A 144,179-nucleotide genomic window follows, 5' to 3' on the forward strand; every position below is an offset into this window, starting at 1 on the left:
CATTGGAATTTGGAATGATGGGGGGGGGGGGGGCGGGATCTCATGAAACCTTTCAAATGTTGAAAGGCCTAGACAGAGTAGATGTGGAAAGGAATTTTCCCATGGTGGGGGAGTCAGATATCAAAGTGCAAAGGAAACTCTTATTTTTAAATGGCATTATTAAATTCAAAACAATGAAAGCACTCAAATACTTTACTAATCACAGCCTCAGGATAGAGTGGTGCCCTTTTAAAACCACTGAATTACCACTAAGCTCCACATAGAATTAAGATGTGCAGGTTTTTCTCTGTAAATTTGACATGCTATGTTAGCACTGGAATGTGTGGTGACACCTCAGACTGCCCCACAACAACGCTAGGTGTGTTGGTTTTTAAACACAAATTACACATTTCACTGTATATTTCAATGTCCATATGATAAATAAATCTGAATCTGAATAAAATCTTAAAATTTGCAGTTGAAGTTCATGATTTGGCCATAATGTAAGTAATGAGCAGGTTAGAATACATCAGAAGGACATGTACTGTGTCAGCAACTGAAATGAGTTGAGAAAGCAACCAATTTAATAAAATAAATAATTGAATTTTAATTTAATTTTATTAGTTCTGAAGTGATAAACTGTACAACACAATATAAAAAGAATTACAGTCTATGGTCACTGATTTGATAGGATGAAAGTTCCATCGATGCAAAATCATAAGATTTTAAATCCTGCGGTACTTCATTGAAAAGTAGATATCAAAGTGCAAATGAAGCTCTTGTTTTTAAATGGCATTATTAAATTCAAAACAAAGAAAGCACCCAAATACTTTATTAATCACAGCCCAAGCCTCAGCTACTAAGTCATGTTCTAGCATCATTCATTTGAGTCAGAGTCAGAGAGAAGTACAGCCCAGAAACAGGCCCATCGGCCCATCTAGTCCATGCTGAAATCACTTAAACTGCCTACTCCCATCGACCTGCACCAGCACCACAGCACTCCATACACTTATTATCCATATACCTATCTAGACTTCTCTTAAACCTTGAGATAGAGCTTGAATGCACCACTTGTGCTGGCAGCTCATTCCACACTCACAACTCTCTGAGTGAAGAAGTTTCCCCTCATGTTCCCCTTAAACTTCTCACCTTTTACCTTTAACCCATGACTTCCGGTTGTAGTCCCACCCAACCTCAGTGGAAAATGTCTGCTTGCATTTACCATAACTATACCCCTCTTAATTTTATATACGTTTATCAAATGTCCTCTCAATCTTCTACATTCTGAAGAATATAGTCCTAATCTATTCAATCTTTCCTTATAACTTAGGTCCTCCAGACCTGGCAACATCCTTGCAAATTTTCTCTGCACTCATTCAAGCTTGTTTACATCTTTCCTGTAGATAGGTGACCAAAACCGCGCACAGTACCCCACATTAGGACTCACCATCTTATACAACTTCAACATAACATTCCATCTTCTGTTCTCATTACAATGATTTATGAAAGCCAATGTGCTAAGAAGTTTCTTTCCTATCTACCTGTGACACCACTTTGAAAGAATTATGGACCTGTATGCCCAGATCACACTCATCAGTGCCCTACTGTTCACTGTGTAAGACACACTAGCTTATAATTTCCTGGTTTCTGTTCAGAGCTTTTTTAAACAGTGGAACAACATTGGCTATCCACCAATCCTCTGGTACCTCTTCTGTTGCTAAGGATGTTTTAAATATCTCTGCTAGGGCCCTGGCAATTTCTGCATTTCGGTCCAAGAGAACATTTTGTCAGTCTCTGGGGAATCTGGAATCATGTCACGGTTATATACCATAAGGGGGATTAATGTCTGTATTCTAAATCATTGAGGAGTTTTGTTAGACAATAAGGAGCAGGATATGAAATGTACTTCCTGTTAAAAGAATGGAATCCAAGCTCCGAAGTTGAATGTACATCTACCTGAAGAAAAAACTGGGTTATGGGATTAAAATCGGAAATTATTTCAAATATTGTCATCAGCACAATGTATCAAAACTGAATGGTAAATGCTGGAAATACTCAGCAGATCAATTAGCATTGGCAGATAGAGAAACAGAATTAGTGATCTAATGTAAATCAGCCAGAAACATGATCTGTATTAAGAACATCACACACGAAATGCTGGAGGAATTCTGCAGGTCACACAGCATCTAAGGAAATGAATAAATGGTTGACATTTCGGATGCCAGATTGGCGGGGGGGTGGGGAAAGAGGACGTGCTAGAAGGTGATAGGTGAAGCCAGGTGGGTGGGATGAAGTAAAAAGCTGGAAGGTGATAAATGGAAAAGCCAAAGGGCTAAAGAAGAAAGAATCTGATAGAAGTGGAGAGTGGATCATCGGAGAAAGCAAAGGAAGAGGGGCACCAGTAGAGGAGATAGTTAGATGAGGAGAAGAGGTAAGAGAATGGGGAAATGAAGAAGAGGGGAGGGGGAGGGAACAATAATTTGACTAATAAAGGAAAATATCCTATTTTACTTTTTTAACCAACTTAAAATTCTCTGGATGTATACTTCAAGTTTCTCTATTTCACTTGATAACCTTCCATTTATTGTCGGTTGTCTTGTGCTCTGCTGTAACTCCCCGAATATATTATGTTACTCTGCTCTGGACAGAATTCTATTTTCCTCTGTTTTTCCTCAACAGATCAGATGACTTATATGTACAGAATGCAGTTGCTTGCTCTAATTATTTGCATGATCTGTGTGTTTTTCCTCTTTTTCTGTGCATTTTTTAAAATTGGTCTTTTTTAAAAATTGGGTTCTTTTGGGTTTCTTGCTTTGTGGCTGCCTGTAAGCAGATGAATCTCAACATTGTGTAATTTATACATACTTTGATAACAAATGTTCTTTGACTTTGACATTCATCTACTAGAACATGGAAGAGCACAGCACAGGAATAGGCAATGTTGTGTCAAACTAATTAAATTGGTAATCAAATGTCTCACTGAACTAATCTCTTTTGCCTAATCAATGCCCATATTCTTCCATTTCCTGCACATTCATGCAACAATAGGATGTAAGAGCTTTTCAAACACCTCTGTTATATTAACCTCACAGCAAAGCACTCGCCACTCCTTAAAAAATTGTAGCACACCTCTCCTTTGAACTTATCCTCTCTCACCTTAAATGCATATTCACTGGTATCAGACATTCCAACCCTGTCGACTCTGTCTGTGTTCACATGTCTAATCTGCTGTTCCAGAGAAAACAACACAAGTTTGTCCAACCTCTCCCTATGGCATGTTCTCTAAAAAAGGAAGCATTTAGCTAAACCTCTTTGTAACTTATCCAAATCCTTCACACCCTTCCTACTAGAATTAAATATAATACAAAGATGTATAGAAAGCTGTAACTTCTCAACTCTTGAACTCAATCCTGACTAATAAATACAGCCATGCCACATGCCTTCTTTACCACCCTATGAACCTGTGTAACCACTTTATGGGAGCTATGGACTTGGACCCCCAGGTCCCTCTGCACATCAAGGCTGTTACGGGCCTTGCTATTCACAGTGTACTGTCTCTCCATATTTGATCTCCCACCATGCAATATCGTTAACAGCCATGCACTCAGTGGGTGAGAAGACCGCCTTTCATAAATAATGGGCGTCAAGGGTGGGTATGATTTGGGGTTGAACCAAACAGGGAATGTCATGATGTTCTGATTAAAGAAACCTCAATTTGAGTAAATGGTACGTAGATGCTGCCCATACACAATTGTCAGTTGGCAAGAAGTTAGTTGTCTTTTCACTCACGTGTTGGACCCACGGTTTGCATGAAATCACACACCATGTTCCGAACTTCGCTCAAAATCCACCTCGAACAAATGAGTGCTCTTATCAGGAGTATTGGCCCCTCCTCCTTGGAGCCATTCATCTGCACAATGCACTTTGTGCAACAGAGATGCTGCTCCCACTGCATCCTCAGCCATCCTCCTTCCTATGCTCTCTGCAGCTCCCACCAAAACAAGATTCATGAACCACAATGTCCATCACAAATCTCTCTCCGCCCCGCTCTCTCAAACTTTCTCCTGATTCTGCCAACCTGATTGGCTGATACAGAATTCCTAAATTGAACATCATAGCCCCTTGTCTTTTAGCTGAAATCCAAAACATTTTAAAAGTAGACCACACTGCTTTTACAGAACTGCTGAAATGAAATCGCTACAGCATAGCAGTAAAAATCTTAACCAAGGCATTACACTCTAATCTTTCCTTCAGATTCCTCTCCAGTAACTTCCCTGTTAGCTGTGGTGGATATAAAATATGGAAGAAAATGCCAAACTTGAACGGGTCAAGGACAGTGGTAGCATTCAAGTCAGTTGTCTTTGTTCTTGCTATGAGGTCGAGGGAACAGAGGCTGTTATTTTGTGAAACAGTCCTGTCCTCTATTTTGTGAACTCAAGTAGCCTGGCTTGAGCAGTGTTTAAAGGTAGACAATGATGCTGCAGGTAACCTGCTGGATTAGAGATCATTTCCAAATAAGTTATTTGTGAGGTACTCTATGGTTAGATATAACATGTGGGTTTGTGACTTTTGGGATCTGTGTCTGCCCTGATTAATTCAAACTGGTTGCTGCTTTTGTAACTGATTTTAAACAAACAGCCATATGTTACCGGTTGTCAGTTGTCACTTGTGGAAGAGTGGCAACAAATGGATGCTGACTTGGACCACAGCCAATAAGGTGTTAAAGGTCAGTCTAATGAGCCACAGCCGATAAAACTGAAAGGAAACACTTGAATTGGTATGGAATGGATATAACAGCAGAGGTTTTCGGATACAAGATAGCAATAGCTCTCTCCAGAGTCCCACCATTGTAAGGAAGAACCCCCATGCCAGGGGCTGGGAGAAGAAAGGGTTGATCGTCTGGCGGACAGAGATCTCCTGTTTCAGTGTTATAAATTGGAAAAGTGGCCTGAGTGAGTATTGGTACAAAGGAATCAGTAAAATTCATGTTTTAAGTTGTTGGCCTGGGATCAACATAGTTATGCGGTTACTTGTGTAGAGTCAATAAAGTGCGAACTTTGATTAATTAATTGTTGTGTGGTAAGCTTCTGAACATACTTCTGTTGACGAACGGTCAACATCCCCACCACTGACATGAAACTCACCAGTCTAAGACTTCCAGTCATGCGCCCATTTTCCCTCTTAAATAACTGAACAAATTTAGCTACTCTTCAGTCCTCTTGGACTTTACCTCTGGCTAGAGAGGCCACAAGGATGTTTGTTAAGGTATTCAGTCCTTTATCCTTGAATGAGCTATCCTTCCCTAGTTATCCTCTTGCTCTTGATGTATAGAATGCCTTGAGATTCTCTTTAATCCTACCTACCAAGGGCTTTTCATGATCCATCTTGGCTTTCATTATTCCCTCATTGAGATCTTTTCTGGCTTCTTTGTAATCCTCAAGAGCTCTAGTTTAATTTAGCTTCCTAAACCTTACAAATGCTTCATTTTCACTCTTGACTAAGTTCACCACCTCTCTCGACTTCATTTAATCTGGAAAATACCTGCCCTATGCTCTGTGCAGTTGGTCTTTAAGCACCCTCTACATGTCAGATCTGGACTTGGCCAAAAACAGCTATTTCCAATGAACTTTTCCAAATTTATGCCTAATATTTTTGTGAATTGCTCTTCGCCAGTTTAATACTCTCCCACTAGGTCCATGCTTATCTTTAACATGTAAGGAGTTGATATCACTATTGCCCAACTGTTCTCCCACTGAAAGTCAATCACATGGTCAGGTCCGTAACCCATTTCTAGGCAAAAATTTCTTCTTTTCTTCCTTTCTGTTAAATACAAAGCAGTTTTTGTATTTTCTGCAAACTCTTTGTTACATATTAAAGAATTAGACTTAAATTGTAACAAGAATGAGCTTAACACGGGCCCTGTGAAATTCTACTGACAGAGGGTTTGGAGCAAAGCTGGATGAACATAGCAAGAGTTGGTAGCAGATAACATTACTGAAGGAAACCACTGGACGGGGTAGATATTGTGGCTTGTTTCATTGTATTTAATAAATTGCTCTATGAAGAAGAAAAATCAAGTGATTATAAGGTAATTTGATCCAAAGAAGCCCAGAAATTTCATTTTTTCCCATAATATCTTGCAGAAAATTTTCCAGAAAATATATTTCATTAGAATTTGGTAAGAACCATCAAAACCCGTCGCTTGCAGAGCACCTGAGCATTTTAGGGAGGACTCCCATTTTTCTCATTTTCACTTTATGTTTTCGCAGAAGAATCTGCTAATCCATGATCCAATTTGTGATGAAATCTTCAGTTGTTTGTCTGCCGCTATAGATCTGTGGTCAAAAAAGTGTCAAGCTGCTTCCTCAAGAATGATCACCCTGTTTTTTTCTGTTGTTTCATTTTTGCTTGAATTAGCGTGAACATATCTTCTACCTTTGAACCTATATTTGAATAAAAAATTAATCATAAAGAACGGACTTGAATATAAACATTTCCATGTTATACTGGCCAGATATAGTCAATTATTTCAAATGAATTTAGTAGTAAATCATTAAATTCCAGTGCCAGTTTTTATCAGCATGGGATATGCAAATTAATCAATGCATTATTATGCCGCACATTGCTGGCATGTGGGTTACTACGTATACACGGAGTTCACACAAGTTACCCATATATTTCTTGAGAGAATGATACTCAAAATATTTAAACAAGCAAAGAATGAGACAATCTGGTACTGTTTTATGTATGGTGTAGTTATAACATTCAAACCTGATGTATGCAATGTCCGAGAAGCTTAATTTTTCCTGATAACATTCAATCATGTGACATTCAGATTGTTGTTGGGATATGTTATGTTTTACTTTTCTTTAGTCAAGTAGAATTAAAGGATCATAAAAATTCATTCCTCCAAATCAATCCAAGCTGATTTTTCGAACACAATCCAGTGAGACCTGTCCGCCTGCTCTTTCGTGTAGCTTTGCAAACTCAGTTCTTGAGAAAGCTCTGATTGAATTTGTTTCCACCACTCTCACAGGCTCTCTCTCCCCTGACTCAACACTTCAATATGCCTTTTTCTGATCTTACAAGGTATTTACCGGCTGTTGTCATTTCAATAACACACTTTGTTTTAATATTGGCCGTTTCATCTTTTACAGTTTCTGATATTCCATGTATTGCTGACTCAGTCTTGGAACATCCTTATACTAATTGCCAGATATTTATTAAAAATGTTTTATTTAGCAGCATAGCAATTTGGGTATTTCAACCCCTCCTTTGTTTGTTTTCTTGATCACAATTTTCTTAATTGATTTAATGAACTGGTTATGTGATGTCCTCACATAACTATCTGCTTCAACTAACAGCATAATCTAAACTTAATCCAAACCTTCACAGTAGCTACTTTTTCACATCATTTTGTATTTTGTATATTCTTTGCAATTGGATATTACGCTTTGTCTTAACTGATCATCACACTTTGGTTCTCACCTTATGAGATAAATAAATGTAGTAAATCACATCACTGCCAAATTCCCTGAGGCTCTATCCCAGTAACCATGATCTTCAACTGCTCCATGAATGACCTATTATTACTTGATTATAACCATATATAACAATTACAGCACAGAAACAGGCCATCTCGGCCCTTCTAGTCCGTGCCAAACTCTTACTCTCACCTAGACCCACCGACCTGCACTCAGCCCATAACCCTCCATTCCTTTCCTGTCCATATACCTATCCAACTCAGGATATTTACTAATGATTGTATGGTTTCCTACACACTAATAAAACAGCAGATGTCTGCTATAGCAAGGATAAGCCAACATTTAATTTTGGGATGGCACATGGAAAGTAAATTTTATACCACGCAATGGCCATCTCCAACAAGAAAGGGCAAATAAATATTCTTGATATTTACTGGCACTTTTGAAAACTCCCTCAATATTTTCATAAAAACTATACTGTTGGTACAAGAGATCTGATGGTGAAAGTCCATCTTCTGATATCTGCATCAGAAGTACTACATTTCTACCCCATTCTGATGCTTGGCCTGAACAATAACTGTACCTGTTGACATGTCTGCATGCTCTTATGCATTGAGTTACTGCCACATGATTGGCTGGTTAGATATTTGCACTTATGAGTAGGTGTACCTAAAAAAAGTGGCTACAGAGTGCATATTCCATTCTTGCCCAGGTACTTGCCAACTTCTCCAACATTTGAGATGCTCAGCAGCTTTCAAGAAATAGCTGGACTGCATGATTAGGACCCTATCCACTGCTCCATTCATCCTCCCCCTCCATCATCATCACACTGTGTCTATAGTGTACATGACCTATGTTATGTGCTCTCTTTACTCACATAGGCTTCTGTGTAAATTCTGTGATCACTAAGATAGAAAAGGACATCTGATTCAAGCTAATTATACTACCTACAAGTTCTTGTCCAAGTTACTAACACCCATTATGTGAAAATTGTCTTCTATTACTTTGATGTCACTTCTGTATATTCTAGAACTTCTTACTGGACAGACTTGTAGAATCACTTTGGCTCCAACACTCATCTATATACTAGGGACAGTCTATAGTGGCCAATGAACCTACCATGTACATTTGGGTGTTCGAAGGAAACTAATGAGGCCAGTGGGAGAACGTGCAAACACCACATAGACAGAGCCAGAGATAATGATCAAATCCAGAACAATAGAGCAGGAAAGCATCAGCTCTATTAGCTGTGCTGTGGCAGCACCCCAAAACTCTGCAGTTGCTTAAGATCAGAAATGAAAGGTACCGGAAGCACCATATTTCATAATCAACTCCCCTCCCCCTGGTTTTCCATGACTGTTTAACAAAAAGAATTCTATCTTTTAATCTTCTCCATAAACAAACCTGACGCACATTCTACATTAGAGTCACTACCATTTAAGGCACAATACTTTGTATTAAGTGAGTAAACCATAAGGACTATAATACTTACCAATAGATTTTTTGTATTTGGTCCATAGTATCTGGGAGAGGAACATTAAATGTTTCGGGCAGAAACAAAACTGCAATTGCTGCAAACATTGTTAACACCCCGATCACAATAAGTGACAGATTCCCTTGATAAGCATCTGGAAAAACAAAGTGCACATTCACTTTAAAGTGAAACTCAGCAACTGAATATAACAAGCATGGGGACTTCATATAACTGAGGCCAAAATGCACTCAAATTATTTCCTCTACATGTATATCCAAGTCATATCCAAAATGTTTTGTTTCCACAATGTCCCTGATTTGGCTGCCCTTGTCAGTGAGGAGATGAGATGTGTCACTATCCACAGAAGGACTGAACTTGAGCAGTCGCTCTCCTCGATGCTGACAGAGGATGTTTTCAAAGTTCTGAGATTTATGTGATTATTGGTGTGGACTGTAGTTTATATTGGTCCCCTTTAGTTTTCTGTACTTTCTTTTTTGGTGCAAATGACAGGTTGGGAGTTTGGGGTTTGTGGGTTTGATGTGCTTGTGGGCAATATATTAGATTTTTGTGAGGGAGAGGTTTGGGTGTTTGGGATTTGATATTCTAGCAGTTGTTTTCCGGAGGGTGATCTGTTAGCTTTGTGTGAGGGAGGAATTGGTTTTGGAGATTGCGAGTTTTTGTTTCTTTTTCATGTGGGTGGTAGTTGATGTCTTTTCATTCAACAACCACCATGGCTTTTCTCTACTTCATGGCTATCTGGAGGAGAGTTGTATTCTGCATATACTTGGTAATAAAATGAACTTTTTCAAGACTGTGCGTGTAGCTTGTCACAGGATCCGGACTAGCGGGAAAAACGGGCTGAAAATAACAGATGGAATTTAATGCTGACAAGTTTGAGGTGGTGCTCTTTGGGAGGACCAACCAGGGTAGGTTTTACACAGTGAGCTGTAGAGCACTAAGGGGTGCAGTAGAACAGACGGATCTAGAAATTTCAATCCCTAATTCCTTGAAAGTTGTGTCATAAGTAGATAGGATCGTAAAGCAAGCTTTTGGCACATTGGCCTTCAGAAATCAATATATTGAGAACAGGAGTTAGGATGTCATGCTGAAATTGTATAAGACATTGGTGAGGCCCAATTTGGAATATTATGAGCAGTTTTGGTCACATACCTACAGGAAAGATGTAAGCAAGTTTGAAAGAGTGCAGAGTAAATTTACAAGGATGTTGCTGGGACTTGAGGACCCAGGTTATAGGAAAAGCTTGAATAGGTTTGGACTTTATTCCCTAGAACACAGAAGATTGAGGGAATATGTTGAATGTATTCTGTATTTCGCACTATTACTTTTTAATGCACATTTTGTATTTTTTCATATTTCAATGCTTAAATTTTGTATTTTAAAGTTTATAATTCTGACTGAACAACCTTGCAACAATAATTCCTTTCGGGATAAATAAAGTTTTATCTTATCCCACCTTACCTTTAGTTCTGATCTTTTTATTTTGAAATTAGCACTTTGAATAAGAAAATTATTTGTTTCAATCTCTAATTGAGGAAGGAATTGGAAAGTAGTCAGCTGTCAGTGATGACTGGGGTTTGGTGGATGGGATGTACAAACCCCATTTCCAGAAAAGTTGGGATATTTTCCAAAATGCAAAAAAAAATAAAAATCTGTGATATGTTAATTCACGTGAACCTTTATTTAACTGACAAAAGTACAAAGAAAAGATTTTCAATAGTTTTACTGACCAACTTAATTGTATTTTGTAAACGTACACAAATTTAGAATTTGATGGCTGCAACACACTTAACAAAAGTTGGGACAGAGTTAAAATAAGATTGAAAAGTGCACAGAATATTCAAGTAACACTGGTTTGGAAGACTCCACATTAAGCAGGCTACACACATCAAAGTTGCTGGTGAACGCAGCAGGCCAGGCAGCATCTGTAGGAAGAGGTGCAGTCGATGCTTCAGGCCGAGACCCTTCGTCAGGACCTGACGAAGGGTCTCGGCCTGAAAAGTCCACTGCACCTCTTCCTACAGATGCTGCCTGGCCTGCTGCGTTCACCAGCAACTTTGATGGGTGTTGCTTGAATTTCCAGCATCTGCAGAATTCCTGTTGTTTACATTAAACAGGCTAATTGGTAGCAGGTGAGGTATCATGACTGGGTATAAAAGTAGCGTCCATCCAAGGCTCGGTCTTTGCAAGCAAGGATTGGTCGTGGCTCACCCCTTTGTGCCAAAATTCGTGAGAGAATTGTTAGTCAGTTCAAAAGGAACATTTCTCAACGCAAGATTGCAGAGAATTTAGGTCTTTCAACATCTACAGTACCTAATATTGTGAAAAGATTCAGAGAATTCAGAGACATCTCAGTGCATAAAGGGCAAGGTCGGAAACCACTGTTGAATGCGCGTGATCTTCGAGCCCTCAGGCGGCACTGCCTAAGAAACCGTCACGCTACTGTGACAATTATAGCCACCTGGGCTCGGGAGTACTCCGGAAAACCATTGTCACTCAACACAGTCCGTCGCTGCATCCAGAAATGCAACTTGAAACTGTATTACGCAAGGAGGAAGCCATACATCAACTCTATGCAGAAACGCCGGCGAGTTCTCTGGGCCCGAGCTCATCTCAGATGGACCGAAGGACTGTGGAACCGTGTGCTGTAGTCAGATGAGTCCACATTTCAGCTAGTTTTCGGAAAAAACGGGCGTCGAGTTCTCTGTACCAAAGATGAAAACGACCATCCAGATTGTTATCAGCGAAAGGTGCAAAAGCCAGCATCTGTGATGGTATGGGGGTGCATCAGTGCCCATGGAATGGGTGAGTTTCATGTATGTGAAGGTACCATTGCATCTGAGGTGTATATTAGGATTTTAGAGAGACATATGTTGCCGTCAAGGCGACGTCTCTTCCCGGGATGTCCATGCTTATTTCAGCAGGACAATGCCAGACCACATTCTGCACGGGTTTCAACAGCGTGGCTTTGTAGACACAGAGTGCGTGTGCTTGACTGTCCTGCTGCCAGTCCAGATCTATCTCCTATTGAAAATGTACGGCGCATCATGAAGAGGAGAATCAGACAACGGAGACCATGGACTGTTGAGCAGCTGAAGTCTTATATCAAGCAAAAATAGACAGAATTTCCAATTGCAAATCTACTACAATTAGTATCCTCAGTTCCAAAACGATTAAAAAGTGTTATTAAAAGAAAAGGTGTTGTAACACAATGGTAAACATGCCTCTGTCCCAACTTTTGTTGAGTGTGTTGCAGCCATCAAATTCTAAATTTGTGTATGTTTACAAAATACAATTAAGTTGGTCAGTAAAACTATTGAAAATCTTTTCTTTGTACTTTTGTCAGTTAAATAAAGGTTCACGTGAATTAACATATCACAGATTTTTGTTTTTATTGCATTTTGGAAAATATCCCAACTTTTCTGGAAATGGGGTTTGTATATGATTGGTGGCAATGGGTTCCAATCAAGCTGGGTGAAGATCATGTGCTAAGGGAAGAGTGGAGTTTGTGTAAAGCAGTTAGGAGGGCTGAAGGAGGTAGAATAATTAAATATAATAGACTGACTTGTGTACCTGCACCGATCTGTGACATACTCAGTCAATGCCTCAGTCCACTCATGTGTACGAAAACCCTGTTTCCTTACACATGGATGGCATTGGCTTCTCACATTTAAATGAATAACACCTGGGAATGGCACCTCTATGTGCTTCGTTCCTGTGTGCATTACACAACAGATATACGAGAACGCAGAATTAAAAGTATTGACTTTGAGAATCACTCTGAAATCCCCCATTTTATATTGATAATCTAATCGCAATTAGATCAAGCAACTCACAAATAAGCAATGCTTTCTTAACATGGAAGGCAGATTAGATCAGTACTCTTCCTGGCTGTGCCTTTAATTCATTTGGTGCTCTCTGACCATGGAAGAGCTCAAGCTTACCAATCGATTTTGAATGTTCCCCATCTAATTTGCAGCAGACAGCCAACTAGGCAGGGCAGAAAACTTCCATGATTGTAGTCTGCCTAGTCATATAAATAGCCATGTTGGTTAAACAAAGGAACGTATTTGTACTCCAGAATTGCCTACTCTCTTCCTCATCGTACCAAAGATCAGAAATGTGGAACAGAAATGCATCAAAAAAACTCAGCAAGTTAAAGTGGGACTGTCACATCTCATACTCATTGTTGCTCTGAAGTTCATTATTAGACTCATTCAGGCCATGAAATTTTAAATAAAAGGAAGTCTTTAATTCTGCTGCAAAGAAAATGGCTTTACAAAATTATTATATAAATTACTTATATATTGGGATAGCGTCAAAAGTCTATATAGTATTGATTAATTAGTGATGATTGATTGTTACCTTACCAAGCAAAATAATGTAAGGTGAAATGACACTGCCGAGCCTGGATGCCATTGCACTCACTCCAATGCCTGTGTTTCTCACTGGAGTTGGATACAGTTCAGCGGTGTAGACAAAAACCATGGAAAAGGCACATGTATTTCCCAATTTTCCAATTAACACCAGCACTGTAGCAAGTGATAAAAAATCTGGAACAAACAGAAATAGTTGTGGACTGGATATAAGATGCTCTGGTTTGCAAGTGACTGGCTGTATAGATCTGTCCACATGTTGGAAACATGGGTGAATGAGTTAACACGTTCCAATGTTAGCAAACATTGAGACGCTCTGGTGTCTTTCCTCTGATATTAAAATTATTGGAAAGAATAAAAAGCTCTAGATATGTATTTCTGGTAACTGAGATCCTGTGCTGAAGATACACATTATAAAATGTATTTCCAAAATTACTGCTAAACATTTCGGTCCAACATAAATGAGGTGCAGTAAATAAAAACAGCTTTCTTCTTCAACAACAATAATAATTGCAAAAACAAACTTTATAACATTTTACAAGAGATAAAGCAGTTCTAATTTGATAAAGAGAGGCAGACAGAAAAACAGACACTGAGCTGGTGAGGGAGAATTGAGCATGTTAGAGATAGTAATTTCTGCTTTATGGGTCTCAAGTTAGATATTGAAAGGGGAATGTATGGACTGGAAATTAAGGTCAAAATTGGAGGAAAGCCATTTTAATATTGTAAGTCAAAAGCTGGAGCAGTAGTTTGCAGATAAGTTTTCATCAGTAAGTGGGAGTCATTCAAAAGTAAATTAATGAGAATTTAGGAGGATCATGTTCCTAAAAGGGTGATAGGTACGGACAGCAGTTCCACGGAACCTGGCTACCCAGGGATATTATGAGCCAGATAAATATATTAAGAAACAATAATGGTTAATTGCTTCAAGAGTACAGCCAGTATTGGTATAGAGGAACTTAAAACAGAAATTAGGAGAACAAAGAGGAAGCATACAGTATCACTGACTGACGCGCTTTTTCTAAGTATATTAAGGAGATTTGAGTTTCAAATCTGGGAAAGAATGCCTTCATGAGTTGAGGAGGTAAATACTCCTGGGCTTTACGACTCTGTAGCATCCAAGTATTTGGATAAACCCTTGAATTGTCAGTTTTTAGATGCAAGTTCAATATGATGTCTGTATAATCAGTTGGTCATGGTGGGAAAAAATAATTTGTCTCTGTGTTGTATAATTCCATATTATTAGGAAAACAAATAGTCAAAGAAGATAGTTTTAAAGAAGGTCATAAAGGTAAAAAAAATAGTCGAAGGACAAACAGTTTACTGAATAAACTCAGTAGCGGGAGCTTTGGGGTAGAAAGCCCAAATGCCGAAGGTGGAATGAAGAGGTAGGAGATACTAAAGATATGTATTATAGACAGGTCCAGCAAATGTTAATATGGCTCCTTAACGACAGAGGCAGGAGATTCTCCAAAGGGTAATAAGGACCGAGCAGGGAAATTCCACAAATATTGTGTCTGCCATTACAAAAGAAGACACAATAAAACTGCAGGAAATACTATGGAACCAAACGAATCAGTAAATGAAGAAAGAAGCTTTAGTAAAAATACAGTTTGACTAGTGCAGAGATTGCAGGGGCCTTGGTAAAGAAATTTAAAACATCTTTAGCCAAGATGCTGGAGGACTGCAAGATTACTTATATCATTCCATTGTTCAAGAAAGGCTCTAAGAATAAGGTGAGCCCAATGACATAAGTGGCTAAATTATCAGAAGATATTCTAAGGGACTGTATAGGTAGGGGGCCTGATCAGGGATTTTCAACCTGCTGTACCTTTGTGCATGGGTGGCCATGCCTAACCGATATTGTGAAGTTTTTTTAAGGAAGTTACTAGAAGGTTGATGAAGAAAAATCAGTGGATATTGTCTACCTGGACTTTATCTAGGCTTTTGATAAAGTCCTACATGTAAGTCTGGTCAAAAAGGTTCAGTCATTTGGCATTCAGGATGAGGTAATAAATTAAATTCGAAATTGGGTTCACAGACATGAAAAAATCTGCAGATGCTGGAAACCCAAAGCAAAACACAAAATGCTGGAGGAACTCAACAGGTCAGGCAGCATCTATGAAAATGAATAAACAGTCAATGTTTTGAGACAAGAAGACCCTTCATCAGGAATGGGAAAAAGATGACAATTCAGAGCAAGAAGGTGGGGAAGATGTTCAGTCCTGATGAAGGGTCTGGGCTTGAAACATACCCTGTTTATTTATTTCCGTAGATGCTGCCTGACCTGTTGAGTTCCTCCAGTATTTTGTGTGTTTTGCCTTCAAAGTTGGGTTTGCAGGAGTAGCCGGAGAGTGTAGTAGTCCTCTCTGACGGGAAGCCTGTGAATCTGACATGGATTGGTGCTAGGTTTGCTGTTGCTTGTCATTTATGTCAATGGTCTGGATGATACTAGAAACATAAAAAAACCTACAGCACAACACAGGTCCTTTGGCCTGCAATGCTGTGCCGAACATGCACTTACTTAGAAATTACCTAAGGTTACCCTTAACCTTTTATTTTTCTAAGCTCCATGTACCTCTGCAGGAGTCTCTCAAAAGACCTTATTGTATCCGCCTCACCACCTTCACCAGCAGCCCATTCCACGCACCACCACTCTCTATGTAAAAAGCTTACCCCTGACATCTCCTCTGTACCTACTTCCAAGCACCTTAAAACTGTGCCCTCTCATGTTAGCGATTTCAGCCTTGGGAAAAAGCTTCTGACTATCCACATGATAAATGCCTCTCATCATCTTATGTACCTCTATCAGATCACCTATCATCTTCCATTGCTCCAAGGAGAAAAGGCTGAGTTCACTCAACCTATTCTCATAAGGGATGCTCCCCAATCCAGGCAACATCCTTGTAAGTCTACTCTGCACCCTTTCTACAGTTTCCACATCCTTCCTGTAGTGAGGTGAACAGAACTGAGCACAGTACTCCAAGTGGGGTCTGACCAGGGTCCTATATAGCTGTAACATTATCTCTTGGCACTTAAACTCAATCCCAAGGTTGATGAAGGCCAATGCACCGTATGCCTTCTTAACAAGAGTTAACCTGCGCAGCAGCTTTGAGTGTCCTATGGACGCGGACCCCAAGATCCCTCTGATCCTCCACACTGCCAAGAGTCTTACCGTTAATACTATATTCTACCATCATACTTAACCTACCAAAATGAACCACCTCACACTTACCTGGGTTGAACTCCCTCTGCCACTTCTCAGCCCAGTTTTGCATACTATCAATGTCCCACTGTAACCTCTGACAGACCTCCACACTATCCACAACACCCCCAATCTTTGTGTCATCAGTAAATTTACTAACCCATCCCTCCACTTCCTCATCCAGGTCATTTATAAAAATCATGAAGAGTAGGGGTCCCAGAACAGATCCCTGAGGCACACCACTGGTCACTGACCTCCATGCTGAATATGACCCATCTACAACCACTCTTTGTCTTCCGTGAGCAAGCCAGTTCTGGATCCACAAAGCAATGACCCCTTGGATTCCATGCCTCCTTACCTTCTCAATAAGCCTTGCATGGGGTACCTTATCAAATGCCTTGCTGAAATCCATATACACTACACCTACTGCTTTACCTTCATCAATGTGTTTGGTCACATCCCCAAAAAATTCAATCAGGCTCGTAAGGCACAACCTGCCTTTGAAAAAGTCATGCTGAATGTTCCTAATCATATTATGCCTCTCCAAATTTTCATAAATCCTGCCTCTCAAGATCTTTTCCATCAACTTACCAGCCACTGACGTAGGACTCATTGGTCTATAATTTCCTGGGCTATCTCTACTCCCTTTCTTGAATAAGGAACAACATCTGCAAATCTGCAATCCTCCGGAACCTCCCCCGTCCCCATTGATGATGCAAAGATCATTGCCAGAGGCTCAGCAATCTCTATTTTATCTTTACAATAATGTAAAGTGAAATGTGTAGTTTATGTCAAATCAAATCAGCGGGAATTGTGCAGGGCAGCTTACACTTCTGGTGCCAATGGAGCATGCCCACAACTCAAACCCTAACTGTACCTCTTTGTAATGTGGGAGGAAACCAAAGCACCTGGTGGAAAGCCTTGCAGTCACGGCACAAAGATAGAAACATAGAAAACCTACAGCACAAAACAGGCCCTTCGCCCCACAGAGTTGTGCCGAACATGTCCCTACCTTAGAAATTAATAGGCCTACCTATAGCCCTCTATTTTACTAAGCTCCATGTATCTATCTAAAAGTCTCTTAAAACACCCTATCGTATCCGCCTCCACCACCATTGCCGGCAGCCCATTCCACGCACTCACCACTCTCTGAGTAAGAAACTTACCCCTGACATCTCCTTTGTACCTACTCTCCAGCACCTTAAACCTGTGTCCTCTTGTGGCAACCATTTCAGCCCTGGGAAAAAGCCTCTGACTATCCACACGATCAATGCCTCTCATCACCTTATACACCTCTATCAGGTCACCTCTCATCCTCTGTCACTCCAAGGAGAAAAGGCCGAGTTTACTCAACCTATTCTCATAAGGCATGCTCCCCAATCCAGGCAACATCCTTGTAAATCTCCTCTGCACCCTTTCTATGGCTTCCACATCCTTCCTGTAGTGAGGTAACCAGAACTGAGCACAGTACTCCAAGTGGGGTCTGACCAGGGTCCTATATAGCTGCAACGTACAAACACTTCACAGATAGAAGTGGAAATTGAACCCTGATCTGATAGCCGGCACTATAAAGTGTGTCATTAACCACTGTGAACTGGATTAGCAAATTTGCAGATGACAGCAAGATTGAGATTGTAGTGGACAGTGAAGAAGGCTTGCAGTGGGATCTGGACCATCTGGAAAAATAGGCTGAAAAATGGCAGGTGGAATTTAATGCAGATAAGTGTGTAGAGTTCTACTTTGGGACACAAACCTGGGTAGACCTACACCATGAATACTAGGGAACTAAGGAGTGTGGTAAAACAGAGAGTTCTGGGAATACAGAACCATAATGCCCTGAAGGTGGTGTCATAACTAGATAGGGTCGTAAAGACTGCTTTTGGCACAATGGCCTTCATAAATTAAAGTCCTAAGTGCAGGAGTTGGCATGTTATATTGATGTTGTATAAGACATTGGTGAAGGCTAATTTGAAGTATTATGTGCAATTCTGGTGAACACGTGCCTACAGGAAAGATTATCAATAAGATAGAAAGAGTACAGCAAAAAGTTACAAGAATGTTGCTGGACTTGAGGACCAGAGAAATAGAGAAAAATTAAATAGGTTAGAAATTTTTCCCCTGGGAATGAGGGGATATTTTACAGAGGTGTACAAAAATATTATTATTTTCATAATTTTTAAAAATGTATTTCTACAATAGAAGTACAGAACTACAATTTATACAGCGCAAAACAAACAAATCCAATATATAATTCATAACAATAAAAAAAGCACCCAAAATAGAATTATGGAAAATTAGTATCCAGCAGGCCAACCATTTCTGCGTGTAAAAGAAAAAAAAAGTTAATCAGAGCATTCAACCCCAGAGAACTGTAAATATATATAGAAAAAAAGAAAGTATAATGCCGACTACCAAAAGTATAATGTAATCCACAACAAAAACCTATATAACTTACAAAAAAAAGCTGAAAGTAAGGGTTTGTAGCCTACAAAAAAAGGATAAACTTAATCTAAAGAAGAGTTATGAAAATATTCAAGAAAAGGTCCCCACACCTTATGAAACTTTATGTCCGAATTAAGAAGTGAATAATGAATCTTTTCAAGGTCTAAACAGGACATAATATCACTAAGCCATTGATCGTGAGTGGATGGGGCAGCATCTTTCCACCTGTAAAGAACCAACCGTCTAGCCAAAAGAGAGGCAGAAGGTAATATTTGACGTTTAGTCGGACTCAAGTGCATATCTACTTCACCCAATGTGCCAAAAAGAGCAACCAGAGGGTTAGATTCTCTTCGATTTAGCTATAGAGCCACTTGCCATTGCGTTTCGTAGCTGTGCTGAATTGACAGGGATTTGGAGGGGAGGTGTTGAGCATAAAGTTTCCCTTTATGCTGACGATCTTTTAGTTTTTATATCAAACCCGACTACCTCCTTACCCTTAATGTTTTCACTTCTTAATAAATTTAGTCAGCTTTCTGGTTATAAACTTAATTTACATAAGAGTGAAATCTTTCCAATTAATAGAGAAGCACAAGCTTTAGTATTCCATGACCTCCCTTTTAAAGTAGTTAACAATCAATTCACTTATCTTGGTATTACAGCAACAAGGAACTTTAAGAATCTTTTTTGAGAAAATTTTACCAATCTTCTAAACTCTACAAGACAGAGTTTGACACAGTTGTCACCCTTGTCCATGTCTCTTGTAGGTCAGATTAATGTTATTAAAATGTATACCCTTCCTAAATTTTTGTATCTATTTCAGTCTTTACTAATTCTTATCTCCAAAGCTTTTTTTGATGGGTTAGATTCTATTATTTAGTCCTATCTATGGAAGGGTAAACACCCTCATCTTAATAAAGCTCACCTTCAAAAATCTAAAAAGGAAGGTGGTATGGCCTTGCCTAATTTTTGTTTATGTTATTGGGCAGCTAATATTCATTGTCCTGTCTTTTGGTCTTTCTTCCAAAATAAGTCTGACTGCCCAAAATGGGTAGCAATAGAGTTGAACTCTACTAAGGATTTTTCTATTTCTGCACTTCTCGGTTCCGCACTTCCTTGTCATTTGCCTAGACTTGTTGTTCATTGTCTTGTCAGACATACTTTAAGAATATGGGCTCAGTTTAGAAAATTTAATGGTCTTCATGGTTTTTCTCTCTCTAGCCCTATTTTACACAATCATCTTTTCCTACCTTCTATGCGGGATTCAACATTTTATGATTGGTATAGAAAGGGTATTAGGCGCTTTGAAGACCTTTTCATAGATAATCGTTTTGCAACTTTTCAACAACTGTCTGTAAAGTTTACTGTATCTAATACTCATTTCTTTAGATATCTTCAAATTAGACATTTCTTTAACCCTTTAATATCGAACTTTCCTAAGATGCCTGAGAAAAATGTTCTGGACTTGTTTCTTTGTATCAATCCATTCGGTAAAGGTTTAATATCTGCTGTTCGGGATAAGTTAGTGATCTTGAGGTGTGCCCCCTTCAATAAAATTAGAACTGCCTGGGAACATGATCTAAATATCTCCTTATCTGATGTAGTTTGGGATTCAATTTTTCAGTCAGTCAACTCACCCTCTCTATGTGCTCACCACCGCCTTTTGCAGTTTAAGGTTGTACACAGGGTTCATATGGCTAAAACTAAATTATCGTGGTTTTACCCTGACATTAGTCCTGTTTGTGATAACTGTAAAGGGGCTAAGGTTTCCCATATTCATATGTACTGGGCCTGTCCCAGTCTAGAGAAATTCTAGAGAGAAGTTTTTTCAACCCTATCGCATATTCTTAATTGCCATTTAGGTATACAAAATTATGAAGGGTATAGAGGGGTAAAACAGGCATTTTTACTGCAGTTGGGTGAAACTAGAACTAGAGGTCATATTTTAAGGGTAAAAGGTGAAATTTGGTCCAACATCTCAAAATCATACCACTGTTAAAATCAGTGAAGTTAGTTGATGTAAAGAATGTGAAGAATTTCAGAGTTGTTGGCATACTCTGCCTGCATACCAAAACCACTCAGAATTACAGCTCCTGTATATTTCAATTGATCATGGAATACTGCTTTATAATTCTTGTTAGCAAATATCACAATAGGATCAATATAGAAGCAGTGTAAAACTTACGTGATGGGATCAGATGAATGAAGAGCAGGATACTTGCACTAAGAAAAAGAATGACTGGAAGGCTGAACTTGCGTGGATATTTCCTGAAGAGAAGCCATGTTGCTATGTTAGCTGGAATCTCTGAAGCAGCAAAGAGGAAACAATTCAGATAGTCATCACCATGGAGATTGGGTATGTTCAATGACAGACCATAGTATCCCATTGATATAATCATCCTGTAAAAACAATTTTAAATACTCTTATAAAGCAAATTCTTATGTTCTCCCTAGTTTATTTCTTAGAATTTCTTTCATTTGATTTCATGTTGTCCAGAGACGTTGCTGATGTGTGGCTTTTGCAGCATTATTTTAGTTACAAAGTTCAATGTTTAAAATACAGTAATATGTATTATCAGAGTCTTTACATGCCATCACATGCAGCCCTGGGATTCTTTTCCCTCTGGGTATACCTCGCAAACCAGTTGAATAAGAACTGTAAACAGGATCCAAGGAACAAGGTACTGCGCAGACGCAAATATAAGTTATAGCTATAAAAATGAGAACATGAAATAACAAGATAAAGAGTCCTTCAAGTGAGATCATTGACTGTGGGAATACCAGAAAAAGAATGAGTGTAGTTATCCCCTTTTGTTCAAGAGCTTGACGGTTGAGAAGTAGTACCTATTCTTGAACCTAGTGGTGAGAGTCTCAGGCACCAGTACCTTCTACCTGATGGCAGCAGTGAGAAAAGAGCATGATTTGGGTGCTGAGGATCTTTGACGATGGATGCTGCTTTTCTACAGTAACGTTTCAATGGTTGGGAGGGTTTTAACTGTAATGTACTGGGCCGAATCCACTACCTTTTGTTGGATTTTCCACTCAAAGGCATTGGTGTTCCCATACCAAGTCAATACACTTTCCACGCACACCTATAGAAGTTTGTGAAGGATTCTGATGACATGCAAGTCTCCACAGACTCCTAAGGAAGTAAAGGTGCTGTCGTGCTTTCTCTGCAATAATATTTATGTGATGGGCCCAGGACAGCTCCACTGAGATAGTGACAGCCAGGAATTTAAATCTACTGACCCTCTCCACCTCTGATCCTCCAATGAGTACATGGACCTCTGGTTTTCCTCTCCTGACGTCTACATCAGTTCCTTGATCTTATTGACATTGAGTGAGAGGTTGTTGTTACAGCAGTCAGCAACATTTTTAACCTCCCTCCTGTCTGATGATTCATCACCATCTTAGATACAGCCCACAAAAGCAGTGTCATCAGCAAACTTGTATATAGTGTTACAGCTGTGCTTAACTACACAGTCAGAGCAGTAAAGCAGATAGACTTAAATAAAAGTTTCTTAACTGGACAGTAAAATATATTGTACTGAATATTATCATGTTGTAAACTCCTCAGTTTTCCTGATGAAAAATTACCGACTATTATCTACCCCACAAGAAAGTAGTCTTTCTGTGGGTGATATTAATAACCTTAGGTGGCTGACAAAAGAAGAGTTATTCAATTCAACAAGACCAGATGAAATAAAACGGGAGAGCCAAAGTTAAAAAATAATTTCTTCCTCTTCTTTTTCCATTCATCTCCTTCTATTTACATCAGTTTTGGGGAGAAAATACAACTACAGATGCTAGATAGCTGAAATACAAACAGAAAATGCTGGCCTCAGCAAGTCAGACAGCTATTGTTGAGGGAAAACAGGAACATTTCATCTTGATAACCTTTCAGCAGAACACTGAAAATGTAAGAATCAAACATTTTTAAGATGAGAATCAGAATCAGGTTTATTATCACCCACATATGTCATAAAATTTGTTAATTCAGCAGCAATACAGTGCAATATATAATAATATAGAAAAAATAAATAAGTAAATCAATTACAGTAAGCATATATATGTATATTAAATAGTTAGATTAAAAATAGCGCAAAACAGAAATAATATTAAAAAAATGTGAGGTAGTGTTTACGGGTTCAATGTCCATTTAGGAATTGGATGGCAGAAGAGGAAAAGCTGTTCCTCCTGTGTATTCAACTGGCAAGTGGTGACCAGTAAGTTTCCTACCATGTACTTACTTTAGCCAGAGTTTACACTCAGAAAGTTGGAAAAGACACCACTCAAGCTTACCTTGGTGAGTTGAAAACCTTAGCGATGTGCAGTGGGAAAGATTATGATGAAATCCTGAGACAGATGTTAACCCCGATCAGAGAAACCCTTACGATTGAGAGAAGGGCAACAGTCACAGTTCAAACTGCTGAAGACGTATGTAACAAGACCAGATCTCTTCAATTCAGAGCAGACTCCTCTGATACTAACCGGACAGAAACAGCTCTAGCTGCTATGCAGAATAACTCAGTCCCTGTAAAATAAACTAATGGAGTTGCCATGAACCCATTCCTCACTTCCAGTGATCTAAACCCCACCCTTCAGATATTCAAAGAGTCGTAGTGGAGCATATTGTGCACAGTAATGACTAGATGGCTCAAGGCCGTCCACCAGCAAGGCTCCAAACATTTTCTGGTAGAACCTCTCGTCCACCTAATGAGGTGGATTATGAGATTTGGTGTGCTAGTGTTGAACTGCTTTTGTAAGAGCCAAGTGTGTCTGATCTTCATAGAACATGGAAAATATGGGAAAATATGAGAAAATACTCTTCCACTAGCTTCTGACATCATCAAGTCAATAATCCCTGGAGTTTCACCTGCTATTTAGGTATAACTCCTAGATTCACTTTTGCTACCATGGAAGATGGTGATGAATTATTCACCAAATAATTGAACACAGAACAGAACACTGGTGAAAAGCCATCTGCCTACCTACAGCGGCTCCAGGTAGTGTTGACACTGATTGTAAAGCGAGGTGGAGTTGCTGAATCTGAGTCTAACAAGCACTGCTATCACACTCTCCCTCATGAGTAGTGCAACCCCTCCACCTCTTTTACACCTAAAGAAACAAAATCCAAGGATATTGAGCTGCCAGTCCTCTCCCTCATGTAACCAAGTCTCTGTATGGCAACAAGTTTGTGGTTTTATGTACTGATCCAGGCTCTAAATTCTTCCTCATCACCCATAATATTCCTAGCATTGAATTAAACACATTTCAGCTCATCAGTCCCACCATTTATCAGCTTCTTCCTTCCTCTCTTTCCTTTCAGTCTTATTTGTTGCAGCACCTTTCTCATCCAAAACCTTACCACCTGTTGCCCTGTTGCTGTGATTCTCAAACCCTTGCCACTTTGGTTTAATACCTAGCAAACTTCCTGGTGAGAATTCTGGTTCCCCTCCAGCTAAGGTGCAAACCATCTTGCTTGCTTCCACCTGCCCTGGATGACTGCTCAATGATCCATAAATCTGAAGCCCACCTCTAGCACCATCTCTGTACTGAACTGTAATATATTTCTACTTCTAACCTCACTGGCACATGGCATGGGTAGTAATCCTGAGAATACCACCCGGGAAGTATTGCTTTTTAACTTTCTATCTGGCTCTCTAAAGTCACTTAACAGGACTTCATCCCTTCTCCTATCTGCCACTGGTACAGTATAGATGGTGAATTCTGGCTGCACACACTTCGCTCTCTGAATGTTCAGTATCTACAGCGAAGCGTACTTGATCTTGGCACCAGCGAGTCAACACGCCATCCTGGAATCCTGCCCATCTGCATCCCCTCCCCCACTGCCAACCGTATCCAAGCAATGTGTTACTGAAGGAAATGACCACAGGGAACGTTACACTGCTTGTTTACTTCTCTTACTTCTCCTGGTGGTCAGCATTTTAAAATGTTAGCAATTTGGCACATTAATATTCTTCTGAGACAATCAATAGAGGTTTCTTTAATGTCTCATTTGAGATGATGCACCTCTGTCATTACCACATGCCATTAAGTGTCTTGCACAGAAAATTAACAAATACTTGGCTGGATCAAAGTGTGAATATTTGGAAAATACTTGATTCAGCAAAACTGACCACCAATTCAATCAGATCTGTGGGAAAATATCGAGAGACTAAGCAGTTCCAGGACATACTCACAAAGTCCTTAAAACCAGATTTTTTTTGTGTGTGTTTCTGTGTATTTTGCTCGACTCCAATACTTACCACAGCAGAATGTTAATGATTGTGATGGTTCGGATATTACAGGTTTTTAACAACTGACTAAATGGAACAGATTTTACTTTATTGTCCTTTATGTGCTTGAGCTGGAAGAAAAGCAGAGAATTCAAAATTGCATTAGCTTAACAAAAAAAATCTGTATTATTTTCCACATCTCTTGGTTCATATGAACAATACAAAAGACCAATTATTCAATTTCCTTTATGACTTTTTATGTGGATATCCAAAAAGGTGTATATAGACTGCAAATATGTTCATCACTTTCCAAACGTAGGAATCGTTCCTCTTCCCAAACTGGTAGCAATCCCTGCCCAGTAGAAATTAATTTGAACACAATTAATTATATAGATTGATAAAATTAGCTGAATATTCTCCAAATTTAAATTCAAGTTAGATTCTGGATAGAAACAACATGAGGATCGAAGTAAGCTGCAGAGTTGTAAGATTAGTCAGCTCCATCATGGGTGTTATACTCTGTAGTATCCAAGACATGTGCAAGCAACAGTGCCTTAAATAGCTGATGTCGATCATTCAGGAACCCACCACCAAGACATGCCCTCTTCTCATTGCCACCATCAGGAAGGAGGCACAAAAGCCTGAAGGCACACACTCAGCAATTCAGGAACAGCTTCTTCCCCTCTATCCTCCAATTTCTAAATGGACATTGAATCCATGAACAGTACCTCACTACTTTTTTTATTGCCTGGTGTTTCTCTTACCCCTCCCCCCACCTTTCAAATCTGCTCCTCAGCTTTTTTTCTCCAGTCCTGCAGTCCGGTTGAAGGGTTTTGGCCCAAAACGCCGATTGTATGTTTTTCCATAGATGCTGCCTGGCCTGCTGAGTTCCTCCAGTGTGTGTTGCTTGGATTTCCACCACCTGCAGATTTTCTCTTGTTTGTTTTATATATATATATATATATATATATATAACAAAGAGATATTGTTATATCTCTATCTCTCTCTCTCTCTCTCATATTACAGAGCACATGTGAAAAAAAATAACTGGGGGATGTAGGACGCACTTGTAGAACCAAATTAGATCACAGAGTAAACACTTTTTGAATAGAAGAGAAATGAAAACTGAGATAAAAAATGTAGCTTTGTATTGCATGCATTAAAGTGAATCTCAGGGCTATATTTGGTGACATACTTCATATGTACTTCAATAATAAATTTACTTTGAACTTTGAATCACAAAGAAACAAAAAGGTGGCATTGTTGTAATACCTCATCTTCACTGAAAAGCTTCGCTGGAGGAGTGACACCATTTTTATTTGCCATGAGTCGAAGTATTGATTCAGCTTCCTCTACTCTTCCTTTAGATAATAGCCAGCGTGGAGATTCAGGAATAAACCTAGAATTAAATAAGTTATTTTATAACATGACTATTGAAGGCCTAATGGACTTGTAATGTTACTACTAAGATGGGCAGCATGGTAGAGTACTGGTTAGTACAACACTTTACGGTACAGGCGACACAGGTTCAATTCCCACAGCTGCATGTCAGGAGTTTGTATGTTATCCTCGTGATCACGTGGGTTTCCTCCCACAGTCCAAAGATATACCAGATGGTAGGTCATTGGTCGTTGTAAATTGTCAAATGCTTAGGCTAGTACTAAATCGGGGAATTGCTGGGTGGCTAGAAAGACCACTACGTCTCAATGAAGAAAATACTTCTTAATAATAATAAATATCATGAAGTTGTATTTAAATGTATTAGTTGATTCAGAAATTAGTAATGACTATGAGATGATGTAAGTTATGTGTAATGTAGATGTTAACCTTTAACATGTTTTCTAAGGTCTCAGATTGTGAACATTATTGACAAACGTCTATGATTGCAACATGCTCACTGAGATACTGGATGTGTGCTGGAGGTGTGAAGGTGAAAAAATCAAGTCAATGAGAAGGTGAAGAGAACATTTTAAAAACATAAAGAATCAGCAAATTGAGAAGAGAAAATGATAATGCAGATATTCATAAGGAAAATAATTTAGTAACAGTATCATGAATAGAAGGACAAAATATATGGACGAAATGAAACTAGTGAAAGACTAAAGTTGACAAGCATAATAGTAACATGAGCAATTCAAATTTTAATAACGTTTAATAGCAATGCACTCTATTGGAAAGAAACTTGAAAAAATTTAGCCATTACTCTCAAAAGAAACTCTGGTGAAAAACATTAATGAAAATACTTCTACAAATATACAGGAGTGACAATATATATTTACTGTCATGAAACTGATGGTATCATTAATCTATGGCATTACATAGTGTCATTAATGTATTCTACTTTGTCTCAGAAATACATCCTCTTGACTCAGTTATGAAAGAGAGTAGAATGTGCTTTGTCCAGAATATATAATGTTGCACTTTTGCCCAGGGATGAATTGTATCAGATATATTTCATATGAACAAGAAAGAAATGAAGGAAGTTCACGTGTTCCATAATATGATGATAAATGTGTCCGCCAAAAAACAGAGCCAATCTCTGCATTCATGCCATAAGTTGAGGCATCACAGGCAAGCTTCAATGGATGATGTGGATCAATATGTGTGAGCATACTGTCTCACTTCTCCATTTCCTTTACCTGTTGGAAAGCCATTCACACTGATTTGTCCATTGCAATTTTTTTCCCGATCTGTAGTAATGAGTACAAGGTGTGGAGAAGATTAGCCAGGTTTGGCAGGAACCTGTTATAATAATTAACAAATTCTAAAATGGATTACGACTGTGACACATCCTTTGGCCTTGGGGAATCCACCACTACTTGAACTTTCTCAGTACACGTGTGCTGATGCTGTGACCACAGTAAACGATGCCTGGTTTAAAGAACTCACGATTGTTGTGTTGTGCTCTGAGCCCATGATCTTCTAATCTTTGTAACATTGTCTTGAGATTTTGGAGATATTCCTTGCCATTCTTACTGGTAACATTGACGTCATTCAGGTAGTACTGAATGTCTGGTAGCCTTGCAGCATCTGGTCCTGTCATAGGGCGGTGGCTGGGAACGGACTCAAGTGCAAGACACAGACACAAGTACTAGGGATAGGACTAGGATACAGGGTGAGGGCAAGGACATGGACACGAAAACCGGAATCCCGGAACAGGACTGAACAAGAGAGCTAGCAGCCAAGGCTTGGGGCTAGAGACTTGAGGCAAGGCTGGAGACCAGAGACTTGAGGCGAGGCCGGTGACCAGAGACCTGAGGCGAGGCCGGTGACCAGAGACCTGAGGCGAGGCCAGAGACCAGAGACCTGAGGCGAGGCCGGTGACCAGAGACCTGAGGCGAGGCCAGAGACCAGAGACCTGAGGCGAGGCCGGAGACCAGAGACCTGAGGTGAGGCCGGAGACCAGAGACCTGAGGCGAGGCCGGAGACCAGAGACTTGAGGCGAGGCCAGAGACTACAGGCTTAAGGCTTGGGGTCTTGAAGCTCCTCCTGGGCAGGGCACGGATCTCCACCCGATGGAGGCAAGGGACAGAAAGGGACAGAACCAACTGCAGGGTAATGGCAAGATGGCCTGACTTACCCGACGGAGGCAGGGGACAGGAAGGGACAGAACCAACTGCAGGGTAACAGCAAGATGGCCTGACTTACCTGGTGGAGGCAAGGGACTGGAAGGGAGCTAGGTACGCAGTGGCTCCAGGATAAGACTTCAGGTGAGACAAGGCGAGAGTTACCGGCAAGACAAGGCAAGGCTTCAGGCAATGCAAGATGAGACAAGAACTTCAGGTGAGGTGAGAGTTACCAGCAAGACAAGGCAAGGCTTCAGGCAATGCAAGATGAGACAAGAACTTCAGGTGAGGTGAGAGTTACCAGCAAGACAAGGCAAGGCTTCAGGCAATGCAAGATGAGACAAGAACTTCAGGTGAGGTGAGAGTTACCAGCAAGACAAGACAAGGCTTCAGGCGAGGAAACAGAAGGCAGGGGAAGGGATACAAGAAGTAAAGACAAGAACAATCCAGCAGTCATGCCCTGATCTCTGGAGGTATTTATGCAGCCAGCTCCAACGAAAATCAGCTGCCTCAATTAGTGCTCACAGGAACAGAAACAGGGTAGACAGGAAAACCTGGAGCAAGGGTCGATGGACCGGACTGTGAAGCAGAATGCAGACTTCACGGACCGGACCATGACAGGTCCGTAGCTTTCTGCCAGAGATGCTACTCCAAAAATAAGCCTATCATAGCGATAAAGCCCTTTGTGACTTTCTACAGTGAGAAACACTTCTTCCATCTCCATCTGTAGGCAGGCCTCAGCTGTCCACTTTGCTGAGGTGATTTCCTCCAGAAATGTTTGTAAAGATATCGTTTATCCTGGGTGGAAGGTATTGATCTTCTTTCAGTAGTGGGTTGATTCTGACCTTAAAATCACCACAGATCCTGACAGACTTACTCTTTCCAGCATGTGCAGTTTTTTTAAATGTTTGTGATGTTACTACCACTGCAAAGTCTCTTCGAGGAATGCCTACCCTGAAGAAGTTTAAATCTTCCCTTCATCAGGAGTTCAAAGCCCTTAAGACCAAAAGACATAGGCCATTCAGTCCATCAAGCCTGCTCTACAATTCCAACAGGGATAATCCTGGATTCCACTCAACCTCATACACCTGCCTTGTCGCCATGTCCTTTGATGCCCTGACCGATCAGGAAATGATCAAACTCTGCCTTAAGTATACCCGCGGCCTGGCCTCCACCGCAGTCTGTGGTAAAACATTCCACAGATTCACCACTTTAGGCTGAAATAATTCCTCCTTACCTCCATTCTAAAAGGTCACCCCTCAATATTGAAGCTGTGCCCTCTAGTTCTGGATCCCCCCCACCATAGGAAACAACCTCTCCACATCCACCCTATCTAATTCTTTCAACATTCGGTAAGTTTCAATGAGATTCCCACGCATTCTTCTAAATTCCAGAGAGTACAGGCCCAAAGCTGCCTAATACTCCTCATATGTTACCCCCTTCATTCTGGGAATTATCCTCGTGAATATCCTCTGGACTCTCTCCAATGACAACACATCCTCTCTGAGATATGGGGCCCAAAATTGTTGGCAATATTCCATGTATGGCCAGACAAGTGTTTTATACAATCTCAAAATTATCTCCTTACTTTTATATTCTATTCCTCTTGAAATAAATGCCAGCATTGCATTTGCCTTCTTTACTACAGACTCAACTTGTAAATTAACCTTCTGGGAGTCTTGCATGAGGATTCCTAAGTCCCTCTGCACCGCTGATGTTTGAACCTTCTCCCCATCAGTCTGCACTATTGTTCCTTTTATCAAAATGCATTATCATATTTTTCACAACACTGTTCCATCTGCCACTTCCTTGCCCAATCTTCCAATTTGTCTAAGTCCTGCTGCAATCACATTGCTTCCTCAGCACTACCTACCCCTCCACCTATCTTTATATCATCCGCAAACTTTGCCAAAAACACATCAATTCCATTATCTAAATCATTGTCATACAATGTGAAAAGCAGCAGTCCCAATACTGACCCCTAGTCACCACTAGTCACTGGCAGCCAACCAGAAAAGGCCCCTTTTATTCCCACTTGCTGCCTCCTGCCTGTCAACATCCCTCTATCCATGCCAGTAACTTTCCTGTTGCCATAGGATTTTATCTTGTTAAGCAGCCTCATGTGTGGCATCTTATCAAATGCCTTTTGAAAATCCAAATAAATGACATCCACTCAAAATGCTGGAAGAACTCAGCAGGCCAGGCAGCATCTAGGAAAAGAATACAGCTGACGTTTCCGGCCAAATCCAGCATCTGCAGATTTTCTCTTGTAAGTGATATCCACTGCCTCTCCATTGTCCACCCTGCTTCTTACTTCCTTGAAAAACTCTTAACAGATTAGGCAAGCAAGATTTCCATTTACAGCAACCATGCTGACTTTGACTTACTTTATTATTACTCTCCAAGTACCCCGAAAACCCATCCTTAATAATAGACTCCAACACTTTCCCAGCCTCTGAGCTTAGGCCAACCGGCCTATAATTTCTTTTCTTTTGTCTTCCTCCCTTCTTAATGAGTGGAGTGACATTTGCAATTTTCTAGTCCTCCAGGGCCATGCCAGAATCAAGTGATTCTTGAAAGATCATGACCAATGCATCCATCATCTCTTCAGCAACCTCTCTCAGGACTCTGGGATGTAGTCCATCTGGTCCAGGTGACTTATCCACCTTAAGACCTTTGTGTCTGCCAAGCATTTTTTTCCTTTGTAATACCAAGGGCACAGACTCCTGCTCCCTGACACTCACAGAGCTCAGACACACTGCTAGAGTCTTCCACAATAAAGAATGATGCAAAGTACCCATATTGTTCATCTGCCTTTTCTTTGCCCCCAATACTGTCTCACCAATATCATTTTCCAGTGGTCCAGTATTAAATCTCACCTGCCTTTTACTCTTAATATAACTGAACAAAAACTTTTGGTATCCTGCTTTATATTATTGGCTAGTATGTCTTCATATTTTATCTTTTCCCTTCTTATTGCTTTTGTAGTTGCCTCTTGTTGGATTTTAAATGCTTCCCAATCATACAACTTGTCACTCAGTCTTGCTACCTTTCTTTGCCCTTTCCTTGGTTTTCATGCAGTCCTTAACTTTCCGTGTCAGCCATGGTTACCTAGCCCTGCCATTTGAGAACAACTTCTGTGGCATATATCTACCCTGTGCCTTGTGAACTATTCGCAGAAACTTCAGTCACCTCTGCTCTGCTGTCACCCTCGCCAGTATTGTCCTCCAATCCACCTGGGCAAGCTCCTCTCTAATGCTTCTGCATTCCCCTTTATTCCATTGTGATACTAATATATGAGACTTATGCTTCTTCTTCTCAATTTGCAATATGAATTGAATCATATTATGATCACTGCCTCCTAAAGGTTTCTTTACAATAAGCTTCCTAGTTCAGTGAAACCCTCTCTCACTTCTCCCCCTTTGTGACTTCTGCTGCCCTCCAGCTCTTTGACCATGAGCTCAGCTATACCTGTCACCTCATACTTCTTCCTCCCCTCCCCTCACCTTCTGACTTTTCCCCTCCGTTCCCAGTCCTGATACGTTGACAGCTTACTCTCTTCCACTGATGTTGTCTGGCTTGCTGAATTCCTCCAACATTTTGTGTGTGCTCCTTTGGATTTCTAGTGTTTGCCATTCTTCTTGGCAACTAGACAACTGGTATTTCCCATGAGCTCCACTCAACCGTGGAAAGAATCCGTTCAGCCTTGGGGTAATCTAGCTCACTGGCTACTTTATCCTGGGTGGTATAATGAAATGGATGGGCTTCGCAAAACTTGGATGTGGCATTTTCATTTAATATTATTTTACCCTTGATATGTTTGAGTTCTCCAGTGCCACCCTAAGACACCTGCTGTGGCATCATCCTTACTTTTAGTTCACTTTTAGTTGACTCTTTTGCAGGGAATGTGGCATGCAATTGATGGATAGATCTCCAATTATGTTGTAGTTGTCTCAGCCATTCACAACTCCACAATGCTAGTCCTTTTTTAATCACGTACAAGCCCAATATGTCTTGTTCTTAGTTATATTTCACTGAAATAGATGTCATTCTCACAGGAGTTCTTTTGTCCAGTATAAGTTCTTAGTTGGATATTTGCAGGCGTAGTTTAGTATTGTTGAAAAGCCAATCAAACTCACTATGTGGAATGACAGAAACAGACAAGTTAGGGTGCTCTTCCATTTTAGTTAATTTGCCATTCACTTCTGGTGTAAGCTATCTTGCTTATCTCGTGTAAGTTTTCACTTAGTAAATCTGAAGGCTATTCAATCCTGAGTCACATCGTTAAAAGGTATTTCATCAACAGTATAAATGTTAGTGCTCATTTTGAAATGGGTACTTGACTTTTTATCTTTTTCTCTTGTCTGTGCAGTCCATTTATTTTTATATACCCAAAGCGCTCTTTGAATGAATCTTCCTACAACATTGCATTTTCTGCCAGTTTCACCTTTAAACATGTACTGGTTTGGTGCATGTCAGCCACTGCCACAATGCTTGGCTAGGCCAGTTTCTGCCTCCATGTTGCAATTTTGTTCATGCTTGCTTTGTTTCCTGACTACAACTCAATCATTTCCATTGATGCAGCTATTTCAACTACTCTTTTAAATGTAAGTTGTGCTTCAGTTAGGAGCTGATTGTTTCATGCTTTCTTGTAAGATTCCACAAACTAAACAACCTCTCAGTGCATCATTAATCCCATGACGGAACCAACAATGCTAAGAAAAACTCAATACAGCCATTTAGGCTGAAATTGTCATAAGGCGGTGGCTGGGAACGGACCCAAGTGCAAGACACAGACACTGAAGTACTAGGGACAGGACCAGGGAGATGGCAAGGACATGGACAGGAAAACCAGGGACCTGGTACAGGACTGGACAAAAGAGCAAGGAGCCCGGGCTTGGACTCCGAGCCAGAGACTGGACAAGGACCCAGTACCTGGGTCTTGCCTCTGGCTCGGACCCCAGAACTAAGCAAGGACGAGGCTTGGCAGGCGGGCAGGACGAGGCTGGAATCTTCAGGCTTGAGGCTAGAGGCTAGAGACTTGGCTAGCCTTGGTAAGAGGCAGGAGACTTGAGGCGAGGCTGGAGGCCGGAGGCAGGAGACTTGAGGCGAGGCTGGAGGCAGGAGACTTGAGGCGAGGCTGGAGGCTGGAGGTAGGAGACGAGGTGAGGCTGGAGGCAGGAGACTTGAGGCGAGGCTTGGCAGGCTCCTCCTGGGCAGGGCACTGTACTCCTGGGCAGGGTGCAGATCACAACCCGACAGAGGCAAGGGACAGGAAAGGAGCTAGGTAGAGGGTGGCTCCAGGACAAGACTGCAGGTGAGACAAGGCGAAAGTTACCGGCAAGACAAGGCAAGGCTTCTGGCAAAGCAAGGCGAGACGAGAACTTCAGGTGAGGTGAGAGTTACCGGCAAGACAAGGCAGGGCTTCAGGCGAGGAAACAGAAGGCAGAGCAAGGGATACAAGGAGTAAGGACAAGAACAATCCAGCAGCCACGCCTGGGTCTCTATTTATGCAGCAAACCCCAACGAGCACCAGCTGCCTCAATGAGCTCAACAAGAACAGAAACAGGGTATAAAGGAAAACCTGGAGCAAGGGTCGATGGACTGGACCGTGAACCGGAATATGGACTTCACGGACCGGACTATGAAAGAAATAGACTCCCCTTCCTTATGATTCTCCGTATGAAATCTAAAGCATTCTGCAATTAGCAATAGTTTCGCTTCTAAATGTTCCTGCATAATTTTCATAATATCAGCAAAGCTCATTTTGGCTGGTATGAAGCAATCAAACTTCTAAACAAACTGTATACCATTAAACCGAATGCACTTAGCAAAACTGCACACCCCTTCACTGGCTATTCTATTTGCTTCAATGTACTGCTCAATTTGTTCCGTATACAGCAGAAACTTTTTTTTTGTGCAATTGAACACTTCTATCTTTTCAATGTAGCCAGCTATTTCTGATTTTGTCTGATTTTGTTTGAAGTTATTATTATCACTCTGTATTTAACGTTTATTTGTGAATTTGTCTGTTTTTTTCATTTTTGAACTTGAATGCCTCTGTCCCTTCTCGAAGAAGAATGTACAAGATTGCTTTTACTCAATCATTTATTGCTTCAATTTTTTAAACTCGATGATCAACTGCACTTCAACAAGTAAGTAGCCGCCTCAGGTTCATTTAAACTTCCACAAGTTCAAGTTCAATTGTCATTCAACCATGCATGAATATCCATGAATACAGCCAAACAGCACTTGGATGAAGGTCCAAAATGGAGTACTATCATTCATACACAGCACAAAACACATGTAACACAGCAAACACATGCAAGCTCTCAGTAAAATACAATCACATGAAAAGAAATAGAGCCCAAGAACCTGAATGCAGTCAAACACAATGCAGCTTGTCTTCTGCCATGTGAATGCTGGGAGTGGTGATGGGGGTGGGGGTGCAGCACTGATTCCAGCTTGGACGCCACTCCAAGTCATCTCCAACGGAGTGCACAGACTCCGACGCCTCTTCTGGGTGGCTGTAAACACACTACACTGCGGCCTGATGCCTAAACCTTGCTACGACTGAGATCACACTGCTCCCAGTCATTCACTAGTAGCACTTGTGGCATTCCGCATTACGAGCGTCCAGCAAGGTGTTGTGATCACAGGAAAAGCAACTAAGATGATCACTTGTTGTTAAACTGAACACTGCTGATGCACACCGACCGCTCTTATGCAGGCAGCAGCACGATCTCCACCAAATCCACCTCCTTCAGTTTCTCTGCCAACAAGCAACTCACTGATGAAGTAGACCTGCAGTACTTTAATTCTCCATGTCCATCAGGGTCTTGTAATCACAAAAAAATACATTTAAAAGGCCCACCATTCATCTGTTAAGTTCTGTAACTCCAAGATATAAAACTAATTAAAATAAAACCATGGAGCAGGCAATAACATGTCTTACTTTCACATATAACCTTAAATGAATTATTTAAACAAGGAATGCTTTATCAAACAATATACTTATAATATTACTTAAATATTACTGAAATATTAAATACACAACAACATGCAAACCCCACACAAACAGCAAAGTGGATAATGGGATGAGTTGACGACATCTTTCTAAGAAGGTGTTGAAATATTACAGAATATTCAAGGTGAGGTTACTTTGACCATGAAATTGCAATATATATATATTTCAGAATCAGTAGTTTTGCTTTTGATATGCTTCAAACTTATTTGTTTTTCAGCCTGCATGTTGACATAATTGCTATTGGGTGCTGAAGCCAGAATAACTTGACACTGGGAAAGGTGAAGTCACATCTCAAATTAGGTTAAGTATCACATGGCAAATTTTATAAATGTTTGAAACTTGTAAGGATCTATAAAGAAATTTGAATTTGTGAGGAATCCAACTAATACAGATGCAATAGATTGATTCAATATTGTGGTCACTTGGCATAATCAAGCTGAAGTTACTTTCAGACCCAGCCTTATTGGTCAGTGACATCCAGCAATATAAGGTCATATCCTATTGTTTGACTATGTTTAACTTTGAAATGTTTACATACCACCACAAAGGAATGTACACCAAACAGCTGAGAGACAGGGTCAATATTAGCGTCTGCCATTTTCTTACGAAATATGCGACAAAAGGCAGGATCATATAGCCCAATGCAAAACACATGGCAACTCCAAGTGTAGAGTATGCAATCCGAATGGATTTTTCAAGAAGTTCAGATCCTGCAGAAAGAGAACAACCAGGTTTAGGGCACAGTGAGTTCATTTTGATCGAATGTCACTCTGAAACATTTAAATTCAATGAAAAAATGCATATGAATATCACATCATCAGCTTAACTCATAAACCAAGCAATGTGAAGCCCAAAGTACTTCATGAATCACTAATGAAACAGCATGAAATGAGAAAAACAGAACATAACAGAGAAGAGAGTTTAATTTTTAATTGTTTTTCAGGGCTTTAGAATGTTTTTGACTAGATCTAACCTTTTCTACAACTGGCTCATGAACCACTGCTCGCAGTTTTTGGTACATTGTGGTGTAATCTGCTTGAAACTGTTTATCCAAGTGATGGCAGCATACAGCAGAGAAATACTCCCAGATCTATGTAGGTACTTCCGGAAATAAAATTCTTCCTTCAATTTACCACTGTCCCTCGGTATCCCAGAAAGCACTGTAATGGCCAGAAAGTATATATTGGTAAACTAGTCTGTTGTCAAATATATTTTGTGGTGGGGATTTCTGCTTATACAAGGAAGGAAAGTATGGTGGTCAAAAGTAGAGTTAAGCTTTAGGGAATAGAGTTAAGTGTTGACTTCCTGGACAAAATAGACCAGGGCAGGAGGGAAGATGGGAGATAAAGTAAGAAAGAATGTGAGTTTAGCACTGGAGCATGCCAGTATAGTAGCAATGTGACACAATGAAGGAAGGAAAGCAGCAGCACAGTCTCAGACTTAGTTGCTAAAACGTCCATGAACTCATTGTAACACATACAAAATGCTGGAGGAACTCAGCAGGCCAGGCAACATCTATGGAAAAAAGTACAGTCGACGTTTCAGGCCGAGATCCTTTCGCAGGACAGGAGAGAAAAAGGTGAGGAGTAGATTTAAAAGGTGGGGGAGGGGAGGGAGAAACACAAGGTGATAAGTGGAACTGGGAGTGGGAGGAATGAAGAAAAGAGCTGGAAAGGTGATTAGTGAAAGAGATACAGGGCTGGAGAAGGGGCGAGTCTGATAGGTGGGGACACAAGACCATGGAAGAAAAGGGGAGAGGAGCACCAGAGTGAGGCAATGGGCAGGCAAGGAAACAGGGTGAGAGATGGAAAAGGGGATGGGAAATGGTGAAGGAGAACGTGGGCGGACATTACTGGAAGTCTGAGATATCGATGTTCATGCCATTAGGTTGGAGGCTACCCAGACAGAATATATGGTGTTGTTCCTCCAACCTGAGCGTGCCTCATCATGACAGTAGAGGAGGCCATAGATTGACATATTGGAATAGGAATAAGAAGTGGAATTAAAATAGGTAACCTCTGGGAGATCCCACTTTTTCTGGCGGATGTAGCGTAGATGCTCGGCGAAACAGTCCCCTGATCTACCTGGGGTTTCACCGATATACAGGAGGCCACACCAGGAGCACTGGACTTAGTATATAATCCAAACAGACTCACAGGTGAAGTGTCACCTCACCTGGAAGGGCTGTTTGGGGCCTGGAATGGCAGTGAGGGAGGAGTTATAGGGGCAGGTTGAGGGCAAGGTTGATGCTGGAGGAAGGTAAGTGCATTTTGTGAAAAAGGCGGACATCTCCTTCACTCTAGAATTAAAAGCCTCATCATGAGAGCAGATGCGGTGGAGATGGAGGAATTGAGAGAAGAAGATGGCGTTTTTACAATCATTGGGTGGAACAGGTACAGTCCAGGTAGCTGTGAGAGTCCGTGAGTTTATAACAGTCATCAGTAGATATGCTGTCTCCAGAGACAGAGACAGTGAAATCAAGAAGGGGGAGGTAGGTGCCAGAAATAGATCAGGTAAATATGTGGGCAATGGAAGTTGGAGACAAATCAGTAGTATTCATCCCCGTATCTTAGCAGACGGCACCACTATTCTCTTTGTTCTTCCCATTAAACCCCTCTCTACATCTTAAAAATGTTTGATTCCTACACTTACTATGTTCTGATGAAAATTGAAATATTTGTATTTTCCCTCAACATAAGCTGTCTGACCTGCTGAGGCCAGCATTTTAGATCATAAGACACTGGAGCAGAATTACACCTTTTGACCCATCGAGTCTGCTCTGCTATTCAATCACGGATGATCCTTTTATCCCCTGCTCAGCCCCACTTCCCGGTCTTCTCCCTGTACCCTTGATGACATGTCCAATCAAGAAACAATAAATCCTTGCTTTAATTACACCCAACAACCTGGCCTCCCCAGCTGTCTGTGGTAACAAATTCTACAAATGTTCCACCCTCTGGTCAAAGAAATTTCTCTGTATCTGTTTTAAATGGACACTCCTCTATCCTGGGGCTGTGCTCTCTTATCCTAGACTCCCCCACCATGGGAAACACCATTTCCACATCTACTCTGTCTAGGCCTTTCAACATTTGAAAGGTTTCATTGAGATCTCCCTCATCCTTCCAAACTCCAGTGAGTACAGACACAGAGCATTTAAACATTCCTTGTGTGGTAACCCTTTCATTTCCAGAATCATCGTTGGGAACCTCCTCTGAACCTACTCCAATGCTAGCACATTTTTGCTTAGATAAGGAGCCCAAAACTCTTCACAACACTCAAGGTGAGGCCTCACCAATGTCTTATAAAGCTTTTGCATCACATCCCTGCTCTTGTATTCTAGACCTCTTGAAATAAATAATATTGCATTTGTCTTCCTCACCACTGACTCTAGCTACAAGTTAACCTTTTGGGATGTTCTGCACAAGGACTCCCAAGTCCCTTTGCATCTCAGATTTTTGGATTTCTGTCCATTTAGAAAATAGTCTACACATTAATTTCTACTACCAAGGTGCATGACCATGCATTTTCCAATATTGTATTTCATTTGACACTTTCTTGCCCATTCTCCTAATCTGTCTACATCCTTCTGCTGCCTACCTGTTTCCTCAACACTACCTGCCCCTCCACCAATCTTCATATTATCTGCAAATTTGGCAACAAAGTCACCTACTCCATCATCCAAGTCATTGATATACAACATAAAAAGATGCAGTCCCAAAATCGACCCCTACAAAACACCACTAGTCACTGGCAGCCAACCAGAAAAAGATCCTTTTACTCCCACTCGCTGCATCCTACTAATCAGGCAATGCTCTAACCGTGCCAGTTACTTTTCTGTAATACCATGGGCTCTTAATTTAGTAAGCAGCCTCATATGTGAGACCTTGTCAAAGGCCTTCTGAAAGTCCAAATATACAACGTCCACTGCATGGTGTTCATCTATCCTACTTGCATTCTCCTCAAAGAATTCCAGTGAGTTTAACAGACAAGATCTTCCCTTAAGGAAATCATACTGACTTTGTCCTGTCTTGTCCTGTGTTACCAAGTGCTCCTTAGCCTTATCCTTAACAATTGACTCTAACATCTTCCCAACCACTGAGGTCAGGAAAGCTGCTATATAATTTCCCTTCTGCATCTTCCTCCTTTCTTAAAGAGTTGAGTGACATTTTCCAGTCCTTTGGTACCATACAAGAGTCAATTATTTCTGAAAGATCATTACTAATGCCTCCACGATTTCTACTGCTACTTCTTTCAGAACCCTAGGATGCAGTTCATCTAGTTTGGGTGACTAATGTACCCTTAGTTCTTTCACCTTTTTGAGCACCTTCTCCCTTATAATAGTAACTACACTCACTTCTCTTCCTTCACACCCTTCAACATTTGGCATACCACTAGTGTCTTCTGCAATGAAGATTGTTGCAAAATACTCATCTAGTACATCTGCCATCTCTTTGTCCCCCATTATTATTTTTCTGGCCTTATGTTCTAGTAGTCCTATATTCACTGTCACCTCTCTTTTTTTACATACTTGCTTTGATATTGTTTGCTAGCTTGCTTTCATATTCCATCTTTTCCCTTCTAATGAAATTTTTACTTGCTGTCTGTAGTGTTTTAAAGTTTCCCAGTCCTCTTTCTTCCTGCTAATTTTTGCTTTGTTCTATGCCCTCTCTTGCTTTTACATTAGCTTTGAGTTCCCTTGCTAGCTATGGTTCTATTTTGCCCTTTGAGTATGTCTTTGTTTTAGGAATACATCTATCCTTTTTTCCCAGAAATCCATGCTATTGCTGATCTTCTGTCATCTCTGCCAGCATCTTCTTCCAAATTACTTTGACCATCTCCTCTCTCATACCACTATAATTTCCTTTACTCCACTGAAATACTGCTACGTCAGACTTCACTTTCTCCCTATCAAATTTCAAGTTGAACTCAATCATATTGTGATCACTGCCTCTGAAGGGTTCATTTATTTTAAGCTCCCTAATCGTCTCTGGTTCATTACATAACATCCAGTACAGTATAGCTGATCCCCTAGTAGGCTCAACAACAAGCTGCTCTAAAAAGCCAACTCATAGAAATTAAACAAACTCACTCTCTTGAGATCCATTTCCAAGCTGATTTTCCCAATCGACCTGCATGTTAAAATCTTCCATGAGTATCATAACACTGCCCTTTTGACTTGCCTTTACTATTTCCCATTGTAATCTGTTGTCCACATCCCAGCTACTGTTCGGAGGCCTGTATATAACTTCCATCAACATCCTTTTACCCTTGCAGTTTCTTAACTCAACCCACAAAGATTCAACATCTTCTAATCCTGTATCACACCTTTCTACTGATTTGAGCCATTCTTTACCAGCAGAGCCATATCATTCCCACTGCCTACATCCTATTGCTCTGATACAACATGCAACCTCGAACATTCAGCTCCCAACAACCATCCTTCAGCCACAATTCAGTGATGACCACAACATCATATCTGACAAGCTCTAATAGTGCAACAAGATCATTCACCTTACTTCTTATACTCCATGCATTGAGATATAACACTTTGAGTATTGTATTTACTACCCTTTTTGACTCTGCATCCCTAATGCACTGATACTCACCCTGCTGGCTGCAACTTTGTTCTATCATCTGCCTTCCCTTCCTGACAGTCTGACTGCACGCTATCTTTGCTTTTTTACCACCTGTCCCATCCTGAATCCCTTTACTCCCGTTCCCACCCCCTTGCCAAATTAGTTTACCCCTCTTCCAACAGCGCCAACAAACATGCCTGCGAGAATATTGGTCCCACCTGGGTTCAGGTGCAACCCGTTACTTTTGTACAGGTCATACCTCCCCAGAAGAGGTGTAATAGGTGGTGGTAGAGAAACATTGGGGACATTTAACGAACGCTTAGATTGGCATATGGATAGTAGAAAATCAGAGGCTATTGAAAGAGAAGGGTTAGATTGATCTTAGGGTAAGTTAGAAGTTTGCACAACTTAGTGAGCCAAAAGTCCTGTACTGCAGAAATGTTCTATTTTGCATAATCTATGTGTCTCATTAGGATGTTCATTGCTTTTCTTGCATCATGCCACCCATATAAAACTCTCTTTATCTCTGTCTTTGCGGCATTCCTTCTTCCTATGTTTATCCCAGTAGCCTGCCCGAAAAAGACTTAATCTTGATCCAAGCATAATTTTATTCATATCAGTGATTTAGCTGAGAAGGCCAGTTGTAAAGTTTGCAAGTTTGTTGTCAATATTAAACTAGGTAGGATTCCAAGCACAAAGAAAGATGTAAAGCGGCTTCATTCGGATGTAGACAAGTTGAATCAATGGATGGGAGCATGCCAAATGGAATATAATGTGGAAAAATATGAAGTTATCTACTTTAGTACACATAGTGGAAAAGGATAATGTTGGTTAAATGGTGAGAGATCAAATACTGTTGTTGATCAAGGGGATTTGCCTTTACACTTGCTGAAGGTCAATAGCCATGTGCAGCAAACAACTTGAAAAGGCAAATAAATGAAATGTTATTTATTATTAGAAATAAACTTAACACAGGAGTATGTAGGTCTTAATGAAATTGTAGTAGGCTTGTTGAGGCCAGACCTGCATGTTTTGTACAATTTTTGTTCTCCTCATCTAAAAAACAATGTAGTTGCCAAAGAGGGAGTGCAGTGAAGATTCAATAGGCAGGTTCCAGAGGTGGTGGCTTTGCCATTAAAGGACAGATAAAGTTTACTGGGAGTGCAGTCTTCAGAGATTAGAAATTTGACAGGAGAACTCCTCAAAATACACAAATTTGACTCTGAACTTGATAAATCTCTAGTAGAAACAAAAGATATAGAGTTAGATCTTATTCCTATTTTGTAGTTACTGGAACTTCATACTAAGAGTAACATAATCATTAAATTTAGAAAAAAGAAAGAGACTGAATAGCATAGCAACTCACCAAGAACAAAGGCAGACATATAATTTGAAATTTCACCAAAACCTTTGAAGAAATTAATCAGGCAGAAGATTTCCAAGTTTGGTGAGAATGTGATAAGCACATTGAATGCAACCTGTAGCACCATTGTCCCAAACATAACAATTTTCCTCCCAAACCTAGAAAACAGATTAAACAGTTACATACAGCACTGCATAGTTAGTGACGAATATATATATATATAATTAAACATATTCTAGCTCACACTTTCGTAAATCTACATGAACATTCAAGTACCTTTAAGATATACATTCCCTCAATTACACATGTAGCCGCACACACAAATAAATAATTTATTCTTCTGCTTCTGGTTAATTCTGATTAAAGGGGTGGCACGGTAGCATAGTGGTTAGCATGCTTTACAGTACGGGCAACCCTGGTTCAATTCCTGCCACTGCCTGTAAAGAGTCTGTACGTTCTCCCTGTGACTACGTGGGGTTCCTCTGGATGCTCTGGTTTCCTCCCGAAGATATAGTAGTTGGTAGGTTAATTGATTGTAGTAAATTGTCCTGTGATTAGGCAAGGATTAAGCTGGGGGGTGCTGAACAGCACAGCTCGAAGGGCTGGAAGGGCCTATTCTGCATTCTGTCTCAATAAATAAATAACTTACAAAAGGATTGAAAAGCCTTCTTCCTAGGCAGCCCCTTGAGATGGACAATGGCCTACTTCCACTTTGGTTTTGTGGATTGTGGGATTGGTGTGTAGTTTATGAGGTTCTCATCTCTGTACTACTTCATAACGCACATCCTGGGTGTGCTCCTGGTGTATGGCAGTGAGGTTCTTATTACCATCCGAAATGTTCCTTCATCATTTGGAACAACCTAGGGGCAGGAATTCCTAGGAGTTTTCCTCAATCAAAAGCTGTGTTGGCACTTGAAAGCAGTTGCCTGCCTTTGTTGAGATGGGTCTCCCAAGATATAGGATGAGGACCATGTTTTACAGGTTCTCACTATGAATCTTTAGTATTGGAGGGCCACAAAGTATAGCAGGGACAAGATGGTAAATAACCTTATGAATATTATCTGATGTGCCTTTATTCACACAAACACTGATAATGACTTGGAACTGAGCCACATCAAGCATCATCTGCAGCTCAGTCACCAAAGTCTGAGTAATATTGGTTCTGGAGCATAATTGATAAATTGTCTAATTGATTCTCTTTAACTCGATTCCCTTATAAAGTTTGTCTGAGTTGAGATGCAGAATGGCAGCAAGGTTGAGAAAAGTTTTGGAGTCACGGTGTTGCCTTGCTTGACAGCAGACATCAATGAGAATAGTTTGGTAGAGCGAAGATAAAATGAAAATGTATTTTGGTGGGCATAATTTTTGGATGGTTTTCCTTTGTCCCTCCTTGACTAATGGAGTCAAGACTCTGATGAGGTCAATTAAAAGCAGTTGAAAAGTCATAATTAACCTGGCTGGTTGTTATGAGCACATAATGAAAGGACTAAAAATTAACTCAGGGTGAAATACTCACTGGCGCTAAGATGCCAATAGATGTAAACCCTCCCGCTGCAATAAGAAATGTAAGTACAAGAAGAAACAAAGCTAGACATATGGATATTCATCACCCAGTATGCCCTCTTCTCACTCTTACCAACAGGCAAGAGATACCAGAAGATTTAGCTCCTACACCATCTGGTTCAGCACCGTTATTACCCTACATCTGTTGTCCTCCTGAACTGGTGTGGATAATTCAATTCGCTACTACACTGATCTGACTCTACGATTTGCAAATTTATTTTCAAGAACTCTTTCCGCCTCACGTTTTCAGTGTTATTTTTATTTGCGCAGTTTGAAATCTTTTGCACATTGGTTGATTATCAGTCTTTGTCTGATTATGTATGTATTTTTTGTGAAATTCTATTGTTTTTATTATTTCTTATGAATACATACAAGAAAATTAATCTCAAGGTCGTATATGGTAGTATATATGTACCTTGATGTAACCAGGGGAATGTTGAATATAATATTTTACTGTTAAAATGCACTTATTTATTCTCCTTGGTAATGCTAAAATAGCTGCCTGTCCCTTTAAGAGAAAATGGTGGTGTCATTTTGCATGGTGGAGTAGAACAAAGAGTTACCATGTTCTAGAAAGGACAACGTTCGAATGTTTTTCCCAGGTTTGGTGAGGAAAGGTGAACAATATTTGATAATATCTATGTAAATTCATTTATACTCATTTGTAAATCTATAATATCAGTAAGTTGAAGTGTTTTACATGTGGATGCTTTAGATTTTTGAGAGTAAGTTGATCAGTGTTGGATAGCCTGATTGTGAAGTTCCTTAATTGGCCTACTAGGTTAGTCCTTTTAGTAATTCAGCTACAAGACAATAAATTGTAAAAGTTTACTTGTCTGTCTTTATTGTTTCATGACTGAGTGTGACTGTAACAGAGTAATGTGAATGTGTTAATCTCTGTTCACCTAGTGTGAGCGAGGCAAAGTCATTTCAAGGTCTATCCTATATGTGTTTGGAAGTTAAGCACCTGTGTGCCAAGTGTGAGTATTTCTCTTAGCTGAGATGAGATGTATTTATTCATATTTTCGATATTGTGTATAAGGTACAGGATTGGTGGGATTCTAATGTTGTTCGTATTTTTTTTAGATTTGCCACCCTGGAATGGTTTTGCATATTTTGTTTTAGTTATTTTCATACTGCATATGTAAGAGGGGTGTGGTCTGAAGTTAAACTGAGATTGTAATAGTGGGAACTGTTTTTTAAAATTTATTTTGTCGTTTTTATTTTGATAGTCTCTTTCTGCAATAAAACATTTAAAACAGATAAAGCAATTTAAGACCCAAACAAGTATTTGTTGTCCTTAGTGTGTATTTTTCCCCAGGCTACAAAATTGATAATAAATTTCCCTGAACTTTGAAAGTGATATCAACAGTTCCTGCAGTTAAGGCTCTTAAGGGGATCCAATGCAGAATTGACGGAAATGTAGTCTGGTTGGTTCATTCTCACCATAGTAGCCTCACGGTTAGTGCAATGCTGTTATAGCTCAGCACGTTGGAGTTCCGGGCTCAATCCTGGCATCCTCTGTGAGGAGTTTGCATGTGTAACATGCTGGTTCAGATTCTTACTGTATTTCATTTTAGCAATTCTGTAAGAGCAGTCTGTTCTGGTTTCAGCTTGTTTGGGTTTGAGCTGAGATCAGAGGCTTTGTTGTTCAACTTAGGAATGAGTATCAGCCAATCAGGATGGCAGAACTGGGGGAATGTTCTAGAGAACGTTGGGCGGAGAGGTCTTTGTTGGCGGGAGCTGGGAGAAGACAGGAGTGAAGATGGTGGAGGATGCTGTCCCTGTTGTGCAAGGTACTTTGCGCAGATTAATGGTTTTGAGGAGGAAGGACCTATACTCCCATGGGAGAACCCATCTGTTCAAGATGGATTTCGAGCGACCTTCGGAAGGTGGTGTTTGCTTTCACATAGACCAGGGGTCTAGTGTGTGAGATACAGACATGTTCAAGTTTTGAGCTCCACCATGCACATATGACTGTTTAGGTATAACGGGCCCTTTTTCTTTTTCTCTTTCTTACCTTTAATAACTGCTTGCCTAAGTTATCATTCTTAAATACACTTCTGATTAATTGTATGCAGTGTGCGATCTGTTATCTCTTGCCAACAGTGATTGCCGGATGTAGTAAATCACACAGCATTCACACAAACCAGGATTTGGGTGGGTGAGACATCCCAGCCTCATGGCTTTGGCGGGATCAAAGTCACATACACAGTAGACATAGGAAGCCTGAGAAAGGTGAGTTTCTTATCGTGGAATCTAGTGGCTGTTAGCGAGGGGCTAATGAGCTACATTTCCGGGGATGCCCGGTAAGGGGGGTTTCATATGTCCTCCCTGTGGAATGTGAGTTTTCACTGGGTGCTTTGCTTTTTTCCCCCCACAGTCCAAAGACATGATGTTTAATAGGTTAATTGGTCATTATAAAATGTCCTGTCATTAGGCCAGGGCTAAACTGGGTGTTGCTGGCAACACCAATCGAAGGGCGGGCAGGGATTACTCTGCATTATATGTATCACTAAATAAATATGAAAATTAGTTAAATTAATAATGAAGATGACTATCAAGTAATTTTTATATCGAACATAAAATAGTACAACACAGTACAGGCCCATAATGTTGCGTTGACCTTCAAACCCCGCCTCCCATTTAACCCCCCCCACCTTAAATTCCTCCATATACCTGTCTAGTAGTCTCTTAAATTTCACTGGTGTATCTGCCTCCACCACTGACTCAGGCAGTGCATTCCACGCACCAACCACTCTCTGAGTAAAAAACCTTCCTCTAATATCTCCCTTGAACTTCCCACCCCTTACTTTAAAGCCATGTCCTCTTGTACTGAGCAGTGGTGCCCTGGGGAAGAGGCACTGACTATCCACTCTATCTATTCCTCTTAATATCTTGTATACCTCTATCATATCTCCTCTCATCCTCCTCCTCTCCAAAGAGTAAAGCCCTAGCTCCCTTAATCTCTGATCATAATCCATACTCTCTAAACCAGGCAGCATCCTGGTAAATCTCCCCTGTCCCCTTTCCAATGCTTCCACATCCTTCCTATAGTGAGGCGACCAGAACTGGACACAGTACTCCAAGTGTGGCCTAACCAGAGTTTTATACAGCTGCATCATTACCTCGCGACTCTTAAACTCTATCACTCGACTTATGAAAGCTAACACTCCATAAGCTTTCTTAACTACCCTATCTACCTGTGAGGCAACTTTTAGGGATCTGTGGACATGTACCCCCAGATCCCTCTGCACTTCCACACTACCAAATATCCTGCCATTTACTTTGTACTCTGCCTTGGAGTTTGTCCTTCCAAAGTGTACCATCTCACACTTCTCCGGGTTGAACTCTATCTGCCACTTCTCAGCCCACTTCTGCACCCTATCAATGTCTCTCTGCAATCTTCGACAATCCTCTACACTATCTACAACACCACCAACCTTTGTGTCGTCTGTAAACTTGCCAACCCACCCTTCTACCCCCACATCCAGGTCATTAATAAAAATCATGAAAAGTAGAGGTTCCAGAACCGATCCCTGTGGTACACCACTAGTCACAACCCTCCAATCTGAATGTACTCCCTCCACCATGACCCTCTGCCTTCTGCAGGCAAGCCAAATCTGAGTCCACCTGGCCAAACTTCCCTGGATCCCATGCCTTCTGACTGGAAATTCCATTGGATTAAGTTATTCTCCTGTATTATCCCATAAATTAGTATGTTATCATGCTGTAATTTATTTCTAAATTTATTTTATTAATTCAGCTTATCTACCATGATCTTTGTGTGATGGAGTTAGTTAGCAGTATACATGATAAATAGACTATATGAGGCAAAGGAAAGAAACGGCTCACCTGTCTGATAATATTCCAGAACTAAAGGAACCTACTAACACTCCCATGAAGTACAATGATGCAGCGAACGGTCCTTTCCAGCCATTGTTACACACCAAGTCCCACTGAAATGCAAAAAACGTCAGAAAGTCCAAAGATAGGGCCTTGGGCAATTGTGGGTACAATCTGATTCAGCCCACCATCGGTGTAATACTATGAATATGGATGTATGAAGAACTGAAGACAATATACAGTACGTAATGAGTAGAAAGATTTGTTTTCACAGAGTTAATGTCTTAACAGAAAATTTTGCTTGGGAAAGACCATTCCATTGTTCAGTGGTGGTCCTGAGTTTCTGCCTTCCAAAATACAGCGTGTAGATTTTACAAAGCAAATTGTAAAAAACTACAAAATACATTGTTATTTCAGACAGCTTTTCTAACATAATGAGCACTGTAACTCTTCAATCTTAAATTCATTCCATCATCAGATTAAGAGTACTTACATAAAACTGAAAGACTGAAAACAATTATTACAGTTTGTCAAGACCGCACATTGGCTTCTTTCCACTCTGCTTTCATTCAGTACCAAGTGCATATCCTTCCATTCCATCCTCTTCCATCTTCTTACCTTGCTTGTGAATTTATGCAGTTTTCTTTGACTAACAGGAGTGTCCAATGCTTCAGGTTTGTGAGGTTATTTTCTTGTGGACCAGACGACTGTGGACTGAAATCTTTGCTGGTTCATTAATTAACATGATGCACTGATGCACAGAGGCTTCAAAGAGTCAAACAGCTTACAGTGCTCACTTAGCATCACTTGTGCAAAAGAGCATAAGACCATTACATATATAAGCAGAATTAGGCCATTTGGCCCATCAAGTCTGTCTACTATTCCAGCATGGTTGATTTATTATCCATCTCAACCCGATTGTCCCGAGTTCTCTCCATAACTTTTGACACTCTTACTAATGAAGAGTCTATCAACATCTACTTTAAATATACTCAATGATTGTTGTCCACAGATGTCTGCAGCAATGAATTTCACAGATTCACCACCCTCTGGTGAGAGAAATTTTTACTCTTCTCTGCTATAAAAGGATATTCTTCCATTCTGAGTTTGTGCCCTCTGGTCTTCGATAGCCCCACCACAGGAAACATCCTCTCTGCATCCAGTATTCAATATGTTTTGATAAGATCTCCTTCATTCTTCGAAACTCCAGCAAGTATAGGCACAGAGCCATCAAAAACTTCTCATATGTTAACTTTTTCATTCCCCGTATCACTCTTAAACACAGAAACATAGAAAATAGGTGCAGTAGTAGGCCATTCAGCCCTTCGAGCCTGCACCGCCATTCAGTATGATCATGGCTGATCATCCAACTCAGAACCCTGTACCAGCCTTCCCCCCATACCCCCTGATCCCCTTAGCCACAAAGGCCATATCTAACTACCTCTTAAATATAGCCAATGAACTGGCCTCAACCGTTTCCTGTGGCAGAGAATTCCACAGATTCACCACTCTCTGTGTGAAGAAGTTTTTCCTCATCTTGGTCCTAAAAGGCTTCCCCATTATCCTCAAACTGTGACCCCTTGTTCTGGAACCTCCTCTACACCCTCTCCAATCCCAGCACATTCTTTTTTAGGTAAGAGATTCAAAACTGTTCACAGTACTCCATGCATCTGAGCATTGCCTTAAAAAGCCTCAGCATTACATCCTTGCTTTCACATTCTAGTCCTCTCAAAATAAATGCTGAAATTACATTTGCCTTCCTTACCACCAACTCAACCCGTGAGTTAACTTTTAGGTAATCCTGTACAAGGGTTCCCAAGACTGTTTACATGACTGATTTCTGAACTTCTTCCCTGTTTGGAAGATAGTCTATTCCTTTATTCCTTTGACCAAGTGCATGACCTTTCAGTTCCATGCACTATATTCCATGTCCCACTCCTTTGCCCATTCTCCTACTCTGCAGAATATCAGCCTCCTCAGCACTACCTGCTTCCTGCTTCTCTAATTATTTTTGTATCATCTGCAAATTTGGCCACAAAACCATCAATCCCAACATCCAAATCATTAAGATATAATGCGAAAATATGTGTTTCCAACACCAAGCCCTGTGGAACACCACTTATTACTGACCACCAACCAAAGAAGGCCTCCTCTATTCACACTCTTTGCTTCCTGCCAATTAGCCAATCTTCTATCTAGGTTAATATCTTTCCTCTAATGGCGTGGGCTCTTATCTTGTTCAGCAGACTCATGGGCTGTACCTTGTCAAAGGCCTTCTGACAATCTAAGAATCAACATGCACTGAGACTCCTTTCTCTATCCAACCTGTTATTTCCTCAAAAAAAATTCAACAGATTTGTCAGGCATGATGACTTCTGCTACTTTATAATGTGCCTCCAAGTACCCCGATATCTCAGACTTAATAACGGACTCCAACTATTGAAGTCTGGTTAACTAGCCTATAAGTACCTGACCTTTGCCTCCCTCCTTTCTTAAGGAGTAGAGTGATATTTGTAATTTTCCAGTTCTCTGGATCCATTCCAAGATAGAGTGATTCTTCAAAGATCAGTAACAATACTTCCCGAATTCCTTCAGCTACCTCTTTCAGAAGCCTGGGGTGTATTCCATCCAGTCCAGGTGGTTTATCCACCTTCAGACTTTCATACCGTCATACCTCCAGGGAGCCTCGAGGCAACTCATGTGGCAGCAGAACTCTCAATGGATACGACTAATTATTCTCGTTTCAGCCTGATACAGCTAAAAAGCACAACTGCTTCCAAGATCAGTACAGTCAACAAAGATGTCTTAATGCATTTAAACAAACTATCATTGCTTAAAACTAACAGAAACAATGCTGACTGCGGACGGACTCCTCGGATTCCACGCAGGAAATGTTGCTGCAGGTCAGGGATACAAGTGCATTTAAGGAAATGGGGTTTAAACTCCCAATACCGACTATCTTGCTGGCGAATGTGCTGTCTCTGATAACTAAAATTGATGACCTCAGAGCTATGGTGCTGAATCAGAGGGACATTAGAACCACGTGCGTCCTTTGTTTCACGGAATCCTGCTTAACCCCTTCTGTACCGATGCAGCAATTCAGATCGAGTGGTTTACTATACACTGTCGGGATAGATCTATAGAGTCCTCAAAAGCAGAGGTGGAGGAGTATGCCTCATGATCAACTCCTCTTGGTTCACAAGTATATCAGTGCTGTCCCAATCCTGCTCACCAGACCTGGAATATTTAGCAGTTAAGTGCCATTCAATTTTACCTACCACGGAACATTTCCAGTATCATTTTGGTAGTGTTATACATTCCAACTCAGACCAATGTCAATCAGGCTTAGATGATCTGAGCAATGGGATCAATATTCATGAAACAGTGCATCCTAACGCCTTCACCATCGTTTTGGGGGATTTTAACCAGACTAGTCTGAAAAAAATCACTAAGCAATTGCCATCAACAGATCACTTGCAATACCAGAAAAGTAAACAACACACTGGACCATTGTTACACCACAATCAAGAATGCCTACTCTGCTATTCCACGCCCTCACTTCGGGAAGTCTAATCACTTGGCTGTACTTCTACTCCCTGAGTATAGGCAGAGGCTGAAGACTGCAGCACCAGTAGTGAGGACCAAGGAGGTATGGACAAGGGAAGCACAGGAGCACTTACAGGACTGCTTTGAATCAGTGGACTGGACTGTATTCAGGGATTCATCTTCAAACCTGGATGAGTATGCTGCAGTTGTTACCAACGTCATTAAAACCTGTGTGGATGAGTGTGTTCCTACAAAGACTTACTGTACTTTCCCAAACCAAAAGCCGTGGATGAACCAGGAGGTACGTCATCTGCTGAAGACTAGGTTTGTGGCATTCAGGGCTGGTGACCCAAGTCTGTACCAGAAAACCAGGTATGATTTGCAGAGGGCTATTTCAAGGGTGAGGAGACAATTTCGAACGAGGTTGGAGGTGATATCGGATGTACGACAACTCTAGCAGGGTTTGCAAGACATTATTTCCTACAAAGTGAAACCCAATAGCATGAATGGCAGCGATGCTTCACTACCAGAAGAACTCAATGCCTTCTATGCCCATAAAGGTTGCTGGTGAATGCAGCAGGCCAGGCAGCATCTATAGGAAGAGGTACAGTTGACGTTTTGGGCTGAGACCCTTCGTCAGGACTAACTGAAAGAAGAGCTAGTAAGAGATTTGAAAGTGGGAGGGGTAGGGGGAGATCCAAAATGATAGGAGAAGACAGGAGGGGAGGGATAGAGCCAAAAGCTGGACAGTTGATTGGCAAAAGGGATATGAGAGGATCATGGGATGGGAGGCCTAGGGAGGAAGAAAGGGGGAGGAGGGAAGCCCAGAGGATGGGCAATAATGGATGGGGTACGAGGGGGAGGTGGGGCATTAACGGAAGGTAGAGAAGTTAATGTTCGTGCCATCAAGTTGGAGGCTACCCAGACGGAATATAAGGTGTTGTTCCTCCAACCTGAGTGTGGCTTCACCTTTACAGTAGAGGAGGCTGTGGATAGACATATCAGAATGGGAATGGGACATGGAATTAAAATGTGTGGCCACTGGGAGATCCTGCTTTCTTTGGCGGACAGGGCGTAGGTGTTCAGCGAAACGGTCTCCCAGTCTGCGTCAGGTCTTGCCAATATATAGAAGGCCACATCGGGAGCACTGAACGCAGTATATCACCCCAGCCGACTCACAGGTGAAGTGTCGCCTCACCTGGAAGGACTGTCTGGGGCCCTGAATGGTAGTGAGGGAGGAAGTGTAAGGGCATGTGTGGCACTTGTTCCGCTTACAAGGATAAGTGCCAGGAGGGAAATTGTTGGGGAGGGATGGGGGGGAACAAATGGACAAGGGAGTCGCATAGGGAGCGGTCCCTGCGGAAAGCAGAGGGGGGGGAGGGAAAGATGTGCTTAGTGGTGGGATCCCGTTGGAGGTGGCGGAAGTTACAGAGAATTATGTGTTAGACCAGGAGGCTGGTGGGGTAGAAAGTACTTCTTTCCCTCCCCACTCTCTGACCAACCCTCGCCTGGGTTGAAAATTCCACCACAGAAGAATGGTACCCTTTGTTGTCACAGTCGGTGACTTCTAAAGAATTTCGGAGGACAACGGGAAGATTGACGGCATCAGCTCACCTGAAGACTCAAATCTCTCCCTCTCTCTCTCTCCATCACTACTCAACTCAATACCATGAACTGAACTGAACTTTACTTATCATCATAAGATTATCTATTTACCCTTAGACCAGAAGAAGCTTGGTTTTCATATATTTCCACACTTACTTATATATAATCATTGCTAAGCTGTTTGATTTATCTGCATTTATATTACTGTATTGCGTAGTTACTAATAAATACCATTAGTTAATAGCAATACTGGACTCCAAAGTGTTTTCCATTTCTGCTGGTTCTTTAACCCGTCACAGGGTACATGACAATACCAATGACATAGGAGGCAAAAGCAAAAAGGTCTGAAGAGAGAACTCAGAGATCTAGACAGAAAGCTGAGAAACAGGACCTCCAGGGTATTAAAATTTTGGATTGCTACCTGTGCCACGTGCCAGTGACAGTTTAAACAGTACGATTTGGCAGTTAAATGCATAGCTGGGAAGCTGGTGCAAGGGGCAGGGCTTCAGGTTCTTGGATCATTGGGTTCTCTTCTGGGGCAAGTATGGCCTGTTCGAAAGCAACACGAAGGGGACCAAAATTCTCACAGGCAGGTTTGTTAGAGCTATTGGGAAGGGTTTAAACTAATTTGGCAAGGCGATAAAAACCAAGTGAAAGGACTCAGGATAGGACGGATGGTGAAAGAACAAAGATAGTGTGCGTCAGACTGTCAGGAAGGGCAGGCAGCTGGTAGGACAAAATTACAGCCAGCAAATTGAGTATCAGCGTACAGGTTTCCCCTAGCATCTGAAGGTAGGGCGTTCCTATGAAACGGTTCGTAAGCCGGAATGTCGTAAAGTGAAGAAGCAATTACAGTTTATTCATATGGGAAAAAATCGTGAGCGTTCCCAGACCCAAAAAATAACCTACCAAATCATGCCAAGTAACACATAAAACCTAAAATAACAGTAACATATCGTAAAAGCAGGAATGATGTGATAAATACACCGCCTATATAAAGTAGAAATATTTTTCTACAATCATTGCCGCACTCTCCACTGTAGCGAAAATCTCACGCAAGCGCTCTTGGCAGAAACACTCTCTCCCGTAACCTTTAAGCTATGAAGCTGCCAAATCATACCAAATAACACATAAAAATACACAGCCTATATAAAGTAGAAATAATATATGTACAGGTAGTATCACTTACCGGAATCGGGAAGACAGCGCCGAGCACACTGATGATGGTGTGTTAGGCTGAGTCGCCGGAGGTTGGGGTGGTGCAGTGGCCCCTAGCCTCCAGGCCGCCAACCAATACCGACACGCGAAGCATGCAGCGGTGCAGCGGTATCCGGGACCCACCCAGCACATGTTTAAGAAAAGAGCCAAAATAAACAAGCTAATTAATTAGGTGCCGCCTGGCACGTAAACCTCAGCCCAGATCAGAGGTGATTGCCGATTGCTTAGAGCAAGTGAAATTGGCAATCGCCTCTGACCTGGGCCGACATTTACTTGCCGGGCGGCACCTAATTAACTAACTTGTTTATTTTGAATTTTTCTTAAAGATGTGCTGAGTGCGTCCCGGCCACCACTGCACTCTTCACGGATCGGTATCGGTCTGCGGCCTGGAGGTTGGGGTGGTGGGACACTGGGGTGTCATGTCATCGTTGTCTGTTTCCATCAGGGCAGGCAGGTCATCTTCTTTTATGTCTGCCTGCCTCGATGTCGAAGGTTGAGGTTTGTCGCTGCTGTGGCTGACGTGGAAGGCTTGAAAAATGACAGTATGTTTGACTGCTTAGTCTTGCGCATGTTTCTATCATACAGTTCTTTGTAAGCACTCAAACCATCCTAAAAATATGCCCTAAACCTACGTACCCTTTCAAAATGAAAGTCATACTTTTCGGCAATCATTGCAGTGAAAATCTCACACTGTTGCTTCACGTTCAGTTCCTGGACGACTTCACTTTTGGTCCGTTCGTTACTGCATTCGGTTTCGATTGTTATCCTTTCCTCTTCCAACTGCATCAGCACTTCATCTATCAGTTCTTGGTCATGGGATGCCAAAACCTCTTCAATATCATCTTCGTCAACTTCCACAAGCCAAATTCACTTTGTCCTTACTTTGTTCACCACGATCGAAACGCTTAATTATGTCTAGTTTTACGCTAAGTGTTACACCCTTACAAGCTCTTTTAGGCTTTTCCGATGCCTTAGAACTCATCTTGCTAATGGATGTTCAAAATAAATCGACATAAAGCACAGATGCTCACAGGCACATGTTTAAGCAATGCCGGCTAGATTGCAGTTCCGAGGAGGAGCTTCGCTACTCAGGGCACTCGCTGCCTTTTTTCATAACAGTGAAAACACCTTCTGTTAGCGAAAACAGGTGACTAACGTAGGTCTTTCGTAACAGCGAGGTTTCGTAAAGCAAACGTTCGAAAAGCGGGGGACACTTGTATTAGGGATGCAGAATCAAAAAGGGCAACAAATACAGTACTCAAATTATATCTCAATGCACAAACTATAAGAAATAAGATGGATGATCTTGTCGCACTTTTACAGATTGTCAGGTATGATGTTGTGGCCATCACTGAATCGTGGCTGAAGGATGGTTGTAGTTGGGAGCTGAATGTCCAAGGTTATCGGAGGGATTGGAAGTAGGCAGCGGGAGTGCGTGGCTCTGCTGGTAAAGAATGGTATCAAATCAGTACAAAAATGTGACATAGGATCAGAAGACGTTGAATCCTTGTAGGTTGTGTTAAGAAACTGCAAGGGTAAAAGGACTTTGATGGCAGACTCTGATATGGGCCTACAAACAGTAACTGCGATGTGAACTACAGATTACAATGGGAAATAGAAAAAGCTTGTTAAAAGAGCAATGTTATGATCATTCTGGAAGATTTTAACAGGCTGGTAGATTGGGAATTGGATCGTTGTTTCGCTTTTGTACCAGCAGTAATGGTTGAAATGACAATAAAAGCGACTTGACTTGACTTGAAAATCAGGTTGATAGATCTAAAGAATTCAATAAAGTGTCTAAGTAGTGCTCATTGGAGGTCCAGGGTTGGGAGTACAGCTCTCCATAATATGTTTCAAAACTCTCTTGAATTTTTCCTATTGTATTCTCCACAAGCTTTGTCTTTAGATTCTTTATTTTATGAATTGTATTGTCTGCTTGTTGTTTTTGTAATTTATATGCTAATAATCTAGCTGATTTACCTCCTATGTCATAATTCTTTTGTCTCAGGTAAAGAAAATTTCTTTGAGTTTCCAATGTATAAATATCATCAATTTCACTTTAGATCTACCTAAACTTACAGATCTACAAAATGAATGCCTATTAGAACCAATAACTGCCAAAGAACTGAATGTGGCCATCTCTAGATTAAAGGCTGGAAAGTCCCCGGGTTCTGATGGGTTTATCTCAGAGTGGTACAAATCACTGAAGTCACAGTTAGCCCCATTACTACTGAACACCTTTAATTGGATCTTGCAGAGAGGAGAAACTCCACCTTCCTGGAAAGAAGCGATTATTTCAGTTATTCCTAAAGAGGGTAAAGATAAACTAGAATGTGGTAATTATCCGCCAATTAGTGTTCTTAATTTAGATTACAAATTATTTACATCTATATTAGCGCGCAGATTGGAAAAGCTTTTACCTGGCCTAATCCATTTAGAACAGACTGGATTTATTCAACAAAGACAAACACAGGACAACATAAGGAGAACTCTACACATACTAGAACAGGTTATTAAGAACGAGACAGAGACAATGGTTGTGGGATTAGACGCTGAGAAAGTTTTTGATTCATTAGTTGGGCATTCCTACACAGAGTGTTAGGAAGATTCGGCTTTCAAGAAAAGATTATTAAAGTAATTCAGACTCTATATGACAGCCATACAGCTCGAATTAAGATAAATGGGGACCTCTCTGACTCCTTTATTTTAGAGAGACGCACTAGACAAGGATGCCCAATTTCTCCTCTCCTTTTTGCGCTATATATTGAACCGCTTGCCCAACTAATAAGACAGAGCGAAATCGTAAAAGGTATCAACATGGCAGGGATTGAACAGAAAGTGGCGTTATTCGCAGATGATGTTTTGGTCTATCTGAGTGAACCAGAAAAATCACTTATAGGATTGTTTACACTGTTGGATGACTTTGGGAAAATATCAGGTTATAAAATAAATGTAAAGAAAACGCAGGTTATGTCCCTAAATTATACACCATCCAAAAAACTGCAGGATACATACGATCTTAAGTAGGAAGCTAAATCATTAAAATATTTAGGAATAACCCTGCCGAAGGATCTTTCAATGCTGTCACAGGTAAATTATGGGCCATTAATTTCAGAGATGAAAGCAGATATGCATAGGTGGAATCTTATCCCCTTTTTAAGTTTAAATTCAAGGATAAATACTATAAAAATGAATATTCTCCCTCGGTTACTGTATCTTTTCCAGATTTTACCTGTGGAGGTGGATGATAATCCATTCAGGGAATGGGACAAATGGATTTCCCACTTTATCTGGCAAGGAAAGAAACCTAGAATTCGATATAACACCTTACAGTTAGGGAAGGAAGGAGGAGGTATGGTACTTCCTTGCTTGAGAAATTATTTTTTTGCTTCACAGATAACCCCTCTGTTATATTGGTGTAATAGGGAATATAAGGCCAGATTGAAGGAAATAGAATTTGGATTGGTTGACAGTTTTCCTCTACAGGCTTCAATAGCTGACAAAGGATTGATGGCCCAATTGGAAAAGTTTAAAAACAGTTGGATAAATCTTACATTAAAAGTATGGTAGAAGGTGGTTAATTGATGTGGAATCAACAACATGTTAAAACTTTTCAGATGGTGTGCATATGATACCGAATTCCTTCCCAACAGAGGAAATAAAAGATTTGAACTATGGATAAAGAAAGTTCTTACAACTTACCTCTCATTTACACATAAAAAGAGTATTACAAAGTTTCCAATTCCTGCAGGGCAATCATGGCCTAGAACACAATGACTTTTTTAGGTACCTTCAAGTACGAAACTATGTTAACCAGAGTTGTAGATATACAGACCTATCAACAGTAGAATTAGAATTTTTCAAGATTCTGAATTCGGCCTGCAGTTCAATACCTAGTAAATCAGTTTCTCGATTATATAATGCACTCTCCCATGCTAAAAATATAAACACATTGTATATTAAAGAGAAGTGGGGTTGGTACTTTCAGAGGAGGCTTGGGGGAAAATACGCAGCTTTCAGTGGTCTTTGACTAATTCTTTGACTTGGAGAGAACATAGTTGGAAAAATATTATAAGATACTTCAAGACCCCATATCAGGAAAAATATAAAGACACAAACGTGACGCGTTGGAGAAGGTGCGGCTCCAAGGAGGCAAATCATTTCCATATTTTCTGGGATTGCCCTAAATTAAGTTTATATTGGAAAGGTATTCATAGAACATTAGTTAAGGCACTTAAGACCCAGATACCTCTGAACTTTGAAACACTCTAGTTGGGGCATGTATTGTTTCTTGAACAGAAGGAAGATATAAAGTTGCTGCAGGCCCTCTTAGTGGCAAGTAAGAAATCAATCACTAGGAAGTGGCTAAATTCAATACCACCTACATTAGAAGATTGGCACGAATTTATCTTGGAAATATTTAAAATGGAAAAGATGACTTACTCCCTGAGAATTCAAAAAGAAAAATTTTATCAAATCTGGAATAAATGGATTGAATATATAACCCCAAAGCGAGCAGACTTTAGATGATTCTCCTAATGATTTATACTGCTCTTCTCATCAACACAGTAATATTGCTAAAGTAAGCACCCCGGTCTAAATGTTTACTGTTTTTGTTTTTTTTTGGAAAATAGAGAATTAACACGTAAAGGAAAAGATTTGGGAAAGGGATAAAAAATGATAAAATTAAGTAAATAAGTACATAGGGATTGGATAATTATGTTTGGGGGTAGGAGCAAACATGAACAAGTTAGGATATAATCACCTACAATGGTTGTTACATAGGCTTAAATACAACATTTTGGACCAGAAGAAATGGTCCCGAAGAGATATATGGAAATTATTATTAATCCACTATTACTATTATTTTTCTTAACAACTAATATCATTACCTAGCCTAATAGATTAGAATTTCAGCTGTACATAATTATCTAAGTGTCTAATTTCTTTTTATATCATCTTAATGTGTGCTTAGGAATGTATAAATAATTATAGTTTTGTACATATATAAAAAAAATGGAAAAGTATACGTATGAAAGAAGTACTTGATACTTGTGAATTCCTTATCCAAATAAAAATAAAAAATTTAAAAAAAAGAAAATCAGGTTGATAATGGATCTCAAAAAGTGAATTTGTTGAATGACTATGTGATGGGATTTTAGAGCAATTTGTCATTGAGTTTTCTCGGGGATCAGGTATACTGGATTGGGTTCTATGTAATGAACAGGAGGCGATTAGGGAGCTTTAGGTAAAGAAGCCCTTAAGAGGCAGTGATCACAATATGATTGAGTTGAACTTGACATTTGATAGGGCGAAAGTAGAGTTCGATGTAGCAGTATTTCAGTGGAGTAAAATAAATTACAGTGAAAGAGAGAGGAGTTGGCCAAAATAAATTGGAAGGAGATGCTGGCAGGGATGACAGAGGAGCAGTAGAGGCTTGAGTTTCTGGGAAAAATGAGGAAGGTGCAGGATAGATGTATTTCAAAAACAAAGATATACATAAAGAAAAAAATAGTACAGCCGTGGCTGACAAAGGAAGTCAAAGTTAATGCAAAAAAAAAGAGGGTATACAACAAAGCAAAAATTAGTGGGAAGGTAGAGGATTGGGAAGCTTTTAAAAAGCTACTGAAAACAACTATAAGAATCGTATGATGAAATATGAAAACAAACTAGCAAACAATATCAAGGTGGATAGAAAAAGCTCTTTCAAGTATATTAAAAAAATAAAAAAAAAGAGTTGTAAGTGGATATAGGAATGCTAGAAAATGAGGCCGGAGAAATAGTAACAGGGGATGAGGTGATGGCAGATGAATTTTATGAGTGTTTTGCATCAGTCTTCACTGTGGAAGACACCAGCTATGTGCCCGGTGTTGAAAGGTGTGAAGAAAGAGAAGTGAGTGCAGTTACTATTACAAGAGAGAAGGTGCTCAAAAAACTGAAAGACAAAAAGGTACAGAAGTCACCCAAACCAGATGAACTGCACCTGAGGGTTCTGAAAGAGGTAGTTATATAGATTGTGGAGGCATCAGTAATGATCTTTTAAGAATCATTGGACTCTGGCATGGTGCTAGAGGACTAGAAAATTGCAAATGTCACTCCACTCTTTAAAAAAGGAGGAAGGCACGGAAAGGAAATTATAAAGCAGACTTCCTGACATCAGTGGTTGGGAAGATGTTGGAGTCGATTGTTAAGGATGAAATCATGGAGTACTTGGTAACACAGGACAAGGTTGGAGAAAGTCAGCATGGTTTCCTTAAGGGAAAAGCTTGCCTGGCAAACTTCTTTGAGGAGATTACAAGTAGGATGGATAAAGGGGATGTAGTGGATGTTGTATATTTGGATTTTCAGAAGGCCTTTGACAAGGTACCACACGAGGCTGCTTACTAAGTTAAGAGCCCATGGTATTACAGGAAAGTTACAAACATGGTTAGAGCATTGGCTGATTGGTAGGAAGCAGCGAGTGGGAATAAAATGATGCTTTTCTGGTTGGCTGCCAGTGACTAGTGGTGTTCCACAGAGGTCGATGTTGGGACCGCTTCTTTTTATGCTGTATATCAATGATTTAAATGATGGAATATATTGTTTTGTTGCCAAGCTTGCAGATGATATGCAGATTGGTGGAGGGGCATGTAGTGTTGAAGAAACAGGAAGGCTGCAGATGGACTCAAACAGATTAGGAGAAATGGGCATGAAAGTGGCCCAATGTTGGAAAATGTACGGCCACGCACTTTGGTAGAAGAAGTAAATGTGCAGACTATTTTCTAAACAGGGAGAAAATCCAAAAATCTGAGATACAAATGGACTTGGGAGTCCTTGTGCAGAACATCCCAAGGTTAACTTGCAGGTTGAGTCTGTAGTGAGGAAGGCAAATGCAATGTTAGTATTTATTTCAAGAGATTTAGAATATAAGAGTAGAGATGTGATGCTGAGGAGTTTATAATGCACTGCTGAGGCCTCACCTTGAGTATTGTGAACAGTTTTGGGCTCCTTATTTAAGAAAAGATGTGCTGGCATTGGAGAAGGCTCAGAGGAAGTTCACAATGATGAAAGGTCTCTCATATGAGGAACATTTGATGGCACTGTGCCTGCACCCACCGGAATTTAGGAGGATGAGGGGGATCTCATTGAAACTTTTTGAATGTTGAAGGGCCTAGACAGAATAGATGTGGAACAGATGTTTCCCATGGTGGGATACGCTAGGACAAGAGGACACAGCCTCAAGATAGAGGGGTGTGCATTTAAAACAGAGATGTGGAGAAATTTCTTTAGCCAGAGGATGGTGAATTTGTGGAATTTGTTACCATAGGCAGCTGTGGAGGCCAGGTCATTGGGTGTATTTAAGGCAGAGATTGATAGGTTCTTTATTAATCATGGCAACAAAGGTTACGGGAGAAGGCTGGGGAGTGGGGCTGAGAAGGGGAAGAAAAGGATCAGCCATGATTGAATGGCGGACGAGACTCAATGGGCCAGATGGCCTAATTCTGCTATGTCTTATAGCCTTATACACACAGTATGCTATCTTATAGAACTACTATACACGTTCATCTTCTATCAGATTCCTTCCTCTCCAGCTCCTTACATTTCCTACCCGTTTGGCATCACCTATCACCTTTTAGGAATTCTCCTTCTCTTCCCCCACCTTTTTATTTTGCGGTCTTTAACCTTCCTTTCCAGTCCTGAAGAAGGGTCTTCTCCTGAAACATTGACTGGTTATTCAATCGCATTGATGCTACTTGATCTGTGGGTTCCTCCAGCATTTTGTGTGTGTCTAACTTTACAAGCAGCTTTTTGCCTCCCACTTGAAGTTCATCCAATAACCTTAATATACACAGAGTAGCTTCTGGTTCTTTATATTCATAAAAGATAAACGCTTGCAACTTTCCTTCAGCTCCTTGAATTCTCTTCCAGCTTAAATCGAAACCACATTTTGCAAGTAACTGCCTGATTAACTTACTGTATCAGGAAAATGAGAGAAGATCTTATAGAAACATATAAAATTATGAAACGGATAGATAAGATAGAGGCAGGGAAGTTGTCTCCACTGGTAGATGAGACTTGAACTAGGGGACATAGACTCAAGATTTGGTGGAGTAGATTTGGGGCAGAGATGAGGAAGAACCGATTGTCTCAGAGAATGGTGAATCTGTGGAATTCTCTGCCCAATGAAGTAGTGAAGGCTACCTCAGTAAATATATTTATGACAAGTTTGGATAGATTTTTGCATAATAGGGGAATTAAGGGTAATGGGGTAAAGGCAGGGAGATGGAGATGAGGCCATGGCCAGATCAGCCATGATCTTACTGAATGGCGGAGCAGGTTTGACGGGCCTACTCCTGCTCCTATTCCTTATGTTCTTATGTTCTCAGATAATTTGCCTTCAAAAACAGTTGACAGCTTTCGTCACTTTCAGTTGTGGCTCCATCTAATACTTTTATTAATTCCCTTCAGTTGACTCTATTGCACGGGATGTGGCATACAAATTGAAGCACCTTCAATAACTCCAAAACACTAAGGTTTGGTAAAATACTGAAAGGCTTTTATTCGCTGTACAATACGACCTCCATGGTGAGTGTCTGCCCTCGGACTGAGGGGGAGGAGCAAGGCGAAACACCTTTATACAGGACTCTGGGGGAGGAGCCACAGCAGCAGTCAGCAGAGGAGCGTGTCCAGACAGTTAACCCAGTCACAACATATATATGGTTTACCATACAAATAATGGATAGACCTCCGAGCAAGTTGCAGTTCTTTCAGCCACTCACAACCGCACAGGGCTGATCCTTCTGTTTTAAGCACATATAAGCCAATTGATTGTGCCTTATTGATTGTTGTATTTCACTGTCACAAAGGTCATTCTCACAGGAGTTCTTTTCTCCAGTGTAAGTTCTTAGTCGGATATCTATAGGCTTCAGTTCAGTATCTTCTAAACTCATTTTGTGGAGTGACTGACAGCCAAACACTATCACTCCAATTCTCATCTCCTTGTTAAATTTGTCACGGTCCTGACTGTTAATTCCCCATTTTCTCCTAATTCCCTTCGATGGCAGCACACCTGGTTCTCATCAAGCCCTGCAGCATAAAAACCCTGGCTTTGCATCCACTCCTGCAATGAAACCAATAATTCGAAACTACCCCCAATCCTCCCACCATCCCAAAAGGTAGAAGTCGGACAAAGAGAAGGAATAGGCTGGAATGCACCCCTATAGAAAAGAAAAAAGAAACAGAACTCTGCGAACTGCTCAATTCAAATAGTGATTTTAAAAGTTTTTCTTAATTCCCCTCCAACCTTTTACAAGAAAAAACCCATGGCCCTAAGATAAGAAAGCCCTGCAGAGGAAAAAAAATGTTTATGCTTAATCATTAAAAACTAAACTAGGAAATGCAAAACAATCTCCAGAGACGTCAAAACAATAGTATTAAACCTAAGCAATGTAATCTCTAACAAAAAAAAATCGGCGCCATTATCCCTTTGACTTACTGCCTGATGAAAAAACACTGTTTTTAGCAGAAAAACTGAGACTAATTATCTATTTATTCTATTTACTAAGCACTCCATGATATATATAAGAAAAAGTCTATATAGACTATGAAAACTATCACTTAATTAATGAAGAAAAGGAAGAGTAAAAACCAGTTAACAATCTGTCCACTGTGTTAGTTCACTCAGTACAACAAACAGAGTTCGGAAAAGTCATTCATCAGTCAAAACAAGACGTTCACATCTTCTTTAAATGGCCCATCGATCAAAGGACATCTTCAACATATCAGAAATCTTCAAAGCCTGTCTTCTTTCAGAAAATTATTCAGCAGACCTAATACCATTCAGACCTCGGCCACCTCCAAAATAGAATTAACATAGTCCAATGCCGCTCGGGGATCCAAAAAAAACACATGGAGTCGAATCTTTAGAAAATAATTTAAATTGGGCTGGATAACAAAGTGATGGGAATAATCCCTTATCATGGGCTATCTTCATAGCTGGAATGAATTTGAATCGCTGTTCCATAACTTCCTGTGGATAGTCTTCTCGAATTTTGGAACCCTTAAATTTAAAGACTCTGTCTCCTTGCATATTTTATGACTTGGTCTTTAACTCTGAAATGAAGAAAACTGACCAAAACTGACCTTGGTTTATCCGGATCTCGAGATCTCGAAGTGAAAATTCTCAGCGCTCTTTCAATATTGGGAGGCTGAGGTAGAATGTCCGGAAACAGAGATTGAAACAAATTAGCAAAATAGTCCAATAAATTCCCACTCTCAGATCCTTCCTTCAGTCCAACAATTCGAATGTTATTCCAACGAGACCTTGCTTCCAAATCAATAATCTTGCTTTGAGCCTTTTCCAAGCGGGCTGAAATATCCGCTATCTGACGCTTTGACTCTTTAAACTCAGTGTTCAAGGAAAAAATATTTTCCTCTACAAGCTGTAAACTCTGTCAAAACGATTTCATCTCAGAAGTGTTATTGTCTTATTTTCTTGTTGAGAGCCATCAATGCATGTTCTAAATGCTCAGCCCAGACAGGCATATCTTCTGATTTTTCTTTCGAAGTTTTTCTGTTTCCATTGCTGGATTCAGAAAGTTGCTTTCCACTTCTTAAAGATTGTGACATAACGATAACTATTCCCCTCTAAGATCTGACAAATAAAAGTTAAAAATTCAAAGTTTAAACTGGGGAAAAGGGAGAATTAAAGACAGCCACAGGATTTGAGTGTTACTCCATTAAGCTGCAAGCGGCAGTCCTTTGCATCCACTCATTGCCAGATCGTCGTTTAGCCAGTGTGGTAATTAATGTTCCCGGCTGCTTAGGATTGTGTATTCTAAATTTTACTTCAGTACCGAGGTTTACCTGTGTAACTCCGTCTCTCTGTGCCAAGAAAAGTATTGTCTACCACTTGCCTTTCTACGCTCCGTAAGTTCTGCCTGCCTCCTGCTTTCCTGTTCATCCTCCTGTTTGCCATTCAGCTCCAGCCACTCTCACACCCTTGTCTGCATCCTAACTCAATCTCCGTGCCAGTGCCCTTCATTTGGGTTCGCCCCGTTCTTTGCAACAGGATGATCTGGCCATCATGGACCCAGTAGACACAAAGACCCTTCAACAAGACTCTCTCCTCATTCTGCTCCCAGTCCGGCCGTTTCCACCGCCCCGGGAGAGGAACCCATGCAGCTGGGACAGAACCGCCTTTCTCCCACTGAATGACTGGAGAATGAGAGCAGGTGAGTGTCTATGTTGTGGCCAGTCCAGTCACTTCTTTGCCACCTGTCCCCTTTGGCCAAAAAGGGGAGGCTCACCAGTAGCGGGGGAGGCCCTGGTGAGCCAGACAACATTCCCTTCCGTCCCCCGACCCCGGATGCAGCTTCAAGCCACTTTGTGTTACAACCAACAGTCCTTGTCTCTGTTAGCACTAGTGGACTCCGGCGCAGAGGGAAACTTTTTGGATGAAAACTTAGCCTTCCAAGCCGGAATTCCTCGGGAGCCATTGTGTACCCCTCTGGACACCCGGGCACTGGACGGTAGACTCCTGGCCCGAGTCACGCACTGCACGGAAATCCTGCTTCTCCTTCTCTCCGGAAAGCGTCGGGAACAGGTACGATTCAATTTAATTTCTTCTCCTCAATCCCCTGTAGTTCTTGGCCACCCTGGTTAAGCCGTCATAACCCCCACATTGACTGGCCCACCGGGAAGATAGTCAGCTGGAGTTCATTCTGCCATTCCACTTGTCTGCGATCAACCCTTTTCCCAGTGGAGGTCACCGCGACCTCGTCCGCCTCTGAGACCCTTGACTTGTCCAAGGTTCCCGTAGAGAATCACGATCTAAGAGAAGTGCTTAGCAAGCAACAGGCCCTTTCTCTGCCCCCACATCGCCCTTACGATTGCGCAATTGACTCCCCGCCCCCCCGGAGCCTCACTACCCACCAGTTGGATGTACAACCTGCCCCGACCAGAAAGGGAAGCTATGGAGACTTACGTAAATGACTCCCTAACAGCTGGCATTATCTGACCCTCATCTTTCCCTGTAGGTGCAGGTTTCTTCTTTGTGGGGAAGAAAGATGGCTCACTACATCCCTGCACCGACTACCGTGGCCTGAACAATGTTACCAGAAAGAATAAATATCCCCTGCCCCTTATCAACTCTGCTGTTGAGCCCCTTCACAGAGCCACAATTTTCTCTAAGTTGGACTTGCAATATGCCTGTCACCTGCTCAGGATAAGGGAGGGAGACGAATGGAAAACAACTTTTAACACCCCACCTCGGTCATTTCAAATATCTGGTTATGCCATTCGGTCTCACCAATGACCCCACTGTCTTCCCCAAGCTCTGGTAAATGACGACCTTAGGGACTTTATTAACTGTTTTGATTTCATTTATTTGGATGACATCTTAATCTTCTCCCATAATCTTCAGGAGCACACCCTTTACGTCTGTCAGGTCCTTCAGCGGCTTTAGGAGAACAAGCTATTTGTTAAGGCAGAAAAGTGCAAGTTCCATGCTCGTTCCGTCATTTTCCTGGGTACATCATTGAGAGCGGGCAGGTGAGGGCGGCTCCCGAAAAGATCCGGGCGGTTGCGAAGTGGCCAAAACCGACGACACTCAAACAACTCCAGCAATTTCTGGGATTCACAACCTTCTACTGTTGCTTCATCAGGGATTACAGCTGGGTGGCAGCACCCCTTACTCAGCTCACCTCTCCTGCGACCCCTTCCACTGGACCCGAAGAGGATTCAGCCTTCTTGGAGCTGAAGAGGCATTTCACCTCCGCTCCCGTCCTGGTCCATCCTGACCCCTCACGCCAATTCATTGTGGAATTCGACGCCTCCAACTCTGGGGTGGGAGCAGTCCTTTACTAATGCTCCTTCCCAGACCAAAAGCTCCATCCCTGCGCCTTCTTCTCTCACGTCTATCCTCCAGCGAACTGAACTACGACATTGGGAACTGGGAGTTGCTGACCGTCCAACTCGCCTTGGAGGAGTAGAGGCACTGACTGGAGGGAGCAGAACATCCATTCATCGTCTGGACGGAACATAAGAACCTGGCGTACATCCAAACAGTTAAACGCCTTAACTCCCGCCAAGCCTGTTGGGCACTATTTTTTGGCCATTTCAAATTCACCCTCACCTATCATCCTGGTTCTAAGAAAAGGAAGCCAGATGCTGTCTCTCGTCAATACGTCTCTGAGGAGGGCCCTTCCAACCCTGATGCAATCTTTCCACCATCCTGTGTTGTGGCTGCCCTCACCTGGGAGATCGAGTCCATAGTCAAAGAGGTCCGATGGATTCAACCTGACCCAGACTCTGTCCGGTCTCAGGTTCTCCAGTGAGGGCATAGTTCCCAGTTCACCTGCCATCCTGGAATCGATCAAAATCTGTCCGTTCTGAAGCGACATTTTTGATGGCACACCGTGGATGCTGACACTCGCTCCTTCGTCTCTGCCTGTACTGTGTGTGCCCGTGGAAAAGCCTCTCATCGACCACCTGCTGGGCTGCTTCGTTTGCTACCTGTCCCTGGCCGCCCTTGGTCACACGTTGCTCTGGATTTCGTCACTAGACCATTCCTTTCACATGGTAACACTGCTGTACTCACCGTGTGGACTGTTTCTCCAAAGCTGTGCACTTCATAGCCCTTCCCAAACTCCCTACAGCTCGTGAAACAGCCGACCTCTTTGTCCAACACGTCTTCCGCCTTCACGGAATTCCCTCTGATACTGTTCCTGACCGGGACCCTCAATTCACCTCTCAAGTCTGGAAATCCTTCTGTCAAGCCCTTAGGGCTTCAGTAAGTCTGTCTTCTGGTTTCCATTCACAGACTAACGGTCAAACGGAGCGACTAAATCAGGATTTGGAAGCAGCACTGCGCTGCATATCCACCAACAACCCGTCATCCTGGAGCACCCATCCACTTGGGTGGAGTATGCCCACAACTCCCTGGTCAGCACCGCCACTGGTATGTCTCCTTTCGAATGCTCCCTCGGATATCAACCCCTTTGTTTCCTGCCCATGAAGACGACATTGCTGTGCCTTCAGTTCAGGCCCATCTCCACCGGTGCCGCAAGGTCTGGAAGGATGCACACTCAGCCCTGCTCCGCTCCGTTGACCACAACCGGAGTATCGCCGATCGCCACCGGATTCCAGCGCCCAATTATTGGCCTGGTCAGAAGGTTTCACTCTCTTCAAGAGACATCCCCCTCAAGAATGAATCCAAGAAACTCGCCCCTCGTTACATCGGACCATTCGAAATCGAGAGCATCAACCCCTCAGTGTTCAAACTCAAACTGCCCAGATCTATGCACATTCATCCCACATTCCACATCTCTCAATTGAAACCTATCTCTGTCAGCCCTTTAAACCCTTCCACTGAACCTCCTCCACCCACCCGGGTCATTGATGACTAGTCAGCTTACACCATCCGGCGAATACTGGATGTGCGCCGTCCAGGCAGGGGTTTCCAGTACCTTGTCAATTGGGAGGGATACGGTCCTGAGGAGCGCTCCTGGATTCCCGCTCATTCATTTCGGACCCTTCCCTCATCCGAGATTTCCATCGTGACAATCTGGGCAAACCTGGTTGTTCGCCTGGAGGCTCCCATTGAGGGGGATGCTATCACGGTCCCAACTGTTAATTCCCCATTTTCTCCTAATTCCCTTTAATTGTGTTACGGTCCTGCCCGTTAATTCCCCATTTTCACCTAATTCCCTTTGATGGCGACACACCGGGCTCTCATTATGACCTGCAGCATAAAAACCCCAGCTTTGCATCCACTCGTTGCCAGATAGTTGTTTAGCTAGTGTGGTAACTAACGTTTCCGGTCGCTTAGGATTGTGTATTGTAAGTTTTACTTCAGTACCGAGGATTACCTGTGTAACTCTGTCTCTCCGTGTCAAGAAAAGTATTTGTCTACCGCTTGCCTTTCTACACTCCGTGTCAAGATAAGTTCTGCTTGCCTCCTGCTTTCCTGTTCACCCTCCTGTTTGCCGTTCAGCTCCAGCCACTCCCACACCCTCGTCTACATCCTAACTCAATCTCCGTGCCAGTGTCCTGCATTTGGGTTCGCCCCATTCTTTGCAACAAAATTAGGTTAAATCAATGCCCCCCTAAAGCAATTTCATACTTGCTAACACCACCCCCCACCCCCTGCCGCAATAATAAATTTCTGGCAAAAATGCATCTACCATATGCTCATATGATAAAAATGATTCTGATTTAAATTTGGTATTTGTCTTTAAACCTAGCTTACAGCAGTTTAGGTATTAATATGAACCTTGAGGTTGATGGTGTACAGCAAGAGCTGAAATATCTGATTCAAGTTGTGACTGCAAAATCCTTAAGTCCCCTTGCGTAACAATATCCAAGTAGTTTTTGTCTTTTGTGATTATGTGGTTCACTGCACTGGAGCCTTTTTCAACAAGGTAGGAGGATGGAAATACAATGAAGAGCAGTACAAAGAGCAGTTCTCCACAAACCAGGGAACTTTGTACGACAGTGAAGCCACATACCACAAAAAATGACATTTTTGAAAAGCCCTTTTGTTTCTTCTTCATTCTGAATTTCAGTTATTTCTTCTTGCAAGCTCTCTTCCTGTTCTTCCACTTTGAAAGGAAATGGGTTAATTACCCAGTCTGGAATTTCCAGATCATTCAAATCCTTGAATTGATTTTGGAAATCCTTCTTCAGTGACTGCAAATGCAGGCAGTACTCTTGCAAATCACCATCTGTGAAAGAGAGTTCCATGGTCTCCATTCAGGGAAATTGTGAGAACATTCTTCTCACAAACACACTGCAGGAACTCAGCAGGTCGGGCAGCATCCGTGGAAAAGATCGGTCGACGTTTTGGGCCGGAACCCTTCGTCAGAACTGTAGAGGGAAGGGGCTGAGGCCCTATAAAGAAGGTGGGAAGGAGAAGGCTGGTCAGTTCCAGGTGAAAAACCAGTAAGGGGAAAGATGTAGGGGTAGGGGTGGGGGAGGGGAAGCAGGGAGGTGATAGGCAGGAAAGGTGAAGAAAGAGGGAGGTGGTAGGCAGCTGGGGGAGGGGGCAGAGTGACATGGGGATAGGGGATAGGGGAAGGGAAGGGAGGAGGAGGGAATTACCAGAAGTTGGAGAATTCTATATTCATACTAAGGGGCTGGAGACTACCTAGACGGTATATGAGGTGTTGCTCCTCCAACCGGAGTTTAGCCTCATCATGGCATTCTTCTCCTGATTTTTTGCTTTTATATTTCTAAACTTCCGATAAAAGTGGACACTTCACATTTTGCCTGGATTAAATTGAAACTCACATAGAAGTTCACTCTTGTATCCCGAGCTCTTGTTCACTTTGAGCAAAAATTCAACTTCAGTGTCAAAAAGATTAAAGAAATGTTTTAAGTAGTAGCCTTTTGACAGCCAATACACTTCAGTGTGAAGAAGCAATCTTTTAAACTCATTGTTATCTTGGCATAACTGGTAAAATTTGTAATTCAATGGATGAGATTCAATTTTGTTGATAGCAGGTATTGAGCCATGCTTGAAAAAAGTTACTGGGTGAGGTTTTTGGCTGAGATGTTGACGATGAATTACATAATGGATTGTAAACAGACTTGGAATTTCTTTTTTCATAAATGCAACTAAACCAGCATGGTGACCTGTCAGATATGGTGCTCCATCTGTTACACAAAAATCATGTTCCTAATTGGAATACTTTTATCCTCAATATACATTTTGAGTTCATCGTAGATTGATTCTCTGTTGATATTTGTAAAAAGTTAAAAACAGAAGGGAATCTCTTCATAAATTTTCATTTTTTGATAAACTGTATTAAGGCCAATAGAAATGCCTTATTTTCTTGCACAGTTGACTCATCCAGTTGCAACCCAAATTCTGTGTTTTGTAGCTCTGTGCACAGTTGATAATCAATATCTTCACTCCTTCTGTTAATACGATGAGCTACGGTGTTATTACTCAGAGGAATTGATTTTAAAATACTGGTATCCATTTTGAGAACAGTGGTGAACATATCTGATGCAGCAGGCATTATTAATCTTTCACCAATTGTATAAGATTTCCCACGCTTTGTTATCATTTTGAAAATGTTATAAGAAGCATTGAGACCACTATCAAGGTCATTTTTAGCTTTCTTGGCAAATGACTTGAGTGTACAATGCTTTTCAAATGCTTCTTTCATCTTCTGGAACTGAGTAATATCATAAGTAGCCTTTTCAGGGTGTCTTTTACAGAAGTGTTCCTGTCTTGATGATCTCATGGCTTCATGAGACAGTACAGTATTACAAATAAGATACATGGGCATGTTTCAGAAAGGCCAGGGAGGGGTACAAAAGAGATGGAGGCATGGCATTGCCGATCAGAAATAGTGTCATGGCTGTCGAAAAGGAGGAAGTCATGAGGCATTGTCTACAGAGTCTCTGTGGGTGGAAGTTAGAAACAGGAAGGGGTCAATGAATCTACTGGATTTTTTTTATAGACCACCCAATAGTAACAGGGACATGGATGATCAGACAGGGAAACAGATTCTGGAAAGGTGTAATAATAACAGGGTTGTTGTGGTGGGAGATTTTAATTTCCCAAATATTGATTGGCATCTTCCTAGAGCAAGGGGTTTATATGGGGTGGAGTTTGTTAGGTGTGTTCAGGAAGGTTTCCTGACACAATATGTAGATAAGCCTACAAGAGGAGAGGCTGTACTTGATCAGGTATTGGGAAATGAACCTGGTCCGTTGTCAGGTCTCTCAGCGGGAAAGCATTTTGGAGATAGTGATCACAAATCTATCTCCTTTACCATAGTATTGGAGAGGGATAGGGGCAGACAAGTTAGGAAAGCCTTTAATTGGAGTAAGGGGAAATATGAAGCTATCAGGCAGGAATTTGGAAGCATAAATTGGGAACAAATGTTCTCAGGGAAATGTACGGCAGAGATGTGGCAATTGTTCTGGGGATATTTGCGTGGACTTCTGCATAGGTACGTTCCAATGAGACAGGGAAAGGATGATAGGGTACAGGAACCGTTGTGTACAAAGGCTGTTGAAAATCTAGTCATGAAGAAAAGAAAAGCTCAAAGGTTCAAAAAACTAGATAATGATAGAGACATAGAAGATTATAAGGCTGGTAGCAAGGAGTTTAAGATTGAAATTAGGAGAGCCAGAAGGGGCCAGTAGAAGGCCTTGGTGAACAGGATTAAAGGAAACCCCAAGGCATTCTACAAGTATGTGAAGAGCAAGAGGATAAGACATGCATATCAGTGGTTGGAAGGCTAAATATCATATACCCAGAGTTTCTGATGATACTACACAAGGTAGGATAATGAGTACAGAGAAAATATAGAAGGTTTTGATGGGGGGTATGGACAGATCTGAATGAATGGGAATGAATTTGGCTGATAGAAATTGGAAAGATATGTGGGCAGGCACTTTGCACATAATTGAAAGTGCATCACGTGTTAAATGGTGAGAGATTGTGTTGCATTTATGTTCAATGGGGACTTAGCTGTGTCTGGGTATAAGGAATTAAATATCATTTAGTTATTTAAAAAGGGAGCTTCGAGAGCATTTGTCCATTGTATATGGTCTATCAGCGGCTATAACTGGAACATCAATCGTGAGTTAGGTAGCAAGAAAGGTTCAGGCATAAAAGGGAGACACCACCTAGTGGAACGGTCGTCGACAGAGTGATCTGGAGCAGAGGGGTAGGGCTTTGGCTCATTCGGGCTTCGGCGATAACGGGCTAAGGTGAGGTAAGTTACCTGAGAGGAATAGAAACAGGAAGTACGGTGGCATGGAAAAGTTTGGGCACCCCGGTCAAAATTTCTGTTACTGTGAGTAGTTAAGCGAGTAAAGGGTGACCTGATTTCCAAAAGGCATAAAGTTAAAGATGACACATTTCTTTAATATTTTAAGCAAGATTACTTTTTTATTTCCATCTTTTACAGTTTCAAAATAACATAAAGGGAAAAGGGCCTGAAGCAAAAGTTTGGGCACCCTGCATGGCAGTACTTAGTAACACCCCGTTTGGCAAGTATCACAGCTTGTAAACACTTTCTGTAGCCAGCTAAGAGTCTTTCAATTCTTGTTTGGGGGATTTTCACCCATTCTTTTTTGCAAAAGTCTTCTAGTTCTGTGAGATTCTTGGGCTGTCTTGCATGCACTGCTCTTTTGAGGTCTATCCACAGACTTTCAATGATGTTTAGGTCGGGAGACTGTGAGGGCCATGGCAAAACCTTCAGCTTGCGCTTCTTGAGGTAGTCCATTATCCAAGATCATTATCTTGTTGTAGAAGCCATCCTCTTTTCATCTTCAGCTTTTTTATAGATGGTGTGATATATGCTTCCAGAATTTGTTGGTATTTAATTAATTCATTCTTCCCCCACCAGTGAAATGTTCCCCGTGCCACTAGCTGCAACACAAGCCCAAAGCATGATCAATCTACCCTTATGCTTAACAGTTGGAGAGGTGTTCTTTTCATGAAATTCTGCACCCTTTTTTCTCCAAACATACCTTTGCTCATTGCGGTCAAAATGTTCTATTTTAACTTCATCAGTCCACAGGACTTGTTTCCAAAATGCATCAGGCTTGTTCAGATGTTCCTTTGCATTCCTTTGCTGAATTTTGTGCTGAGGACGCAGGAAAGGTTTTCTTCTGATGAATCTTCCATGAAGATCATATTTGTGCAGATGTCACTGCACAGTAGAACAGTGCACCACCACTCCAGAGTCTGCCAAATCTTCCTGAAGGTCTTTTGATTTGCCTTTCTAGCAATCCTACGAGCAGTTCTCTCAAAAAGTTTTCTTGGTCTTTCAGACCTGAACATTACTCCTCCATTCCTGTTAACTGCCATTTCTTAATTATATTATGAACTGAGGAAACAGCTACCTGAAAACACTTTGCTATCTTCTTCTAGCCTTCTGCTTTGTGGGCATCATTTATTTTAATTTTCAGAGTGCTAGGCAGCTGCTTAGAGGAGCCCATGGCTGCTGATTGTTGGGACAAGGGTTGGGGAGTCAGGGTATTTATAAAGCTTTAAAATTTGCTTCACCCGGCCTTTCCTAACAATGACTGTGAACAAGCCATAGTCCTAAAAAGCTAATTAAGGTATGAGACCTTGGTAAAAGTTATCTGAGAGCTCAAATCTCTTGGAGTACCCAAACTTTTGCATGTGCTCCTTTCCTTTTTTCACTCTAAAATTGTAAAAAACAAAAATAGTACACTAATCTTGCTTAAAATGTTGAAAAGAATGTTTCATCTTTAACTTTGACTTTTGGAGATCAGTTCATCTTCTACTCACTTAACTATTCACAGTAACAGACATTTTGACCAAAGGTACCCAAACTATTGCATGCCATTGTATGTCTGTGAGGCCGGTGTTCTCTGCTGGGTGTCAGATGTGGGGAAATTCGGGAACTCCCAGCCTTCCGGCCGGCCACATCTGTACCAGATGCATTGAGCTGCAGGTCCTTAGGGATTGCGTTAGGGAACACGAGCTGCAGCTCATTGACCTTTGTCTGGTTAGGGAAAGTGAGGAGGTGATAGGGAAGAGCTCTAGGCAAGTAGTCACACCAGGGCCTCAGGTAAGTGGTAACAGTCAGGAGAGGGAATGGCAAGAGTCAGATACTGGAGAGTACCCCTGTGGCTGTCCCCCTGAACAATAAGAACTTCTGTTTGAGTATTGTTGTGGGGGGGAGGTGGGGGGAATGGCCTACCTGGGAGAAGCAACAGTGGCTATGCCTCTGGCACAGAGTCTGGCCCTGTGGCTCAGAAGGGTAGGGAAAGGAAGTAGGCAGCAGTAATAGGGGACTCCATAGTTAGGGGGTCAGACAGGTGATTCTGGGGACGAAAGAAACACGGATGGTAGTTTGCCTCCCAGGTGCCAGGGTCCGGGATGTTTCTGATCACGTCCACGATATCCTGAAGTGGGAAGGTGAATAGCCGGAGGTCGTGGTACCAATGGCATAGGTAGAAAAAGGGAAGAAGTCCTGAAAATAGATTACAGGGAGTTAAGAAAGAAGTTTGGAAACAGGACCTCAAAGATAGTAATCTCAGGATTACCGTCTGTGGCACGTGACAGTGAGTATAGGAATAGAGTGAGGTGGAGGATAAATGTGTGGTTGAGGGATTGGAGCAGGGGACAGGGATTCAGATTTCTGGATCATTGGGACCCCTTTTGGGACAGGCGCGACCTGTACAAAAAGGACGGGTTGCACTTGAATCCGAGGGGAACCAATATCCTGGGAGGGAGATTTGCGAAGGCAGTCTGGGAGAGTTTAAACTTGAAATGCTGGGGGGTGGAAACAGAACTGAAGAGACGGAGGAAGGGGTGGCTGGCTCAGAAATTGAGAAAGCTTCGAGACAGTGTGAAAGGGAGGATATGCAGGTGAGAGAGAAGGGATACACTCAGACTGATGGTTTGCAATGTGTCTATTTTAATACAAGAAGCACCATGAACAAAGCAGATGAGCTTAGAGCGTGGTTCAGTACTTGAAGCTATTATGTTGTGGCCATTACAGAGACTTGGATAGCTCAGGGGCAGGAATGGTTACTTCGAGTACCAGACTTTAGATGTTTCAGAAAAAACTGGGAGGGAGGCAAAAGAGGTGGGGGGCATGGCACTGTTGATCAGAGATAGCGTCATGGCTGCCGAAAAGGAGGTATTCATGGAGGGAACACACATCAAAGTTGCTGGTGAACGCAGCAGGCCAGGCAGCATCTCTAGGAAGAGGTGCAGTCGACGTTTCAGGCTGAGACCCTTCGTCAGGACTAACTGAAGGAAGAGTGAGTCATGGAGGATTCATGGAGGGATTGTCTCTGTGGGTGGAAGTTAGAAACAGGAAAAGGTCCATAACTCTACTGGGTGTTTTTTTATAGACCACTCAATAGTAACAGGGACATGGAGGGGCAGATAGGGAAACAGATTCTGGAAGGGTGTAATAATAAAAGGGTTGTCGTGGTGGGAGATTTTAATTTCCCAGATATTGATTGGCATCTCCCTAGAGTGACGGGTTTATATGGGGTGGAGTTTGTTAGGTGTGTCCAGGAAGGTTTCCTGACACAATATGTAGATAAACCTACAAGAGGAGAGGCAGTACTTGATCTGGTATTGGGAAATGAACCTGGTCAGGTGTCAGGTCTCTCAGTGGGAGAGCATTTCAGAGATAGTGATCACAATTCTATCTCCTTTATCATAGCATTGGAGAGGGATGGGAACAGACAAGTTAGGAAAGTGTTTAATTGGAGTAAAGGGAAATATAAAGCTATCAGGCAGGAACTTGGAAGCATAAATTGGGAACAGATGTTCTCAGGGAAATGTACAGCAGAAATGTGGCAGATGTTCAGGGGATATCTGCCTGGTGTTCTGTATATGTACATTACAATGAGACAGAAAGGATGGTAGGGTACAGGAACTGTGATACACAGAGGCTGTTGAAAATCTGGTCAAGAAGAAAAGAAAAGCTTATGAAAGGTTCAAAAAACTAGGTAATAATAAAGATCTAGAAGCTTATATGGCTAGCAGGAAGGAGCTGAAGAATGAAATTAGGAGAGCCAGAAGGGACCATGAGAAGGCCTTGGCAAGCAGGATTAAAGAAAACCCCAAGGCATTCTACAAGTATGTGAAGAGCAAGAGGATAAGACATGAGAGAAAAGGACCAATCAAGTGTGACAGTGCAAAAGTGTGTATAGCAGAGGTACTTAATGAATAGTTTGCCTCAGTATTCACTATGGAAAAGGATCTTGGCGATTGTAGGGATGACATAGCAGATTGAAAAGCTTGAGCATATAGACATTAAGAAAGAGGATGTGCTGGAACTTTTGGAAAGCATCGTTGGATAAGTCTCCGGGACTTGATGAGATGTACCCAGGCTACTGTGAGAGATGAGGGAGGAGATTGCTGAGCCTCTGGCAATGATCTTTGCCTCATCAATGGGGACGGGAGAGGTTCCAGAGGATTGGAGGATTGCAGTTGTTGTTCCCTTTTTCAAGAAAGGGAGTAGAGAAAGCCCAGAAAAATTTTAGACCAGTGAGTCTTACTTCAGTGGTTGGTAAGTTGATGGAAAATATCTGAGAGGCAGGACTTAAGAACACTTGGAGAGGCATAATATGATTAGGAATAGTCAGCATGGCTTTGTCAAAGGCAGGTCATGTGTTACAAGCCTGATTTAATTTTTTGAGGATGTGACTAAACACACTGATGAAGGTAAAGCAGTAGATGTAGTGTATATGGATTTCAGCAAGGCATTTGATAAGGTGCCCCGTGCCAGGCTTATTTTTTTTTAAATGTAATTTTTATTGAGTTTTCAAAGTGAATACATGAAAAGATAGTGTCAACCCTCCTCCCTCCCCTTAACCCTCCCCCCCAATATATACACCTACCTAAAAAGAAAAGAAAGAAAAAAAAGAAAAAAGAGAACCGCCTGGATATTGGAAGGTTTCCACATGCTCCATAGGATTCAAAATAAATTTAGTATATTTATTTATTACTTTCCCCAAGGGACCAAGATCTTTATCATCGGAGCAACTAAATATGCCATCCTATCTTTTGTAAATAAGGGCGCCAAATATTCAAAAAATGTTTCATATTTATCTCTTAAATTATAAGTAATTTTTTCAAGTGGAATAGAACTAGCCATTTCATTGTTCCAACGATTCATACTTAAATACGAATCAGATTTCCAAGTAACTGCTATAGCCTTCTTAGCTACTGCCAGTGCAATTTTTATGAATTCTTTCTGATACTTATTCAATTTAAGTTTCGGTTTTATCCCTTCAATATCACCTAATAGAAATAATACAGGATTATGTGGAAATTGAGTTCCAGTAACTTGTTCCAATAAGATTCTTAAATTTATCCAAAAAGGTTGAATTTTAGAACAAGACCAAGTAGAATGTAAGAAAGTACCAATTTCTTGATTACACCAAAAACATTGATCAGATAGATTTGAATTTAATCTATTTATTTTTTGTGGTGTAATATATAATTGATGTAAAAAATTATATTGTACTAATCTAAGTCGAATGTTTATTGTATTTGTCATACTGTCAAGACACAGTCTTGACCAATTTGTTTCATCAATATTAATACTCAGATCCATTTCCCATCATGCAAGGCTTATTGAGAAAGTAAGGAGTCATGGGATCCTAGGGGACCTTCTTTTGTGAATCCAGAATTGCCTTGCCCAGAGAAGGCAGCGAGTGGTTGTAGACAGGTCATATTCTGCATGGAGGTTGGTGACCAGTGGTGTGTCTCAGGGATCTGCTCTGGGATCTCTTCTTGTCATGATTTTTATAAATGACCTGGATGACGAAGTGGAGGGATGGGTTAGTAAATATGCTGATGACACAAAGGTTGGGGGTGTTGTGTTGTGGATAGTGTGGAGGGCTGTCAGACATTGCAGCAGGACATTAACAGGATGCAAAACTGGGCTGGTTCATTTTGGTAGGTCAAATATGATGGCAGAATGTAGTATTAATGGTAAGGCCCTTGGTAGTGTGGGTGATCAGAGGGATCTTGTGGTCTGAGTCCATAGGACACTCAAAGCTGCTGCGCAGGTTGATTATGTGGTTAAGAAGGCATACAGTGCATTGGCCTTCATCAACCGTGGGATTGAGTTTAAGAGCTGAGAGGTAATGTTACAGCTATATAGGACCCTGGTCAGACCCCACATGGAGTAATATGCTCATTTCTGGTCACCTCACTACAGGAAGGATGTGGAAACTATAGAAAGGGTGCAGAGGAAATTTACAAGGATGTTGCCTGTATTGGGGAGTATGCCTTATGAGAATAGGTTGAGTGAACTCGGCCTTTTCTCTTAGGAGTGGCAGAGGATGAGAGGTTACCTGACAGAAGTGTACAAGATGATGAGAGGCATTGATGGCGTGGTCAGTCAGAAGCTTTCTCCCCAGGGCTGAAATGACTAACACGAGAGAGCACTATTTTAAGCTGCCTGGCAATAGGTACTGAGGAGATGTCAGGGGTAAGTTTTTTTTAAAAAAAAATGCAGAGTGTGGTGAGTGTGTGGAATAGGCTGCCAGCGACGGTGGATACGATAAGGTCTTTTCAGAGACTCCTGGATAGGTACACAGAGCTTAGAAAAATAGAGGGCTATGGGTAACCTTAGGTAGTTTCTAAGGTAAGGACATGTTCAGCACAGCATCGTGGGCCGAAGGGCCTGTATTGTGTTGTAGGTTTTCCATGTTTCTATGTCAAAATGCACATACAGCAAGAGCTTAGTAGACAGAATTTGTGTGAGCTTGGTGAGACAACATTAGGAAAATAATATGAAATTCTGGTCAACTAGCTAAGAAAGGATGTAATTACTGTAGAAGGAATATAGCTGAGATTCACTGGGCTAGATCCAGGCATGCGCTGCATCAAAGATTGAGCAATAAGTGCATTATCTGGGGTTTAGAAGAATGAGCGGCAATTTCATTGATACATGTTTGACACACAAGAAGCAAAGAAGATGTTTCCATGGCGGAGAAGCTGAGCACCATTGCAAAGTTTCAAAAAAAAAAGTAGCTGGTTTCTGACAGGAGTGGCGTAAGTTGAGGCTATGCAATTTATTGTCTGGAAGGCTGCAGAGGCTTAGTCACATGCAAAACGGAGAATGATAGATTTATGGGCTTTGAGAGAATTGAGGAAAATGGAGTAGAGAAAGAACAGCCATAGTCTTAAGATATGGAGCACCTCAGGGAAACGATTTTCCGCCCCATTTCTTACGTTCATGTGTCACCAAATGTTAGTGCAATTGCAGCAGCCTAGTCAAAATATCTGACACATTTAGAGAAAACTCGTTGTCTTTTAAAAAAATTGACACATGGTTTGTCTTCCCGACCAAGCCTCCATTAAATCTGCCCACAGAAGCAGACAGTTCTTTGCTTCGGCAAGTACTCCTCAGAAATACCACTAGTCTGCCGCCAGCATGAAGCAGTCAAATGTAAAGCTTTTCTCCAAGTTTTAGAATCACCCACAATTTTTAAACCAAATTCAACGCTAGAAATTTAAATATGTTCGGTCACAACTTGCAGGAGCACAGAAAGGCTGAGCGCGGAGAAACGAACTCCGAGTCATGCATCAAAATCGGATATCTGGCGTTCCCAGACACAAAGCAAACATAGATTATACCATGCCCAAGGCTAGCTAACAGAAAGAATTGCAGATGTTTCGTGATGATTAAAAGCAAAACGACAGATGCTGGAAATCTAAACCAAAAACAAAAAAAAGTCGCTCATTTGTGGGTAGAGAAACAAGAGTCGCATTTCACTTAATTAGCCCTTAATTAAAAATTTGTTTCGTTATGTGTGGGTTTAAATAAAATCAGAATAAGATTTGCTTTATTTGCCACATCGAAAATTACAGTGAAATGCTTTACGTCTCATCAAATCAGCGAAGATTAAACTGGGCCAAATATCGCCAAGCTTTCGGCGCCAACATTCGATACCCACACCTATATTTAAACCTTTGGGATGAGGGAAGAAATCGGAATACCCGGGTTGTATTGAGAGATCTGAACGTATCACAACTGTCTTTACAAAGTATTCTCGGGCTAACCACTGCGGGTACAAGCACATACCTCGGAGACGATAGTGGAGATGTACTGCTCCTTACTGTACTCCCATCCATCCAGACACGGTTCCTGTTCGATCTCAGACATGTTGAGGAAATCGGGGTCGGGGAACGTTTCCGAAAGGTTCATTATCACGTCCAGCCGGTACCGACTGCACTTGCTGCGCTGCTGTTCGGCGCCTTGTAGAGGGATGGTCTTGTTCCTCCATGCTTCGCTGAGGTTGAGGTTCTCGGGAATTAAGCAGTGATGTTCTGGGACATCTCCGACGAAAATTATGCTTAATCCGGTGAAACCATTCGGAATGACGCTGACACTCAGAAGAAAGAAGAGAAATTTCTGATGTGGTCCCCAGCCTCGCAAGAAAGCGGTAACTTCATCGTAATCCCGCATGTTAGCGGCAGCCACAGAGCAGACAGCGACTTTCTTCCCGAAACTTGGAACATTGACTGATAGTGGGCGGACCAGTAATTCCAGAACCGTATTTTTACTAAACTCTTTGCTTCAGTAACTACCGGAAATAGTTTTGTTGTGTACTACAAACAACCTTAAACAGAAGTCTGTTGTCACCCGGTTCGGATATATTCAGTGCTATCATGTTTGCTGTTGTGTGCTGGGGCAGCAGGCTGAGGGTAGCAGACACCAACAGAATCAACAAACTCATTCGTAAGGCCAGTGATGTTGTGGGGATGGAACTGGACTCTCTCACGGTGGTGTCTGAAAAGAGGATGCTATCTAAGTTGCATGCCATCTTGGACAATGTCTCCCATACACTACATAATGTACTGGATGGGCACAGGAGTACATTCAGCCAGAGACTCATTCTATCAAGATGCAGCACAGAGCGTCATAGGAAGTCATTCCTGCCTGTGGCCATCAAACTTTACAACTCCTCCCTTGGAGGGTCAGACACCATGTGCCGATAGGCTGGTCCTGGATTTATTTCATAATTTACTGGCATAATTTACATATTACTATTTAACTATTTATGGTTCTATTACTATTTCTATTACTATTTATGGTGCAACTGTAACAAAAACCAATTTCCCCCTGGGATCAATAAAGTATGACTATGAATATGGCCCAAGTACGGAGTGAGAGACACTGAAACAGGTCGATAATTCACAGACTTCAATGCGAAGTGTTTAAGGGAAAAGAAAACAATAAACACCAGACCAAACAGGACCGTTAACTAAAACTCTCAATAGACAATAGGTGCAGGAGTAGGCCCTTCGAGCCAGCACCGCCATTCACTGTGATCATGGCTGATCATCCACAATCAGTATCCAGTTCCTGCCTTATCCCCATAACCTTTGATTCCGCTATCATTAAGAGCTCTATCCATCCCTTTCTTGAAAGCATCCAGAGACTTGGCCTCCACTGCCTTTTGGGGCAGAGCATTCCACATATCCACCACTCTTTGGGTGAAAAAGTTTTTTCTCAACTCCGTTCTAAATGGCCTACCCCTTATTCCTACCCCTCAGCCACTGAAGCTTGTAACTCCTCCAGAGCTGCATAGGTCTCTTGGTGATCTTCCTCAGTAGTCCTCTTCTTGCACAGTTAGTCAGTTTATGAGGATGGCCTGCTCCAGGCAGATTTACAGCTGTGCCATATTTTTTCAATTTCTTGATGATTGACCTAACGGTACTCCAAGGGTTAATCAGTGACTTGGAATTTTTCTTGTATCCATCTTCTGACTTATGCTTTTCAGTAACTTTTTCACAGAGCTGCTTGGAGTGTTCTTTTGGCTTCATGGTGTAGTTTTTGCCAGGATACTGACTCACCAGCAGCTGAACCTTCCAAATTCAGGTGTATTTTGACTACAATCAATTGAAACATCTTGATTGCATTCAGGTCTCCAAAAACATATCTCCATTTAACTAATTATGTGACTTCTAAAACCAGTTGGCTGCACCACTGATGATTTGGTGTGTCATATTAAAAAGTGTGGGGGGGTGAATACTTATTTTTGCATTTTATATTTGCAATTAATTTAGATCACTGTGTAGAGATTGGTTTTCACTTTGACACAAAAGAGTCTTTTCCTGTAGATCATTGTCAAAAAAGCCATATTAATTTTACTATGATTCAATGTTTTAAAATAATAAATCATGAAAACTTCCAAAGGTGGCAAATGTTTTTTATAGGCATTTGACTCTTTTCTTATGAGGCTGAGTTCCTAGCTTGATGCTCAACCCAGCATGGATGGAAAGTGTGCAAGGAGCCGAATGGATTTGAACTGAAGACAATTCACCTCAAAGACTAGTGCTGATGCCACTACACCACCTGCTGGCTAAATTACATAGATGTTCATATACAAATTCTACTGATCTCTCTTTTTGACTGCTGAGATCTGTTCACCTTCAAGTGCCAATGGTTATGATGCATCATTTATTTTATTGTCAGCATGTGCTCTCTCCTTTGTTATGGTTTTTGTATGCATTTTGAGTAGTGAGTGCTCCTGTAATTGTGATTCATTGTAACTCTTGTGCACCTCAACTGCATATTAATTCTGTATTTGACATCCACTCTCTGGGTGTGTCATGCACAAATGTTATACTGATATTTTTTAATGTCTATCATTCACCTTCGTTGTGTGTGATCTGGTTCCTAGTACATCAAATGTAATTCCTTGCTTTTATCATGACAATTATCTTTGACCCATCACCTCAAGCAGTCTGGATCTTGTGTCTATATTAACCCCAACTAGTTCCTCCTCTTCAATTCCATTTGTCTTTTTAAGGGTCTGCTTTTAATCTAACTGTGTATGCAACTGCTGACTTATCAATATCTGAGGGGACATTCAAAGGTAGAATCTGTAATTGGCCAGTACATCATGTGAAACAAAACAAGTCAATAACTTACGTCCACTAACTGTCCCTTCATCATGTTCTTCATCACTCACTCAGCCTTTCCATTAGATGCTGACAGGTGAGGTGATATTTAACTCTAGCTTATCATAGGAGTACAAGGATGAGTCAATGTAATGATATTCAAGGCTGACCTATATTCTGGACCAATATCAAAAATGAATTTTGGAGCGATACTCACAGGGATACCATGGGCTACAAAAGCTGAGGTCAGAACTTTGACTGCTTATTCAATAGGGTCCATGAACCAGAGATTCCACTGACATAGAGCCACACCCCAATCCCTTTCAGAATATTAAACAAAATGAGAAAGTTCTCATTGTAAGATTTGAATATGCATCCTCCTGAAAGACAATCTAGCTCCTTCTACACTTGCATGGAGCAGTGACCTCTAATGCTGATGTACCGAACAAGAATTCACCAGGCCTTCAAAGACCAGTTTATTATCAAAGCTCAAAATTCAAAGCTGAAGCTTCTGGTGACATGCCAAATCTACACAACTTCTATGTCCAATGTACATATTATCTGGCCATTGCCTTCACATAGGTTATTCCCATGTGTTGGACATGAATATCCTTTAGTATGCATACTCACAGTATCTTCACAATCATTGCTACAATATGATTGTTTTACTAGACTCATTTCCAGAGGCCTGGGTTCATGATAAATGGAGCATTGCATCTGGAGAATTTAAACTATTAATTGAATGAAAATCTCATATTTGTAATGGTGACAATGAAACTACCAGATTGCAATAAAAGTCATTTTGCTCACTGGTCCCATTTTAGAACATGGTTACAAATACACAATCATATGACAGTGTTGGTAGACTCTCAGATGGAAACGAGAGGGCGTACAGGAGCGAGATATGCCAACTAGCGGAGTAGTGTCGCAGCAACAACCTGGCACTCAACGTCAGTAAGACAAGAGAGCTGATTGTGGACTTCAGGAAGGGTAAGACAAAGGAACACATACCATTCCTCATAGAGGGATCAGACGTGGAGAGAAAGTGAGCAGTTTTAAGTTCCTGTGTGTCAAGATCTCTGAGGAACTAACCTTGTACCAACATATCGCTGCAGCTATAAAGAAGGCAAGACAGCGACTATACTTCATTAGGAGTTTGAAGTGATTTGGTATGGCAACAAAAACACTCAAAAACTTCTATAGTTGTACTGTGGAGAACATTCTGACAAGCTGCACTAGCCTACAAAGTACCCAGGACATCTTCAAGGAGCGGTGTCTCAGAAAGACAGCGTCCATTATTAAGGACATCCAGCACCCAGGGCATGCCCTTTTCTTACTGTTACCATCTGATAGGAGGTAAAGTAGCCTGAAGGCACATACTCAGCAATTCAGGAACAGCTTCTTCCCCTTTGCCATCCGACTGCCAAATGGACATTGAACCCGTGAACACTACCTCACTTTTTAAATATATATTATTCCTGTATTTGCATGATTTTTAATCTATTCAATATATGTATACTGTAATTGATTTACTATTTATTTTTTTCCCTTCTATGCTATGTATTGCATTGAACTGCTGCTGCTAAATTAATCAATTTCACAACACATGCTGGTGATAATAAACCTGATTTCTGATTCATATGAATAACAAACAGGATTTGGATACTTAGACATTCTGGCTTTTAATAAAATCACACCTGGTCTCACTATAACCTTTACTCTGCATTCTGATCTACCTGTGATACCCTTGCATTTCAAGATTCTAACTCCCTCTGCTTTATGGAGAAGATAACAGCATCTGTTAATCATAAGTTGGAACAATTTTATTCATACTGGAAAAATGGTTTAACTACATAACACCTCATAGGCCTGATTTTATTCTCACAAGTGAATGAATATGTTGTAAAAAAAGATCACTCCCTACTTGTACATAGTTTTCTTTTTTCGATTGTTCTTTCTTTCCTCTCCTTTCTATTAGTGTATACCTCAGATAAATATTATGTAGAGATTTGTGACAAATATGATTATATGATATATGTACAGCATCTGAAATACATCTTATGGAAATGTTTGTTTGATGATGAAATTCAATAAAAAATAAATTACAATAAAACAATATTCTTGGAATCTGCTTCCATTGCCTTTGAGGAAAAACATTCCAAGGATTCACAACCCTCTGAGAGAAAAGATTTTGCCTCATTGTTGCTTTCTTTCTAAACAGTGACCGCTAGTTCCAGTTTCTTCCATTAGACAAAATATCCTTTCTATATCCACTTTTGAAGACCTGTCAGGAACTCAACTCTAAAGTGTCCGAACAGAACAATTTGGAATAACCTATTGAAGCCAGTGATCTCCACATCCTATCACTAAGAAAAAGGGATATTCCTTGTCTAGAAAGTAAAGAAACCATTGACTGCAGTCCCATCTAGTTGGACATTGAATGGAGAGGTACTGGATGCATATGGAATGTCAACTCCTTTGTTATTTAGCAACAGTAAATGTACTTTTAAAGTGGATTGGTTCAGCTCTGAGATATTCAGACCCTATTACTTATGATTCTTGTTAGAGATATTTCAGCAATTCTACTAGAGGATTCAATATGGAGTCCATGGGATGGATGTGGATGAGAGAAGCAATTGCAGGACTATAGAAAAGAGAGTTTGCAGTTAGATTGCAGGATTCAATTAGAATAGGAAGGTTAAGAGCTCATTCTGAGGAGATTAGTGATGACAATTAATGAGTGCTTGGTTTAAACCAACCTCGAGTGAAAATAAAATCTTTCTCAAGTCTCTTGTAAATCTATAGCCCTTTTTCTGAAGTCTATTCCCTCTTATCATAGACTGCTTTTCTCACCCTGTTTATGCTCCGGATTATTTTCTGCACTTCAGTTAGGTATGCTTTCAGCATTCTCACTCCAAGGAAAATAATAAATGCTCCATTGCCCGCTCATAAATGAAAAGCTCCAGCCCAAATAATATATTGGTAAATCTTTCTGCACACTCCCCAAAAAGAATTGCACATCGAATTCTTGCTATTGTATAACTAAGGCTTTAAATGAGAGAATCTTGGATGTTGAGAGAGGTGATGAATTTAGTCAAAAAGGAAAAGAAAAAGCAATTAAAGGGAAGTTAGAATCAAACAGAGCCCTTGATGATTATAAACAAGCTCATAAAGGTCTCAAATAGTGAATTAGTAATGCCAGGAAGGACCATGAAAAGTTCTTGGCAAGTAGAATTAAAGAGGATCCCAAGGCATTCTTCTGAATCCTAGTGAATACAGGACCCGAGTCATCAAACACTCTTCATTTGTCAAGCCGTTCAATCCTGGAATCATTTTTGTGAGCCTCCTTTGAACCCTCTCTGGTTTTAGCACATCCTTTCTAAGATAATGGGCCCAAAACTGCTCACAATTCTCCAAGTGAGACCTCACCAGTGCTTTATAAATTCACGATATTACATCCTTGCTTTTATACTTTAGTTCTCTTGAGGTGAATACAAACACTGCATTTGCCTTCATCACCACAGACTCAACCTGCAAATTAACCTTCAGGGAATCCAGCACAAGGACTCCCAAGTTCCTTTGTACCATAGTTTTTTGTATTTTCTCTCCATTTAGAAATAGCCAACCTTTCTGCTGTCAAAGAGCATTACTATACACTTCCTAACAGTGTATTCCACCTTCCCTTTTTGGCTATTCTGCTAACCTGTCTAAGCCCTTCTGTAGCCTCTCTACTTCCTCAAAACTACCAAGCCCACCACCTATCTTCATATTGGCTGCAAACTTTGCAACAAGGCCATCAATTCCATCATCCAAATCATTGACATATAACATAAAAAGAATCGGTCCCAATACAGACCCCTGTGGAACACCATTAGTCACCAGCAACCAACAGAAAAGACTTCCTTTATTCCCACTCTTTACCTCCTGCCAGTCAGACACCGCTATATCCATTGAAGAATCTTTCCTGCAATACCATGGGCTTGTAGTTTGTTAAGCAGCCTCATGCGTGACACCTTGTCAAAGGCCTTCTGCAAATCCAGTACACAACATCAACCAATCCTCCTTTGTCTATCCTGCTTGTTATTGCTTCAAAGAATTCCAAAAGATTTTTCAGGCAAGATTTTCCTTTGAGGAAACCATGCTGACTATGGCCTCCAAGTACCCTGAGACCTCATCATGAGCCTCCAAGTACCCTGAGATCTCATCCTTATTAATAAACTCCAGCATCTTCCCAATAAACTGAGGTCTGACTCACTGGCCTAAGTTTCCTTTCTTCTGCCTCTCTCCCTTCTTGAGGTGTGGAATGTCATTTACAATTTTCCAGTCTTCTGGAACCATTCCAGAACCTTGTGATTCTTGAAGGATCATTAGTAATGCCTCCACAATCTCTTCAGCCACCTCCTTCAGAACTCTGTGGTGTACAGCATCTGGTCCAAGTGACTTATCTACCTTCAGACCTTTCGTTTTCCAAAGAACCTTCTTTCTGGTAATCATAACTTCACATACTTCATGACCACTGCCACCTGGAACTTCCACCATACTCCTTGTGTCTTCCACAGATAAGACTGATGCAAAATACTTATTCAGTTCATCTACATTTCATTGTCCCGCATTACTACCCCTCCAGCATTATTGTCCAGCAGATTGATATCCACTCTTGCCTCTTGTTTACACTTTACGTATCTGTAGAAACTTTTGGTATATTCTTTAATATTATGGGTAGCTTACTTTTGTATTCCATCTTTACCTTCTTTTTGACTTTCTTCAGTTGTCTTCTTTTGATTTTTAAAAGCATCCCAATCCTCTAACTTCCCACTAATTTTTGTTCTATTATATATATATCCTGAATTGCTTCCAGAAATTCCAGCCATTGCTACTTTGTCATCATCCCTATCAATGTTCTTTTCTAATCAATTCTGGCTAACTCCTTTCTGATGCCTTTGTATCTCTCCTTACTCCACTGTAATACATCTCACTTTAGCTCCTCTTTCTCAAATTTCAGGGTGAATTCCATCATACTATCATTACTTTCCCCTAATGGTTCTTTTACTTTAAGCTCTCTAATCAATTCTGGTTCATTGTACAACACCCAATCTAGAATAGCTGATCCTCTAGTAGGCTCAACCATGAGCTGCTCCGAAAAGCCATCTCGTAGGCACTCTAGAAATTCCTCTCCTATAAACCAGCACCAACCTGATTTTCCCAATCTACTTGCATATTGAAATTTCCCATGACTATTGTAACATTGCCCTTTTGGCATTCATTTCCTATCTTCTGTTGTGATTTGTAGACCACATCCTTACTACTTTTGAGGGGTCTGTATACAACTCCCATCAGGGTCTTTTTACCATTGCAGTTCCTTACCTCTATCCACAATGATTCAACGCCTTCCATCTCTATGCAGGCTCTTCCTTATGATTTGATTTCATTTTTTACTAACAGAACCACACCACCCCCTCTGCTTTCCTGCCTATCCCTTTGATATAATGTGTATCCTAGACATTAAATTCCCAGCTATAATCTTTTAACAGTGATTCAGTGATCCTACAACATAAAACATGCCCGTCTGTAACTGTCTTCAGGATGCCCATGATGGAGCTGACGAATTTTACAACTCTCTACAGTTTACGTCAATCCTGTGCAGTAGCACCCCACCACTCCATTACCAGACAGTGATGTAGTCAATCTGCAACTGTGCTGCAAGTTCATTTACCTTACTCTGCACACTGCGTGCATTCAAATCTAACACCTTTAGGCCTGAATTAAGCCTTTTTGATTTTCAAGGTTCAAGGTTCATTTTATTGTCAAAGAATGCATGTACAAAAGAACTAATATTTGTCTTCTCCAGATAGCCATGATAAAGTAAAAGAAACACAACTCGCAAACACCACCCCCACCCCTCGGAAAAGAACAGCGACAATAGCAATCCCTGACCCACGACTCCACAGAAAAAAAAACAGCAACAATACATTCCCTGACCCTCTTCCCAACAGAAAAGAACAGCGGCAATAACAATCTCTGAATTCCTCTACGCAGAAGAAAACACTGCAACAACTGTAAACCCATCCCCACCACAGGAAAAGACCAGCAATTCAATCCCTGACCCTCTCACTCGGAGGTAAAAACACAGCAACAATAGCAACACACTCTCCAACCTCTCCCCCGCAGAAAAAAAAGCGATCAACCCCCCACTCACAAAAATAACAGCGCCATTAGTATCAGAAATACCCTGCCCACCTCCACCCACACACAAAGAACTTACAGATCACCCACCCACCAATCGGCCAAAAACAGAAAATGCCATAAAACTGAAAGTGGCCAATATAAATGACAGTTCAGTCACATATCTCAGAACATCAGACAGTCCTTCTGTGACTCAGGACTCATGCCTGAGTGATCGCTGGCCCTCTGGCCCCATTGGGACTGATCGCTAACCATGTCCAAACGCCATCATCCTGGCGGCAGGCCCAGCACATTGCCTCCTTCTGGAGAGCTCGCTGGCCAAATGACTTCACCCCAATGCTTCAGTCTTCCTAATTGTTGTGCACTTGTCTGAAAGATTGTTTTCTCTGGAGTGGCATAGACTGGGGTGAGGGAAATGGAAGGATATGGACATTGCGTAGGAAGAATGAATTAGTTTAGATGGCGATTTGATTATTAATTTAATTGGTTCAGCATAACATTGTGGGCTGAAGGGCCTGTTCCTGTGTTGAACTAATCTATGTTCTACATTAACCCTCCCAGGCATAATTTTAGTTCTGAAGGTGGGCGCCTGAAGGCCACTTCATCATATAGATTTCACAAGTGAACTTAGTTTAGCCCTTCACTAATATTAATGCTTTGTGGTCTTAGCCTATGGTCAAGATCTAGAAACTTGGGCAATCTCACTTCTTGGAAAAAGAGTTGAATAGACCATTTGTGGTATCTCTGGTATTAGAACCAACAACAAGACATTTCCAACATCGTTGGCATTTGTGCAGCTGTCGTGCTTCAATGTTATTTAAATACAGGTTTCCCCTGTTGTCCGAAGGTAGAGCTTTCCTGTGAAACGGTTCGTATGCCGGAATGTCGTAAAGCGAAGAAGCAATTACCATTTATTTATATGGGAAAAATTCGTGAGCGTTCGCAGACCCAAAAAATAACCCACCAAATCATGCGAAATGACATATAAAACCTAAAATAATAGTAACATACAGTAAAAGCAGGAATGATATGATAAATACACAGACTATACTTTTCTACAATCATTGCCGCACTGTTCTCTGTAGTGAAAATCTCACGCAAACGCTTTTGGCAGAAGCACTCTCTCCAGTAACCTTTAAGCTATGAAGCTGCCAAATCATACCAAATAACGCATAAAAATACACAGCCTATATAAAGTAGAAATAATGTGTGTACAGTGTAGTATAACTTACTGGAACTGGGAAGAAAGCACTGAGCACACTGATGATGGTGTGTTAGGCTGAGTCTTCGGAGTTTGGGGTGGTGCAGTGGCCCCAACTGCCGGGCAGCGAACCGATACCGATTTGCGGAGAATGCAGCGATACAGTGGTAGTCGGGACGTACCCAGCACATTTTTAAGAAAAAAGCCAAAATAAACAAGCTAATTAATTAGGTGCCGCCTGGCACGTAAATGTTGGCCCAGATCAGAGGCAACACAATCGGCTGGATTAATTTTCCTCATTGTTTTGACCATTATGTTCAGGTTTTCCTTTCTTATAAAACCTGATGTGACCTTTACTCATACTTCCACATTTGAATCCACAATCAAATCAAAAAGAAAGCATTGTTATAAAGAATAAGCATTAACTGAAACCTTCCCAACATATTCCATCGATTGATAGTGACATACTGCATATAATTTCAGAATGGCTTTATTTTATAAGGCTTGTGCCAGGCAATAAATGTTAGCATTACTATGACAAAAAAACTACATTAAAAATCAAGAGCAAGGGGTAATCCTGAGGCTTCGTAAGGCATTGGACAGACTGCACTTGGAGAATTGTGAGCAGTTTTTGGCCCCTTATCTAAGAAAAGATGTACAGGCATTGGAGAAGATCTAGAGGAGGGTCACGAGAATGAATACAAGAATGAAAGGATTAATGTAAGAGGAGTGATTAATGGTTCTGGTCCTGTGGGTGAGTCCAGGACTAGGGAGCACAGCCACAGAATAGAAGCACGCCCATTTTAGAACAGAGATTGTGAAGGAATTTTGTTTTAGCCAGGTGGTAGTGAACCTGTGGAATTCGTTGCCACAGACAGCTGTGGAGGCCAGGTCATTGAGCAGAGATTGATAGGTTCTTGATTAGTCATGGTGTCAAAGGTTATGGGTAGAAGGTAGGAGAGTGGAGTTGAGCGGGACGATAAATCTACAATGATGGAATGGCGGAGCAGATTTGTTGGGCTGGATGGTTTAATTTGCTCCTCCGTCTTATGGTTTAACTCAGCTTTTGATATTCCCTTTAATCTTACTAATAAGGATACATGCTTACTTAGTTTCTCATCAGTCATCTTGTAACATTTGTTGCATTGAAATTATTACTATTGTAAGCTGTTGTTTAGAGTAGAGAAGTAGGGGTAAAATACAGACCATTATTTCAACTCATCACCTGATTTTTTTGCATCTTTTCAATGGTGTCTGGGAGAGGGTTATTGAAAGTTTCAAGTCACAACAAAACAAGAAGTCCTGATAATGCTGTTGAAGTTCCCATTAGAGTAAAATTCAAGAACTATGGTGTACACCATCGCCTAGCAACCACATTTGGGAAATTTACATGCGGAGTGCACAAAGTGTTTTGTTTTGTAATAGTCTATGGGTACTGAGCCAACATAGAAAATATTTCTTTTTTAATCTATGAACAGTAGATAATGTCAAACAATTTTCTTACCAAGATGAAAAACATAAGGTGAGTCAGTGCTACCTATCCTGCTGGCCATTGAACAGACTTCAAAACCCATATTTCTTATTGCTGTTGGGTACAGCTCAGCTGTGGAGAAGACACATGTAATTGTAAATTTTCCACTCATCACCAGTGCCATAGTAACTCCTGAAATATCTAAATAGACCAGAAAGAATCAGGCAGATTTGTTCCTAAACACCTGTCTATGTGTCCTGCCATGTGCTTGTTACACAGGAAGATTTTCCCTAAACATACCCCTGACCTATTCATAGAGTAATGCAACACAGAAACAAGCCCTTCAGCCCAACTGGTGCATGCCAACCAGTCCCAGCTGACAGCGTTCAGCCCAAAACCCTCTAAGGCCTCCCCTCCATGTACCTACCCAAATGCCTCTTTGGTGTTGTACCTGTACTCATCGTGCTCATTACCTCTAGCAGCTCATTCCAGGTACTCCCTGTCCTCACTACAAAGAAGTTACTTCTTGCACCTCTTTCAAATCTCTCTCCTTTTTCCATCTGTGTTTTGGGCTCTCCAGCCCTGGGGAAAATACAGACCATCCACTTTATCCACACCCCCATACTTCTCATGATTTTTAAAACTTTTATGAGGTCACTCCTCAATCTCCTGCCCACCAAGGAATAAAGATCCAGTGTAGCCAGCCTCTTCTTAAAACCCAGGCAGCATCCCCTTAGATTACCTCTGCATTCTCTCCAGCTTGAAAATGTTTCCTGTAACAGGATGACTAAAACTGTATACAATGTTCCAAGCATGGTCACACCACAGATGACTTTATAATTGCAGTAGCATATATTGTGAAATTTGTTAACTTCACGGCAGCAGTACAATGAAATAGGCGATAATTAAATGTAGATTTTAAAAATGAATTTCAGTAAGTACATATATGTCTATTAAGTTAAAGATAAGTAGTGCAAAAAAGGAGAAATTAAAAAATTTAAAAAAAGGTTGTGAGGTAGCATTCATGGGTTAAGTGTCCTTTTAAAAAAGAAAATCGGATAGCAGAGGGGAGAAGAAGCTGTTCCTGAATCGCTGAGTGTGTGCCTTCAGGCTTCTGCACCTCCTACCTGATGATAACAATGAGAAGAGGGCATGTCCTGGGTGGTGGGAAACATCTTCCTAAGACACTGCTCCTTGAAGATGTCTTGGATGCCACGGAGGCTAGTACCCATGATGGAGCCAGACTCATTTTACAAGTTTCTGCTACTGATTTCAATCTTGTACAGTAGACACACCTCCCCACCGCCCGCACATATCAGACAGTGATGCAGCCAGATCAGAATGCTCTCCACAGTACATTTGTGGATGATTTTGAGTGTTTTAGTTGAGCAACCAAATCACCTAATAAAATATAGCTGTTGTCTCACCTTCCTTATAAGCTGCATCAATATGTTGCGTCCAGGTTATGTCCTCAGAGAAATGACACCCAGGAACTTGAAATTCTTTACTCTCTTCACTTCTGATCCCTCTGTGAGGTTTGGTATGTGTTCCCTAGTCTTACCCTTCCTGAAGTCTGCAATCAGCTCTTTGGTCTTACTGACGTTGAGTGCAAGGTCGTTGCTGTGGCACCATTCCACTAACTGGTATATCTCTGTCCTGTACTTCCTTTCATCACCATCTGAAATTCTGCCAACAATGGTTGTATCATCAGCAAACTTATAGGTGGCATTTGAGCTGTGCCTAACCATACAGTTGTGGGTGTAGAGAGAATAGAGTAGTGGGCTAAGCACACATCCCTGTGGTGCGCCGCCTTCACCACACTGTTTATTTGCATGAACTGTGGATTTGTACTCCTCACAGGTCTCTCTGTTTCACAGCACTCATCAGAAACTAATATTCACTGTATAAATACTACCCTGGTTTGACTATCCAAAGTGCATTACCTCAAACTTAAGGCGAAAGCTAATATCATTAAAGTAAATACAATGTACGCTTCCTTCTTTTTCCTTACCAGAGCATTGATATCTCTCATCATCCGGGGTTCCCTGTACTTGGTATGTCTACACTTTCACCATAACAGGAACATACTGACCCTGAACTCTTGATAGGAACCTTCCACTTGCTAACTGTTCCTTTGCCTTTAAATAGAATCATCCAGTTGACCTCTGGAAGATCCGGCCTAGTGCTCTCCAAGTTAACCCTGCTCCATTTGAGCACTTTTAACCTGTAGACCTGTTCTATCTTTTTCCATAACTATTTTACAGAATTGTAGTCATGTGCCATAACTCAGGATGTAATGGTGTTCTCCTCATTCATTGCAATTAACAGTCATAAAAAATACTTCAATTATTTGCAGTATGTTTCTCCAATGGACAGACCTACATCAAAACATCCATTCATAAAAGAAGACCTCTAATGTTGTCATTACACTGATTTGACAGGTAGATATAACTCTCCTGTACCTAGTAAAGTGGCCATTCAGTGTATCTTCATGGTTTTCTGTGGTAGCCCATTCACTTCATGGTTCAACGTGTTTTGCGTTCAGAAATGCTCTTCTGCGCACCACTTTTGTAATGCATGGTTACTTGAGTTGTGGTCGCCTTCCTGTCAGCCTGAACCAATTTGGCCATTTTCTCCTCTGATCTCTCATTAACAAGGTATTTTCACCCACAGAGGGCTATGGGTAACCCTAGGTAATTTCTAAAGTAAATACATGTTCGGCACAGCATTGTGGGCCAAATGGCCTGTATTTTGCTGTAGATTTTCTATGTTTCTAGAACTGCTGCTCATTGGATGGTTGTTTTATATGTTTCTCACACCATTCTCAGGTGCAACTGTTGTGAGTGAAAACCCCAGGAAATGAGCAGTTCCTGATATATTCAAATCACCCACCCGTCTCCATCAACTATTCCATCAGAGATTCCATGCTCAAAGTCACTTAGATCACATTTCTTCCCCATTATGATGTTTGTTCCAAACACTAACCGGCTCTCTTGAAGGTGACTGTATGATTTATGCATTGAGTTGCTGCCACATGATTGGCTGATTAGATTGTCCTGATAAGGTGTACTTAATAAAGTTCCCACTGTGTGTATTTTGGGGTTTCATTCTTATATTGCGGGCAATGTCGAATTTAGACTCAGGTGTATGCCAACAGCATTGGGTGTTGATGTAGGCGTCAGATAAATGGGAGAAGTTAGGTGTTGGATGCACCATTAAGATCACAAAGGAAAGATTTAATTCATGATTTAAGGTAACTATATCATGTGGTTGTTAGTTTCAGTGGTGTTAATTGATTGCTGCAAAATTAAAGTAAGCTTCAGCTGTTCTATGTTATAGTTTTTGGATAAATCACCAGCACACACTAAAAATGCAGTACACATCTCCAAGCTTCTTATATCATAGATAAGAATATGCTTTTTTTCCCAAACAAATTCTGTTGTCCTGGTTGCTCCAAGTTTCTTAAGTCTTTTGACGAACACAAGTTATGGATCTTGGGGTCAGCATGAATGATTGCCGGTCAAAGAAATTCCCAAAATTATGTCACACTTTATGCCGAGAAGATTTTCCAAAAATTATCTCATAATAGACTAGGTCAAATGTTAATTTATTTAATTTATTTTATTTAGTGATACACATGGAACAGGCCCCTCCGGCCACCACAACAGCCCCAAGTTAATCTAACCCAATCATGGGACAATTTACAATGAACAATTGAGGAGGGGGGAGGAGATGACAGCGTGACATCTGTACATCCGCCGCGCGTAGCCTCTCCGGTGAAATGATATCATATTTGTTAAATAGGGGCCGTGCACAATTCTGATTTGATGGAGACAGCCATGAGGGCACAGAGGAACATCTGGAGTAACTTCTGGATTGCTCGGTTCGCTGTTGCGCGATCGAGAATCTCCGAAGGGAAGGCCCCAAAATCCTTGGCTTTGCCTGCTACTGGCGACCGGGGCTGGGGTTGAAGCATTCGGCAGAGATGGTGCTCGTTGCTCGGTGCCGGAGGGCTGGTTGGAGTTCAAAGTTTTCGGATGACTCAGAGTCGGACTGTGGTCAGGTATGGCAGGGAGAGTTTTCTTTCTTCTCCCGTCTGCGTGAGATGTGGGACTTTCGAGAGACTTTGAACTTTTTTACCATGCTCACGGCCTGTTCTTCATCAAGTTATGGTATTGCTTGCACTGTTGTAACTATATGTTATAATTATGTGGTTTTTGTCAGTTTTTCAGTCTTGGTCTGTCCTGTGTTTCTGTGATATCACACTAGAGGAATATTGTATCATTTCTTAATGCATGCATTACTAAATGACAATAAAAGAGGACTGCGTGTCACCTAAACCTAAACCTAAACCTACCCAGTATGTCTTTGGACTGTGGGAGGAAACAGGAGCATTCGGAAAAAACCCAGGTATTCCACAGAGAGGATGTACAGAACCTCCTTACAAACAGTGCCAGAATTGAACTCCAAACTCTGATGCCCTAAGTTGTATTAGCAATGCCCTAACTGCTACACTGCATGGTACCCACTGTAACCTCTCACTCTAGACCCCCCAGGTAATGGAAGCGGTTTTGTTCCAACTGCGTTTTATACATTTAATACATTGAAATGTCAACTAAATCATACCTTAATCTTCTAAATTTGCAGGGGAACCACTTGAATTTCTATTATCTCACTTTATAAACTAACTACAGGTCTCCTAGCAGAACACTGAAATCAATCCAGCATTCCTTCCAAGGTGCAATGATGCAATGCACAATATTTTGTGCATCCATTCTTTCTGAATTTTCACCAGTTTGAAAATATCGTATTTAGTACTATTACATCCAACCTGAATGATAATACAGTGATAAGTCTGGATAAATACTTGTTACATTTTAACTCATTCATATAATCTGTAAATTATTTTGTTTTAAACCACACTCGTTGTGGTGTCTTATCAGTGGACATGAATGCATGCTTTCCAGACACAACAATTAACTTGTTAATGGTTACCAGAATAGCCAAGTCCCCATCACTGATTTCTGGGTAATGGATCACAATTTGTCATTTAGAATATTTAATTTACTCTTTGTGTCTTGTAAATTAGCTACCATCCTAATCAGATTAATAATTTACCTCAGTTCAGTCAGTTTCAGCTGAGTTCAACTGTTCTTAGTTGGAGTAATCAGTAGAATTTTATTGATACTTTAAGAATTGAGGCTTGCTGAAGAAGCCAGCATTTGTTACCTTTTAAATTTCTAAACCATTACGAGAAATATAACTATCTAAATTGCAAATGAGATGTAATGTTTTTAAACCTAGTAGACATTTAAGTTTGCAAACAGGAATTCTGCAGATGCTGGAAATTCAAGCAACACACATCAAAGTTGCTGGTGAACGCAGCAGGTCAGGAAGCATCTCTAGGAAGAGGTACAGTGGACGTTTCAGGCCGAGACCCTTCGTCAGGACTAACTGAAGGAAGAGTTAATAAGAGATTTGAAAGTGGGAGGGGGAAGGGGAGATCCAAAATGATAGGAGAAGACAGGAGGGGGAGGGATGGAGCCAAGAGCTGGACAAGTGATTGGCAAAGGGGATATGAGAGGATCATGGGACAGGAGGTCTGGGGAGAAAGACAAGTTGGGGGGGGAACCAGAGGATGGACAAAGGGTATAGTCAGAGGGAGGGAGAAAAAGGAGAGTGAGAGAAAGAGTGTGTATATAAATAAATAATGGATGGGGTACGAGGGGGAGGTGGGGCATTAGCGGAAGTTAGAAAAGTGGATGTTCATGCCATCAGGTTGGAGGCTACCTAGACGGAATATAAGGTGTTATTCCTCCAACCTGAATGTGGCTTCATCTTTACAGTAGAGGAGGCCGTGGATAGACATGTCAGAATGGGAATGGGATGTGGAATTAAAATGTGTGGCCACTTGGAGATCCTGCTTTTTCTGGTGGACAGAGCGTAGGTGTTCAGCAAAGCGGTCTCCCAGTCTGCGTCGGGTCTCGTCAATATATAAAAGGCCACATCGGGAGCACCGGACGCAGTATATCACCCCAGCCGACTCACAGGTGAAGTGTCGCCTCACCTGGAAGGACTGTCTGGGGCCCTGAAGGGTGGTAAGGGAGGAAGTGTAAGGGCATGTGTAACACTTATTCCGCTTACAAGGATAAGTGCCAGAATGATAGGAGAAGACAGCAGGGGGAGGGATGGAGCCAAGAGCTGGACAGGTGATTGGCAAAGGGGATATGAGAGGATCATGGGACAGGAGGTCCGGGGAGAAAGACAAGTGGGGGGGAACCAGAGGATGGGCAAGGGGTATAGTCAGAGGGACAGAGGGAGAAAAAGGAGAGAGAGAGAGAGAGAGAGAGAGAGAGAAAGAATGTGTCTATATAGTAATTTCTTCAGCTCTTCAACTTTTAAAAGCACTACTCTAATTTCTTAAAAAACACTGTGTAAAAGATTTTGTTTATAATTCATCAGGACAAGTTTCAAGAATGCAAATTCAATTAATGACACATACTGTAACTGAGATCAAAAGTGTAGATTAAGTTCAGAGCAATGTGTAATTAATTTCTCAGTTCAGAATAAAAAGGTTATGGGAAACTTCTGTTTAAAAAAAATATTTTCATAGGTTATGAAGCTCTGTCATTTCTAAACTTTTGGTGCAAGCAAAAGTTTAACCATGTCCCTTTAAGGTTCCTTTTTTAAAAATCAGGTTTTGCTTGTAATCATTTCCAATTCCTCCCTCATTTATCCATAGACCATAAGACATAGGTTCAGAATTAATCTGTTCATCCCATTGAGTCTGCTCCACCATGGCTGATTTATTATCCCACTCAAGCCCATTCCCTGCCTCCTCTCAGTAATCATTGACACCCTGTTTAGTCAAGAACTTATCAATGTCTGCTTTAAATATACTCAATGACTTGGCATCCACTGCAGTCTGTGGCTAATTGTTCTCTGTTTCAACTAACCAAACATTGATCTGAGTTACAAATTAAAAGTTAATAAAGTGGTCGATATGAAATTTTAAAATCTTGCAAGTTACTGTAGATGACAGCATCCGTTTTCAAACACATATCTAAAAAATTGCTTACATTTTAAGAGATGAAAGTCTTTGGAAAAGATCTGTGCACTGAACAGATTTAAAAAACATAGTATCTCCAGGCTGTTCAAGAGGCTGTTCAAGTACAGTGTTTGCAAATGATTGAGTGAGATAAGAAATGCTTGTTATCAAAGCTTGAATTCAGCTTTTAGGATGCATTGTAGTTTCTAACTCTAGCTCTGTTCACTCTTTTTGGTTACTACTTTTGGGTGATTTTTTGAATCAGGGCAGCCTGCAGATAATGAACGCTGAGCCCAACAGTACTGAAATATCCCTTTCAGTTTTGAGTTTTATATTCTGTGTTTTCACTTGTTTTTTGTTGCCATTTGCATGCAGGGGAGGGAGTTTTGAGATTTGATGTTTTCTTTGAACTGGTTGGTTTCATGGTTCTTTGTTTCATGATTGTCTGTGGGGAAGATAAATTTCATGGTTGTATTCTGCATTCATACTTTGATAATAAATCTATTTTGAATCTATAAATAAATAAACAGTGATAAATAATGAGAAGGGGCTTTTTAGCACGTGATTTTGTATCATTCTGAGCTGAACTACTCATGGAGATTTTGTACTAGGGGCTGAATTAGTCAAACTATAGCTATCCACACAGTTCCATTGGCACTCAATCATCTCACCATGTTACAGCAATAGGCCTCACCCAACAGAAACCAATGGATTGTGGTGGATTGACTTCTGATACAAATTAAATTAAAATTTGCTCTAATTGTGATAAAAGAAAAGTAATTAAAGGAGAGAAATAAAAAGTAGTGTTTATGAATGGTGTTGAGAAGTTAAACAATACTGCCAGGGAGTCAGATACTTCATGCTTTTTTAACGTTATTCATTATGAGAATCAATGCCCACTAAAATGCAATGTGATAATACCAATTTCCATCAAATGAAAAGCAAAATGTGGCAAACCCATGATCAACATTGTTGATGTGCCTTGCCATAACCAATATACGTGCCTGTTAGTTGTGAAGAATTTCTAGTCAATCATTATAAAAATAAAGTTGGAAAATGACAGAAGATCCATACATAATGCCCTGGTTAAGACTCTACTGCTATGCTGTGAGGTATTTCATTTTAGTAGTTCTGTAACAGCAGTGTGTCCTGCTGGTAGAGTGTTTTGGTTTCAGCTAAAGATAAGGAGCTAGGTTGTTCAACTTAGGAATGTTGTGTCAGCCAATCAGGATGAAGGTTCTGGAGAGAGCTGGGTAGATTTGTGACAGACAGTGGTCAGGTTTGTGGTCTTTTGATGGGGAGATGCAGAGACGAGAAGATTGGGAGAGATGCCCATAGGTTTCAATCTGATGCGAAATCACTATTGCAAGGAGTGTTTTGTGAGACAAAGGAGTCCAAGATGGGAAGTTCTACTGACGATTGGTGATGAGAATTCAGTGCTAAGAGTAACAGTTATACCCAGCTTTGGAAAAGTTGAGCTCCAAAAGTCATGCAAATTTAGACTAGTCTAACTGTAATGAGCCCTTTTCTTTATTTTCTTTTTTTTCTTTTTCTTTTTCTGATTAACTGTTTGATAAAGCTGAAATTGGTAAATATACTTTTCTTTATACTTTTACGTTGGTGTATGACTTGTCATTTTTTTGGAAACCAGTAATTCTGTAAGCGCAGTATTTACACAGCATTTGCTCAAAGCAAGGTTCCATTAATCAGAACATCCCAATTTTCCTGTTTGGTTGAACCCCAAATTATACCAAACCTAGATGTCTATTATTATAAAGGTGGACTTCTCACCAACAAAACATCTGGCTGTTAGCAGAGTTAGCTATTGAGTCAAGTTTGCATACGAGCCTGGTGAGAGGTTTACATTTGTGGGGGCTCATCTAGGATTCAGTTGCTTTGTGAATGCTGTTTAAGTATTGAATAAGGTGTGTAGGTGTGTGTGTGTGTGTGTGTGTGTGTGTGTGTTCAAGCCTGTGTTTAAACTAGCATCGGAGAACATGATTAAGATACTTCAAAATGGAGACTGCAGGGATTGTTGGTTGATGTGATTCAAAGAGATTATCCATAAATAATGTTTGTGTCCTGAGTGGGGTAGATATCTGAAGCCCTGATGAACCCCTAATTAGAGTACTGAGTTCTGCAATAGGATTAGGGCAAGTTATGCTGGTTGAACAACATTATGATCAATCAGCAGGTAAGGATGTCGTGCTAGTCAGACTAGCAGTGATGTAACTGAAGTTGTGCCACCTGATTGGATAGGGGCACCTGGAGAGGTGGGGCCATGGGCAGTCCATGTTTATAGAGAAGGGTGCACACAGTTGAGAGTGAAGGCATTAAAGATGAATTGTATGTAGCTGAGAGTGAAGACTTTAAAGACAAGTTGTTCTTGTTTCTGTGAAGAGAAGGAAAGGTGTTGTCCTATGTGAAAGGTTTAAAGCTTCAGCAGATGATGGAAATTCCGAGTTGGTTTTGATGATTAGGTCACTGGTTAATAAATGCCAAAGTGGACCTGCAGAGAGCCAAAGTTATTGCAGGCTGAGAGTGTTTTCTGGAGTCAAGTCCACCTCCGGTGGGGAAGAAGAATATGAGACTTGGAGGGAGCAGACATCTCAGTTACTGGATGAGTGGCAGTGCTCAGATAATATGAAAAGACAGTGACTAGTAGAGAGTTTAAAAGGTCTGGCTGCTGAGGTGGTGAGGTCCCTAAAGGCAGATAATCAATTGATCATATTCGTGGACTACATGAAGTGTTAGCAAATGTTTTTGGCATGATGGACAGCCCAGTAGAGTTTATGATGAAGTTAAGGCACATATTCTAGGAGAAAGGGGAGAAACTTTCCGTCTGTATTTTCAGGCTAGAGAGACAGCTGCATTGCTTGTGCCATAAAGAGAAAATTCACCTAGCTAGCTGAGATAAATCGATTAATGATGGAGCAAGTTGTGAAGGGTGCGCTGTCATGCAATATGACTGCTTAAAGCATTCAAGTATCCCATAAGATACATACCTTCCCTTGTTTGTTGAGCTGGTCACAGAAGTAAGAGAGGAGAAAAACATGGAGGAGTGGGAGGCCTCTATCAGCATGGAAAAGTCCTCAGTAGTAACCTTTATTGCCGAAGCAGCCCCTGATGCCACACAAGTGGGGGTTTTGCAGGATGTAGTGAAAAACCTGCAAGCCGGGGTACCTGGGTTGATGCCAGCTAACGCTGTCACCAAACGCAAGAAGTCTGATAGGAAACTGGACCCATCGGTAGGATATACTAACTGAGAATGTCTGCTGATCGGGGCCTCTTGACAAGGGAAGTGACCGGTATTTTCTGTTACAACTGTGGTGAGAATGGGCACTTCAAGCAGTAGTGTGAAGGATAGTGAAGACTTCGGAAAGTGACCTAACGGTTGCTCAAACAGAAAAGAAAGTAGAGAAACTTCGGAGAGACCCAATAAGAGAACAGCTTGGTGTCTCGGAGTGAACACAATTTATCAAGGGAAATACTAAAGTCCTTATTCCTGAAAACTTAGTGAGACCAAGCTCTAGTGTATCCATACAGATCGAGGGTATTTATGCTGGATCCATACTCAACACGAGTTATCTAGTTACCCTACTCTACAGATCTTTTTACAACCAGTACTTGATGCATTTACTTTTGCCGTCACTTAGTGCTGTCACAAAAGGGGGGCACTGGCAGCGGACCCAAACGCAAGACACAGACACTGAAGTACAAGGAACAGGACTTGACTAGAGTAGGGACGTAACAGGATACAAACAAGGAGCAGGGACAAGAACGCAGACTTGGGCTTGGACCCCGAGCCAGAGACTGGACAACGACCCAGAACCTGGGTCTTGCCTCAGGCTCAGGCCCCAGAACCAGGCATGGATATGACATGACTGCAGGACTGGAGGCTGGGGTCTTGAGGCTTGGAGACAGGCTTGGGGTCTCGAGGCTGGAGGATTGGAGACAGGCTTGGGGTCTCGAGGCTGGAGGATTGGAGACAGGCTTGGGGTCTCGAGGCTGGAGGATTGGAGACAGGCTTGGGGTCTCGAGGCTGGAGGATTGGAGACAGGCTTGGGGTCTCGAGGCTGGAGGATTGGAGACAGGCTTGGGGTCTCGAGGCTGGAGGATTGGAGACAGGCTTGGGGTCTCGAGGCTGGAGGATTGGAGACAGGCTTGGGGTCTCGAGGCTGGAGGATTGGAGACAGGCTTGGGGTCTCGAGGCTGGAGGATTGGAGACAGGCTTGGGGTCTCGAGGCTGGAGGATTGGAGACAGGCTTGGGGTCTCGAGGCTGGAGGATTGGAGACAGGCTTGGGGTCTCGAGGCTGGAGGATTGGAGACAGGCTTGGGGTCTCGAGGCTGGAGGATTGGAGACAGGCTTGGGGTCTTGGGTCTTGGAATGCAGAGGCTGATAACGGAGGTGGAGCTCAGAGACAGACTAGGAACTGTACATCAACATGGAGCCGGGACTTATCCTTCGAAAAGCCAGGACTCATCTTCAACACAACACCAACATGAGACAGGACAGTACACAGACATAGAGCTGGGACTTATACTTAGACAAGGCAGGACTCAACTTCATCTCCACACCAAGGTGGTACAGGACCATCTGTCGGGTAACAGCAGAATGGCTGGACTTACCCAACGTAGGCAAAGACAAGACAAGACAGGTTCCCCCACAGGGCAACAGCAGAACAGCCTGACTTACCCCATGGAGGTGAGGACAAGACAAGACAGATTCGCCCTCAGGGCAACGGCAGAACAGCCTGACTTACCCCACAGAGGCAAGGACAAGACTAGGCAGATCCCCCCACAGGGCAACAGCAGAACAGTCAAACTTACCCCACAGAGGCAAGGACAAGAAGAGACAAACACCAAAGAACAACAGACAGTTCCATCTCTGCACTGGCAATTGAACTCGACAATGGTGCAGGCGAGGTATCCAGGCAGAGAGTCAGGCAAGAGATGAAAAGACAGGGAGGGGAACAGGACAATCCAGCAGGGAATCCCTGGTTTGCAGAGGTATTTATATCTCAGCCCCAAAATGAGAATCATGTGCCCACAACAGAAACTAGGGGAAACTAAGAATCCCGGAACAAGGAACCATGTATTGGACCGTGAACCGGAACATGGACTTCATGGACCGGACCATGACAAGTGCCCTAGAAATAGGGGGTCTTAGTACTGATGACTCCCTGTATGATGGTTACTTGTTGTTGAAGCTGGAATTTTCAGAAGCAGATGTTGGAGTAGCTGAGACCCTTGATACATTAGTGTCGGTCTGTCCGGATCCAGTTGAAAAGCTTCCATTATTGTAGGAACAGATACTCACATTGTGAGAAGGCTCATGGGAGCATGCAAGGAGAGAAATAGAGAGAATTTGTGGAAAACTTTGTCAATTCACCCAGTGTTCAGAGCTGTATTTGAGAAGATGTCATTTCCTCCTAAGCAGGTTGATGAGCATAAGCGAGGAACTATGTGATACACCCAGTCCAAACCCAACATATTATGTCCTGGGGAAGTAGTTGCAATAACAGGAAATCCCACATTTCCCAGAATACCTGACGGTGAGGCATCCCACCTGGAGGATGCTCTGGGGGATTGTGAAAAGAGACACTTACCTGGTGCAGTGCTGGTGAGACCTGAACTGCAGAAACCTTTCGCTGTTCGCACAAACAAGATGACAGTGATTATCAGGAATACCTCAGAGGTGGGATGCCAATGGGGCATCATTTCCTAGTGACAATAAATGTCTATTTTTCTGGTGAGTAAACCAGGAGAGAGAGAGAGTGAGACAGTCTCCTGGATGGGGAAAGTTAACAGAAAAGTCATTAAACTTTGGTGACCACCCGGTACTCCAGGAATGGAAAAGGAGAATAACAGAGAAGATGCTGAATCAGTGGGAGCCCTGGGCTTGTTTCCCTGCAACAAGACAATGAGATCAAAGGGTGATGGGAGACAGCAATACTCAAAGGGGGTTCCTTATGTCCAGTCTATTCTGCAATTTAGTTTTTGTTGCATTCATTGCAGAAATATGTTGGAAATGGAAACATCGTTTTCAGTGCTTTCATGTCTATCTCAGGATATTTAGCCTTGACTTTGATCTGGAATGCCTGCAGAAATGTTCTGTCAAACATACTTTTCAGCCCGCCGTCATTTGCAAGCTCGGGGAGTTGATCTCCTTCCCGCGCTGACATGGATGACGCGTGTGTAATGACCTCGCGTGCGTTCAAGCTAAACAGTCCACGTGACAGGGAATGAGGAAAGGTGCAGCTGACTCATATCGCCAAATCATTTTGTTTCCTCGCAGCCCGGTGGTTGGGGACTGCTGTGCTAGACCACCTGAAAGCTGAAGGGTTAAAACTGTCACAAGACAAGTACCAGTTCTATAAGACGTCAGTCAACTACATCGGGCTCGTAATTTCACAGGATGGAGTGGCTACGGATCCGTCCAAGATAAAGATGGTGAAAAAATGGCCAAGAATGTGAGTGCCCTACCCTCATTTCTTGGCTTCTGTGGGTACTACAGGAGGCTTGTGAAGGAATAGTCTAGAGTAAGCCACCATTTAAATCAACTTATATGTGGTAACTACTGCCCCCCCCCCCCACCACCACTTGGGAAAGAAAGGGAGGAAAATGAAAGGAAAAGAAGGCAAAAGTATCTTAGCCATTCAGAGCATTTTGGAGAAAGATGGAATGTATTATGTGAAGAGGGCTTTATGCTGCTGAAAGAGTTGCTGTCTAAAGGACCTGTGCTGGCCTTTGGAAACCCCAGTTGCCGTATGTACTGCATACTGCCACAGGTCATGAGGGTTTGGGAGTGTTCGATATCAGGACAAGGGCAAAGGGCTGAGACCTGTTGCTTTCATAAGCCAGAGTCTATCACCCTCTGTACAAAATTACCCTATACACAGATTGGAGCTTCTGGCATTGAAATGAGCTGTGGTGGCTAAGTTAAGTGACTATCTGTATGGTGCCATGTCTAGGTTAGGACTGAAAACAATCCACTGACTTATATCCTGACTTCGGCAAAGTTGGATGGCATATGTCATCGCTGGTTGGCAGTGTTGACTGCTTATGATTTCAGCCTGAAGTATTGACTCCAGGGAGCCAGAATATTGATGTGGATGTGCTGTTCCAAAGTTTGCATGAGGTGCTGGAAATGGACTGAGAGCGGGAGAGCATTCCTGCCTTTAGCGTTAAAGCAATGAACCAGTTTTCCACAGTGGGAAAATCAAAGGCAAGGCATGATAGAGCTGTGGATCATTTAGGAACTTCTAGTTATACCATTCCACAAGCAAATTTCAACTTGACAGCTCTGGATATGAAGCAGTTGCCTGCCTTAAGTCCTGGGAAATTGGCAGCAGCCCAGCGAGATGACACTTGTTTTGGTGCCATTTGGTCATCTGTTGTCAAAGGGGATATGGCCCAAGTTGAAAAGATGAAACAGCCTAAAGTACCCCTACTGATGAGAGAATAGGACAAACTGGAGTTGAAGAACCAAATTTGATACAGGGTCACATCTACTTCAGACAGCATTACCGAATGGATTTTCCTGAGAAGCATCAGAGGATTGTGTTGAGGTCATTTCATGATGATTCAGGTAATTTGGGGTTTGTCAAGACTTATGGATTGGTCCGAGATGAGTTCTATTGCCCCCAAATGAAGCCGGAGGTAGAACAGTACTGTAAGCTGTGCATCCAATGTATTTGGAGGAATATGCTGCCTACGAGGGTTGCTCCATTATTTCTTCAACAGAGTGCAGGAGCACTTGATTTTGTACGTATGGATTTCCACTTCATTGTGCCTGATTTTAGCAACACTGTAGATGTCTTGGTCATCACTGATTACTGCACCAGATCTGCTCAAGCCTTCCCCACCAAGGATCAGAGGGCATCCACAGTAGCCAAAGTGCGATGGAAGAAGTAATTTGTTCATTATGGCCTCCCAAGACGAGTACATAGTGATCAGGGAAGGGATTTTGAGAGTAGGCTCATCCATGAGTTACTGAGCATGCTTGGAGTCGAGAAGTTGAGGCCCAAGCTAAATCACCTTGGGGGGGGATTCCCAGTCTGAAAGGTTCAACTGGACATTGTCAGATATGCTTGGAACCCTGAATATCAGCAAAAAGAAGAAGAGGAGTCAGGATATTGGGGATTTGGTACACTGTTACAACTGTACATAGAATGAAGCTACTGGATACTTGTCATACTATTTGATGTCCAGGCGTGAAGCGAGATTTCCTGTAGATCCCTGTTTTGGAACTGACGGTTACGACATGCCACAGCGAGTAGAGAAGGGGGCTAAGCACACAGCTTTCATCCATTCACGTGTCTTTTTATCTGTTCTGTTCACCTTGAATAGCCTGGAGTTAAGAGTAGCAAGACTTATTATGAAAATAATGGGTGGAATGTGATGTCCTGGTCTGCTGCAAGTCTCCGCACATTTCATTTACTTTGGATACTGTATGCACTTGTGGTTTTCTTACCTTTGAAAAGGTATTTTTGCCATTGAGATAGTGCAGCAAAGAGGGATGGCTGGTATGCCATATGAAAATAGACTCAGGATGTATTTGCTAGGATTTGGAAGAATTGGAGGACACAAGACATAGGAGCAGAATTAGGCCACTTGACTAATCAAGTCTGCTCCGCCATTCAATCATGGCTGATCCTTTTTTCCCTCCTCAACCCACTTCCTGGTATTCTTCTCGTAGTCTTTGATGCCATGTCCAATCAAGAACTATCAAGCTTTGCCTTAAACACACCCAATGACCTGGCCTCCGCAGCTGCCTGTGGTAATAAATTCCATAAATTCACCACCCTCTGGCTGCAGAAATTTCACTGCATCTTAGTTTTAAATGGATGCCCCTCTATCCTGAGGCTGAGCCATTTTATTCTAGACTCCCCACCATGGGAAACATCCTTTCCACATCCACTCTGTCCGGTCCTTTCAACATTCAAGGAGTTTCAATGGGATACCCCGTTATCCTTCTAAATTCCAGTGAGTACAGACTCTCCTACCTACAGGAAAGACTTAAATAAGGTTAAAGTAGTACAGAGAAAATTTACAAGAATGTTACTGAGACTGGAGGACCTGGGTTATCGAGAAAGATTGAATAGGTTAAGACTTCATTCCTTGGCATGTAGAAAATAAAGAGGAGATTTGATAGAGGTATACAAAGTAATGAGGCATATAGGTAGGGATGATGCATGCGGGTTTTTACACTGAGGTTGAGTGGGACTACAACTAGAGGTCATGGGTTAAGGGAAAAAGGTGAAATGTTGAACGGGAACATGAGGAGCAACTTTTTCACTCAGAAGGTTGTGAGACTGTGGAACGAACTGACAGCACAAGTGGTGCATTGTGAGCTCGATTTCAACGTTTGAAGCAAAGTTTGGACAGGTACTTGGATGGTAGGGGTGTGGAGGACTCTTGTCCCAGTTCAGGTCTATGAGACAGTAGGCAGTTTAATGGTTTCAGCATGGTCTAGATGAGCCAAATAACTTGTTTCTGTGCTAAACTTTTCTATGACCTATGACTCGAATTGAAAGAAAAACAAAGGAGTCAGGAATCTTGCCTACTTAGTTTCTTTTCTCCTTATTTTATTAAGGAGCTCATGTATGATGTGCTGTCATAATGGCCTATGCCATTCATGTACTTCTTATGTACTGTTTATAATGAATTTTGTAAGCTAAGGATGCCTAATCAAATGATATTTTAAAATATTACTCAAACATTACTGAAATATTAAATATACCACTCTGCTACCTGCATAGCTACAAACTCCAACTCAAAATTAATATAACTCAAATGAAATATATAACAGGGAATAGATTGCTGAGCCTCTGGCTGGGATCTTTATGTCCTCGTTGTCCATGGGCATAGTACCGGAGGATTGGAGGGAGGCGAATGTTGTTCCCTTGTTAAAAAAGGTAGTAGAGATAGTCCGGATAATTATGGACCAGTGAGCCTTACGTCTGTGGTGGGAAAGCTGTTGGAAAAGATTCTTAGAGATAGGATCTATGGGCATTTAGAGAAGTTTGGCCAGGTAGATTCAGAATTGGCTTGCCTGCAGAAGGCAGAGGGTCGTGGTGGAGGGAGTACATTCAGACTGGAGGATTGTGACTAGTGTTGTCCCACAAGGATCTGTTCTGGGACCTCTACTTTTCGTGATTTTTATTAATGACCTGGATAGGGGGGAAGAGGGATGGGTTGGCAAGTTTGCAGATGACACAAAGGTTGGTGGTGGTGTAGATAGTGTAGAGGATTGTTGAAGATTGCAGAGAGACATTGATAGGATGCAGAAGTGGGCTAAGAAGTGGCAGATGCAGTTCAACCCGGAGAAGTGTGAGGTGGTACACTTTGAAAGGACAAACTCCAAGGCATTGTACAAAGTAAATGGCAAGATACTTGGTAGTGTGGAGGAGCAGAGGGATCTGGGGGTACATGTCCACAGATCCCTGAAAGTTGCCTCACAGGTAGATAGGGTAGTTAAGAAAGCTTATGGGGTGTTAGCTTTCATAAGTCGAGGGATAGAGTTTAAGAGTCGCGATGTAATGATGCAGATCTATATAACTCTGGTTAGGCCACAATTGCAGTACTGTGTCCAGTTCTGGTCACCTCACTATAGGAAGGATGTGGAAGCATTGGAAAGGGTACAGAGGAGATTTACCAGGATGCTGCCTGATTTAGAGAGTATGGATTATGATCAGAGATTAAGGGAGCTAGGGCTTTAGTCAATGGAGAGGAGGAGGATGAGAGGAGACATGATAGCGGTATACAAGATATTAAGAGGAATAGATAGAGTTGATAGCCAGCGCCTCTTCCCCTGGATACCACTGCTCAATACAAAAGGACATGGCTTTAAGTTAAGGTGTGGGAAGTTCAAGGGGGATATTAGAGGAAGTTTTTTTACTCAGAGAGTGGTTTTTGCGTGGAATGCACAGCACGAGTCAGTGGTGGAGGCAGGTACGCTCGTGAAGTTTAAGAGACTACTAGACAGGTATATGGAGGAATTTAAGGTGGGGGGTTATATGGGAGGCAGGGTTTGAGGGTCGGCACAACATTGTGGGCCGAGGGGCCTATAATGTGCTGTACTATTCTATGTTCTATGTTGTAAACCCCTTCAAGTAAGTATTTAGTAGATGCACCCTTGGCAGCAATTACAGCAGCCTTGACTGTGTGTGGATACATCTCTATCAGCCTTGCAAATCTGGACTGCAATTTTTCCCCATTCTTCTTTACCAAACTGCTCAAGCTCTGTCAGATTGTACGTGGATTGTGAGTGCACAGCCTTTATCAAGTTTTGACACAAATTCTCAGTTGGATTGAGGTCTGGACTCTGAATTGGCCACTTCCTGTGTAGCTTTGGCTTTATGCTTGGGGTCATTGTCTTGCTGGAAAGGAAATCTTCTCCCAAGTCGTAGTTCTTTTGCAGACTGCTCACGCCTAACATAGCATTTAGTCTAATAGCCAAAAAGTTAAATTTTGGTTTCATTAGAACCTTCTTCCCGCTAACTTCAGATTCTCCCACATGCCTTCTGGGAAATTCCAGCTGAGATTCTCTGCTAGTTTCCATGCAATTCCAGAGTTGTCATAGGTCTCTTGGTGGTCTCCCTCACTAGTCCCCTTTTTGCACGTCACTTAGTTTTTGAGGACAGCTTGCTCTAGGCAAATTTACATCTGTGCCATATTCTTTCCATTTCTTGATGATTGACTTAACTGTACTCCAAGGGATATTCAGTAACTGAAATCTTCTTGTATCAACCCCCTGACTTGTGCTTTTAAATAACCTTTATGCAGAGTTGCTTGATTTTTACGACAATTAATTGGAACACCTTGACTGCACCGGTGATCTTTATTTAATGAATTATGTGACTTTTAAAACCAGTTTTCTGCACCAGTGATGATTTGGTGTGTCATATTAAAGGGGGTGAATATTTATTCAATCAATTATTTTGTGTTTTACAGTTGAAATTAATTTAGATCACTTTGCAGAGATCTGTTTTCACTTTGACACTAAAGAGCCTTTTTCTGTTGATCAGCGTCACAAAAGCCAAATTATATCCACTGTGATTCAATGTTGTAAAACAATAAACATGAAATCTTCCAAAGGAGTTGAATACTTTTTATAGGCACTGTGGTTAGTAAAATTCAGACAACTAATAAAGAATCAGAGGAATGGGGACATCAGTGGGTCTTAAATTTTCTGTTGCAAAGACTTAAGTTATTTGTTTTTCTAAGAGGCACATTACATCCACAATTGATCTCAAATTATATGGGAAATTTCTTAAACAGGAGGTAGTGACAAAGTTTCTAGGCATGTGGATGAATATAAGGCTAACATGGAAGATACGTACAAATAAAATTTTAGAGAAGTGTAAAAAAAACCCTTAATGTACCCATGCGATTAGTTGGATGTGATCGGGGTGCAAATAGGAGGTCACTTAAAATGTGTATTGCTTTAATCAGATCTGTCTTTGGTTATGATGTGTTGCTTATGGGTCAGTCTCACCAGTAGTTTTAAAGCCCCTAGATAAAGTTCAAACTCAAGCATTGTTCTGGTGCTATTAAATCATCAACAGTTTTAATGTTCCTGGTAAAAAATATCAGTGAAGTACGCTTATATCTATACAAGTTACAGTTTGCTATGGTTTATTGGTGTAATGCAAGAGGACATGAAGTTGTTTATCCAATATTGGGAATATTAGTAGGGTATTGGTCACACTGCATTTGTAAGGTCTTCAATTTTGGTTGATGGCAAATGAATGAGCACAAAATTGTTGGTAGTTTAATGTGAAATATGGTTCCAGTGTACCCGTTCCTGTCACTCCTCCAGGGTTTTTCCACTTGCCTGTGGTTGATTTTGGCCTTCAGGAAGAATGAGGAGTGATTCAATATCAGTGGCACAGGAAGCTCAGCAATATTCGCAAGGCAGATGTTGTTGCTTCTTACAGATCTACACAGTTGGTTTAAAAGATCCAGTGACAAGATGTTAAGCTGTTTCTGTTATGAGTATTCATATCTGAGATGGTTGCTAGAGTTCTAGCCTTGGAATGGGTGGAGGAAGTATATCCTGATGATGTACCGATTTTGATCTCGGTTTTGACACCTATTAAAACAGATTCTTTAAATTGGAGGCCAGACATTCTCCTTCAGATTGGACAACATCTGTTGAGGCTAAAGGAACTAGGCAGTCAGACTGTCAGGAAATGCAAGCAGATACAAACAGGGTTAGTATCAGTGCATTAGGGATGTAGAATCAAAACTGGTAGCAAATACAGCCCTCAATGTGTTATATCTCAGTGCACAGAGTATAAGAAATAAGGTGGATGATCTTGTTGCACTGTCAGGTATAATGTTGTGGCCATCACTGAACTGTGGCTAAAGTATGGTTGTTGTTGGGAACTGAACGTCCAAAGTTACACGTTGTATTGGATGGATAGAAAGGTAGGAAGAGGGAGTGGTGTATCTCTGCTGGTAAAGAATAGTATTAAGTCATTAGAAAAATGTGAAATAGGATTAGAAGATGTTGAATCCTTGTGGGTTCAGTTAAGAAACTGCAAGGGTAAAGGGGATCTGATGACAGTTATATACAGGCCTCCAAAATGTAACTGGAATGGGGACCACAGATTACAACAGGAAATCGAAAAGGCGTGCCAAAAGGGCATTTCAAGAGAGTGAGTTTGTTGAATCCTTACAAGATGGCTTATTAAAGCAATTTGTTGAATCCCTACAAGATGGCTTATTAAAGCAATTTGTCATTGACCCTACTAGGGAATTGGCTATACTGGATTGGGTGTTACGTAATGAACCAGAGGTGATTAGGAAGCTTAAGGTAAAATAACCCTGAGGAAGCAGTGATCACAATATGAATTTAACTTGAAATTTGATTGGGATAAAGTCTGATGTAGCAGTATTTCAGTGGAGTAATAAAAATTACAATGGTGTGAGAGGGGAACCGGCCAAAGTAAATTGGAAGAAGATACTAGCAGAGATTACAGCAGAGCAGTAATGATTGAGTTTCTGGGAAAAATGAGGAAGATGCAGGATAGATGTATTCTGAAAACAAAGAAATACTCAAATAGTGAAATAGCACAACCCTGGCTGATAAGACTAATGTAACCATGGCTAATGTAAAAGCAAAAGAGAGGGCATACAACAAAGCAAAAACTAGCTTGAAGACAGAGGATTGGGAAGCTTTCAAAACCTGACAGAGAGCAATTAAAAGATTCATTAGGACAGAAAAGGTGAAATATGAAAGCAAGCTTGCACACAATAACAAAGTAGATGGTAAAAACTTCTTCAAGTATGTAAAAAATAAAAGAGAGATGAGAGTGGATATAGGACTGCTAGAAAATGAGGCTGGAGAAATCATAACGGGGGACATGAAATGACAATGAACTAAATGAGTAATTTGCTTCAGTCTTCACTGTGAAAGACACTAGCAGTGTGCCAGAAGTTGGAAGATGTGAGGGAAGAGAAGTGAGTGCAGTTACTATTACAAGGGAGAAGGTGCTCAAAAAAGCTGAAAGAACTAGGGGTATATTAGTCATCTGGACCAGATGAACTGCACCCTAGGGTTCTGAAGGAGGTTGTGGCAGCATTAATGATGATCTTTCAAAAACTTGGACTCTGGCGTGATTCTGGAGGACTAGAAAATTGCAAATTCACTCCACTCTTTAAGAAAGGAGAAAGACTGCAGAAAGGAAATATAGAGCAGTTACTCTGACCTAATTGGTTGGAAATATATTGAAGTCAATTGCTAAGTATGAGGTTACAGTGTACTTGGTGACGTAGGACAAGATACAACAAAGTCAACTTGTTTTCCTTAAGGGAAAATCTTGCCCGACGACACTGTTGGAATCCTTTGAGGAGATTACATGTAGGATAGATAAAGGTGATGCAGTGGATGTGACTTTCAGGAGGCCTTTGACAAGGTGGTAGGAACTCAACTGGGAGATGGGTATAAATGGAGGGAAGGAGTTGTACACAATTACACATAGGACATACTAGGCTGAATAACTCCTTATTCAAAATGAATAAGCATGATATGGAAATTTGTAGGGAGTGCAATTGTCAAGGAACAGTGCAGCATATATTGTTTGAATGCAGATCCTGTGAGGTACAAAGAAAACATTTAATTGCTAAATTGGGGCTGTTGTGTCTATGCGTAACTATATGGTTACCGTATGAGGAACATCTGGCAGCTCTTGGGCTGTATTCCTCGGAGTTCAGGAGAATGAGGGGGGATCTCATAGAAACATTCTGAATGTTAAAAGGCCTGAATAGATTAGATATGACAAAATTATTTCCATTGGTAGGGGAGTCCAGCACAAGAAGGCACGACTTCGGGATTGAAGGACGTCCATCTAGAACAGAGATGCCGAGAAATTACTTTAGTCAGAGGATGGTAAATCTGTGGAATTTGTTGCCACAAATGGCTGTGGAGGTCAAGTCATTAGGTGCATTTAAGGCAGAGTTAGGTAGGTTCTTGGTTAGCCAGGGCATCAAAGGTTATGGCAGGGGAGTGGGGATGAATGGAGGAATTGGATCAGTCCATGATTGAATGGCAGAGCAGATGTGAGAGAGAGAGAGAGAGAGAGAGAGACCGACCGACCGACCGACCGACCGACCGACCGACCTGGTTTTGTGGATCCAGAACTGGCTTGCCCACAGAAGGCAAAGAGTGGTTGTAGACGGGTCATATTCTGCATGGAGGTTGGTGACCAGTGGTGTGCCTCAGGGATCTGTTCTGGGACCCCTTCCCTCCTTGTGATTTTTATAAATGACCTGGATGAGGAAGTGGGGGGATGGTTAGAAAATTTGCTAATGATACAAATGTTGGGGGTGTTGTGGATAGTGTGGAGGGCTGTCAGAGGTTACAGTGGGACATCGATAGGTTGCAAAATGGGGCTGAGAAGTGGCAGATGGAGTTCAACACAGATAAGTGTGAGGTGGTTAATTTTGGTAGGTCAAATATGATGGCAGAATATAGTACTAAAGGTAAGACTCTTGGCAGTGTGGAGGATCAGAGGAATCTTGAGATCTGAGTTCATAGGGACACTCAAAGCTGCTGCGCAGGTTGACTCTGTAGTTAAGAAGTCATATGGTGCATTGGCCTTCATCAACCATGGGAATTCAGTTTAGGAGCCAAGAGGTAATGTTGCAGCTATATAGGACGCTGGTCAGACCCCACTTGGAATACTGTGCTCAGTTCTGTTCACCTCACTACAGTAAGGATGTGGAAACTATAGATTAGATTACATTATGCGGACACGCAGTCCTCTTCTATTGTCATTTAGTAATGCATGCATTAAGAAGTGATACAATGTTTCTCCAGAATGATATCACAGAAGTACATGACAAACTGATTGGAAAAACTGACAAAAACCACATAATTATAACATATAGTTACAACAGTGCAAAGCAATACCGTAATTTGATAAAGAACAGACCATGGCACAGTAAAAAAAAAAAAGAAAGGGTGCAGAGGAGATTTACAAGGATGTTGCCTGGATTGGGGAACATGCCTTGTGAGAATAGGTAGAGTGAACTCGGCCTTTTCTGCTTGGAGTGGTGGAGGATGAGAGGTGACCTGATAGAGGTGTATAAGATAATGAGAGGCATTGATTGTGTGGATAGTCAGAGGCTTTTTCCCAGGGCTGAAATGGCTAACATGCGAGTGCACAGTTTTACGGTACTTTGAAGTAAGTACAGAGGAGATGTCAGGGTCAAATTTTTTACACAGAGATTGGTGAGTGCGTGGAATGTGCTGCTGGCAACGGTGGTGGAAGCAGATATGATAGGGTCTTTTAAGAGACTCCTGGATAAGTACGTGGAGCTTAGTAAAATAAAGGGCTATGGGTAACCCTAGGTAGTTTCTAAAGTAAGTACATGTGGGCTGGACAGCCTTTATTGTGCTGTAGGTTTCCTATGTTTCAGTGCTTCTAAAACCTGATCATTAATGAGTAGTATTGAAATCAATTTGAAGTCTCATATTGCTATTTACGTTTGGAAGAAACATGGGTCGATATGCAATACAGAAAGGTGAGCACATGGTGAAATAAGAGTCAGGGCCTTGACTACAGTACAGCACCATTTCCTTATGGGAAATTGAAGATCTGGTCATGCATAAGCTAAGGGAACTATCCATACCTGAGTTATTACTTGCATCACAGAAGCCAGCCATGGGCCAGCTGTCTCCATGATCCAGTCATGGTTGGCTTCTTTCTCTGAGGGAATGGTTTGTGGGGAAGTCAGCATAAGAATGCAAGAAATAGGAACAGGAAATTGATATCCTGCCATTGCTGCTTATGTTTTACCTCAGCACTATTTTCACATTAAAATCTTACAGGTCCTATGTTTTCTTCTCAAACTGTAGATTCCTCAGTCAAAGGAAATATTACCTCTGCATCCAGCCTGCCAAATACCTTTTAAAATGGTAAAGTTTCAGTGACAACTCTCATTTCATCTAAATTCATGAGAACACAGTCCCAGTCTCCCCAGACCCTCCTCATCCCTGGAACAAGTGAAATTTATTCTATTCCTTCAATACCATTAGGAGACTGAAACTGTACACAGTGTTTCAGGTGCGGACTCACTGAAGTCTATACAGTTACAATTTAGTTTTGTTGCCCTTTTAATCAAACCCTTTCATTATAGAGGCTAACATGCCATTTGCCCTTCTAAGTGCCTGATGAATCGACACGCTGATCTTCAGTAATAGGTGTACAAACTTAATCAGGTCCCTTTAAACATCAATCTCTACTGAATCTAACATTTTCAACAAGAATTTTGTTTTTCATTTCATCCACCAAAGCTGATGTCCTGAAACCGATTTCCATCCTCCGCTGTATTCAAAATCCCACCTAGATTTGCATGTTGTTGGAAATACAAGATTTCATTCACTTGGCCAATTTTTTCCATTGTGAAAAGCTGTGACCCAAGCTCTAACCACTGCAGTACTCCACCAGACGAACTGAAAGGAATCCCTTCATACAGTCTTTGCTTTCTGTCCAAAACTCAGTTCTCTAGCCATGTAAGTGCATTACCCAAGATTCCATGTACACTATCACGTTGACAACCTCCCATGCAAATGCCAAGTATTTCCTATTGAAAATGTTCCTGTCTTAACATTTTCCCTCAGTAGACTTCTCACTTTTAAGTAGCTGTAAAAGCTCTTACTTTCTTAACTGCTTCCAGTCTTCACAGCTACTGTTCCTTCTGACAACTTTAATTCTTCCTTTGATTTAATATGATTTTTAATTTTTCTTGTTCACCACAATGCAAGTCTAATTTTGTTCTTCTGTGCTTTGGAAATGTTATTTTTATTCTTAGGCATTATTTCTTTAAGTGCTAATTATTGCTTAGCCACTGTCACACCTTTCAATGCATTTGCCCATTTAACCACAGCTCTAACACCTCCATAGTTTTATATTGAAACAAGGGTACCTCAGCGTAGCAATGCTTTCAGACCCAGCACTTGACTCCTCTGTCACAATGACTTACCAACCTGGTGCAACTGGTGCCTGCTGTTGCCTCTAACCCTACAATACAGTTACAGGAAGGATGTCAAAGCTCTAGAGAGGTGCAGAGGAGACGTACCAGGACGCTGCCTTTATGAGAGAATACATCTTATGAGGAAAGGTTGAGCAAGCCAGAGGGTTTTTTTTTCCTCTGGTGTGTCGGAGAATAAAAGGCAACATGACAGGGGGTGGGGCATGAGATTATGCAAGGCATAGATAATGGAGACAGCCTGCACCTTTTTCAGATGGAGGAAAAGGCCAATACCAGGCGAGTGCAGGAAAGTTTAGGGGGGATGTCGGATGTAGTTTGCTTTTACACCCAGTGTGGTAGGTGACTCAAATGCATGCTTTGAGGTGGTTGTGGAGACTGAGACAATGGGAACATTTAAAACACCATCTAAAATATGGAAGGTTATCGGCTGTGTTGAAGAGAAGGGTTAGATTGATGGTGGAGTAGGTTTAAATAGGTCGACACAACATTGTGGGGTGAAGGGCCCATACTGAGCTCAATTGTTCTATGCTCTAATACATCAGGGTAGTCACGGGATAAGAAAGCTGGCAACCAGAAGCTCAGAATTTGCATGCCAACCTAACCCTTTGAATGAAGTGCTTCACAAAGCAGTCCCTCATGCAGTGTTTGATCTCTCCAATATAAAGATCGTTACAAAATTTAGGCACTTTACATATCCCTTTATTATCTTCTCTATTAGCAAGATGTCTCCATAAATTTTCAGAACAGTTTGTTTTCATCCTTTCCCTTTTGTGTCTTAACAACCCCACTGCAACGCTCCTTGCAAATTAAAACTAACTTATTTAATCAGTTCCCCAGTACCAATGAAAGTCTTTGACCTGAAATGCTGATTTGTTTCTCTTTCCATCTGCCTGATCTGCAAATGTATTCACCATTCCCATTGAAAATAACTCAGTGAGAATAACTGTTCTAGGGATTACATTGGGTCATAGGACATATGGAGCACCAGTTCTCTGCAAGTCAATAAGCTCTCACCTTGAACAGGATATGGAAAAGGCCAGACACCCTCTTCCAACCAGTAGGTTTTCAGCCTTTTCAAAATTTGCTACCAACTCCTAAAATAATGCTGCAGAAGAGCTTTTCCTCTTACTTACCCAATAGACTGTTACCATCTCCACAGACTGTGGCAGGGACAAAAATTTGGCCAGAAATAATAAAATTAGGTTCCCTATTATGAGATTTATTGGTATCAGTATTAGAGTACTAGGGTAACAGCAGTGTCTACTCTGTGATAAAGATGGTGGCATTGGGAGAAAATTTCAGTCTACAGATCCTATGTGTCTAAAATACCAGTTTTTAAGTTTAAAGAGTTTGCTATCTCTTTACTGATCTATGAAGAACAAATAAAATCACAAATTCAACCAAATTAAAACTTCGTCTCTTGGGAGTCAAAGTTAGAAAATTTTATCCCAACATTGCCAAGAATTTTAACAATTACCACCAGCATATATTGAGATGTTAATTGATAATGCACTGCACAGATTCATTGACTCATTCTCCATAGTTATTTCTCTTCCCATTCTTTCAATAAACATAATTCAAAAAATGCTGCCATCAATTGAAAATTAATTAGATTTTGAAAGTTTAAATCATTTGAAATCTCAGGGAATGCAATCAGCAGCATAAAATAGAATTGAAGATTCTTTTCTTATAGTTTTAACAGAAAGTTTGGTTTACTAGATGGCACCAGCGACAAATGGCAACATTTTGCAAAATACTTACAAACCTACTAGATATGCCAGTAGATACATTTCTTCTTCTGAGCTGTGATAGCTGCAGTCTGCAGCCTTCATATTCCATTTTAAGGATGTTCTTTTGAGTTAACTATACGATCTGTCGCTTTTGCAAACTCCCGGGGGATTTGCTGAATTCAACTCTCAAGAGTACAGGTACGGCTGGAGCTGCCAACGCTGGGTGGGCACTGCGTCGAGACCTGATGCTGGAAGATGAAGCCGTAAGCACCTCTGTTATTCAGCGACAATTAAAAAGTTGAGCAAGATTAAAATGGTTGAGGATGAGAGCAGGAAGTGAACAGGTGTTCATCTGCATGTGCTTGACCAGTCTGCCTCTCTTCTCGCTACTACCGTCAGGCAGGAGGTACAGTAGTCTTGCATTTGATGCTGCCCGGTTTGGGAGCAGTTGTGCCCTGAAGTCACAGGCTCCTGGATGATCTTCATTCACATCAGAGCTGAACTGGCTTTATGCTGTAGATTCACTTTCAGGGACTCAGAGTTCATGTTCCATATGTTATTTTTCACTTTTTTTACTGTTTGCATGTTCGGCGAAGGATGAACCAGTGTTCAGCTCACTATTCCACAAGAATTCCTTACTTCAGTGGTGAACTGACACTGCAGTTGTGGCCTGCAACCATCAGCTCTCACCTCAGCACTGAACTAACTCCATGGCTGCGTACTCATTTTCATCAACTCTGCAGTTAATGTTCTGTTTGTTACTTGTTTACTTTTTAATTGTTTTCATGATTTGTTTTTTCACATATTGCATATTTGACGGTCTTTGTTATGTGAAGTTTTTCAATAAATTCTATTGTGTTTCTTTATTTAATGGCTACCTACAAGAAGACAAATCTCAAGGTTGTATGCAGAATACAAATGTACTTCAATAATAAATGTACCTTGAACTTCAATAATACTATTAAGAGTAGAGGAAGTTTCAATACCTCTAAATGAAGTTATTTCATTAGGTTTGGCAAAACCTATATCAATTTATAAAATAAAATAACTTTTCAACTGGGCAATCAGTTGTAATTACCAAATATAAACTAGAAGTAGTAAAATATTCCCTGGTGCTATAACAATTGATCTATTTTTGCCAGAGATATGAGTTTTTTTTATATACCTCTGTTGCTAGTTTTCCCAAGTGTCTAATTTATTGCCAGTCTAATTTCCATGAATAGTGTAATATGAATTCAATAATGCAACATCATAAAAATCCAGTGTGGAACATATTGCAGAGCTGAATATACACCTGATACTTGATTTATGCTCATAGTAATAAATTCTCCTCAGAGCCATATTGCAATGCTGTCCTCACACACCCAAAACTTTTCCACCCAGAACTTAATCGCTTCTTAAATAATCAGCAACTTCACCTCCTCAGCCCTCCATGGTAGTGAATTCCAGAGACTTCTCAGACTAAGTCAGTTCAATAAAAGAGTGATTATAGCATGACAGAATGGATTATTAAGATGAAACAGAAGTAGTTCAAACCAAAACTAAGAGTTCTGAATCTAAATAAAAGGAACTGTGAAGTATAAATTACCTGTGATAGCTGTGGCATTGATTAATATATTGATATTGACATTGAGATTGCTGTATACAGTTTGAGGAGTTGAGGAGTTAGTCCCAAATTAGTAATCTCAAGATTATTCCCAGTACTACTTTATAGTAAAAGTAGAAATAGGAAGATACAGGATATGGGATGAACATGTGCCAAGAGAAATGAATGTTGGGGAGAGGGATTCATATTCCAGGGATAAATGGAGCTGGGCCAGATGGAACCAGCACAGACAGGCCAGGATTCACTGTGTCTGGTATTGCTCTCTGGAAGGGTTTAAACCTGAATGATAGGATGAAAGGAACTAGAGCAGAGAAACAGAGAGGGGACAAACGGAGAAGTAGCTAAATGGAAAAGGAAGCATAAGTGGAAAAGAAAATAAAAGGGCACAAGGGAAGCAGGGTCATGACACAAATAAAACAGCAAAGAAGTTATAATGTTCTAAAGAACAAGTCTAAGAACACTGTAATGGGCAAGATTTCTAACTGGGAACAAAGAAGTGGTAAAACATTTAAACATTACTTTGGTTCTGGACTTGGGGAAAAAAAGCTTGTGTTTTCCCCCAGACATTGTGGCTACAACACTCTGGCCAGATATGGTCCTGTGGTCCACAACAGCCAAACTGGCAAATGTTCTGGAATTGACAGTACCATGGGAAGATGGTGTCGAAGAAGCTTATGAGAGGAAAAAGACCGAGTACTCTGAACTGGCAACTGAAGCTTCCCAGAATGGCTGGAAGACCAAGATTTTCCCTGTAGAAGTGGGATGCAGGGGATTCGTTGCTACATCTACGACCAGTCTATTGAAGAAGATAGGGGTGAGGGGTCACTACCTCCAACAAGCAATCAAGTCCTCGTCAAATGCAGCAGAAGAAAGCAGCAATTGGATTTGGATTAAAAGGAAAGACAGCAACTGGGCTGCAAGATGAAGACAGGAGGGTATGGAACTGAGGGGGGTGTATCTGGGACACCAGGTAGCACCGTTGAGCCCTTTGGAGACATTGTGGGCTTATCAACGAAACGTCAAAGAAGGAGTGTGCCCACTTGATGACCCTGATGACCTACCTACCCTCCCTCCTTGTCACCACTCCAAGCCCATTGCCAACATCGAGAGTGCCGACTTACCATAGGGATTGAAACATCAAGTCCCAGTAGCTCTACTGACCTCACAAAGAAGAACACAAATAATCTCCCAGGTAAGTTAGAAACCTACTGTTCCGAGAGAAAAAGGGACAGAAGTAAGTATTTGTAAAAGAATAGTGTTGGGTAATTTAATGAGGCTCAGAACCAACTCCTCAGGGTCGGACAATCTACATTCCAGAATTCCACCCTCACCTCAGTGAGTGAATTGGTGGTGATCTTCCTCAATCATTTAGACTCACGAGCAGTTTCTACTGATTGGAGATCAACAAAAATATTCAGGGAAAAAAAAGGCACAGAAATTATAGACCTATAAACCTGAAAATGGTGGAATCAATTTTCAAAGCCAAAGCACTGAATGGATTGCAATTTCAAAGGTTCACCATCGTAATTTTAATGTAGGCCCAAAAACTGCAACTCATTATGACAATATTGTCCACTACCTTTTTAAAAAAATTATTTTTATTGATTTAGTTTGGTGAAAGTAATGCAAAAGTCTGGCAACCTTTTCTATCCAGCAGTGAAGGTAAAGGTTATTGCAGCAAAACAGCAAGGAATATTTGATGCTATGGTTACATAGAAGAAAGAGTTTATGAGACTTTTTTTAATATATTGCTAGTATTAATAGCAATCCCTTACCTAACCTAAGGCAGGACTCGTCTTCTTTAAGTTGCTTGCAAATTTCTGGCAGAAGACATCAAGAATGCAAGTTCATATCTGATTATTAAATGGTCAAGGTACAAGTCTGCACATGCCACCACAAAGGAGTGTACATCTGGCTGGTGAGAGAAAGAGCCTAAAGCAACATTAGGTTTGGGTATGAACGATATGTTTTTGAAGGTGCACACTCATTCATATGAATCTTGATTATGTTGGTTAATTTTGTGGTTTATTCAATCAGATTGAATACTGTCCAGTCCAATGATTTAAAGCAGTCCAGTAAGCACTCCTATGACCATACCTTCTTGGTCCTCACTACTATTGCTGTTGTCTTTAGTCTCTGCATATAGGCTGGGAGCAGAAGTACAGTCAGATGATCGGACCTTCCAAAGAATGTGTGTGAGATGGAATGGTAAGTGTTCTTGATGGTGGTGTAATATTGGTCAAGTTTATTGGATCCTCTGCTTCCAGCGGTGATATATTGATAGTACTTGTTCAGAGACTCTTTCAAACTGGCCTGGTAGAAATCACTGGCAATGATATGGAAGGCATCATGGTTCACTGTTTTGTGCCTGCTGTCTACAGTTCTCAGTTCCTCCAGTGCCTGTCTGATACTGGCCCAGGATGGAATGAACACCATGACTAGGATGATGGCAGAAAAATCCCTTGACAGATAAAATGGATATCATTTGACTGCTAGATACTGTATTCTGGGTTAGGTGAGCAGGATTAAGACAGAACCACCATGTCTATGCACCATGATAAACCATACTCCACCTCCTCTACCTCAAAAAGACTAAGCTGTCCTGTCTTTGTGGAGAATGGTGAAGCGTTCAGTCTGCAACATTGCATTTAAAATGGCAGGGAATAACCATGCTTCCATAAAGCAAAGTACACTGCAGGATCTGCTGTCCCTCTGGTGCAGGAATCTTACTCTGAGGTCTTCAGTTTTATTTTCCAGAGACTCTACATTCACAAGCTGGATAATCACAAGTGGGAATCTAAGGCTTTTAAATCGTATCTCTGAACCAGCTCAGTTTCCGTGCTTCCATTTCCTGAGGGGATCTGCACTCACAATCTGAGTCTGCATTCCGGGATCTGTTCATTTTGAGTGTTGATCAATTTATTAAATGTCTTAAAATGATTCTGTTTACTGAAGTACCTATGACTGTGACTGCGGATTTCATCTGTAATAGTCCTAAGTGGGAATATTTAATAATTCCCATTGGAGCTGCACACAGTGTGTCACCACTAATCTTAGCTATCAAATCAATCAATCACCCTAGGCAGTGACCTTTGCAAGTTAGAATATTTCTTGTTGAGCTTCTCTTATTCCATCAATGCAAATATGGTTATATCCTGGCAATTGAGCTGGTGATAATACTGAAGTGGATGAGGTCTGGGCCTGACGTCCCGCTCACCCAGGGAAAGTGTACGTGCAATACATTGCCTCTCCTTTCCCGGTGTAGTGATCGTCGCGTGGTCACTGTCTGGCCTGCTAGGCAGGAGGCAACTGCAAATGGTCTCTCCTACATTACTGCGTCTGTAGAAACACCTTCTCGTCGGTATCCCCCGTTTCCACCGAGCTTGCTGCATCATGGTGCAACCGAGTGTCCGGAGGTATAACTGGATGGGTAGGCTGGGCTCATCAGCCTTGTCAGGCCATCCACCTAGGAGAAGGACACTCCGGCGTAACTCCTAGGACCCGAGGACCTCGCTGTCACTGTCCCAGCTTGCTAGGCTATGGCAGATGAACCCCAGTTATAAAGGGTGGGGCCAGTACCGTACACACTGCACTCCACCTAAAGTACCATTGCGTCGGCCAAAGGACATGCCCATGTCTATGACCATCCTCCCCGACCGTTGCAAACGCTGTGGCCGGACCTACCTGTCCCGTATTGGCCTTGTCAGCCACCAGCGAGCCTGGAGCAGACGTGGGCAGCCCCTTTCCTAAATCTTCGTTTGCGAAGCCAAGCCATGAATGAATGAATATTGAAACACTCTTGGACATTCAAATCGATCACCTTAGGCAGTGAGCTGTGCAAGTTGGAATAGGATGATGATGCTTATGGAGCAAATTCAAAAGTTACCTAACAGCTCATTTATTGATGAGTGCATTTCTGTTGTGAAATGCAGGAGCACTGGAATAGAAGTCGCACTTGAAAGTCGCACTGCTCCTATGTCTTATGGTCTTATGTGATGGTATTGAGCTTGTTGACGGCTAAGTTCTACACTCAAACAAAAACTTTAAGCCCTATCAGCTGTAAATAGTGAGTATTCTCACTATATCCAAGTCAATAGAACTGGAAAGAAGCAGCTCTATTCACTGTGCTGTTGCATCAGTCCTGAACTCGACAGATGCTTAAGATTGGAAACAAAAGTGCTGGATGTGCTATATTTTATACTCAACTCTCTCTCTCTCCAGGTTTTCCATTACTGTTTACAAAAGAAATGAATTCTACCCTTTTGTCTTCTTTATAAACACTTTCTACATGAAAGGCATTTTCCTTTAGGGCAGAAAACTTTATATTAAACAATCAATCATTAGAACTACGTATACTTACCAATAGAGTTTTTGCATTTGGTCAATGGTATTTGGGAGAGGAATATTAAGTCTTTCTGGCAGAAACAAGACTGCAATTGCTGCGAACATTGTTAATACCCCGATCACAATCAGTGACAGATTCTCTTGAAAAGCATAGTGTACATTCTCTTTATAGTGAAAGGCAGCAAAAGAATATAACAAACATGGAGACTTCATGTAACTGAGGCCAAAATGCACTCAAATCTATTTCCACTGCATGTATATCCAAGTCATTTCCAATTTGGTTTATTTCCACAATGCTGATGATTTGGCTGCTCTATTCTCTGCGAGGAGAGGAGATGAGAAACTCACTTTAATCACCTGCTTGATATTGGAACAAGAAGTAATTTACTTCTTTGAAATTTCTAAGAATGCAATGAAATACTCCCCACCCCATGCTATTGGCTAATTAGGAACTTATTACAAGGGTAATGAAGACAAGACCTTTCTTGCTTTATTATTGCAGTTCATTACGACAATGACATTTTGATTTGACATACAGTGCCTATAAAAACTAATCACTGTTCACCCCACTCCCCACTCTTGGAAGTTTTCATGTTTTACAACGTGGAATCACAGTAGATTTAATTTGGCTTTTTTGACATTGATCAACAGAAAAAGACTCTTTCGTGTCAAACTGAAAACAGGTCTCTATAAGGTGATCTAAATTTATTACAAATATGAAACACAAAATAATTGATTGCATAAGTATTCATCCCCTTCAAGTCAGTATTTAGTAGATGCACCTTTGGCAGCAATTACAGCCTCGAGTCTGTGTGGATAGGACTCTCTCAGCTTTGCACATCTGGACACTGCAATTTTTCTCCAGTCTTCTTTACAAAACTGCTCAAGCTCTGTCAGATTGCATGGGGATCATGAGTGAACAGACCTTTTTAAGTCCAGCCACAAATTCTCAATTGGATTGAGGTCTGGACTCTGACTCGGCCATTCCAGGACATTAACTTCGTTGTTTTTAAGCCATTCCTGTGTAGCTTTGGCTTTGTGCTTGGGTTCATTATCTTGCTGGAAAACAAATCTTCTCCCAAGTCACAGTTGCCTTGCAGACTGCATTTGGTTTTGCTCCAGGATTTCCCTGTATTTTGCTGTATTCATTTTACCCTCTACCTTCACAAGCCTTCCAGGGCCTGCTGCAGTGAAGCATCCCCACAGCATGATGTAACCAACACCATGCTTTATGGTAAGGTTGCTGTGTTTTTGATGACGTGCATAGCATTTAGTCTGATGGCCAAAAAGCTTAATTTTATTTTCATCAGACCATAGAACATTCTTCCAGCTGAGTCTCCCCCACGTCTCCTGGCAAATACTAGCTGAGATTTCACAGTAGCTATCCACCAATCTGCCAGTATTTTACCTTTCACTAAGGATGATTTAAATACCTCTGCTAGGGCCCCTGCAATTTCTGCACTTGCCTCCCACAGGGTCTGAGGGAACACCTCATTAAGCCATGGGGATTTATGTCACTCTGTAGACTCTGTGTTCATATCCCAAGTAAATACAGATGCAAAAAATCCATTTAAGATCTCCCCCATCACTTTTGGCTCCACATAGAGCTTACCAGTTTGATCTTGCAAAGGACCAATATTGTCCCTTGTAATTCTTTTGCTCTTAACGTATCTGTAGGATTCTTTAAAACTTTCTATCACCTTGTCTGCTAGGGCAACCTCATGACTTCTTTTCACCTTCTAAGAAGTTTCTTGAATTTCATCTACTCTACATGCACCTCATTTGTTCCACCCCGCCTATGCCTGCAATGCACCCCTTTTTTGTTTCTTAAGCAGGGCCTAATATCTCTTGAAAATCAAGGATCCCTAAATCTATTATTTTTTATATTTTATTCTGACAGGCACATACAAGCTTTGTACTCTCAAAGTTTCACTTTTGAAGGCAGGAAGAGGGATGAGGTCCTGAAGTGTGAGTTTCGGGAATTAGGCAGAAGGCTGAAGAACAGGACCTCAAGGGTGACGTTCTCAGGATTGCTGCCAGTGCTACGTGACAGTGATGGTAAGAATTGGAGGAGATGGCAGTTGAATGCGTGGCTGAGGAGTTGGTGCAGGGAGCAGGGTTTTAGATTTTTAGATCATTGGGATCTCTTCTGGGGAAGGTGGGACCTGTACAGATTGGATGGGTTGCACCTGAACTCAAGGTTGAGCAATATCCTTGCAGATAGGTTTGCTAGCATGGTTCGGGAGGGTTTAAAGTAATTTGCGAGGGGGATGGGACCCAGAGCGATAGAGCAGTGAAAGAAGTGCATGGAGTAAAACTAAATCTAACATACAGAGAGGCTTTGAGGGAAGAGAAGCAGAATAAACGGTGTAAAGACAGTAAGGTAGAAGGGCTGAAATGTGTGTACCTCAATGCAAGAAGCATCAGGAACAAAGGTGATGAACTGGGAGCTTGGATACATACATGGAATTATGATGTAGTGGCCATTACAGAGACTTGGCTGGCATCAGGGCAGGAATGGATTCTCAATATTCCTGGATTTCAGTGCTTTAAAAGGGATAGAGAGGGCAGAAAAAGGGGAGGAGGGGTGGCATTACTGGTCAGGGATACTATTACAGCTACAGAAAGGGTGGGTAATGTAGCAGGATCCTCTTTTGAGTCAATATGGGTGGAAGTCAGGAACAGGAAGGGAGCAGTTACTCTACTGGGGGTATTCTATAGGCCCCCTGGTAGCAACAGAGATACAGAGGAGCTGATTGGGAGGCAGATTTTGGAAAGGAGCAAAAATAACAGGGTTGTTATCATGGGTGACTTTAACTTCTCTAACATTGATTGGCACCTGATTAGTTCCAAGGGTGTAGATGGGGCAGAATTTGTTAAGTCTGTCCAGGATGGATTCCTGTCATAGTATGTGGACAGGCCGACCAGGGGGAATGCTATACTAGATCTAGTACTAGGTAATGCATCGGGTCAGGTCACAGATCTCTCAGTGGGTGAGCATCTGGGGGACAGTGACCACTGCTCCCTGGCCTTTATAATTATCCTGGAAAAGGATAGAATCAAAGAGGACAGGAAAATGTTTAATTGGGGAAAGGCAAATTATGAGGCTATAAGGCTAGAACTTGCAGGTGTGAATTGGGATGATGTTTTTGCGGGGAAATATACTATGGACATGTGGTCGATGTTTCGAGATCTCTTGCGGGATGTAAGGGATAAATTTGTCCCGGTGAGGAAGATAAAGAATGGTAGGGTGAAGGAACCATGGGTGACAAGTGAGGTGGAAAATCTAGTCAGGTGGAAGAAGGCAGCATACATGAGGTTTAGGAAGCAAGGATCAGATGGGTCTATTGAGGAATATAGGGAAGCAAGAAAGAAGCTTAAGAAGGGGCTGAGAAGAGCAAGAAGGGGGCATAAGAAGGCCTTGGCGAGTAGGGTAAAGGAAAACCCCAAGGCGTTCTTCAATTATGTGAATTAAAAAAGGATGACAGGAGTGAAGGTAGGACTGATTAGAGATAAAGGTGGGAAGATGTGCCTGGAGGCTGTGGAAGTGAGCGAGGTCCTCAATGAATACTTCTCTTCGGTATTCACCAATGAGAGGGAACTGGATGATGGTGAGGACAATATGAGTGAGGTTGATGTTCTGGAGCATGCTGATATTAAGGGAGGGGAGGTGTTGGAGTTGTTAAAATACATTAGGACAGATAAGTCCCCGGGGCCTGACGGAATATTCCCCAGGCTGCTCCACGAGGCGAGAGAAGAGATTGCTGAGCCTCTGGCTAGGATTTTTATGTCCTCGTTGTCCACGGGAATTGTACCAGAGGATTGGAGGGAGGCGAATGTTGTTCCCTTGTTCAAAAAAGGTAGTAGGGATAGTCTAGGTAATTATAGACCAGTGAGCCTTACGTCTGTGGTGGGAAAGCTGTTGGAAAAGATTCTTACAGATAGGATCTATAGGCATTTAGAGAATCATGGTCTGATCAGGGACAGTCAGCATGGCTTTGTGAAGGGCAGATCGTGTCTAACAAGCCTGATGGATTTCTTTGAGGAGGTGACCAGGCATATAGATGAGGGTAATGCAGTGGATGTGATCTATATGGATTTTAGTAAGGCATTTGACAAGGTTCCACACGGTAGGCTTATTCAGAAAGTTAGAAGGCATGGGATCCAGGGAAGTTTGTCAGGTGGATTCAGAATTGGCTTGCCTGCAGAAGGCAGAGGGTGGTGGTGGAGGGAGTACATTCAGATTGGAGGATTGTGACTAGTGATGTCCCACAAGGATCTGTTCTGGGACCTCTACTTTTCGTGATTTTTATTAACGACCTGGATGTGGGGATAGAAGGGTGGGTTGGCAAGTTTGCAGATGACACAAAGGTTGGTGGTGTTGTAGATAGTGTAGAGGATTGTCAAAGGTTGCAGAGAGACATTGATAGGATGCAGAAGTGGGCTGAGAAGTGGCAGATGGAGTTCAACCCGGAGAAGTGTGAGGTGATACACTTTGGAAGGACAAACTCCAAGGCAGAGTACAAAGTAAATGGCAGGATACTTGGTAGTGTGGAGGAGCAGAGGGATCTCGCGGTACATGTCTACAGATCCCTGAAAGTTGCCTCACAGGTGGAAAGGCTAGTTAAGAAAGCTTATGGGGTGTTAGCTTTCTTAAGTCGAGGGATAGAGTTTAAGAGTCTCAATGTAATGATGCAGCTCTATAAAACTCTGGTTAGGCCACACTTGGAGTATTGTGTCCAGTTCTGGTCACCTCACTATAGGAAGGATATGGAAGCATTGGAAAGGGTACAGAGGAGATTTACCAGGATGCTGCCTGGTTTAGAAAGTATGCATTATGATCAGAGATTAAGGGAGTTAGGGCTTTACTCTTTGGAGAGAAAGAGGATGAGAGGAGACATGATAGAGTTGTACAAGATAATAAGAGGAATAGATAGAGTGGAAGGCAGCGCCTCTTCCCCAGGGCACCACTGCTCAATACAAGAGGACATGGCTTTAAGGTAAGGGGTAGGAAATTCAAGGGGGATAGTAGAGGAAGGTTTTTCACTCAGAGAGTGGTTGGTGCGTGGAATGCGCTGCCTGAGTCAGTGGTGGAGGCAGATACACTAGTGAAATTTAAGAGACTACCAGACAGGTATATGGAGAAATCTAAGGTGGGGGCTTATATGGGAGGCAGGGTTTGAGGGTCAGCACAACATTGTGGGCCGAAGGGCCTGTACTGTGCTGTACTGTTCTATGTTCTAAGGCTTCCCTCTTACCAACTACACCTTTGTCAGAAAACGGCCTATCCCAATCCACACTTGCCAGATCCTTTCTCATACCATCAACATTGGCTTTCTCCAAATTAGCCTGTGGACCAGACCTATCTTTTTCCATATTTACTTTGAAACTAAGGGCATTGTGATCACTAGATGCAAATTATTTCCCTACACAAACTTTTGGCACCTACCCTGTCTCATTCCCTCACAGGACATCAAGTATCGCACACTCTCCCGTTTGGACTTCTATGACTGATTAAGGAAAATTTCCTGAACACATGTGACAAACTCTATCCCATTTAGCTCTTTTACAGTGTGGGAGTCCCAGTCAATATGTGGAAAGTTAAAATCACTGACTATAACAGCCTTGTTTCTTGCAACAGTCTGTGATATGGATGGCAGCAGTAATAGGGGACTCTATAGTTATGGGGACAGATAGGCGATTCTGTGGATGCAAAAAAGAAACATGGATGCCAGGGTCTCCAAAGTTTCTGAACGCAATATCCTGAAAAGGGAGCGTGAGTAGCCAGAAGTTGTAGTACATATTGGCACCAACAACGTATGTAGAAAAAGGGAGGAGGTCCTGAAGATAGAATACAGGGAGTTAGGAAGGAAGCTGAGAAGCAGGAAATCAGGGGTAGTAATCTTGGGATTACTATCCGTACCATGCAATGCTGAGGATAGGAATAGAATGTAGTAGGCAGCTGATGATCCCAGAGGATCATGGGTTTGCGCCTCTGGTTGCCCATACAGCAGGTTCCCCCTCTCCACACCACTCCTGTAGTCCAAAGGAAGGGCAAGTGTCGATACAGTTTGGCACCAGTGTCATTGCAGAAATGGCCAGAGTGAAGTTGTAAATAACATCAGCGGAGGTTAAAAATCAGAGTTTTCCTTCTCCTAGGCAGGCTGCCATCCAAGGCTGATGAGCCCCACCTGCCTGAAGCAACTGTGTTTGAGGCACCAGTGGTCCACCTTTGCCCCTTCTCCTGTCAGTAGAAACAGTTCCACCAGGCCCAGTAGCTAAGCCACACGTGAAGGCCAAGAGTTGGACTTGGTTGTCAGAGGCTGCTGGAGTTGCACACCATTTGGAGCACTTTATACATAGTGGGAGCTTATCCCCATTACCACCCCGGCTATGACAACCTTAGGAACCCTAGGAATGAGATGGCAGATAAATGTGTGGCTGAAGAATTGGAGCAGGAGGCAGGGATTCAGATATCTGGATCATTGGGACCTCTTCTGGGGAGGTCTGATTTTACAAAAGGGGTGGGTTGCACTTGAATCCAAGGGGGACCAATGTCCTTGTGGGCAAGTTTGCTAAAGCTGTTGTGAGTGGTTTAATCTAGTATGGCAGTAGGGTGGGAACCAATATAATAGAGCTGAGAATGAGCCAGACAGCATGGCTCTGTTAGTCAGAGATAGAATTACATCTTTAAGTGACATAGGGTTAGAGAATGTCGAATCCTTGTGGATGGAGTTAAGAAAATGCAAGGGTTAAAAAAAAATGCTTATAGGAATCATATATAGGCCTCCAAAAAAGAGCCAAGATGTGGGGTTGAGATTGCAAAGGGAGCTGGAAAGGGCATGTAATAAGAGTAATATCACAATTGTAAAGGGGGAACTTCAATATGCGAGGGGATTGGGAAAATCAGGTTGGTGTTGGATCGAAGAGATGGAATTTGTTGAATACCTATGGAATGGCTTTGAAGAGCAGCTTGTGCTTGAGTCTTCTGAGTGAAAAGCTATCTTAGATTGGGTGCTGTGTAATAATCCAAATTTTATTAGGGCGCCTAAGGTAAAGGAACCCTTAGGAGGCATTAATCATAATATAATTGAATCCATACTGTGTTTTGAGAGGGAGAAACATTAGCCACATGTATCAGTATTACAATGGAATAAAGGGAATTATAGAAGCTCATATGATTAGGAAGAGTCAGCATGTCTTTGTCAAAGGCAGGTCATGCCTTACGAGCCTGATCGAATATTTTGAGGATGTGACTAAACACATTGATGAAGGTAGAGCAGTAGATGTAGTGTACATGGATTTCAGCAAGGCATTTGACAAGGTAGCCCATACAAGGCTTATTGAGAAAGTAAGGAGGCATGGGGTCATTGCTTTGTGGATCCAGAATTAGCTTGTTCACAGAAGGCAAAGAGTGGTTGTAGATGGGTCATCTTCTTCATGGAGGTCAGTGATCAGTTGTGTGCCTCAGGGATCTGTTATGGGATCCTTGCTCTTGGTGATTTTTATAAATGACTTGGATGAGGAAGTGGAGGGATGGGTTAGTAAATTTGCTCATGACACAAAGGTTGGGAGTATTGTGGATAGTGTGGAGGTTACAGAAGGACATTGATAGGATGCAAAACTGGGCTGAGAAGTGGCATATGGAGTTCAACCCAGGTATGTGCGAGGTGGTTCATTTTGGCAGGTCAAATATGATGGCAGAATATGCATTAATGGCAAGATTCTTGGCAGTGTGGAGGATCAGAGGGATCTTGGGGTCCCAGTCCATAAGACACTGAAAGCTGCTATGCAGGTTGACTCTGTGGTTAAGAAGGCATATGGTGCATTGGCCTTCATCAATAGTGGGACTGAGTTTAGTGGGATTCATCAATAGTGGGATTGAGAAGGCTCTTTGCCTGTATGCGCTGTAATTTAGAAGAATGGGTGGGTTCTCATTAAAACCTATCAAAAGCCTAGATAGGGCAGTTCTATACAAGATGTTTCAAATAATGGGTGAATCTAAGACCAGAGGGCACAGTCTCAAAATAGAGGGACATCCATTTGGAACAGAGATGAAGAGGATTTCTTTGTCGGGGGTGTAGTGAATCTAGCAAATTCATTGCCACAGAGAGCTGTTGTGGCCAAGTCATCGAGTATATTTAAAGTGGAGTTTCATTGGATCATGATTCAGTCAGAGCATCAAAGTTAATGGGGGAGTAGACAGGAGAGTGGAATTGAGAGGGATAATAAATCAGCCATGATGGAATATGGAGCAGACACGATGGGCTGAATTGTACAATTCTGCTCCTATGGTCTTCTGAAAATACAGGTAAACAACATGCTATGTACTTCTTCAACACCACCCCCCCACCTTCTTATTCTGGCTTCTTGCCTCTTCCTTCTAATCCTGATGAAGGGTTTCAGACCAAGTCCTCGATTGTTTATTTATTACCATAGATGCTGCCTGAGCTGCTGAGTTCCTCCAGCATTTTGTGTGTGTTACAGATTTGCAGCATCTGCAGAGTCTCTTTTGTTTTCATTTCTTAAACTCCCCAGCCGTACCCAGTAAAGGGAATCCTTAGAATTTGGGGCTCCTAAATTACTGTTGTAACTTTGTGAAAAACTTTGCTGAGCTCGCAGAACCTCTGCAGGCTCTTGTAAATGGGGTGAAGCAGGACAAAGAGCAGGTGGAATGGATGCTGGAGATTGATCTTGTCTCCTCACATCTAAAGCAAACCCAAATGCAGCACTGCCTTTAGGTTTGCCAGACATTTTTTTTTGTGGTAACCAGAGGTTAGAACATACAGGTTGAGGCTGATCAGGAATAGAAGAGGAAATGTGTGTCTGGAGTAGAGGAGGTTGGAGAGGACCTTAATGAATACTTTGCTTCAGTATTTACAGTGAGAAGGACTTTAACATTTTTAGGAAATGTCTAAAACAGGCTGATGTGCTTGAATAATGTCAACGTTAAGAAAGAGGATGTGCCGGAACTTTTGAAAAACATTGGGACAAATAAGTCCCCAGCGCCAGATGAATATACCCCAGCTTATTACTGGAGGTGAGGGAAGAGATAGCTCTGCCTTTGGCAATGATCTTTGCATTGTCACTGGCCACAGGTGTACTGCCCGATAGGGTCATAGAGTTGTAGAAAATTACAGCACAGAAGCATGCCCTTCAGCCCATCTAGTCCTTGCCGGGCCATTTAAACTGCCTACTCCCATCGACTTGCACTGGGACCATAGTCCCACCATTAAGGAACATATCCAAACTTCATTTAAACATTGAAATCGACCTCACGTGCATTACTTCTGTTGGCAGCTCATTACACACTCTCACAATTCTCTGAGTGAAGAAGTTTCCCCTCGTGTTCCCCTTGAAGTTCAAGCAGACAACATCCACTGCCTTGCCTTCATCAACTTTCCTGGTAACTCCTTCAAAGAACTCTATAATATTGATTAGACATGACAATAGGCAATAGGTGCCGGAGCAGGCCATTCAGCCCTTAAAGCCAGCACCGCCATTCACTGTGACCATGGCTGATCATCCACAATCAGTACCCTTTTCCTGCCTTCTCCCCATATCCCTTCACTCCGCTATGTTTAAGAGCTCTATCTAACTCTTTCTTGAAAGAATCCAGAGAATTGGCTTCCACTGCCTTCTGAGGCAGAGCATTCCACAGAACCACAACCCTCTGTGTGAAAAAGTTTTTCTTTAACTCCATTCTAAATTGTCTACCCCTTATTCTTAAACTGTGCCCTCTGGTTCTGGACTGCCCCAACATCGGGAACATGTTTCCTGCCTCTAGCGTGCCCAATCCCTTAATAATCTTATATGTTTCAATCAGATCTCCTCTCATCCCTCTAAATGACCATGACCTACCATGCATGAAGCCATGTTGACTATCCTTAATCAGTCAATATCGATATCTATTCAAATACTTATATATACAGTCCCTGAGAACGCCTTCCAAAAACTTTTACACTCCTGGTGTCAGACTCAACAACTGATAATTACCTGGTTTATGATTAGAGCCTTTCTTAAACAGCAGAACAATATTGGCTATTTTCCTCTGGTACTTCTCCAGTTACTAAGGATGATTTAAATATCTCTGCTAGCCTGGCATTCTCTGGACTTGCCTCTCGCAGGGTCTGAGGAAACACCTTGTCAGGCCTTGGGGATTTGTCCACACTAATTAGGCGATGACAACAAACACATCCTCCTCTGTAATTTGTAATGGGTTCATGAAGTTGACGCCACTTTGCCTCACTTCCATAAATTCTGTCTCCAGAGTAAATACAGATGCAAATAAATCATTTAAGATCTCCTCCACCTCTTTTGACTCCATTCTGATCTTCCAGAGGGCCATTTTTAGTTCTTGTAATCTTTTTGCTCTAAACATATCTGTAGAATCCCTTAGAATTCTCCTTCCCCTTGTCTGCTAAGGCGAACTCATGCCTCTTTTAGCCCTTCTGATTCATTTCTTGTGCTTTCTTGCATTTCTTATCCTGCATAAGAACCTCATTTGTTCCTACCTGTTTATATCTGCTACGCACCTTTTTTTTTCTTAACCAAGGCCTCAATATCTCGTTAAAACCAAAATTCCCTATACCTGTTATCTTTACCTTTTATTCTGACAGGCACATACAAGCTTTGTACTCTCAAATTTTCACTTTTGAAGGTCTCCCACTTACCATGTACACCTTTGTGAGAAAACAGCCTGTCCTAATCCACACTTTCCAGATCATTTGGGATACAATCAACACTGGACTTTCTCCAATTTAGAATCTCAATCTGCGGACCAGACTATCTTTTTTCCATATTTGCTATGAAATGAATGGCATTGTGATCACTAGTTACAAAATGTTTCCCTTCCAAACTTCTGTCACCTGCCCTGTCTCATTTTCAGATAGCAGATCAAGTATGGGACTCCCGTTGGATCTTCTACGTACTCATTAAGAAAGCTTTCCTGAACACATTTGACAATCTCTATCCCATTTATTCCTTTTACAGTATGGGAGTCCCAGTCAATACAATATGTGGAAAGCTAAAATCACTTACTATAACAACCTTATGTTTCTTGCAACAGTCTGTGATCTCTCTACAAATTTGTTCCTCTAAAACCCTCAGACTGTTGAGTGGCCTGTAGTATAGACACATTAACATGGTCATACCTTGCTTATTTCTCAGTTCCACCCATAATGCCTCCCTAGTTGAGTCCTCTAGTCTGTCATAACTGAGCACTGCTGTGACAATTTCCCCAACTAATAACGCCACCTTTCTTTCTTTAATCCCTCTTGCTCTGTTGTGTTTAAAACACAGAACCCTGGAGTATTGAGCTGCGAGTCCTGGCCCTCTTGCAACTGTTACACACCTCCAGGAGATCTTGTGACTTTCTTGTGAGAATGATGTAATGGTCTTTTGGAGGTCACCTGATGTAATTTTCCCACCGATGTGAGGTCACATGATGACATGTTCACCATGGGTATAAAAGGGAAGACCTCTGGTGACGCAGTTAGTTTTCCAGCTAGAACGTTCATCAGTGTCTCTGTTCCGTTGCGTATTTGTTTTATGACACAGTTTCATTTTTACAATGGAGTGTTACATTCTATTGTAAGGTACAGTAGTGCTGGATTGACAATTTCTGCCAGATTTGTTGATGTACCTTTTCAGTAGTATTGGAGAGTGAAGACTTAACTGAAGTACAGGACCTGAAGGACTAAGAGAAGTCGGGAATGTTCGGCAGTGTAATAAAGGATCGACCTTATTGAGTCTTCGTTTGAAGAAGTAGTGATCTGCATCGAAGATAACTCCTGCCAAAAGAGAAAAGTAGTTCATGCAGGATTTGCTCTCTAGAAATTAAGGTCAGTTGTTTTAAGCCTTTTATTTCCTTCATTGTGAATCCTTAGGACAGAACCAGCAGGAAAGTCGCGTCTATGAAGAAATCCTTCTCCAGGGAAGTCTCTCCCAATTGAATGTATAAATCTGTTGGACTTTCAAATTCACCAGTTTAAGAACTGTATTTGACTTTACCGCTTTAAGAACTGTTTTTGCATTTATCGCTTTAAGAATCAGTACTGAGTGACGATTTGTTGAACAGCCGCATAGCGGTTAACTTTGGTTAAGGTTTTCGTTTTTTTTTATTGTTTATCCGTGTTTAATAAATGTTTGGTTGTTTTTATATAACCTGACTCAATTGATATTCATTGTGACTGGTTACGTGACACAACCTAGTCTCACTAATGGCTACACTATCATAATTCCATGTGTTGATCCAGGAACCATGTTTTCATTAACAGGACCTCTTTTCTGTTCCCCTACCTAATGAATCCACCATAACCACAGCTCGCCTCATTTCCCCCCTTCCTTTTGAGTCATAGAGCCAGAGACTTGGCTGCTGTTAATCAGTTATCTCCCCCAATAGTATATACAGTGATGTACCTGTTGTTGAGGGGGATGGCCACAGGGATACTCTGCACTGTCTGTTTAACCCCTTTCCCCTTGCTGATTATCACTCAGTTTCCTGTGTACTGCACCTTGGGTGTAAGTATCTCTATATATGTCCTATCTATCATCCCCTCAGTCTCCTAAATGATCTGTAGTACATCCAGATCCAGCTCCAATTCCTTAACATGGACTGTTAGAAGCTGCAGCTGGATGCACTTCCCACAAACGTAGCTGTCAGGGACACTGGAGGTCCTCCTGCCTTCCCATATCCTGCAAGGGGAGCACTCCACTATCCTGTCTGGCATCTCTACTGCTCCAACTGAACAAATGTAAAGGGGGGAAACTCTACTTAGAGCTTTTTTTGCCTCCTCTGATTGCGGTGTTTCCTTGCAGAAGCCTTGAAGAACTGAAGCCTCAAAATCTCCACTCTAACTCTGCCAATCCAACGATGGTTGCTCCAAAAAAATGACTGATCTGCTTGCCCCTGCTTTAGTTTAATCTGTTCTTTCCAATCAGTCCTGAACACCGATTCAGGAAGTCAGGCATGGGATCCAGAGAAACTTTGTTGTGTGGATTTTTCCCATCAAAGGCAGAGGATGGTAGTAGATGGAGAATGTTCTGCCTGGAGGTCAGAATGGTCCCAATGGTGTTCCACAGGGATCTGTTCTGGGACCCTTGCACTTGGTAATGTTTATAAATGACTTGAACAAGGAGATTGAAGGGTAGGTTACTGTGATTACAAAGTTTGGTAGAATTGTGGATTCTGTGGAGGGCTGTTGTAGATTGGAATAGGACATTGACAGGATGCAGAGATGGGCTGAAAAGTGAAAGATGGAGTTCAACCCAGAAAAAGTGATTCACTTTGGAAGGTTGAATTTAAAGGCAGAATACAAGGTTAATAACAGAATTTTTAGTATGGAGAAACAGAGGAACCTTTGGATCAAAATCTCGAGTTCTATTAAAGTTGCTGTGTGAGTTGGAAGGAGATATATTAGGGTATTGGCCTTCATTAGTTGTGGGATTGAGCTCAAGAGCCATGAGGTAATTTTGCGACTCTATGAAATCCTGGTTAGACCGCAGTTGGAATATTGTGTTTAGTTATGGTCACCTCATTATAGTAAGGACATGGAAGCTTTTGAGAGTCGTCGGAGACCTGGTGATTCTTTTTTTGATCCACAGGTTCACTTAGGAGTCCACGAATGAGTGAGAACTTGCTGCTTTATGATTATTCATTTAAAGTTTAAGCAAAGGAACAGATGCAAAGCATATGGAACTAAAGAAAGGAACCTCTGGAAAAGGCAAAAGCAAGATCCTAAGAACAAAGACAAGATGGTGACTTTTGCAGAGACTGACACTTTTATACTGAGTTAAAGCCACATTCCTGAGATGAGCGAAGGGCCAATTGAAAGAAACACCAGCACAACATGTGTGTCATGTGCTAATAATCAGGCAACAAAAAATGAAAAGGTGATAAACACGTATGTAGTTGCTATGCCTCATTGCCACCAGTAGGTGGAGACAAATACAATATATTGTGAAAAATACAAGCTTGTTATAAATATGTTAAAAATTGTCAGCGAGAGTACAATTTAAATCTTCAAAAAATTAAGAAGTTTAACTAATGTTTTATTAAATGGATAAAAATATTTGATTACAGCAGAGGGTGCAGAGGATATTTACCAGGATGCTGCCCAAATTAGAGCTAATGATGGTAGGTTGAGTGGCTAAGGCTTTTCTCTCTTGGGACCTGTTGACGTGTAGAAGATGATAAGAGGCATAGATTGAATATATAAACAGACCCATTTTTCCAGGGCAGAAATGGATAATGGATAAGAAGGGGCATAACTTTAACGTGACGATGAGAAAATCTGCAAATGTTGGAAATCCAGGCAACACATAAAAAGTGCTGGAGGAACTCAGCTAGTCAGGCAGCATCTATAGAAAAGAGCACAGATGATGTTTTGGGCGAGACCTTTCCTCAGTACTCATCAGTCCTGATGAAGTGTCTTGGCCTGAAATGTCAACTGTTAATCTTTTCCATAAATACTGTCTGACCTGTTGAGTTTCTCCAGCATTTTGTGTGTTTGTTGCATAATTTTAACATAGAAACATAGAAAATAGGTGCAGGAGTAGGCCATTCAGCCCTTCGAGCCTGCACCGCCATTCAGTATGATCATGGCTGATCATGCAACTCAGAACCGTATACCTGCTTTCTCTACATACCCCCGATCCCTTTAGCCACAAGGGCCATATCTAACTCCCTCTTAAATATAGCCAATGAACTGGCCTCAAATTTTCCTGTGGCAGAGAATTCCACAGATTCACCACTCTCTGTGTGAAGAAGTTTTTCCTCATCTCGGTCCTAAAAGGCTTCCCCTTTATCCTTAAACTGTGACTCCTCATTCTGGACTTCCCCAACATCAGGAACAATCTTCCTGCATCTAGCCTGTCCAATCCCTTTAGAATTTTATATGTTTCAATCAGATCCCCCCTCAATCTTCTGAATTCCAACGAGTACAAGCCTAGTCGATCCAGTCTTTCTTCATATGAAAGTCCTGCCATCCCAGGAATCAATCTGGTGAACCTTCTTTGTACTCCCTCTATGGCAAGAATGTCTTTCTTCAGATGAAAGAGGAGATTCGAAGAAAATATTGGGGGTTACGTCAAGTAAGTTCTTCACACAGTGCATGGAATGTGCTGCTGGGGTGGTGATAGAAGCAGATACATTAGGAGCATTTAAGAGATGCTTAGGCACGTGGTTGGTAGAAAAATGGAGAAGGGAAGTGTTAGGTTGATCTTAGAATATGTTAAAATGCTGGTAAAACTTCAATGACTGTAGGATTGTATGACCTGAACTGTGCTGTACTCTTCCGTGTTCTATGTCATATGTTCTATGTATGTCATTTGGATAACGATTATTATCCTTTTCTGCGATGTGTACCAAGCTTCATTTAATTCATATCAGTTATTTAGCTGAGCGGACTAGATGTAATATTTGCATTTTTGTTATCAGTACTAAACTAGGTACGATTTCAAGAATAAAGAAAGATACAAAGGACGTGGGCAAGTTCAATCAGTGAATGAAAACATAGTGAATTGAACATAATGTGGAAAATATGAGGTTATTTACTGGGTGGAAAAGGATAATATTAATAAAATATTGAGAGATTAGTTATTGTTGTACAAATGAATCTGCCACATGCAATTGAAAGGGCAAATGATATGATTTTATGACAAGAATTTTATGTTAAATTTATGACAAGAATTTGAATACAGGAGCATGCAAGTCATACTGAAATTGTATTAGGCCTTGGTGAGGCCATTCTTGTATACGGTGTACAATTCTTGGTCTCCTCATCTAAGAAAGGATGTAGTTGCCAAAGAGCGAGTGCAGTGAAGATTTACTAGACAGGTTCCAGAGGAGGCAGCTTTGTCAAACAAGGCCAGATGAAGTTAATGGGACTGCAAAGAGATTACAAATTTGACAGGAGAGCTCCTCAAAATATACAAATTTAACTGAATAACATAACAACACACCAAGGATAAAAACAGCCACATAATTTGAAATTCACCAAAATCTTTGAAGAAATTAATCAGGCAGAGGATTTCCAAGTTTGGTGAGAATGTGATAAGCACATTGAATGTAACCTGTAGCACCATTGTCCCAAACATAACAATTTTCCTCCCAAACCTGGAAAACTGGATAAGCAGTTGCATACAGCACTGCACACTTACTAATAAATATATACCAGTCATAGTCATAGCCATACTTTATTGATCCCGGGGGAAATTGGTTTTCGCTACAGTTGGTTTTAGGGTTAGGGTTTTAGCAGTGACTACTTCATCAGATTTTGCAGATGATACAAAGATTGGTGGAGGGGCAGCTAATGTTGAGGAAACAGGTAGGATGCAGAAGGACTTTGACAGATTAGGAGAATGGGCAAGAAAGTGGCAAGTGAAATGCAATGTTGGAAAATCCATAGTCATGCACTTTGGTAGTAGAAATAAATGTGTGAACTATTTCCTAAATGGGGAGAAAATCCAAAAATCTGAGATGCAGAGGACTTGGGTGTCCTTCTGCAGAACACCCTGAAGGTTAACTTGCAGGCTGAGTTGGTGGTGAGGAAGGCAAATGCCATGTTAGCATTCATTCCAAGAGGTCTAGAATACAAGAGCAAAAAAGTGACACTGAGGCTTTATGAGGCACTGGTGAGGACTCACCTTGAGTATTGTAAACAGTTTTTGGTCCTTCATCTTAGAAAACATGAGCTGGCTTTGGAGAAGGTTCAGAGGAGGTTCATAAAAATGATTCCAGGAATGAAAGGGTTATCATACTAGCAACGTTTGGTGGCTCTAGGTCTGTACTCACTGGAATTCAGAAGGATGAGGAGGGATCTCATGAAACCTTTCAAATGTTGAAAGACCTAGACAGAGTAGATGTGGAAAGGATGTTTCCCATGGTGGGGGAGTTAGATATCAAAGTGCAAAGGAAACTCTTGTTTTTAAATGGTATTATTAGATTCAAAACAATGAAAGCACTCAAATACTTTATTAATCACAGCCTCAGGATAGAGTGGTGCCCTTTTAAAACCACTGAATTACCACTAAGCTCCACCTAGAATTAAGATGTGCAGGTCTTTCTCTGTAAATTTGACATGCTATGTTAGCACCGGAATGTGTGGTGACACCTCAGGCTGCCCCACAACAATGCTAGGTGTGTTGGTTTTTAAACACAAATTACACATTTCACTGTATATTTCAATGTCCATATGATAAATAAATCTGAATAAAATCTTAAAATTTGCAGATGATAATGATTTGGCCATAATGTAAGTAATGAGCAGGTTAGAATACATCAGAAGGACATGTACTGTGTCAGCAAATGAAATGAGCTGAGAAAGCAACCAATTTAATAAAATAAATAATTGAATTTTAATTTAATTTTATTAGCTCTGAAGTGATAAACTGTACAACACAATATAAAACGAATTACCGTCTATGGTCACTGATTTGATAAGATGAAAGTTCCATCGATATCATAAGATTTTAAATCTTGCTGTTCTTGATTGAAAAGTAGATATCAAAGTGCAAATGAAACTCTTGTTTTTAAATGGCATTATTAAGTTCAAAACAAAGAAAGCACTCAAATACTTCGTTAATCGCAGGTCAAGCATCAGCTACTAAGTCATGTTCATTTGAGTCAGAGTCAGAGAGAAGTACAGCCCAGAAACAGGCCCATCGGCCCATCTAGTCCATGCTGAAATCACTTAAACTGCCTACTCCCATCGACCTGCACCAGCACCACAGCACTCCATACACTTATTATCCATATACCTATCTAGACTTCTCTTAAACCTTGAGATAGAGCTTGAATGCACCACTTGTGCAGGCAGCTCATTCCACACTCACAACTCTCTGAGTGAAGAAGTTTCCCCTCATGTTCCCCTTAAACTTCTCACCTTTTACCTTTAACCCATGACTTCCAGTTGTAGTCCCATCCAACCTCAGTGGAAAACATCTGCTTGCATTTACCATAACTATACCCCTCACAATTTTATATACCTTTATCAAATGTCCTCTCAATCTTCTACATTCTAAAGAATACAGTCCTAATCTATCCAATTTTTCCTTATAACTTAGGTCCTCCAGACCTGGCAACATCCTTGCAAATTTTCTCTGCACTCATTCAAGCTTGTTTACATCTTTCCTGTAGATAGGTGACCAAAACCGCGCACAGTACCCCACATTAGGACTCACCATCTTATACAAC

At 41.4% G+C, this 144,179-nt stretch overlaps 1 protein-coding gene across 1 annotated transcript; it reads right to left on the bottom strand.

The window, feature by feature from the left end:
- Positions 1-578: 578 nt before the first annotated feature.
- On the bottom strand, positions 579-81,834 carry LOC140200518 (organic cation/carnitine transporter 2-like). The gene is made up of 10 exons (XM_072263979.1): positions 81,068-81,834; positions 48,165-48,268; positions 42,750-42,904; positions 36,346-36,517; positions 26,487-26,613; positions 25,245-25,345; positions 21,161-21,375; positions 13,326-13,508; positions 8,956-9,091; positions 579-6,422 (listed from the first exon to the last, which is right to left on the bottom strand). Exons 1-10 carry the CDS (start codon positions 81,449-81,451, stop codon positions 6,332-6,334), a joined length of 1,668 nt encoding a protein of 555 aa, XP_072120080.1. The 5' UTR covers positions 81,452-81,834; the 3' UTR covers positions 579-6,331.
- Positions 81,835-144,179: the final 62,345 nt, after the last annotated feature.

The sequence above is a fragment of the Mobula birostris genome, chromosome 7 (assembly GCF_030028105.1).
Source record: "Mobula birostris isolate sMobBir1 chromosome 7, sMobBir1.hap1, whole genome shotgun sequence".
Classification (NCBI taxonomy): domain Eukaryota; kingdom Metazoa; phylum Chordata; class Chondrichthyes; order Myliobatiformes; family Myliobatidae; genus Mobula; species Mobula birostris.

Excerpts from the sequence above, each read along its gene's own strand:
- LOC140200518 (XM_072263979.1), bottom strand. The coding sequence starts at position 81,451 with ATGCGGGATTACGATGAAGTTACCGCTTTCTTGCGAGGCTGGGGACCA. Across the intron at positions 42,905-48,164 it reads TCTGGAATATTATCAGACAG|GTTTGGGAGGAAAATTGTTA; the intron begins GTGAGCCGTTTC and ends TCTGTTTTCTAG. Across the intron at positions 36,518-42,749 it reads TATGTCTGCCTTTGTTCTTG|GATCTGAACTTCTTGAAAAA; the intron begins GTGAGTTGCTAT and ends CTCTTTCTGCAG.